The sequence below is a fragment of the Dasypus novemcinctus genome, chromosome 1 (assembly GCF_030445035.2).
Source record: "Dasypus novemcinctus isolate mDasNov1 chromosome 1, mDasNov1.1.hap2, whole genome shotgun sequence".
NCBI lineage: Eukaryota > Metazoa > Chordata > Mammalia > Cingulata > Dasypodidae > Dasypus > Dasypus novemcinctus.
This window is the reverse complement of record NC_080673.1, coordinates 116,202,062-116,306,407: the sequence shown is the minus strand read 5'-3', so window position 1 is coordinate 116,306,407 and position 104,346 is coordinate 116,202,062. Positions and strand designations below refer to the sequence as shown.

The window sequence follows — 104,346 nt, the reverse complement described above, 5'->3', positions numbered from 1 at the left end:
GTTGGACACAGAGAAACCAGAGTCTGATCTTGGAAATGACAAGCTTCTGGAAAATAAGACCACAGAGGATAGTGGTCCATGTGAAGATTTACCTAAACTTGGAACTTGTAAGTCAGGATTTGAAATACAGCTATCCAGGAAGGACTTGTGGAAAGTCTTACTGTCTGATGGCTTGGACCCCTGTTTCCTGCATTCTAAGCCAATAAGCTTTTTGTGAGCTCTGTACAAATGAAACCACTGTCAGCCTGGACTAAAAGGGATAGGGAGGGGGAGAGATTTAAGGGTAAATGGCTTTAAGTGGAAAACCATGGAAGCTGAAGAATGGAATTAAGACATATCATCAGGCCAAGAGAAGGATCAACACCACCTATGTGTACAGAGTGGGTGAGTTTGCCCTGGCATTTGAAGGGTATTTCAGCCCATTGTTCAGGGAATGTTTGGCTGCCCCAGGCTACAAAAAGAGTGGAGCACATCCCCTGGTGATTGGGAACAGTTAGGTCTCCACCCCACTTCTTTGAAGGGGGTGGGCCTGTTCCACATAAGTTGGGAAGAGTTAGGTGACTACCCCACTGTTCTGAAGAGGTTGGGCCTAGTTCCCATAGATTAGGAAGAGTCAGGTCATCATCCCAAAGTTTTGAGGGGGTTGAGCCTGTAAGACAGATTTGGGGAGAATGTTGTCACCACCTCACTGTACTAAGAAGGTTGAGACTGTCCCCCAGAGAGTGGGGAAAGTGGATGTATTAGTCAGCCAAAGAGGTGCTGATGCAAAATACCAGAAATTGGTTGGTTTTTATAAAGGGTATTTATTTGGGGTAGGAGTTTACAGATACTAGGCCATAAAGCATAAGTTACTTCCCTCACCAAAATCTATTTTCACATTTTGGAGCAAGATGACTGCTTACATCTGTGAGGGTTCAGCCTTCCTGGCTTCCTTCCTTCCAGGGTCTTGTTTCTCTCTGGGTTCGGGGCTCCTCTCTTCCCAGGGCTTGCTTCTTCCTGGGCTCAGTGTTCCTCTCTTCCTGGGGCTTGCTTTTTTTCCCTCTGTGGGTTTACTCCCTGGGGCTCCAGCTTAAGGCTTCAGCATCAAACAACAACATTAAAAACCCCCAACTCTGTCCTTTGCCATGCCTTTTATCACCCTACTGGTGATAAACATCCTACTGGCACAAGAAGTTTATATAATTAATCAAGTAAACCTATGAATTCAATATAATCTAATATGCCCAGAGGAAAAGATCAATTTACAAACATAACCCAATATTTCTTTTTGAAATTCATCAATAATAGCAAACTGCTACAGTGGCCATTACCACATGTTCTTGGAGGGTGAGGTCTAGAACTCAGTCGCTACTCAGATGCCCAGTGATAGTGGAACCAAGAAAATGGCCATTGGGCAAGCCTGTGGAAAGGATACAGTCCCCTGAGACCCTGAGGAGAAGAAGAACCCATTGTTTTAAGAATGACTCTCAGACTTTGATATCTAATGGGGAAGTCCCTGTAGGTTTTCAAACTGTTGGTGATCTGTGAGACATGTTTACCTCCCAATCTCTCCTTTTGGTAATGCAATGTTTATCCTATGTCTGTCTCACCTTTGTATATTGGAAGCAGACAACTTATTTTGTAAGTTTCACAGGTCTACAGCCAGAGGGGACTTTTGATCCAAGTTAAGTTGCATTCTTATAACTGATTTTGACGTGATTTTGTATTTAGCATTGCTAAGAAATGATTTAAGGTTTTTTGAATATTGTAATGTCTTTTTGGGAATCAGAGTGGAGTGTGGCAATTTGAAATTATTTTATGAATCCCAAAAGAGAAATATTATGGGAAGAGATGAGAGGTGGAGGCGTCTTTGGGACATGGAGCTGCCCTGGATGGTGCTTCAGAGGTAATCACCGGACATTGTAAATCCTCACAGGGCCCACTGGATGGAATGGAGGAGAGTATGGGCCATGATGTGGACCATTGTCTATGAGGTGCAGAGGTGCCCAAAGATGTACTTACCAAATCCAATGAATGTGTCATGATGATGGGAACGAGTGTTGTTGGGGGGGGAGAGGGGGGGTGGGGGGGTGGGGTTGAATGGGACCTCACATATATATTTTTAATGTAATATTATTACAAAGTCAATAAAAAAAAATCACATTAATAAACTGAAGGAAAAAAAAAAGAGAAATATTATGTTTGTAAACTAATCTACAACTCTGGGTGTGATACCTTTTGATTGCATGAATTTCAGTTTAGGAGCCTTTGATTAGACTATTTGATAAGATTGATTCAGGGCTTTTGATTGGACAATATCAGGGGGGCATTACTCAGGTTGAGTCTCTGCCTCTCAATGGGTCTGATATAAAATGGAAACACAGAGAGAGACTCACTCAGACAGACATAGGAAAAGGAAGCCACCATGTTTGATTCTGCCATGGAAGAAAGAGGGCTACAGGATCATGTAAAGCACAAAGCCACAAGAGGCTGGGCCCATGGAGTAGTTCAAAAGGAAAGAGTGAGCCCAGAGGGGAAAGTTGAGACCTTGGCAGTGATTGGCAGCCATCTTGCTTCAACACACGTCAACATGCTGGCATCAATAGTAGCTGAGTTTGATGAGAAAGCATCTCAGATGGTGCCTCAATTTTGACTTTTCATGTCCTTGGAGCTGTAAGCTTTCACCCCAAATAAATCCCTTTTATAAAAGCCAACACATTTCTGGTATTTTGCATTTGCCCCTTTGTCTAACTAAACTATATGCCTATTTAGATTTTCTATTTCTTCTTGAGTTAGTTTTGATTCTTTGTGTCTTTCTAGGAGTTTATCCATTTCATTTATAAAGTCATGTCTTTTACTTTTGTTTCGGTTTATTATTTTTTTGGTTTTCATTTTTTGTGTTTTTTAAGGTACCAGTGGCTGGAGATTGAACACGGAACCTTGTATATGGGAAGCTGGTGCTCAACCACTGAGTCACATCAGTTCCTGAGTTGTTTTTGTTTGTATTGCTTTTATTTTTTTTATTTTTTTATTTTTTAGGATGCACCAGGAACTGAAACTGGGACCTTCCCTGTAGGAAGCAGTTGCTCAATCGCTTGAGCCACATTCACGCCCTGTTTTATTTTCTTTATTTTCTTTTTTATTTTTTTTAAGTCTTGTCTTTTTAAGCCAAAGACCAGATTCTCTTTCCACTATATCAGGCAGCCTCTAACTACTGCTGTTCTTTAAAAGATATTTTATTCTTTGTTTTTGAAGCATTTAAAGGAAGCTAAGTGTCATTTATGGTGATGCCCATGAATCTATTATGGCTTTTTAACAAATTACTATAAATCTCCCATGTGCCAGTGATTGCAATAGGTCCTGGGATTCGAGGACAGTATGGAATGATACCAGAGGTGAAGAGAGCTGATTTGGAAGCCAAACTTCCAGGGTTTGAATCCTGCCCACTCTGTTACTAGATTCATGAACTTAGACAAATAATTTAACCTCTCTGTATCTCATTTCCTCTTCTATGAAATACAGCTAGGATAGAAGCTAGCTTTTCAAAGTTGCTGTGAGGATTAAATCTATTAATATGCACAAAACACTTCAAAGAGTTTGCTATTATTATTTATTGATACAATGGCAAATAAAAACCACTCAATTTCTGTCCTTATGAATCTTACAGCCTAGTGGGGAAGGTGGAAAATGAACTAGTAACTTGAATAAATAATTAAAAATTTGCTATTACAAAAAATGCTATATATGAGTTGAAGGGGTAATATGATAAAGAATAATAGGAAGGTGTGCCACCTTTAGATAGGGTAGACAGAAGAGGTGATATTTTCACTAAAATCGGAAGACTATACTAAACACCCTCTCCTGTGAACGTTTTACTTAGCCCATAGTTTTTCACTTCTCAACTGGTATCCAACAGATACATTTATCTTGTCTTGATCTCCATCCTGAACTTTGTACTTTTTATCCTACATCCTGTGCCCATTTATACCTTAAGTTCTGTTATGACCACAAATTCAGAATGTGTAATCAAACTCTTTATCTTCCCCGTGAAGCTAGACCTTTGCCCCCAATGCCTAATTTTCTGCTTTTCAGTTCACATGCCAGCTTCCCATCTGCTAGTGTGCCTTTGGCCAGTTTGCATTCTGACTCAGCTTTCTCAGTAGTAAAATAAGTACTTTACATAAATTATCTTATTTAGTGTCCACAACAAGTTTCTGAGATAGGAAGATGTTACTATCCTCACTTTGCTGATGATAATACTCAGGTACAGAAAGGTGAAGTAACTTGTCCAGTGTCCTATAGCTCATTTTATAGGAATCCAGCTCTCTGACTCCAAGATCATATTGTTAAATACTATGCTCTAACTTTTTCTCTGCCACTAAGATATCCTTGTATTTGGACAGACCAAAGAAAAACCCCAATTCAAATGGATGCCAGTTGGCTTTCTGAAGCCAAGAACTCTTTTATCAGTAGACCTTAGAATCTGAAGAAAACAACAAAGTAGAGCAAATATCCAGCAAATATTTAGCGTAATGGTCAGTTTTCCTCACCATTCTTTACCCAAAACTGAGCCCTTCTGTACTGCAAATCACATCTTTCCAAAGAGATAAAATGACTCAGCTTTTCCACTTTTAGCTTTAGTGTCCATAGCTGTGGATATTGCCCAAGGAGGGAATCAGGAAGAGCCACAGAGGATAGAGGGCTTTTCTTTGGACCTTTATCTTGCACCTAAGGAATGATGAGAGAACACTTTTTGAAAAAAAAAAAAGGCGTATGTTTAAATTTCTGTTTTATGCTATGATTTCAATTTTGTTTTATATGATTTCAATTTAAAAAATTAAATCTGAATAATTTTATTCTATTAACTAGAAGCAGCACTGTTCTTAGAATTATAATGATAATGAGATTATCAAATAAATAATAGTACAGATTCTCAAATATCATTCTAGCTAGCATCCATAATTTTAGCATTACCCAAATCTCAAAGTGTTTAAAATGTATTACAGCCTGAGGGTGAGGGAAATGGGAAGTTTTTGCTTAATGGGTGCAGAGTTTCTGTTTGAGGTGATGGAAAGTTTGGTATGGTGGTATAACATTGGCAAAGTAATTAATACCACTAAAGTGTGCACTTAAACATGGTTAAAATGGGAAAATTTGAGTTGCACATGTTACTACTGAAAAATTATAAAAAAAATACATTACATGCAGAATTTTGGTTGGTGTGATGAAACATTTTGCTAATGGTGGCAGTGATGGTAGCAACGTTGTAATTAATGTAATTAATGCCACTGAATTGTACACATAAAATTGGTAAAAATAGAAAATTTTATGTTTTATGTATGTTACCACCATATAATTTTTAAAAAATATATTACATATCTTAGCTTATTAAATTATTTTAATTAAAATTAGTTTAAGTATTAAGATTTATAATACATTAGTAAATTATGTTTATTAATATAAGTATAATTTGGGAAAATAGTTTCTTTAATATAATATAGATTAAGAATGACCATTTAACAGTTTAAATGAGTTAGCCTGGAAGGCACAGAACCAAATGTGAAACAATGACATTCTGAATCCCAAAAGTCAGTGTTGACAGATAGAAAGTAAACAGATCTAGATAGAAAATAAACATATTCAAGTTCATGGTACTGGATTTCCTATGGGCTATTTGTCTGTTATTTTTTTCCCAACAAGACACAAACATATTGTTACTCTACAAATAAATTTAGAGATGGAAATAGATTAGCAATTATGTATGGCAGATGGAAGATGGACGGTTTGAGAGTTAACTACTAAGGAGTAGAGGTTTTTTTTTCCTTTTGGAGTAATGAAAATGCACTAATATTGAAAGCAGTGATGGATGTATAACTCTGTGATTATACCAAAAGCCACTTATTGTACACTTCAGATGAATTGTATGGTTTATGAATATATTTCAATAAAATTGATAAAAAATTGTGACTTATGCATTAAGAACAAGTGACCTATAAATGTTATCCACCTGAACTAAAGACTATGAGGGAAATACTACTCCAACTTGTTTTTGTTACATATTATTGCATAAACTAAAATTTTTTAATATACCAAATAAAACCACAACTCCAACAATGGCTACAACATATAAGTTATAAATGAGAATGGAAAGACAAAGTAATCTAGTTCAATAAACTGCTACCTTATCAAAAAGTTAATTCCATTACGTACATATATAATAAACTTACTTCTGTTCATTTGTATAGGAGGCCTCAAGTAAAAGAGAATAGAGAGGCAGAGTCAGGTTGATAGGGTGCAGTATTTTTCAAACATTTTATATTAGGATCCACTGAAAGAAATACGTTTTACACTTTGAGCCAGTATATACATACTTGCAAGTGCAAAGGCCCTGAGGCAAAATGTTTAAGTGAAGCCCATACAGCCTTTAGAGTCACATTGTCCTGTTTTCCTTACACTGCACTTGGCCATTGCTTAGTCATTAGGCATAGGACAACAAACTAAATGTATGTATTTAGGCTCTTCTTAAAACTGATGGCCATTTTGATTAAAAAGTTTTTTTAAACCTCATGTTTTCCTTTAATGTTACTTGAAATCCTAACAAAAACTAATTACAATCAAATAATGTTGAAATATGGGCTTTCATATAAATACTAATAATTAAGCATATTAATGTTTATCATACTTTTGTTCAAATTATACATTTGCCTGGAAATCCTGGTTATTCCTCTGTTTCACCTTCTGGTCCATATTAACCCTCAACTGAGAATCATTTATCCAAGCCTCACTAGGTCTTCTAAATGTCCTCATATGTCCCATGAGCAACACAACTGTAATGTATGCAAGGCATTTCCTCCCTGAGTGCCTGCTTTTAAAGAAGCATATACTTTTTGTCAAATTTGTTTAAGACAAGACTCTTTATCTTATAATCAAACCTAATGCTGGGGGTACTACATGACCATTGTTTTAGTCTTCAGCTCTTTCATTAAAACTTTTTGAGTAGTGTGAATTATTTAAAATTATATTTAAATGTATTCCTTAATAATGGTGCAGTGTATAATATTTGAGTAGTATTTTAGAGGATAACGAAGATTTTATTCCCTAAATTCTTTTAAAATGTAGTAGATTTCAGTTTATTTGGAATAAATTTCAGGGCCCTGTATTTTAAAAGTGATGAGATTTTATGGATCAAATAGACACAAAAGTTAATTAATTCTGAAGAATACTTTAGCCACAGAAGTTGGAAGGTTTTGGAAAACTGTGGTCAATAATTCTGAAGACTACTGAGAAAACACTCTATTCTAAATTTGTTCTCTGAGAAAAGTATACCAGTAAATTCCTGAAAGTGATTATAAAGTTATTAAAGCAGAATTGGGCTAGGTATATAGAGGAAGTCTCTTTCTGCCTCATAAATGAGTAGAATTTGAACATGAGCATCTTATCTAAGAACTTGTCTGTCTGGAATGTTCAAACTATACAAGTTCTAATTCAGGATTTGAAAGAGGTTGGCATGCACACTCTAATACCAGAATTTAATGCTGCTTTCATCTAATTTGTCTGCTATTTTCTGTTATTCATTGATTGAGAGTAGACCTTGTAGTGGGAGAAAGAATTTCAGAACTGAAGCAGAAAAAGTAGAGTATACAGAAAACTGGGCCTACTCCTGCAATCTGAAAGCCGGACATACATACGGACTCACCCCCCCTTGGGGTAAACACCCTAACCGGCTATAGCTTGGCTAACTGCCCATGTTCCAGTTTTGTAACTTGATTGCGTTTTTAGCTTGCTTGATTGCAAACACCCTAACCCCCTATAGCTGGGCTAACTGCTAATGTTTCATTTCTGTAATTTGTCTGACTTGCTTGCTTGTTCAGCATTAGAAAGCAAAAATTAATCAATAAAATTCCTTCTAAGTGTGTGAAAACTACCCCTTCCCTCTGTATAGACCCCTATAAAACCCAAATTCCCCTGAGTTCGGGGCCCCCTCACCTACTTATGGTGGAGGGTGCCTGGCTGTAAATAAAGGTTCTCTAAATTTATACCTCCTGGGTGTCTAAGTGTCTGACTTATGAAGTGACCCCACTTCAAGAACCTTCCCTATAACCTCCACCTTTGTTTTGTTATTACTTCTTTTTCTTCTTAAAGGCTACCCTGGATATTCATTGTAACTTATTTCCTATGAAAATATTTCCTAGCGAGGAGATGAGGGAATAAATAAAAGGGCATGTGGGTTTATTTGTTCCTGATTTGTAATCCTAGAATTAGATGGATTTGTTTAATCCAATTCCTCTTTCCTACCATTGAGTAGTTTGTCTAAGACAAAACACTCAGAACTATTCAGTTTTTGCCACCTTTATTGTCTGCAGCCTTCTAAACCACAAAGGATTGTATTATCTTGGTTTTCCCTGGAGCTTTATTGTCAAAACACTTTGTCCTATGCTGGACCTATGGTTAATTGTTTGTTTACTGTGTTTTAATTATCTGCCTGCCTGCCATAACCTTTGAGAGTTCTTTGCCCTTTCATAAACACTGGAAGCAGAAGCTAAAGTCCTCTGAGAGCTGCCAAATCTGTGGCTATTGTGCAATGGTAAAAACAATCATGCATTGGAGACCAATGTCCAGAGAAGAAACTAGAATAAGGACAAGAAACTGATAGACTGATCTCTTTTTTTAAAATAAAATTTTATTGAAGTATATCATTCATACATGAATGTACATAAACAATAAATGTATAGTAAAATTTATGAATTTACAAAACAAACATGCATATCATCATACAAGTTTCCCATACATCTCCCCACCACCAACACCTTGCATTGTTGTGAAACATCGGTTACAAACTATGCAAGAGCATTGTCACAATATCACCACTGAATTGTGGGAAGATGGCAATGGAGTAGGCAGGCAGGGCTCAACTCTCATAAAAACAACAGAGAAAGAGCCAAAATCTTTTTGAGGGACCTGTTTTGGGGATCAGCAGATGAGGACAATGCTACACAACTCCCAGAGGGTGAGGGACAGAGAGATGAAGAACCCAAAACCATAAATGTGAGTAACCAAACCCCCACAAGATAGTAATATTAAGCTGTGGTAAAACCCCTGGCTCACTGCATTTGACTGAGAGGGAAACAGACATCTGCTTCCCTATCAGCTGTTACAAGGGAAAAGGGGGGAGGGGCGGGGATGGGGGCTTCTCTTCAGTGAATTTAGCCAGCAGAACCTTCTTTGAATCTTGGCTCTGGCCAGACCAAAACACAAGAAAGCAGAGATTCAAATACCTCAGTGGAAAGGTGCGCTGACTAATGCCATATGCTGGCTGGTCTGGAAATTTCATGGATGAAATCTGCTTTTGGTTCCCTCTGTACCTAACTCCTGGGAGACAATCTGTGCCCTATTAGGGAGCCCCTGGCCCTTTTTTTTTTTTGGTAGGCAAAGGAGTAAAGAGTTTATTAAGAAACAATAAATGAAAAACAGGACACAATCTGAAACAGATTGCAGGCCTTTTAAAACCCTTATTCCCCTCTCTTCATAATGTTGGGGAGGGGCCCCAGCTGTTTGTTGTTCTGATTGGTTATTCTACCTGTTAGTTTTCAGCGGGCTGGAGTGATGCCTTTTGAAGGCATCCGGGCCTTTTCCTTGATCCCAAATGGGATTCTCATTCCAAATGGGATCCTTCGTCCTAATGGGGTTCTCATGGCTGGGGTCTTGCGGGATCTTTCCAGTTTTATTCTTGGTGACGATCTTTCCCTAGGGGGGAGAGAGGGAGGGCCGGGTTTAGGTGGGGTTTCATGGCCATATGTCTTGGGATCATGTTTTTTCCAGGTCTCAGCTGTGACTCATTTTCCCTTTCCCTAAACTAATTTGCCTTAAGTTTCCCTCAGAGAGCTTACATCCTTACTCTTAAGGGAGAGCTAAAGTGTGATAATCATTCTTCTGTAACTGTTTCCCACTGTTTAGGGGGAATAGGCCCTATCTGACAAGGTGTAAAAGCCTCTGGCTATTCTGTTGTGGTTGAGACAAGATGAGTCTAGCACCATGGCTTGAGCTGGATAAAATCTCTGCATGACTAATATGGCATTGATTCCGGAAGAAATAAACTTAGTTAGAATTTAAGATACACGGTCTTACTAAAAAGGATAAAGAAAAAGATGGTAAGCAGGCCCAAAAAGGGGGAAAGCCATGATATAGTGGATGATGAGAGTGAAAAAGGCCAGGTGACTTCAGAGGCTGCATGCTCCCAAAGTTGATGGGAATCAGCATTTTTCCTTGATTTCTTTTATGCTGTTGGTTAACTCTAGGGAGAGGTTGTGGTAGATTTGCTGGGTTTGGGTGTAAACTTCCAACCCCAGTTCCCATGGTAGTGGTTATGCCTAGGACAGCAAGGAGAGGTATGAAGAGAGGTACTACTCTTTACATAAACTCACAAAGACAGTATGGGTAACAACAAGACAAGCATATGGTGAGCAAAATAAAGACAATACTTAAGAGAGTTAGTCCTTTATCTTAGGAACATTCATGAATTACTTAGAAAATGAATTAAATTTACCAGGACTTCTAGCATGTTAAATATCCCTTTGCATATGATCTAGAATAGGAAATGTTATTATATTGATGAGGAACACAGGTATAATATTTGTGGCAGTTTGATATTATTATGAATTCCAAAAAGAAATATTGATTATATTTGTAAACTGGTCTGTTCCTCTAGGCATGATACCCCTTTGATTGTGTTAAATACCAAGGTTTCACTTTTACTTTATTAAATCAAGATTAGGGTTTTGATTTTACCAAATCATTAGGGCATGCAGGGTTGAGACCCTGCCCCCTTGGTGGGCTATATAAATGGATGCTCAGTTAAGAACACAGTAGTAGATATATGGAGAAGAGCAGCGAGGAAGAGAGCTCCATAGACATGGAAGGGGCCCTGGGAAGAGAGAAGAGCCTGATAGTCTACAGCAGACCTTGTGAAGAGAACAGAGCAGCTGAGCCAGGAAAGAAACAAGCCCTCTAGCCTACAGCTGAGATCAAAAAAGCTGGGCCCATGGAATCTTAAGAGGAAGAGGAAGGTTGAACCCTCACAGATATTGCCCCCCATCTTGGTTCAACACATGGCAACAGAGTTTGGTAAGGAAGTGACTTTGAGTTGGACTCTTTAGGGCCTTGCAACTGTAACCTTCCACCCCAAATAAATACCCTTTATAAAAGCCAAGAGGTTTCTGGTATTTTGCATCAGCACTCCTTTTGGCTGACTCATAGAATACTTAGTACCATCAATGCACAAGATCCTCTTTGAGTTGTAGTTAATAGATCTAAGTTCCAGGTTTGTCTTTCCATGGGAGAAGGCCATAATGCCAATTTTATTTGTTTAAGTTTTACTCACACTACTCTGGTAATAATTGCTCCACTTCACACAGCCAGTATGCTGCAGTACTGTTGGCCCTTGGAGGGAAGTTCCAGTGTTTCACTGGCTTGATGCATAGCGCCCTTTCAACATTATTAAACAAAGCCAGTCCAGAGGCAATGCCCATTGTAAATCTGGCCATATCAAGCCAAAACCAGCTGCACCAATAATCTGTAGCTACAATATATTCTCCATCTACTTCAGGACCATAACTAGAGATGTGGTAGATACCTTTATTGTTTTAAGGTCAGTGACCAACCTAGCCAATAACTCAAAGGGAGAGACAACATGCAGTATACTGAAGGCCTATTTTGAATGCATGAGAGTTTGACAATATTGAAATCTATCTCTTAGTTTTTATGCACTTTTCTAAACACTTCCAATGTAATATATAACATTTATCAAACGAACTTAACTTTTTTAGTACTTTACTTCTATACCTTTACCATGATTACATTAATTAACAGGTATTTTACTTTAGCAGTACAGGAAAAACATTCTCCATTATTTTTTGAAAATCTAAGATTCCCAGTGGAATCAAGATTATCTTCCTTTACCACCAACATCGGGGTTGCAGTACATGGAACGTGCATATCTCCCCATGTTAGCTCAAAATTTACAGTCAACTAAATTTACTGAATTCCTCCATAGATTTAGCTGGGTCCTCTGAAAACTGCCCCACTGGTTTTTTGTTTTTTTCACATTGAGCTAAATCTGTTGGGGAGAAGGGAACATGGACTCTAATTGTTCCTATATCTACATTTGCTACTTCCCTTAATGAGCAGAGGCTGTTCTCAGTCGTCCCCTTGTAGGGTGAAAAGATGCCCCACTCCTGGTGACTCCTGCTAGACTAGCTATGTGAGCATAAACTGCAGGTGCTGAGGCTGGAGGTGAGTCCAAGGGACACTTAAGTTTGGAGCTTTAAGGAGAGAACCTCCTTCTCAGGTTCTCTCTTTTCTTGGGGCTGTTTCACTTCCTGAGCATAACACAAACTCAAAGACCTGTTTAAACTTGTGTTCTGATATAGAGCCATAAAGAATTGGATGTATGGAATCTCCTACTGCTTCCCTTCCCTTTTACACAGGAGGTCTAACTGTAAGATAGGTTTATCAAGGCTGTACTGCAGCCATGCAGTATTACTGAAGAAGATCAGTTTCTCCTTCTCAGCCCTTCAGTGGGCAAGGTCTGGGATGCTACAGTGCTAGAGCTGCACCCATTATTCTAGGAAAAATGGAGAAAAGTTTGTCTGGCATCCCAGACTCTGAGTCTGACTAAATTTTACCCTCCAAACCAAAGTGCCCAAACCTCTCAGGTCTTGAGGGATGTTTAGAGTAAGTGTTTAGAATTGCTGCTTTAGTTCCCAGCATCTGGGAATAATAAGCCCTTGCCATGAGGCATCCCTGAAGTGAGGAGATGGCGGAACCTAGGTTCCGGAAGGAATCCACCAAGCTGCACGTGACTCTTCCTGGAAAAGGGGCGGGCTTGCCTATTAAGCAGTCCCATTTTATGGCCACTGCCAGGGAGTTTCACAGATAAACCATACATTAAAAGTCCATTAAGTAACAATTCTGTCTTTACCAGCAAACAGCCTTGTGGGTCCCAAGGCAATGTCAGGGCCTCCCAGGGCCTGAGAAGGAACAGAATTTCCCTGCACTACCAAGGGTGGGACCAAAGCCTTGCTAGCAAATGTATTTTCAGTTATTGCATTTGGCTTCTGACAGGGTCCTCTATTAAGAACCTGCTTTTTGTTACTGCTATCAATTTAGGTTTCTATTTAATAATGGTGCCCTGGAATTAGCCATTAAAGTACTTTGGATTAGACAATGCTTTTATAAACTTCCTATAAGAAACCATAACCACATAGACTAGTCATCCTACATTTAAGCAAGCATATTAAATTACAATTAGCAACCAATGAAATCTACCCCTATCTATTTAAAAGTCCTGTTGTACATTCCTTATTCTGTTCTGTTCTGCAAAAACCAGCCATTTCACTTTAGGACAGACCCATATTTCAGTAAACACAAATTGTGACTTTCATCTTAAAGATTTAATACATAATAAATATTATTAATACAAATAATGCTCATTTTTAAATTAGTATTCAATAAACCTAGGGAGATAACACCCAAGCTAAATAAAATTGAAACCATTATAGTTTATGCAAGGAATGTTCTTTTATCCTTCCTTCACAGGTGGCTAAAACTTTTCTTCAATACAATTCTAAATTTGTGAATAACTTTAAAAGCATACTGTCTGCTAGGTTCTGGAATAATTATAATTGTTATAATTTGTTTTAGTCATAATTTATAAAAGACCTTTCCATAGCTTTCAAAAACTTTTCCTTTGCTTACTGAAATTTGACAATTGGATTATTAACCACCCTCATTTTATGGCTGTTAAAAGGCTTAAATTGGGGAATTATAGAACAAACTATGGTGTTTTTTTTTGTCTATTTTTTTTATGTTACATTAAAAAAAAATGAGGTCCCCATATGCCCCACCCCCCTCACCCCACTCCTCCCCCCATAGCAAACTATGGTTCTTAATTTCTGGCATTGGAAGAATTTATTTAATTTTTAACAATTTGAATAGAGCTCTTTTAAGAATTTTCATTTGTTAACTTGATACTACCATCCTGATGTATGAAGATATACAGTGAAACACACAACTCACTAATATTACTTATCTTAACTTTTAGTTACAGTTTCTAGTTTTCACTTTAGAAGAAACTGGGCACTTTCATTTATTAACTAAGCAACTAAAACTATTTTATTAGTAATGACTTTGCTACCTTATTCTGCTTTTCCAGCAGTTGAACAATTTCATTTGTGTATTATACATCAAACCCAACTGCAAGACAGTATTGACATTTTAGGTTACCTTTCACTGTTATCCTATTTGTAACAGGCAAACCCTAAATCTGATTTACAAATTCCTAGGCATGACCAAACTAACAACATTAAACACAGATTAAAAGTTAAATGCAGATTTAAAAAGTTAATCACAAAGTTAAGCACAGATTAGAACAGAAGAGAGAATTTTACACACTTAGCATAGGTAAAAGACCTGACTTTAGAATCACCTAGATGCAAAGCTCCCAGTGTCTATCTATGGCAGAAACCTTGTGCAGGACCCTCCAGCTTCATTCTTCCAGGAAAAGCCTTGGGCAGCTGCTGAGTATAGAGCTAAGGGGTTCAGCCCTGCCTCTGTGAGACATGAACTGGGGCTGCGCTGGGAACTGCATCCCATTAGTTACCTACCGGCAAATGGTAAAGCCCTGTGAGGCTTTTTTTTTTTTTTTTTTGCTGGAAGGATTGGAGTTTTACAAGGAAATAGGCTAATAGGAATAGCCAGGAAGCTTTTTTCTTTTTAAATCTTAATTGATGGCATATGAAGAGGACCCTTATTTTACAGGGGAAAGGTTTAGTAAATGGGCTAGCTCTTGATTCCCCATTCATGCCCCTTATTAGACACAGCCAAAGCTAGGAAGTGTCTGGAGTGCAAGCCAGGACTGAGTAATTGGCTTCCATATTAATTAAGAAGTTAACAATAATACCTGCCCCATCAAGGGTCACCTACTGCCTCTGGTTGATGGTTCAGGCGTGGCTTCTGTCCTCCCCTGCGGCAAGGCCCTAGCAGTCCATGTGGTGAGGCAACTTGGAGCCAGGTTCCTACTGATGAGGAGCCTGGATTCGGTAACTCTGAGGTAACTGGTGCCTTTAACAATGGCAGTTAAAAGGTGAGCCTGCCCCGGACCCTGCACCCGCTGTTTCTTACGTTGTCCATCTTTGTCTCTGTTGTTGAAAACTGAGAAGGCTGTTTCTAAAAGGGCTTGGGGACCCAGGAAAGTTTATATTCAAGGCAGCCTGGAGTTCTTAGGAGGATCTGTCATTCTCTAGAGATAGGATTATTTTTATCGCCTCTACCAGCTTTCTTTGAAATAAGGCTGAGTTTCTGCCTTTGACTAACTGACCTTATTTGAAGTTGACTAGTGGGAAGTGGACTTGGCCCAATGGACAGGGTGTCCACCTACCACATGGGAGGTCCACGGTTCAAACCCTGGGCCTGCTTGACCCGTGTGGAGCTGGCCCACGCGCAGTGCTGATGCGCGCAAGAAGTGCTGTGCCACGCAGGGGTGTCCCTTGCATAGGGGAGTCCCACGCGCAAGGAGTGCGCCCCGTAAGGAGAGCTGCCCAGTGCGAAAGAATGTGCAGCCTGCCCAGGAATGGCGCCGCCCACACGGAGAGCTGACACAAGATGATGCAACAAAAAAACACACAGATTCCCTGTGCTGCTGCTAAGGATAGAAGCGGTCACATAACAACGCATAGAGAATGGACACAGAGAGCAGACAACTGGGGGAGAGGGGAGAGGAAGGAAATTAAAAAAAAAAAATCTTAAAAAAAATAAAATCGACTAGTTTGGTAGTACGTTTCTGCCCGAAACCGGCGGGGGCGAGTCCAGGGACCTGTGGGAAGAAGCAGGGGTAGGGGCAGGAGTCGAGAGAAGAATGGAGGGTTCTGATCAAGCCTCGTTTATTGGGGGTAGAACAAGGAGATTTATACTGAGGGGAGGGAACGTGTCCACAGGTGGTAGGCTGGTCTCGCGGGTGGCAGACGTCCACGGAGGGGATTGGCTGAAAGTTCGTGCCGAGTCTGCAGAGTTTCGCGCCGAGTCTGCAGAGTTTCGCGCCTTGCACATGCGTACTGCTGTGGTCAGCAGAGTTGTGGCGGGAGGGGGAGAACAAAGAAACAAGGTGGAAGAAGAAGAAGGGAATGGCGGGGCAGGGCTGTAGTAGTTATGAGAGTCGCCATGTAGTTGGAGGCTGTAAACAGACCTCACAGCGGGTGGCTCCTCACAGGTCCCCCTTCTCTGTTTAATATGTTATGAACTGAAGAAAAGAACAGCTGGCGATGGCTCACGTTAGGGCAGGGCTTATGCCCAGTGGTGACGTGCGGCTGCAAGGTGCTCCCGTACTGAGGGGGGCTGTGCCTGTCTTAGGTCGGGGCTGCACCTGTTAAGTGACCAGTCTTACCTGTCATTGGGAAACGTGGCAGCGAAAGGCCACGTCCCTGTCTTAGGTTGACTGATGGGTCAGCCCAGTTGCCCGTCATTGTCCAGCGCCTCAGCGACAAATGACCTTGAAAATATAGCAAGCTATAATGAGGAGCTTTTCACTGCGCATGACATGCATGATGTACTGAGATTAGTGGGTGAGGCCATACCCGCCCTGGTCTTGTTTGGCCAGGGCACCTGCTGCTCGTTTGAGCCACTAAACTCACTGAAGCTGTTCTCCTTACCGAAGCTGTTCAGCGATATTAATTAAACAGAGAAGGGTTAGCTGCGATGTTGTGACTGTGGACAGAGAGGACAGGCAAGAAAACGCCATTAGGGTACAGGTTGGCTATGAGGCAACACAAGAGATTTGCATATTTAAAGGTTGGTTGTTTGTTCTTTGGTTTGGATAGGCTGGTATTGACGAACAGCGGCAAGAAACATCACGTGGGCAGAGATTTGCTTCATCCTTTCTTAGAGGAATTTAAGAAGGCAAGGTGCAAGTGCACAGATTAAAAGGAGAGCAATTAGGGGGCTGAGGAGGGGACCTAGCCACATTACGAGGGGAGAGGTGAGCCAGGCAGACAAGGAGGAGGTTGATTGGGAGGGCAGTATTCCTTCCCGCAATTCTTGCAATTTCTTAACATTTTGCTCAACAATACCAGATTCATTTATATAGTAGCAGCATTCCTTCTGGAGAAAAAGGCAGGTTCCTCCTTTTTCAGCTGTAAGTTTAAGGCCCTACGGTTTTGTAAGGCTACTTGGGTGAGGGATGTTAGTTGCCGCTGCAGAGAGTCAAGAGACTGTGCACTGGATTCTAGGCTAATTTGTCGTTGTTGTTTAAAGTATTGCAGGCTGATGAGGCCATGACCAAGAGCACCACGTGCTGTGGCAGCTGCAGTGACTGAACCAGTGAGGCTAATTTTTTTACCAATATAGGGAGGAAGGTGGCTCTCTTTGACACAGATGGGGATAGTAAAATTTTTTAGTTTGCCTTCTCCATAGTATGTTAGTTGCAGGGTAATGGCGACTAGGATGCAAGGCCTCATTTTTATAGAATAGAGCATTTTGGGGTTATAGTTACTTTTCCAACCACAAATACATAAGGATCTCTTACACATGCCTGAAGATGATGAATTTGATTTAAATGCAGATATTGACCATTCTTACTATTATTCCCAATCCATTCTATAGTAGGAGCTATTCCTAGAAAAACTTTCCACAAATTCTTTTGTTTATGTATAGATGTCATATTACACCATGGAGAAAGGATCCATTTCCCTTTCTGTTTCCAAATACAATTTTTAGTAAAAATTATTTTTTGTTGTCCTTTACTATTTAGACCATGCCAAATAAATCTGTCATTATATTCAATGGGACTCCCCATAGGGGCACTTTCCCACACTATTCCATAGGAATCATTAAAAAATGACAGATCCTCTTCCTATATGGCACTCTTGCCATCCTTCTTTATCCCTACTGTCTTTTTGCGGACAATCATAAGTAGGATTTTTGGTCATGAATAAATTGGAAGAGGGAAATAAAATCACAATAAACTGAGTATTATTATTTTTAAAGATAATTATGGCCCGATTTTTAACCTACATACAGGAAGGATGGTTACTAATGCATAAGGGTTGATAATCAAATGGTAATATGAGATTATCGATTCTTTTTCTTTATATGGTTTAATTGGCAATCGATTATCAATTGGTTTAGGGAATATATGGGTTTTATTTAGATGTATATGAAAGAATGGCTTTTTCCAGGTTAACACTCTAAGTAATGGGGGGTTAGGTATATAGGCCTAATAAGTGTAATTACTGGCAGCTTCCTTATTACTTACGATCACCATCATTAGAAGTTGTAGAAGACTCCATCTCTTCATTCTGGGGTTTAATCCTTTTCACAGATAACTAAATTTGTTCTCCATTTTCTGAAATGATAAGAGCATAGCCTCACCCCCTTACTTTAATCCTGCCTTTTTTCCATTCATTGCTTAAAATATCTTTCTAGAATATTGGTTGATCTTCATTTCCTGTGTCTACTGTAGATGTTTGACATTTTCTAAGTTACATTCCACAGGTGTTAATGAATTATAAACATTAAGAAAATGTAAAGTAAATAAAGCTTTTGCTAATTAATCTTTTGGTGTCATAATACCATCATCTCCCCCTTTTTGTTTTAAAATCATAGTTTTTAGGGTATGATGGCTGCATTCAAATATGGCTTGACCTGTAGGATTATAAGGAATGCTGGTAACATGTTCAATACCATATTTTAAACAAAGATTCAAAGGATTTACTAATGTAAGAAGGTCAATTATCAGTTTTAATTTTTAGAGGGCATTTCCTTACAGCAAAAGCAGACCAGAGGTGTGAGCGAACATGATGAAACCGTTCCCCACTTTGAGCAGTAGCCCACAAAAAATGAGAATAAGTGTCAATACAAACATGAACATATTGTAATTTACCAAAGGATGGTATGTGAGTAACATCCATTTGTCATAATTGATTAGGAGTTAGGCCTCTGGGATTAGTTTCAGCCTGAAAAGGCACTGCTGTTAGTGGTCCACAAGTAGGACAAATGTGAATAATTTCTTGTGCCTATAGTCTTGTTAACTTTTGATATTTATTTCGCAGGCCTTTAGCATTAATATGAGTTAAAGCATGGTAATCACGAGCACTTTGTAAACACCCTACCAATAAATCAGCTTGAGCATTATTTGCTGTCATAGGACTAGGCACAGAGGTATGAGAGCGTATATGAGTAATGTAAATAGGTCTTAACCTAATGAGATGTTGCAAGTCAGCGAAAAGTTGAGATAACTCATTAGTAGCAAAGATATGAGCTATTTCAATATGCTTAACAGTAAGGCATACATATTCAGAATTAGAGACAACATTCAAAGGTTGCTTAAATATTGTTAACACCTTAATGATGGCAGCAAGTTCAGTACGCTGAGCAGACGTGAATGGGTTCTGCCAAGCCTGTTCTTTTCAAGAAGTAACGTATGCTGCTTTTTTATTACTATTACTATCAGTAAATACTGTACAATATGGTTGGGCTATGCACATAGTCCTGAAAAGCACTGCAAAAGTTCATTGTTAGGTTTTTTATAGATAGAGGAATGCAGCTGGCTTGATTTGTGTAAGAAGACACTAAAGAAAGTCTTAGCCAGTTTTAAAACAAAGTGGTAGCAATACAGCTGGACTTTAACCTTTTGCAACAAACTAGCAGTGTTTGGGATTGCTGCTACTAGTGTTGTTACTTTAATCTATGATAAGAGGTTGTTTCTGTGACACATACTCTTTTATAATAATTAAAACCATGAATAACCACACTGTACTTCTCTTTAATATTATGCTGAAAATATTGGTAACTTTATACACCTTTAAGCATTTATAGAAACCTTTTATTTATACAGCTTTAATTAATAGAGGGTTAAAGGAAAGAAAAACTTGTTAATTTTGTGACACTGTAAAACACCTTTCATTTAACTCACAACATATTAAATGAACTCAACCATCACTTTAATTTTTCTTTCAAGGCAAAAGAACAAATCTCCTACAATTAGTCTGGAACAAAAGGCTACTGTTCAGGATCTGGTTTCGAGAAAGCAGTCCTGAACATTACGTTCCTTCAAAAGAGACAAAACCTTCCCCTGTTGGAACACCGAGGAAACGATAAGCACAAGAAGCACGAGAAGCTATCTTGACAAGACAGACCTCTTTGTATACTGATTATTGAGGATAAGAACTTTTACCAAAACAGATTAATGATGAGAGGCCTTGAGAAAGAATAAAAATTTTTAACTTTGCATCAGCATACTACTTGATACTAGCCTTTAAAATTTTATAGATAGACCCATTAAATTTTATTTAACTTTAACTGTAAAAATTCCTTTTCCACCAACCTTCTGCACTTTCAGTATTCAGTCAGGTTTTGTCCCACACTCTACTCTTTCCAATAATCAACCATTTTATCTCAGGACAAAATCATCTTCTGTTTCCTTAATAATAAAAACACATTCCATATAGCCTACATACAAAGTTATCAAGCAAACCTTTTATAACATAACACCGTGAACACTAAACAAGCTTGTTAAAATAATGAACTTTTCTTTAAATACTTAGTAGCATGTAATATCAGAAACAGTTTTCTAGAAGCAAGTTGTGAAGGGAGGCTGGCTGCTGTCAATCTTTCCTGTTATAAAATTACCTTTTATTATTGTTATTATTATTATTAGTTCAGGTTTGTTTAATAATGGCCTTTTGGAATTAGCCACTTAAACACTTTAATGTAAACAATGCTTCATAAGACCTTTTATAATTATTTATAACCATATAGACTGTAATTATATCATTTTTAGACAAATTTTATCTTTACAGAACACATTCCCTTACTTAAAGTTATCACAATACCTCCTACAACTTGCCACATGCAAATTAAGTTCCAAGAGTTTATGAAAAATTAGCCATCCTACTTTAGGATAAAATACGCCTTTTTGCAAAACTTATTAAATTTCAGTTAGCATTTTCACAAACTTTTAACCAAATATTCATTTAAGTTTTACATTCTTCATATTATCCTGTGAAGAAAAATAAGTTATTCATTTCAATCTAGGCAAGAACCATTTTTTATGAAAAGGCATAGTAATTTTGTTAATCAAGACTTACAATTTTTATCATTGTAGATAACATTTAAACTTATGTATTAATATAATAAACTTAAGTATTAATATAAGCGCTTATTTAATTTTTGGCCATTTGAACAGAGCTCTTTTAAAAATTTCTAGTAATTTATATTTACCATCTGGAGGTATCACATTATACACTGACACTGAATGAACAGACAGACAAACACAAAACAATTTCAACACATTAACAGAAACATACAATTTATTTACAATCGACTCATAATTCTTACTTTCTTGGTATAGCTGCTTTTAAATCCTCTGTTATCTAGCACATCTTAGATTGTACCTCTTAAGATTTCTTCTGGAATTCATGTCGCCTGTAATATGCAAGCTTGTGCTTGGAAACATTTTTATTAGTTATCAGCAATCAGTTAAAATAACTTGAGCAGCATAAATGTAGTTAAGTTGTCATTTTGCAGTTTAGACAGACCATTAACACACATTTTTGGATTATTACTATAAGATTAAACTGAGACTTGAAGTTCTGGAGAAAACTATTGATTTAAAACTGAAAACTTCCTTTAGACCTTGATAAAAACTTGGTACCAATTTTATTATCTTGGTCAAGCAAGCCCAATCAGAACTAGAATGGAAACAAAATAAAACACAAATGTTGCCACATTTCTCTCTTTCCAGCTGATTAACTATATTAGCCTTCACTAGCCCAGAGCTACATTGTCATGTAGACAGCAGGGAGTTTGAAAAGTTGTGAAAGGGGCTGGCGTTTGCCAGAAGAAAGTTGATTGCCTCATAAGCTTGTTTTGGTTTCAGGGCCTGTGACTGTCCTTGTCTCCTGTTTCCCTGATGGGGAGGGAGAGGTTGACCCTGCATGTTGGTTTGGGACTGACAGCGACCTTTTTACTGCAGCTGTAAAAGCTTTTGCCGTAGCAAGGCCTTGTTGGTAGGCGGGGCCAATTTCAGAACAAAGCCTGATGTAACCAGACAAGTTCTCCTTCTTTCTATAAGGTCTAACCGGGGCCTGACAAGCCGCATTTGCATTTTCAAAGGCAAGTTGCTTTACAAATGGAGGGGCCGCAAGGCAAGTTGATGGAGAAGGGAGTTACGCTGTTCTAAAAAGCGGTTCTTTTCCAGTAACTGAGCAGTTAGGGTGGAAACTTCAGCGCGCAATTGAGCGTTAATATCTGGAGGCACAGAGACAGGAAAGGAGGCAGGAGGTGGTGACTGAAACGTAGGAGGGGGTAGAAAAGCGGGGGGCGGGGGAGGCGGGTCTTGAGGTGCGGGGGGATAGTCTCCGGGGAGCAGAGAGGGTGGAAGGGCGGGATAAAGAGGTGGGGGAACGGGCGTTGGTGCGGTGGGCGGGGGATAATGAGTTATTTGATTATCTGCAGGGGCCGAGGCTTGGGATGCGAGGGGATAGCCTCCTGGGGGCTCACTTTTAGGTCTTGGGCGTGAGTTAGAGCTAATTTCTTCGTCCTCGGAAGGGGAACTTTCATTATCACTTTCTATAGCAATAGAGACTGAACCTGGGCCGCTAGAGGATTTCGCGGCCTGAGGAAAAGGAGGTGAGGGCTGAGGGCAGAGGGCTTCATTGTCTTGTATAGGAGGGGAAAGAGAAAGCGGCGGACAAAGAGGCTTTTTGCCCTGTTTTACCACTTCAGCCGCTTGGGAACAGGAATGGCACGCGGCTAGGAGCTCATTAATTACAGACCAATACTGAAAGCAGTAACGGGGACCCTTTTAGGGCCGAAGGTTTTGTAAAAGTCCTGTAAGGCGTTACCTACACGGCGCCACCATTCTTCATCAATAGTACCTTTCTGGGGGAACCAGGGACAAATTTCTTGGAGGAAGGCAAAGAATTTAGAGAGTTCTTTAATATTAACCTTTACTCCTCTCGTCTTAAGCGCGGCCTGCAGGCCGGATAGGAAAAGGGAACTATTACTAGAGGATCCCTGCCCCATTATTGCCGATCACTCACCGAGACAGTCTTCAAGAAGATAGGCAGTCCTCTGAAGGTCTCCTCCACCCAAGCTGAGAGCTCAGGTCTTCCGCCCAAGCCAAGGGCTCAGGTCTTCCGCCCAAGCCGATTGCTCAGGTCTTCCGCCCAAGCTGAGTGCTCAGGTCTTCCGCCCAAGAATTCTCAGGTCTTCCGAGTTTGTGTAGATCACCTGGCCAGGTTTTCTGTTGTATCGGCTTGCTTCTTCCCCAGGTCCCATCCATGTAGGGTGCCACCTGCCCGAAACCGGCAGGGGCGAGTCCAGGGGCCTGGGGGAAGAAGCAGGGGTAGGGGCAGGAGTTGAGAGAAGAATGGAGGCAAGACAGGGTTCTGATCAAGCCTCGTTTATTGGGGGTAGAACAAGGGGATTTATACTGAGGGGAGGGAACGTGTCCACAGGTGGTAGGCTGGTCTCGCGGGTGGCAGACGTCCATGGAGGGGATTGGCTGAAAGTTTGTGCCGAGTCTGCAGAGTTTCGCGCCTTGCACATGCGTGCTGCTGTGGTCGGCAGAGTTGTGGCGGGAGGGGGAGAACAAAGAAACAAGGAGGAAGAAGAAGAAGGGAATGGCGGGGCAGGGCTGTAGTAGTTATGAGATTCATCATGTAGTTGGAGGCTGTAAACAGACCTCACAGCAGGTGGCTCCCCACACGTTTCCTCATCTCTTTAAGGAGACATGACTACATGGCCTCTCACCCTCAGATCTGTCTGTCCTCTCCTCTCTTATACAGGTTTAACTGGAATTCAGGGTCCCATGAAGAGGTCACTCTTGGCCACACTGCGGCCATGTGGTGTGGCAGAAGATTCTTCTTCCTTTTTAGACCATCAGTAGGCAGGTTGTTCCAATTAGAAGCCTCCCATAATCCTAGGGGAGGATAAATGTATTTGTCGGTCTTGGTGGCACACCACTGCTAGACCTGGTTGAATAGATTGCTTGCCCAGCCAGTGTCCTGGAGGCCATAGCCCTGCTTGTTGCCCCCAGGTTCTGGGGATTGGGAGTCTTATATCTCTGGGTGTTCCCAAAGCCTTAGAGGTCTGGGAAGATGTCTGGGTCCAGTTCCCAGACTGAAGCTTCTAAGCTGGGCTTTCCCAGTAGGAAAGGGACTGCTTGGGACCTTTTTTGCCTACTTGGCAGAGGTCTTAGAAGATATCATGAGCAAGTTCATCTCATGGCCACTCCCAGGGCCCGAGTTCCATGGTTAAACCTGACATTAAGAGGCACGTTAAAAAGTAGAGACTATTCTGCGACTTATAGGCAAATAGCCTATAAAATGACCCAGAGGTAATCTCAGGGGCCTCGCTAATAAAACAAAAGAGGGCACAGACAGCCTTTAATTAAAAACTCACCAGTCGTCAGCAGGGGTGGAGAGCATTACTTGCCTCCTTGTTTCCTGGCTTGGCTCACTAAATATGCTGGCAGGGGGCTCTGGGATAGGGTTTCTAGGTTTTTGGCTTATGTAACATAAAATAATTTAAGGACATGACACAGGGTAGGCAAGGGAGTAAAGAGTTTATTATGAAGCAAGAAATGAAAAACAGTACATAATCTGAGACATAGATTGTGGGTGTTCTGCAGGGTGAGATGCATCCATTGGCCCGATTTTGAAAACTTAAGCTGGGCAGTTTTAAAGACTTAGAATAAGTTGAACCAAATATCAAGGAAGAGCTGTGAGAAAAAAAAAATAGGTGAGAGAATTTGGCAATTGGAGTAAATACACTAACAATGTATTCAGATGTGTAGACATCAGCAAAAAAGTATAAACCATACTAGAAAACAGGAAAAGATGGCCCAGTCACAGGAACATATCAGAATATCCTAAGAGATACAAAATTTAAGACAACTAATCAATGATAATCATAAAAGGCTCCTAAATCAAATCAAAGAATTGAAAGAAAATATGACAACAAAGATAACGGATATTAAGAGGATACTGGGTGAGCATAAAGAACAATTTGAAAGCCTGCAAAGAAAAGTAACAGAATTTATGGGAATGAAAGGTATGATGGAGGAGATTAAAAATACATTAGAGGCATATAAGAGCAGATTTGAAGTGCTTGAAGACAAAATTAGTGATTTCAAAGACATAACATATAAACTAGAAAAGACATGAAAACAGAAAGAGGAGAGAATAGGAAAAAATGGAATAGGGTCTCACGGAATAGAATTACAACCTGAAACACAGAAACATACACATTATTGGTGTTCCAGAAGAATAGAATGGAAAAGAGGAAGAAAGAATATTAGAAGAAATAATGACCAAAAACTTCCCAACCCTTATAAAAGACATAAATGTCAATAGCCAAGAAGGATAAGACATCCCAAACAGAATAAATCCAAATAGACCTACCCTGAGACACCTACTATTCGGAGTGAAAAATATCAGAGATAAAGAGGATTTGAAAGCAGCAAGAGAAAAGCAAAGTGTTTTGTACAAGGGAATCTTGTACAACCTCTGATCAGAAACCATGGAGGTAAGAAGAAAGTAGTATGATATATTTAAAGTACTGAAAAACTGCCAGCCAAGAAATCTGTATCTGGCAAAAATGTCCTTCAAAAATGAGGGTAAATTCAAAGCCTTCACAGACAGACAAAAATGGATAGAATCTATTACCAAAAGACCAGAATTACAAGTTACTAATGGAAGTGCTGCAGCCTGAATGGGAAAAAAGAAGGATGAAAGACTTGGAGAAAAGTGTAGCAATGAAGATTAGGAAGGGCAAACTAAAGGGTAAAAAGACAGAAATAACACAACATGAGAACAGAAAGCCAAAGGAAAATGGATGAAGTAAGTAATGCCTTTACGGTAATAATATGGATTGTTATTACTGTAAAATATATGGCTTGAACACCCCAATCAAAAGACATAGACTGATAGAATGGATAAAAAAATGATGCTGTGAGCCTTCTTTCCTTCACGGCCCACGTTGGGTGCCAATTGCTGTGATCACCTCACAATAGGTTGGCTCGAAGGGATGGCAACGCAGAACTTTAGAAAATAAAGGACAGAGAAAGACACAAGTGAGGAGATAAAAATGGGACCAGGGGACTCACAGCTTCTGGAACTGAGAGCCTCGACCTTAGTTTCCATCTTGTATTTATTGGAAACTACCAAGCAGGTGTTTGCTATTAGAACTGCGACATCATCTACAATAATAGGGAACAACTGCAACATCTACAATAGAACAGGTGTAACATTTACAATAAGGAACAGGTAAGCCAGTTTCCCACAACAATATGCGCAATCTATATGTTTTCTACAAGAGACTCACCTCAAATTTAAGGACAAAATCAGATGAAAAGTAAAAGGTTTGAAAAAGATATTCTATAAAAATAAAAGGGGGCAATTCAGAAAGAAGAATGACTATACTAAATATTTATGCACCTAACTAAAGTTCCCCAGGATACACGAGGCACACACTGGCTGATGTACTATAAGAAAATTATTATTAAGAATTGTGAATTTATAAGCTTTCTAATCAACAGTCTGCTGTTTTAGCCTAGAACTGTGAATGATTAAATTGTCCTTTGTCCTTTGGAATGCTGTCAGGTTGCTATGCAGGCAACTCCCTCACCTATTAACCAAAAAACAAACCTTTAAAAGGAACAAGTTACCAGATATGGCATTTACATGTCCTGTTTGTATCCCCTATAAAACTAAAAGCTGAAAACCTATAGGCTCCTGTTCAGTGAACCATGAAGAGAACAGAACAAAACCCCCTCGAGACACCATGTCTCTCCTGTGGAGGGCTGGCTGCTCCCCACCCCCCCACTCCCCGCCGGAGGGATTTGTTAACTTTCGATGAGGTCTTTCCTCACTAGTTGCCAGACTCATTGGAGTTCTGAGGTTCAGAACCCCTTAAAAGAGATAGTCCCCAAGCTGCCAGTTTAAATTTCACCCAGGAGGGGATGTTCTGCCTGGGACGTTTTCCAATCAGGACTGATTAGCCTCATGAGACATCAGATGCTGGGTTTCTTCCTGATCTGGTGAGTAGTTGTATATACTTTCATTCTTTCCTATGTCTTTTTTTTTTTTTAAAAGATTTATTTATTTAATTAATCCCCCCCCCTCCCCCGGTTGTCTGTTCTCTGTGTCTATTTGCTGCGTCTTGTTTCTTTGTCCGCTTCTGTTGTCGTCAGCGGCATGGGAAGTGTGGGTGGTGCCATTCCTGGGCAGGCTGCACTTTCTTTCGCGCTGGGCGGCTCTCCTCATGGGTGCACTCCTTGCGCGTGGGGCTCCCCTACGCGGGGGACACCCCTGCATGGCAGGACACTCCTTGTGCACATCAGCACTGCGCATGGGCCAGCTCCACACAGGTCAAGGAGGCCCGGGGTTTGAACCGTGGACCTCCCATGTGGTAGACAGACGCCCTAACCACTGGGCCAAGTCCGTTTCCCTCCTATGTCTTTACTTATTACTCTTTTTAAAAATAATTGCTCAGTTGTTATAATCATTTGATATAACCTGAAACTTATTTGATTGAATTAGGCTGTGTTTGCATAGCATTTAGAGTTTCTGCCTCTTCCTTAGCAGAACACTTGCAAAACTGAAGAAAGAAAGAAATGCCTCTACAGTCATAGTTGTAGACATCAGTACATCACTTTTAGTATTGGATAGGACATCTGGACAGAGGATAAATAAAGAAACAGAGAATAATATGATAAATGAACTAGACCTAATAGAAATTTATAGAGCATTTCACCACAAACAGAAGGATATACATTCTTTTCAAGTGCTCATGGTTCTTCTCCAGGATAGACCACTTGTTGGGTCACAGGACAAGTCTTAATAAATTTTAAAATATTGAAATTTTACTAAACACTTTCTCTGATTATGAGGGCATAAAACTGGAAATCAATAATGGATGTAAAAAGGCAATATTCAGAAATACATGGACATTAAACAACACACTCCTAAATAATCAGTGAGTCAAAGAAGAAATTGGAAAAGAATTCAGCAAATATCTTGAAACAAATGAAAATGAGAACACAACATATCAAAACATATGAGACTCCGCAAAGGCAGTGCTGAGAGGGAAATTTATAGCCCTCAATGTTTACATTAAAGAAGAAAGAACAAAATTTGAAGATCTAACTGCATACTTGAACTAGAAAAAGAATAGCAAACTAATCCCAAACCAAGCCAAAGGAAATAAATAGTAAAGATCAAAGCAGAAATAAATGAAATTGCGAACAAAAAAACAATAGAGAAAATCAAGAAAACCAAAAGCGGTTCCTTTGGGAAGATCAACAAAATTGACAAACCTTTAGCTAGACTGACAAAGAAAAAGAGAGAGAAGATGCAAATAAAATCAGAAATGAGAGTGGGGATATTATCACTGACCCTGCAGAAATAAGAGATCACAAAAGGATATTATAAAAAACTGCATGCCAAGAAACCAAACAATGTAGACAAGATGGACAAATACCTAGAAACACATGAACCACCTACACTGATCCTAGAAGAAACAGACCTCAACAAGGCAATCACAAGTGAAGATGCTGAAACCGTTTCCAAAACCTCCCAAAGATGAAAAGTCTAAGGCCAGATGGCATCACAGGTGAATTCTACCAATCATTCAAAGATGATCTAATACCAATCTTGCTCAAGCATTTCCAAAAAATTGCACAGGAAAGAATGCCATTGAACTCATTTTATGAAGCCAACAGCACCTAATACCAAAACCAGATAAAAATACCATGAAAAAGGAAATTATAGACCCATCAGTCTAGTGAATATAGATGCAAAAATCCTCAAGAAAATGCTTACAAACTGAATTCAAAAGCACATTAAAAGAATTGTACCCCACGATCAAGTGGGTTTTATCCCAGGTATGCAAGGGTGGTTCAACACAAGAAAATCAATTCATGTAATAAACAACATTAATAAATTGAGGAAGAAAACTCATTAAGATCCTCTTGATTGATGCAGAAATGGCGTTTGACAAAAGACAGCACACTTTCTTGATAAAAACTCTTCAAAAGCTAGGAATAAAAGGAAACTTTTTCAACATGGTAAAGTACATATATGAAAAACCAACAACTAACATTATACTCAATGGTGAAAGACTGAAAGCTTTTCTACTGAGATTGGGAGCAAGACAAGGATGCCCACTGTCACCACTGTTATTTAATGATGTGCTAGGCATTCCAACTAGAGCAATTAGGCTAGAAAAAGAAATAAGAGGAATGCAAAATGTAGAGAAAGAAGTAAAATTTTCACTATTCATTGATGATACTATCCTGTATCTAGAAAATCCCGAAAAATCCACAACAAAGCTACTAGAATTAATAGGTGAGTTCAGCAAAGTGCAGGATACAAGATTGATATGCAAAAATCAATAGCATTTCTACACACTATTGATGGGCAATCTGAGGAAGAAATCAGAAAAAACATCCATTTATAATAGTGACTAAAACAGTAAAATATTTAGGAATAAACTTAAGCAAAGACATAAAGTTCCTGTATTCAGAAAACTACAAAACATTGGTAAAAGAAACTGAAGAAGAGTTAAATAAATGTAAGGACATTCCGTGCTCATGGATTGGAAGACTAAATATGGTTAAGATGTCAGTTCTACCCAAGCTGACTTACAGATTCAATGCTTAAAAGAAAAAGCCAATAGTTAAATTTGGAAGGGTAATGGGTTCTGAAGAGCCAATAATGTCTGAAAAGTTGGAAGACTCTCACTTCCTGACTTTAAAGCATATTACTTAGCTACAGTGGTAAAAACAGCATAGTACTGGCATAAAGATAGACAGACTGAAAAATGGAACTGAATTGAGAATTCAGAAATAGACCCTCACATCTATGGTCAAATGGTTTTTGACAAGGCTCTCAAGCCCACCCAGCTTGGCCAGAAGAGTCTATTCGAATAATGGTGCTGGGAAAACAGGATAGCCATTCCAAAAGAAAGAAAGAGGACCCCTATTTCACACCTTATACAAAAATTAACTCAAAATGAATCAATGACCTAAATATAAAAGCTACAATCATAAAACTCCTAAAGAAAATGCAGGAAAACACCTTCAATATCTTGTGGTAGACAGTCGTTTCTTAAACCTTACACCCAAAGCACAAGCAACAACAACAAAAATAGATAAATGAGACCTCCTCAAAATTAAACACTTTCGCATCTCAAAGGACTTTGTCAAAAGGGTGAAAAGGCATTCATCTTAATGGGAGAAAGTACTTGGAAATCACATATCCAAGAAGGGTTTAATACCGTGATATATAAAGAGACCATACAACTCACCATTAAAAGGCAAACTACCTGATTAAAAAATGGGCAAAAGAATTGAAAAGCCAATTGTTCAAGGAAGAAATACAAATGGCAAAGAAACACATGAAAAAATGTTCAACATCACTAGCGATTAGAGATATGCAAATCAATACTACTGTTGTAGAATTTGAGAGAGGCTCAATTATTTGTGTATAGAGAGGCCAGGACTCAGGAATGATTTTGAGAAGGAAAAACGGTTTATTGACGGACGGCCGGCCAGACTCGGGAGCTTTCTGTTTGAATCCCGAGCCCTGAACAAGATTTTCAAATGTCTTTTATATCGCGAGGAAAGGCCAAATGGTCACTTTGTTTCAGTTCTCAATAGGCTTCAATTAACATATATATCTTCCACATCTTAGGTAAGCTTTTAGCATGGACTCCAGACATTCTAGATAAGCCTTTAGCATATTTGGTTTGCATTTCCCCTGAATACTTAAAGTTTATAGACCTTGCATTGTTAAACTGTTTCCTGCTCCCCAAGGGCAGGACTGCAGCCTTTCATCATCCCACACCCACAAGTCACAGATAGTTTAGATTATCTCTGAAGAGACAAAGAGCCTGCCACCCATAGCCCACATCACTACAATGAGATATCATTTCACATCTATTAGAGTGGCTACTATTAAAAAGCCTGAAAACTGTAAATGTTGGAGAAGATGTGGAGAGATAGGAATGCTTATTTACTGTTGGTGGGAATGTAGAATGGTACAGTCACTGTGGAGGACTGTTTGGCAGAGTCTAAGGAAGTTGAATATAGACTTGCCATGGGACCCTGCAATACCGTTTCTACTTATAAATCCAGAACTGAGAGCAGTGACACGAACAGACATCTGCACACCAATGATCATAGTAATGTGGTGCAGGCTAGTTTCCAAGGGTTTTGGAGAGGGGACAGGGAAGGCACTAGATTGGCTCTTTTATTTATTATTATTTTCCCCTTGGCCAGCTGCACCCTCCCTCCCCCTGCATCCTCAAAAAACCATCCTAGAGCTGGTAGGAAGAGTGTTTCAAAAGGCAAATTATCTTTACCTCCCTTCTAGCTCTCAGGGCAAACAATGTGTCCACCCTACTTGGCCTGGAGGTGTGTCCTCTCTGACTCAGCAGACTGGCAGACCAAGTTCCCTGGCCAAAATCTGAATTTGCCCTAGGCTGTGTCTCTCCCTCTCACCTTTCTTGGGGACGAGGACTCCTCCAGCCCCCTTAGTCCAATAAAGCAGGCCAGGGGCTGGAGCACCCACTGATGTTTGCTTTGAGGGCCAGGGGGATGGGTACCATCAGCTGCAGCTATAGCTTTACTCTCGGGATTTTTCCATCCAGGTGAGGTTCTTTTCTGTCTCCCCTCTCTCTTCCAGGTGGTGTCTAACCATCTCCTGGTATCCTAAGCCCTAGAATAGTTTTCCAAACAGTTTCTGCCTGTCCTCTAGCTATTTTTCTGGGACAGAAATGAACCCTGTACCTATCTAATCCTCCCTCTACCTGGAAGTCTTCAGCATCCTTCCTTGATAAAAACATTCCAAAATACAGGAATAGAAGAAAGCTTTCTCAATATGATAAAGTGCATATATGAAAAGCCCACAGCCACCATTCTACTCAATGATGAAAGGCTGAAAGCTTTCCCACAGAGACTGGGAATAAGTCAAGGATGCCCACTGTCACTACTGTCATTCAATACTGTACTAGACAGTGGAGCTAGAGAAATTATTTTAGAAAAAGAAATAAAAGAGAAATGAAGAAGTAAAACTTTCCCTATTTGCTGATGATATAATCCTATATCTAGAAAATCCCCAAAACTCTACAACAAAGCTACTAGAATTAATAGACAAGTTCAGTAAAGTAGTGGGATAAAAGATTAATACACAGAAATCATAAGTGTTTCTATACATTACTTAAGAGCAACCTGAGGAGGAAGACAGAAAAAAAATTCCATTTTTAATAGCAACTAAAAGAATCAAATATTTAGGAGTAAACTTAACCGAGGATATTGTGGCAGTCTGAGATTATTTATGAATCCCCAAAAGAGAGATTATGTTTGTAAACTAATCTATTCCTCTGCGTGTGATACCCTTTTGAATGCATTAGATTTAGCTGACATGTCTTGATTAAATTACCTGTAAATATTATGGCTTTAATTTGAACACATCAGTATGGAACACATCATCCCAGGGAGAGACGAGCAATTTGCCTAATAGTTTGCAGTTGAAGAGAACAGAGCAGTTGAGTGGCTGATAAGGCCTGGAAACAAACAGCCCTACACCAGACTGATATAGGAAGCCCTGAGAGATGAGCCCTATGCCAGTTTACAGCTGAAATAAGAAGCTGGGCCCATGGAGCCTTAAGAGGAAGAAGGAAGGAGAGACCAGGCAGAGATTGCCTGCCATCTTGCTTCAACATGTGGCAGCAGACTTTGGTAAGAAAGAAGCCTTGAGTGAACTCTTTAGGGCCTTTTAACTGTAAGCTTTTACCCCAAATAAATACCCTTTATAAAAGCCAACAGATTTCTGGTACTTTGCATCAGTACTCCTTTGGCTGACTAAAACAGACATAAAGGACCTTTAGTCAGAAAACTACAAAATACTGCTAAAATAAACTAATGAAGATATAAATAAGTGGAAGAGCATTATCAAATTTATTTGGAGGGATATGAGGCCCCAAAGAGCCAAAATGTTTTCAACAAAGAAGAAGAAAGTTGGAGGACTTTTGCTTCCTGACTTTAAAGCATATTATTTAGCTACAGTGGTAAAAACAGTATGATATTGGCATAACTATAGACATATTGACCAATGGAACCAAATTAAGAACTCAGAAATAGACTATCACATCTATAGTCAAGTGGTTTTTGACAAAGTTGTTAAGCCCACCCAACTGGTCCAGAGAGTCTATTCAACTAATGGTGCTGGAACAACTGGATAGCCATATCCAAAAGAAAGAAATAGGATCCCTATCTTATACCTTACACAAGAAATTAAATCAAAATGGATCAAGCACCTAAATATAAAAGCTAAAACAAAAAATTGCTAGATGAAAATGTAGGGAAACTTCCCCAGGTCTTGTGGTACACAGTAGTTTCTTAAACCTTACACCTAAAACATGAGCAATGAAAGGAAAACTAGATAAATGGAAACCTCCTCAAAATTAAACACTTTTGTTCTTCAAAAGACTTTGTCAAGAAAGTAAAAAGGCAGCCTACTCAATAGGAGAAAATATTTGGATATCACATATCCAATAAGGTTTTAATATCCATGTTATATAAAGAGATAATACAACTCAATGATAAAAAGACAAGCAATCCAATTAAAAAATGGGCAAAAAACTTGAAAAAACATCTTTCCAAAGAGGAAATACAAATGGTCAAAAAGCGCATGAAAAAAATGGTCAACATCATTAGGTTTTAGGGAAATGCAGATCAAAACTACAAGGAGATATAACTTTACTACACCTTATGTAATGACCATTATTAAAGTAAAAAACACAGAAAACTACAAGTGTTGGAGAGAGTATGGAGAAACAGGAATACTCCTTCACTGTTAGTGGGGATATAGAATGGTGCAGCCTCTGTGGAAAACAGTTTGGCAGTACCTCAAGAAGCTGAATCTAGAACTGCTGTATGACCCAGTAATCTCATTATTAGGAATATATTCAGAAGAACTGAAAGCAAAGATGTGAACTGGCATTTGTACACTGATGTTTATAGCAGTATTATTATTTTTTTATTGCTTGTATCTTTTTAAATTAAAGTTAATAGAGCACAAGGAACCTTACATTAAAAACATAAGAAACAAAAAACATAAGAGGTTCCCGTATAACCCACTCCCCACCTCCCCACATCATTTTTGTAAATTATATATTTTTGAAGATATACAAATCAATAAAAAATATAACATTAAAGAATATAAGAGTTTCCTGTATTCCCCCCACCTCCCCACCCCACTCCTCCCACACAAACAACCTCCTCCATCATTGTGGCACACTCATTGCACTCGGTGAACACATTTTGGGGCACTGCTGCCCTACATAGATAATAGTTTACCCTGTAGTTCGCACTCTCCCCCAGTGCATTCAGTGGGTTAATAGCAGGATATATTAAGTCCAACATCTGGCCCTGCAATATCATTTAGGACAACTCAAAATCCCAAAAATGCCCCCACATCACATCACTTCTACCATCTCCCCGCCTTCAGCAATTATCGTGGCCACTTTCTCCACGTTGATGCTAAAATTTCTTTTATTACTTGTCACAATAGTTTTATAGTAGAATATCAGTAAGTCCACTCTAGTCCATATTTTATTCCTCCATTCTGTGGACCCTGGACTGGTGATGTCTAGTATTATTTACAACTTGAAAATCTGGAATCAGCCCAAGTGTCCATCAACTAATGAATGGAAAACAAAATGTGGTATACATATACAATGGAGTACTAATCAGCTCTAAGAAGAAATGAAATCAGGATGCATATGACAACATGGATGAACCTTGAGGACATTATGTTAAAATAATCCAGACACAAAAAGAAAAATATTATATGGTCTCACTAATACGAACTAAATATGGAGGGGTAAACCCATGGGAGATATTCTGGGAGATAGAGTGTGGGTTGAAAATGGGAGTTGATGCTTAGTCTATGTAGAATTTTTAATAAGGTTTATTGTAAAAGTGTGGAAATGAATAGAGTTGATAGTAACACAGGATAGGGAGTATAATTAATACTGCAAATTTATGAATGTGATTGTGGCCAAAAGGGATAGTCTCCGGACATAAATGTCAATTGAAAGCAACATACAGAATAATCTAGGGGCTAAACATAGTGACTTCAGAGATGGTGGAATATTGTGGTTGTATTAGTCAGTCAAAAGGGTGCTGGTGCAAAATACCAGAAATTGGTTGGTTTTTATAAAGAGTATTTATTTGGGGTAGGAGCTGACAGATACCAGGCCATAAAGCATAAGTTACTTCCCTCATCAAAGTCTATTTTCACGTGTTGGAGAAAGATGGCTGCCGATGTCTGCGAGGGTTCAGGCTTTCTGGGTTCTTCCCTTCCAGGGTCTTGCTTCTTTCTGGGTTCAAGGTCCCTTTCTTTCCAGGGCTTGTTTCTTCCTGGGCTCAGGCTTCCTCTCTTCCTAGCTTTGGCTTCTCTTTCTTCTGTGAGCTTACTTCCTGGAGCTCCAGCTTAAGGCTTCAGCATCAAACTCCAACATCAAAAACCCTCAACTCTGTCCTTTGCCATGACTTTTATCTGAGTCCCCACCCCTTGGTGGGTACCCTAATGACGTGGCACAACCAAAGCTCTAATCATAACTTAATCACGCCCAGGTACAGACCAGATTACAAACATAACCCATTATCTATTTTTGGAATTCATAACCATATCAAACTCCTACAATGGTTAACAGTATAAATATAAGTATGTCCTTCTTTTACAAAGTATTAAGAATATGGTGATACATGGGAAAATTACAGCTAATGTAATTTATGGATGGTAATTAACAGTAATATTTTAATAGTTTTCTAGCCATGGCAAAGAAGATGTGTCAATTCTAAGGCACAACAATGGGGGGGGTATAAGGGGACATGGGATTTTTCCTTTTTGAGTAATGAAAACATTCTAAAATGGACTAAGGTGATGATAGCACAATTGTGATGAAAATGAGAGCCACTGAGTGTACACTTTGAATGGATTGCATAAATCATGGGACTGTCTAACACAGTGCATCTTGTGGTCAAAGGTGGACTGTGGTTAATAAAACAAATATGAAAATGTTTTCTCATGAAAGATAACAAATATATCATACTAATACAGGATGTTAATAATCAGGTGGGTTGGGGGAAAATACACCAAATGTAAGATATGGGCTTAGTTAGGAGTAATATTTTAACTTTTGGTTCCTGCCTTGGGGTTACAAGCTATATTAGAAATTTACTAACATCTACACAAATGAACTATGACCTGGGAAGACAGATGTTTCATCATCTATTGCATAGGGTGTGGGTTTGGAAGACTCTTAGGGGAACCCGTGCAGGGGCCCTACTAAAGTACTTTTTTTTTTTTAAGATTTATTTATTTATCTCCCCTTCCCCGTCGCCCCCCTCCCCAGTTGTCTCCTCTCTGTGTTCATTCACTGTGTGTTCTTCTGTGACTGCTTCTATTCTTATCAGTGGCACAGGGAATCTGTGTTTCTTTTTATTGTGTCATCTTGTTGAGTCAGCTCTCCGTGTGTGCGGTGCCATTCTTGGGCAGGCTGCACTTTCTTTTGCGCTGGGCGGCTCTCCTTACGGGGCGCACTCCTTGTGTGTGGGGTTCCCCTATGTGAGGGACACCCCACGTGGCATGGCACTCCTTGCGCACATCAGCACTACACACGGACCAGCTCCACATGGGTCAAGGAGGCCCGGGGTTTGAACCACGGACCTCCCATGTGGTAGACGGACGGACACCCTATCCATTGGGCCAAGTCCGCTTCCCCTAAAGTACTTCTGTATCTTAGAATAGGTGTGCTAGTAGATTCCCTAAGGAAGGAAGAGGAGGAGGAAGAAGGAATTCAATTTATTGAGAATTTATATGTCAGACATCCTACTACCATTACATAAGGAATTTTGCTTTTTCTCCCTTTTATGCCTAGTTGACTATTCTTTTTTAAAACATATATATACATGAATCTTTTTTTCTTAAGATTTACTTTTTTTATTGCCCCCCCCGCCCCCCACTGTCTGCTCTCTCTGTTGATTTGCTGTTTATTCTTCTGTGCCTGCTTGCATTCTTGTCAGCAGCACCGGGAATCTGTGTCTCTTTTTGTTGCGTCAACTCTCTATGTGTGCGGTGCCACTCTGGGCAGGCTGAGTTTTTTCCACCCGGGGTGGCTCTCCTTACGGGGCGCACTCCTTGCAAGTGGGATTCCCCTACATGGGGGACACCCCTGAGTGGCACGGCACTCTTTGTATGCATCAGCACTGCACATGGGCCAGCTCACCACACGGGTCAGGAGGCCCTGGGTTTGAACCTGGACCTTCCATATGGTAGGTGAATGCTCTATCAGTTGAGCCAAATCTGCTTCGCTATTATTCTTTTTTAAAATTTTTAAAAACATGATTTCAACCTCAAGAAATAAAATAACAGACAAAAAGCAGCTTAAGAAAATTATGGAAACATTACTTTAAAAACTTCTGTCCAGGCACATTTATCTTATTTAATCCTAAAAACAAACTCTATTCTTTCTTCAGTGTTCCAAAAGATGAATGAGCACAGATTAGTTAAATGACATGACTAATTAAAAAAATGAAAACAAGTTTTATCATAGTCACATCTCTTAAAACTAATTGCCGTGTTTTTTTTTTACCTTTAGCATTGATATAGTACTTTCTTTGCCTTTGCTGTAAAAATATTACAATATTAACTATAGACTATAAGTTACATTAGTTGTGTTTTTCCCATGTATCACCATATTTTTAACACCTTGTAATAGAGGAACATTCTTGTATTTGTATTATTAATCACAATCTTCATCTACCACTGAAATCACTATTATAGTCCTTAGATTATCCTCTAAATGTCTTTCAATTAACATTAACCTCCCTAGACAGCCCGGGGTTGGAACTGCGAACCTCCCATGTGGTAGACGGACGCCCTAGCCACTAGGCCAAATCCGCTTCCCAAGTTAAGGATCTTAAAAGACCAGAAATTTATTACCTCCTAGGTGTGGAGGCTAGAAGTCTGAAATGAAAGTGTCAGCAGGGCCATGCTTTCTCTAGTCTGTCGGCTTCTGACAGTGGCTTGCTGGCCATCCATGGAATAATTTCATCTCTGCCTAACACAACCGTCTTCTTTCTATTTATATCCCACTAACTGTATCCAAATTTCTTCTCCTTATAAGGACACCAGACATACTGGATTAAGACCCACCCTAATCCAGTTTGGCCTAAATCTTAACTGACAACATCCTCAAGGATCCTATTCCAAGTAGAATCACATTCACAGGATGTGAATATATCTTTGGGGGGGACAAAATTCAATTCATAACATTGTTTTCATATTTTAAAGTAGGGACAATCACATCAGTCCTACTGGGGTTATTCTCAGATTAAATGTGGTAATTTGTGGTAAAGTGCATAGCAAACAGTAGGTACAATATTGTAGATACTTGAAAAATTATTACAAGTTTTCTTAGACATTGAACATAAATTATCTTCTTTAATCCTCATAGCTCTATGATATTTGAATGATATATCCTCATTTTACAAGGGAGGAAACAAGCACAGGGAAGTTAAATATTTATTTGTCCAAATTACACTATCAAAGTAAAAAAAATATCATGAAGATAATATTTTTCAAATACAGATTTTTTTTATATTCTGTATCTCTTATTATCCCATCCATGGAAATAATGGTTTCAGCGTTTTAGGAGGAAGGACAAATATAAGTTAGAACAAAGAAGTAACTGTCAAAGGGGACTTTTATTCTCAAACACAGGATTAATCTTGAAGGCCAGGCTTTGTCAAATTAGAAAGGGTTCAAAAAATTCCTTCAGTATTCATTAACTTATCAAGAAGCAGGCCTGGTTGGTCTGAAGGCTTTCCGAATTAAAAGAACATAGACGATAAGAAAAAAATTTCTGCAGTACAGAAAAGAGAAGCAGGCTACTTTTGGCTTAGTGGATTATGGGAAAGAAGAGGGAGATGACAGCAGAAGCAACTATTAAGAATTCATTCAACAAAAGAAAAAAATAGATAAATGGGACCTCCTCAGAATTTTTAAAAAAAGATTTATTTATTTCTTCCCCCTCCCCCCATTGTTTGCTCTGTGTCTGCTTGTATTCTGATTAGGTGGCTCCGGGAACTGATCCTGGGACCTTCTGGAGTGGGAAAGAGACGATCATTCTCTTGCACCACCTAGCTCCCTGTTCTGCTACGTCTCTTATTGTCTCTCCTCTGTGTTTCATTTTGTTGCATCGTCTTTCTGCACCAGCTCTCTGCATCGGCCAGCACTCCCATGTAGGCCGGCACTCCCACGCAGGCCAGCACACCGCGTGGGCCACGTTGCCTTGACCAGGAGGCCCTGGGCATCGAATCCTGGACCTCTTATATGGTAGGTGGCAACCCAAGTGCTTGAGCCACATCCACTTCCCCTCCTCAATTATTAAACACTTTTGCACCTCAAAGGACCTTGTCAAAGGGTGAGAAGGCAGCCGACTGTATGGAAGAAAATACTTGGAAATCACATGTCAGATAAGGATTTAATATCTAGGATATATAAAGAGATGCTACAACTCAGCAATAAAAAGACAACCCAGTTAAAAAGTAGGCAAAGACTTGAATAGACATTTGTTCAAAGAAGAAATACAAATGGCAAAAACAAACAAACAAAAAAAAAACACATGAAGGGAAGCAGACTTGGCCCAACATGGGAGGTCCAAGGTTCAAACCCTGGGCCTCCTTGACCTGTGTGGAGCTGGCCCATGCGCAGTGCTGATGCGTGCAAGGAGTGCCCTGCCATGCAGGGGTGTCCCCTGCATAGGGGAGCCCCACGAGCAAAGAGTGCACCCTGTAAGGAGAGCCGCCCAGTGCGAAAAGAAAGTGCAGCCTGCCAAAGAATGGCACCACACACACGGAGAGCTGGCACAACAAGATGATGTAACAAAAAGAAACACAGATTCCCATGCCGCTGATAAGGATAGAAGCAGTCACAGAAGAACACACTGCAAATGGACACAGAGAGCAGACAACTAGGGGAGGCAGGGAGAGAGAAATAAATAAATCTTTAAAAAACAAAAAACAAGAAAACACATGAAAAAAGGCTCAACATCACTAACTATTACGGAAATGCAAATCAAAACAACGAGATATCATTTCACCTCTATCAGAATGGCCACTATTAAAAAGACAGAGAACTACAAGTATTGGAGAGGATGTGGAGAGATAGGAACACTTATTCTCTGTTGGTGGGAATGCAAAATGGTATAGCCACTGTGGAAAACTGTTTGGCAGCTCCTAAAGAAGCTTAATATAGACTTGCCACTTGACCCTGTAATACTGGGTATATATCCAGAACTGAGGGCAGTGACATGAACAGACATCTGCACACGGATGTTCACAGCAGCATACTCGTGATTGGCAAAGTTGGAAACAACCCAGATGTCCATCAACCAAATGAATGGATAAACAAACTGTGGTATAGTCACATGATGGAATATTATGCAGCTATAAAAAATGAAGTAAAGCATATGACAACATGGATGAATCTGGAGGACATTATGTTGAGCGAAGCAAGCCAGATACAAAAGGACAATACTGTAAGACTGCATTACTATGAACCAAATATATTGTATAACATACTATATGGTTAAAAAAAATTTATATGTATCCAGTACATTTGAGAAATGTATGTTTTATTCAACTATACTTGCTTATTTTTATATTATTTTTATTTTCAATTATTCAATGTATAAAACAAAGCTAAAAAAAAAATTCCAGTAACCTGAGTTTCTGCCAACTTTGATCTTGTTGCTGTTGTTAATCCTGTTTTTACAATACCTACTTCTCTACGTCGTGAGGAATAAAGTCTGGTGGAGTTTCAATGGTCTCCCATGGCACTTGGATAAAATCTTACCTCTTTACCACAGCCTATAGGGCCTTACATGCTTTGGCTCTCATGTCAGGATTTCTACATAAAATAAAACTCACCATAGCGGTTTAGCCACATATGGGTTTATTTTTCTCATAAGGCTAGAGGCAGGTTGTCCAGGGCTGGTACAACTACTTAAGGAAGTCATGAAAGACTCAGGTTCCTTATTGCACTATACTCTGCCACCCATAGTGTGTGGCTTTTGTGATTATGGTCTCAAGATGGCTGTTACTTCTCTGGAACTGTTTTCTCTTTCAAGCAGTAGTAAAGGTGGGAGGTGGAACAGCAAAGGGTAAATGGTGTCTGCCAAATAAACTAGTCCTCTTTCACCAGAAAACAATGGTCTTCCAATGAGACCCCCAGAGTGGACTTCCACTTCCATCTCGTTGTCCAGGAAGGGTCACATGGCTCCTTGAACTTCAGGGAGAGCAGGAGATAAAATTTTAAACTGGGCACATTTCTACATGTAACACAGAAGAAAGGGAGAATGGGTACTCGGAAGCATCAAGTAATATCTGCCATTCTGGTCCACGTGTTCCCCTCTCTGAAGATTATTCTTCCCCTGGTTTATATGTTTTAGCACACTGGCCTTTCTGTTTCTTGATGATGGCCAAGCTCTTTCCTACCTTACGGAGTTTGTATTTACAGTGCTCTCTGACTTGAATGCTCTTACCGAAGCTTTTTCAGCAGCTGGAAGCTTCATGTCCTTAGATGAATGCTTGAATGTGACCTCCTTAGAAAAACTCTCTCTGGCTTTCCCTTCCCCCATTGAGAGTAGTCACTCCTGCCTCAATTACTACTCTCTTTCACAGCAAGTTGTTGTTTCTTTCATAGGAGTTTTCATAATCTGAATTCCTAGTTTGTTTACTAATTTATGGTTGGCTTCCTTCCACTAGAAAGTAAGCTTCATGAGAGTTGAACCTCATTCATCTTCTTCACAACTATATCCCTGGCACTAAGTACTGTGCCTGGTAAACAGTTAAGTATTCAGCAAATATCTAATAACTAAATGAATGAAAAAAGGGAAAATAAGATTCTTAATCACTCTTATTTTTAACATATATATTAATTCCTATATTCACATACATTCCTTTCCCATTTAAATATATTTCTCAGCATCTTTTGCCCATTCTGCCAATCATTGTAAGGCAATCTTAAAGTTGGTATGTGCTTTCTAAACAAACAAATAATAAACAAAAGCCTTCACTTTACCGAAATTCTGATGATGCAGGTTTAAGTAATTTGGGATATGGGTAAACTGTCCCATTTTAGATGGCTGTTCTTCCCAAGACCAAGCTGCAGTACCACATACACATACAACATTCTAACAGACTCAGGAGTGTATGTCCCTGAAGGAAGGAACCCAAGAGGTCAGGCTTTCTGAGTCAACTGCTATTCAGTCCCAGTGCCCCAAACTGCCAGTTTTATAAGCATAGTTGTGATGTGGGCTATGGGTGGAAGGCTCTTTGTCTCTTCAGAGATAACTTAAGCTGAAGGCTGTGGGTGTGGAACAGTAAGAGGCTGCAGTCCTGCCCTTAGGGACAATGGCAACAGGCTCCAGGCCCTGGAAACAGTTTAACAATGCAAGGGCTATAAACTTTAAGTATTTAGGGGAAATGCAAAAAGTAAATATGCTAAAAGCTTATCTAGAATGTCTGGAGTCAATGCTAAAAGCTTACCTAAGATGTGGAAGATATATATGCTAATTGAAGCCTATTGAGAACTGAAACAAAGGGACCATTTGGCCTTTCCTTTCTGTATAAAAGACGTTTAAAAATCTTGTTCAGAGCTCAGGATTCAAACAGAAAGCTCCCGAGTCCGGCCCTCCATCAATAAACCATTTTTCCTTCTCAAAATCATTCCTGAGTCCTGGCCTCTCTATACTCAAATAATTAAACTTCTCTCAAATTCTACAACAGTTGTGGTGGATTTTAAAACCAAGTCAACCCTAGCCTCCCATTAAGGAATGTGGAGTTACAACACCAGGGCCTGAGGAGCTTGCTGTGAGAACTTCTTTCTGTTGTTTCCCTTCTTTGATGAAACGGTGGCTCACTGCCTTTTTGAATAATTAATTTGTCAGCCTCCCACAGTGCTTGGATCAGCTGAATTCAAGCTTCCTAACAGTGCCTGCCTAAATACACTTTCAGTTTAAGCAGAAATTTACGGCTGTCAAAAATAATGAGGGCAAAGTTTATCTAACTAGAGGAAGCTAGTTTCAGATACTTATTTTTAAGAAGAAGATTTAAATTATATTACTTTGCTACTTAAAAGAATATTGTTAAAGTTTGGTTATTTTGGCTTTTAAGAGAGTCAAAGCTCTATGTGCCTGAACCACCCTACCGAATCAGTGGATTATGTATTTAAAAGTGAAATATTTGCCACATTAATAAGAATTTAAAAGATGTGGGAGATTATAAAGTGCTTTGGAAATCTGGGTTTCCAACTTTCAGTTTGCTGGTTTAGTTGATTTTTGCCTTTTGAGTTATTACCTGATGACAGCTAGAAAACATAACATTAAAATTTCTTCATTTAAGCAACTCTGTATCTTCTAATACTGTTCCCAAAAACTAATTGGGCGGGTTTTCTATCAATCTAATCTTATAAGCTTACTCTTTGTATTTAGTTCCATGAAGGTTATTAACCAGACCTTTTCACTTCTGGCTGGCAGGGCTACGGTAACGTCTCAAAGCAAAACCAGACAAAATGACATCAGGAGCACTAGCGGCTCAGAAATCGATTCCCTCCCGGAGAAAGACCTAAAAGGGAGTCATGAAGACCTTGCACCTACACAACAATATATAAACTGTAGTTAATTAGCCGCTGAAACGTGGAAAACAAAAACAAATTTGACATGCTTGAGACAACGCAGGACTGAGAAATTGCACATACCTTTCTCATAAGATCCCCGGACATGATCTTTTTCTTTTCCTTGTTTTTCTCCTTCCATACCCCTCCCTTTACCTATAAAAACCCTAGCTCATATTCTCACTTTTAACTGGTTTTGGGAAGACTCCCTCACTTCCTTGCTTGTGCACTCACAATAAATCACCTTTTCACAGAAACTTGTTTCTCCTTTGTGGCACCCGTTGGGGTTATTCCAATTAACCGTGCTTATGATAACACAGGGTGTGTTCTCCCTTCCAGCTCTAGCCTTGTGACTATTCCACAGCTTGTTTACTTCCCCACAGGTTAAGGGCCACACTTCGCAAAACCTTGTGCAGTTTAGCAATTGCAGCAAACAACTTAGTAGAAAAGAGAAAACATGGATTCCAAACTTCCTATCTCCTACCCTGAACCACGGATTACTCAAAGGAAAAACAGGGCAACAAACTTCTCTCAAACCCTCTCCCCTTTTTTCACTTTCAGTTCCCTGTCTGTTTTGACTTCTTCCTTTCTCTCTCGCTTCCTGGGACTCACGCGCTACCTCGCTCCTAGTACGCTTGCGCCATCTGGGAACTCGAAGACGGAAGAAGCCGCGGAGCCCGTAAGTTCTTTGCTTTGCGACGCGGCCGTAAAGCGTTTTCACGCGCCGAGAGACGCAAAGGGACCCATTTAACCGTTCCCGCTGAACGTGGTTCTGGGACTGTTGGTGGTCTGATTTCGTTCATCGCTTGGGGGAAAATGCTGGACTATTAATTTGGGAGGTCTTCTGGTCTGTGCGTGTTTAGGAGATAGATTTTGCTACTCCTCCGGGAAGAGTAGATCGGCCAGGTCCTGTGCCCGCTAGATATCGGGGGCCCGGGGCTGTTCCGCGCACAAGCTGAGGCCCAAGCTAAGAGCGGTGTAGCTACGGAAAGCTGCCCGCTGCCCGTGGGCTGTGGATGGCCGGACGCGTCCTGGGAAAGGCCTTAGCTACGGTGGTCTTGGTTTCTGTAACTGTCAGGTCCTCGGGCTGCCGCAGTGTCCCCGCATACAGGTATTACTCTCCTAGTGCCTGCTGCTCCGGAGACTTTGTCGTGGGGGGTGGGAATGTGTCCCGGGTTTTTACAGCCAGGTAACGCGTTTTGAAAAGGTCCCTAAAATGTTTTATTTCCCTTTTTGAGGAGACCTTTTTGACTTCAAATACAGAAATTTGTTCTCCTCCCTGGGTCACCATTATGAATTACCAAAGAATTTATTTAATATCACCTGTTCGGGTGTGATATTGTGGTATTGCGATTTTTTATGGTTACTACTTAAAGCACTTCTATTAAGAGTTATATGGTTAAAATATTTGAACAGTACAAGTGGTGTAAATTGAAAAGTAAAACTCACCATTCATCCCTTCTACTTAACGCTTTCCTGAGTAGATAATATACCTCTTTTTCTTGGTTTGCCAACTCTGGGTAAATTTAGGGATTTATGTTATCTCACATTGCTTCCTGCTTCTGTTCTCCCAATCTCCAATTTTTATTCAAGTCAGTTGTTCAGTAAACACGGTGAACTAGACACCATTGTAGACATAAAATAGTGAACATGTTTTATGAGGCTGCCTGAAAGAGGGGCATTTTAAATTTTCTTCGTTTGCCCCTAATGTTTACTCTCAACACAAGAAAATTTTCTTCCATTTATTTTTTTTCATCCCCTCCCCCCCTCTTTTTGAATATCTTAGTACTGGACCTTCGGATAGAGCCTCTTTCTTTTTTTTCTTTCATTTTCCCATTGATTTGTCATTTTGTACTATATTCGCAGAGACTTTATTCAATTTTATCTTCAGATTACAAATTCAGACTTCGGTCTAGTGCATTCTGTTAGTCATCTCCTCTATTTTTATTAGAGAAGTTGTGGGTTTGCAGAAAAGTCCTGCATAAATACAGGGTTCCCATATGACATCCTGTTTTTAATAACCTGTATTTGAGTGGTATATTTGTTACAGTTGATGAAAGCACGTTTTAGTAGTTGTGCTATTAACTATTGACCCTGGTTTAATTTATAGTTCACTTTTGTGCCCTGCAATTCCATGGATTTTTTTTTTTTTTAAATTCTTATAACATTTATAAAACCTAAAATTTCCCCTTTAGCCACATTGAAATATATAATTCAGTGCTGTTAAACAGTCACAGAGTTGTGGTATCATCACCACCACCCATCACCAGAACTTTTCCATCTTCCTAAATAGAAACTCTGTACATTTTAAGCCTTAACTTCCTATTCCTTATCCCTACCCCATTCCCTGATAACAATATTCTATACTTCACAATATGAATTTGCTCAATCAGATTCATTTCAGTGAGGCCATCCAATATTTGTCCTTTTGTGTCTGGTGTACTTTACTCAACATGATGTTTTCACAATTTGTCCATGTTGTATGTTTCTTTTCAGGGCTAAATAATATTTCATTATATATATATCACATTTTGTTTATCCATTGATTAGTTGATGGACACAATGGTTGCTTCTGTCTTGGCAATTGTGAATAATGCCAATTTGGACATCTCTGTGGAAATACTTGTTTGAGTCCCTGTTTTCAGTTCTTTTGTGTATATACCTAGGAGTGGGATTGTGGAGTAATATGGTAATTCTATCCTTTCTGAGGAATTGCCAAACTCTCTTCCACAGAGGCTGTACCATTTTACATTCTCAGCAGCAATGAATGAGGGTCCCTATTTCTCCACATCTTTTCCAACACTTGTAATTTTTCATTTTTTAAAAAGTGACTATTATATCTTTTTTGATGGGATGTCTATTCAAGTATTTTGCCCATTTTTAAATTGCTTGGTTTGTTTCTTTGTTGTTAAATTGAAGGATTACATTATTGGATATGTGGTGTCCAGATGTTTTCTCCCATTGTGTCAGTTGTGGTTTTATTTTCATGATAAAGTCCTTTGAGGAACAAATTTTAAATTTTTGATGAGGTCCCATTTATGTTTGTTTTTTTTCTTTTTCTTTTATTGTGCTTTGGATATAAAGTATAAGAAACCATTGTCTAACATAAAAAGATTCTGAAGATGATACCCCACATTTTCTTCCAGGAGTTTGATAGTTTTGGCTCTTATTTTTAGGGCTTTGATCCATTTTGAGTTGATTTTTGTATGTGCTGTGAGGTAAGGTTTTCCTTTGTTCTTTTGCAAATGGAGATGCAGTTTACCCAGCACTATTAGTTGAAAAGACAATTTTTTCCTAATTGGCCATTTCTCTCTTGTGAAAATTATTTGGCCATAAATGTGAAGGCTTATTTCTGAGCTCTTAATTCATTGGTTTATTATTAGATAGCCAAAATGGGTACTGATGCAAAGTACCAGAAATCTGTTGGCTTTTATAAAGGATATTTATTTGGGGTGGAAGCTTACAGTTGCAAGGTCCTAAAAAGTCCAACTGCAAGTTACTTCCTCACCAAACTCTGTTGCCATGTGTTGAAAGAGGATGGTGGGTGATGTCTGCAAGGGTTCAATCTTCCTCTTAAGGCTCTGTGGGCCCAGCTTCTTTTGATCTCAGCTAAAGGCTGGAGGGCTTGTGTCATTCCTGGCTCAGCTGCTCTGTTCTCTTCACAAAGTCTGCTGTTGACTATCAGGCTCATCTCTCTTCCCCGGGGCCCCTGCCATGCCTATGGAGCTGTCTTTCTTCTTCTGTGTTCTCCATGTATTTATTTCTGTGTAGCCCACCAAGGGAGTAGGGACTCAACCCTGCATGCCCTAATGATGTGGTCAAATCAAAGCCCTAATCTTGATATAATAAAAGGAAAATCTTAGGATTTAATACAATCAAAGGGGTATCATGCCCAGAGAAACAAACCTGTTTACAAATGTAATCAATATTTCTTTTTGGAATTCATAAATAATATCGAACTGCCACAGTCTGTATATCTACCATTACTATGCTGTTTTGATTACTGTGACTTTGTAATAAGTTTTAAGATGGGGAACTGTGATTCTCCCACTTAGTTCTTTGTTTTCTGAATGCCTTTGTCTCATTGGGACCCCTTATCCTTCCATATAAATTTTGATGATTGACTTTTCCATTTCTGCAGAGAATGTTGTTGGAATTTTGATTGGGGTTGCTTTGAATCTACAAATTGCTTTGGGGTAAAATTGACATCTTAACAGTACTTAGTTTTCCAGTACATGAACCTGGATTGTCTTTTGTTTTATTTAGGTCTTCTTTGATACCTTTTAGCATTGTTTTGTGGTTTTCTGTGTACAAGTCCTTCACGGTTAGATTTATTCCCAGAATTTGATTTTTTTAGGTGTTGTTGTGAATGCAGTTTTTTTCTTGATTTTTGTCTGGTTGTTTATTGCTAGTGTAGAGAAACACTACTAATTTGGGTGTGTTGATCTTGTACCCCACCACTTTTATTAATTCTTTTATTAGCTCTAGAAGTTTTTTTGTGGATTTATCAGTATTTTCTGTTTATAGTTGTACTTCTTCCCTTCCAATTTGAATGTCTTCTTTTTCTCTTGCCTAACTACTCTAGCTAGAACTTCTAGCATAATATTGAAAAACAGTGGTGACAGTGGGCATCCTTGTCTTGTTCCTGATCTTAGAGCAAAAGCTTTCCATTAAATAGGGTGTTATGTTAGCTGGGGGTTTGTTGTATGTCCTTATCTTGTTGAGGAAGTTTCCTTCTATTCCTAGTTTTCTAGTGTTTTTTATCTGGATGAGGTGCTGGATTTTGTCAAGTGCCTTTTCTGCATTGAGATGATTTTGCGGGTTTTTTTTTCCCCTTTGTTTTCTTAATTTGGTGTATTATTGTCTTAATTTGCTAAAAGCCGCCAAAGTAATATACCAGAAATGTGTTGGCCTTTATAATGGGAATTTATTAGGTTAAAAGTTTGTGGTTCTGAGGCCATGAAAGTGTCTAAACCAAGACATCATCAAGAGATGCTGTCTCACCAAGTTGCACCTATGAGCGATCAGGCACATGGCAGGGCACAAGGCCAGTCGGCTTGTCTATCCTGTCTTCTCTCTGTCACTGCAGCTTTTTCCCTGTGTGTTGCTTTTAGGCCTCTGTTTATAGAAGGATCCCAGTAAGAAGATTAAGATCCATATTGGGTCCCACAATCTAATCAAAGGCTGTTAACTGAAGCAGTCTATTCACAAGGTAGGCCCCTTAACTGAATCTCACAGTAATGGGTTAGCTTAAGAATATAATTTTCTGGTGTCCACAGAATACTCAAGCTGGCCCAATTACCTTAATTGATTTTCTTATGTTGAACCACCCTTTTATATCTGGGTTAAATCCCACTTGATCATGGTGTATAATTCTTTTAATGTGCTGTTGGGTTCCATTTGCTGGTATTTTGTTGAGGATTTTTGCAGCTGTGTTCATTAGAGAAACGGTCTGTAATTTTCTTGTGGTATTCTCATCTGTCTTTGGTGTTATGGTGATGTTGGCCTCATAGAATGAGTTAGGAAATGTTCCTTCTTCACTGTCTTAGAAGAGTTTCATCAGGATTGGTGTTAATTCTTGGAACATTGGTAAAACTCACCAGTGAAGCATCTTGTCCTGACCTTTTCTTTGTTGGGAGGTTTTTGATGACTGATTCAATTTCTTTAGTTGTAATTGGTTTGTTGAGATCTTCTATGTCTTCTTGAGTCAGTATAGGTAGTTTTGTGTGTTTCTAAGAATTTGTCCATGTCATCTTGGTTATAGTTTGTTGTCATATTGTCATGGTGTCCTCGGAGTTCTTTTTATTTCCGGGGGCTAGTAAAAATGTCCTCCTTTTCATTTTTTATTTTAATTTTTGTGTCCTCTCTTTTTTCCTTCATTGTGTATGTGGCAGTTTGAGATTATTTTATGAATTCCAAAAAGAAAAAGGTTATGTTTTTAAACTAATCTATTCCTGTAAGTGTGATACCCTTTGATTGCATTAAAGTCAGTTGAGGGTCCTTTGATTAGATTATTAGATAAGATTACTTTAGGCATTTTGATTGGACTACATCAGTGAGTCATGAGCCAGCTTAGATCTCCACCTTCCTGCTTGGTCTAATATAAGCAGAGACATAGGCTAGACAAAGGAAGGAGCTATAAATGGAGATACAGACAGAGGCAGACACAGATAAAGGAAGCTGCCATAATTGATCTTGCTTTCTGAGAGAAAGGACAATATTTTTACGCACAGCTGAGTTGTAAGGAGAGAAGCCCCCAAGAAGCTCAAAGAGCTGAGACCCAGGGAGAGATGAACCATATGCCTAATAGCTTACAGCTCAATTTGGGAAGAATGTGGAGTTGCCAAGACTGAGAGAAGAGGCCGGGAAAGAGACAAACACTATGCCAAATTTTCCTACAGCTTCAGAAAAGCAGAAACTTTGACAGAGATGGTGGCCATCTTGCTTCAGCATGTGACACCTGACTTTGGTGAGAAAGCACCTCTTATGGTGTCTTGATTTGGACTTTTCATGGTCTTAGAACTGTTCACTTTTACCCCAAATAAAATCCCCATTATAAAAGCCAATCCATTTCTGATACTTTGCATTGGCAGCCCTTTGGTAAACTAAAACAGTCTGGGTTTATCAATTTTATTGATATTTTCAAAGAATCAACATTTGGTTTTGTTGATTCTCTATTTTTTCTCTATAATTTTTAGGGACTTTTTTTAAAATCACAAAGTGAAAATAGCTGGTAGAAAAAAATTTATGGGGAGTTCCTATTCCATTCTGTAACAAATACAGAGTAATATAAAACTTGATTTCCAAGAGTCATCCCCTAGGTGTTCTAGTGGAAGGAGAAAGGAATTCTAATACATTTTGAAATACCTTTGGATGGTGCTGGGGTAAACAAGCCAAATAACTTTCTTACTGAAGAACTTCTTAAGACTCTTAGAGCATTTACCACATTGAAGTTCACTGTGAAGCTCCAAGAGGTAGCCATTTTTACCTCATTTGATCCCAGAACACATTTTCAGGGAATACCTTTTAACAATTCAGGGACTAGGAAGTGTTGGTGTGAAAGACTTGTGTGCCATCAAATATCTTATGTGTAGATTGGCATGATATTAGGTTGGTGCGAAGGTAATTGTGGTTTTGCTTGTTGAAATTTGTTGTTTGATATTGGCATACATTTTTAAGTAAATGTGGTTATGTTATACATCATTTTAGTGTGCTTTTTTTTTTTTTGCTAATGATTTATTACTTGCTGTTTATATTTACTTTAGACTATGGAAATGATGTTAGACAAAAAGCAAATTCGAATGATTTTCTTATTTGAGTTCAAAATGGGTCGTAAAGCAGCAGAGACAACTTGCAACATCAACAACGTATTTGTCCAGGAACTGCTAAAGAACATACAGTACAGTAGTGGTTTAAGAAGTTTTGCAGAGGAGATGAGAGCCTTGAAGATGAGGAGCATCATGGCTGGCCATTGGGAGCTGACAATGACTGATTGAGAGCAATCATTGAAGCTTCTCTTACACTACACAAAAAGTTGCCAAAGAACTCAATGTCGACCATTCTGTGGTTGTTTGGCATTTGAAGCGTACTGGAAAGGTGAAAAAGTTTGATAAGTGGGTACCTCATGAGCTGACTGAAATTCAGAAAAATCGTTGTTTTGAAGTATCATCTTCCTGTTCTACACAACAACAGCAAGCCATTTCTTAATGGATTGTGACGTGTGATGAAAAGTGGTTTTTGTATGACAACCAGCGACAACTAACTCAGTGATTGGACCGAGAAGAAGCTCCAAAACACTTCCCAAAGTCAAACTTGCACCAAAAAAAGGCCATGATCACTATTTGGTGATGTCTTGCTGGTCTGATAGACTATAGCTTTCTGAATCCCAGTGAAACCCTTATATCTGAGAAGTATGTCAGCAGATCGAAGAGATGCACTGAAAACTGAAACACCTGCAGCCAGCATTGCTCAACAGAAAGGGCCCAATTCTTTTCCACGACAATGCCCAACTGTATGTCACACAACCAACGCTTCAAAAGTTGAACGAATTGGGCTACAAAGTTTTGCCTCATCTGCCATATTCACTTGACCTCTCACCAACCGACTACCACTTCTTCAAGCATCTCAACAACTTTTTGCAGGGACATTGCTTCCACTATCAGCAAGATGCAGAAAATGCTTCCTAAGAGTTTGTTGAATCCTGAAGCATGGATTTTTATGCAACAGGAAAAAACAAACTTAATTCTCATTGGGAAAAGTGCATTGATTGTATTGGTTCCTATTTTGATTAATAAAGATGAGTTTGAGCCTAGTTATAATGGTTTAAAATTCACTCTCCAAAACCACAATTCTTTTTGCACCAACCTAGTAGAAATATCCTAGATGACCTTGAATATGAAGGCTGGTGAACTCTTTCAGTAATAAGTACCATTAGGAATTTCAAGGAAGAAAGCCGCGAATATTCTCTGTGATTTTAATAAATGAAACTATTATTTCAACTCCTTGATCATTGTTTCATCTTCTGAATGCTATGTCAGAGAAACAAGAAGTGAAGTGTTACATTCTGGGATCTGCCCAGTTAAAGGACCTGGACCTTCTACTCATATCCCCAGGTGTTAGCCAGAGGTAAAGATTTGTGTCGAGGGAAGAAGCAGGAAATGGACCTGGAAAGAAAAATTGGCATCAAATTATAGAGAAGATTGCATTTGGGTTAGGGAATTTATTTTCTAGTGAATTTGGATCCCTGGAGTTTTTAAAATTTGGTTTTCTTTGTTTTTGTTTTCACTTTTTGCCCCTTTTTTAAGGGATTATTGTGATAATCCTTTATTTCAGGAAGACTACTTTTTTGTTTAAAGATGCCATGAAAATTAAGACCTACAATGACAAGGGCCTCCACTAGGCCAGTGCCAGTGGGAAGGTGAGAACCCTGTAGATACAACTAAACAGACTGACCAAGTCAAGGACTGATCAGTGGGGAATAGGGAAAGGGAGGAATCCAAGAAACTGCCTAGGATCTGTGCCCAGGGAAAGGGTAGATAGCTGATACAGAAACAGAAACAGGTTGGGGGAGCGATGTGGCACTCCTGAGAGATGGTAGTGGCAATAATTACTATCTCTAAATTCTCTAAAAGAGAATTATCAGTTTATCAGTTGATTCCCAGGAGGAATAATGTTAAATAGGCAGTTTTCCTTGGATGTTAAATGTACCAAATTGCCATACATTTAGCTATAATTTTTCATCCTTGCAAGGGAAGTTTAGCCCCTATGAAAAGATGCTACTGAAGATCTGTGCCAGTGAAACTTGATTTCATATTGGAGGATCTTAACATGGCCTTTAGGAAGAGAAGAGCATTACAGAGTGCATATATAAGGTAAAGTAGAACTGGCTATTAACTAGGAGAAGTACGCATAATGGTGAAGTATGAAAAGGTCAAGCCTGATTGGCAAGAATCAGTGAGGGCATAATAAAAGGGGTGTCTGTAAAGGATAGGTAAGATTTCATCTAAGGTGACTGAGGCAAGATGAATTATAGGGCTAGGAATAACAATGATAATTCAATGATAATAATAATAATAGCTATTACTTATTACCCATGTGCTGTGTGCCATGCATGATTTTAAGTGATTTATAGAAATTGCTTCTTTTAATTTTTAAAATAATTGGATGAGTTTATGCTAAATTATTAGGCAACTGAAACCCAATGGATTTTTTTGATCAAGTGACTGTATATCAGTTGATAGTTGAGAGAATTGGTGGTGTTGAGTATGAACTGGTGGGAGGACGGGTGATGGTGAGAACTGTTAGTAGGTCACTGCAGTAATTCAGACATAATGTAACAGGCATCAAATCAGGCATCCAGACTAGGTGTGAATGAAATCCAGGGAAGGCCCTGATCATTTTTTTTCAACAAACATCTTTTGAATGCCTACTATATACCAAGCTTTATGGTAGACTGGGCAAGAGAGGTGAATAAGATCCAGTTCCTACCCTCCTGGCCTTGGTAACAAATATTGACTTAAAACTAGTCTGGATGTGTGTGTGTGTGTGTCCCTCCTACCTTGATTTTTAAAAAAAATTTTTTATTAGAGAAGTTGTAGGTTTACAGAACGATAATGCAAAATATACAGAGTTCCCATGCCCCCCCCATTATTAATACTTTGCATAAGTGTGGTATGTTTGATAGAAGTGATTAAAGAATATTATAAATATACGATTAACTATGGGTTACATTACGGTGTGCCTTAGTTTGTCACAGGGCTGCTGATGCAAAGTATCAGAAATTGGTTGCCTTTTTTAATGAGGAATTTATTACAGGTAAAGGCTTATAGTTCTGAGGGTGTGAAAGGTCCAATTCAGGGCACCGTAGAGATGCTTTCTCACCAAAATCAGCAACTGTTGATCCTAGCTTCCTGCCACATGGTAAAGATGACTGCTTATCTCTGCTTTCCTCTCCAGATCTACCATCTCTTGGAGCTCAACTGTGGGCAACCAGGTGTAGGGCTTGTTTCTTTCCCAGCCTCCTTTCAGTCTCGGCTGTTCTGCCTTCTTTCCAAGTTCAGGTTTGAGCTATCAGGCGATTGCTCATTTCTCCCTGGGCCTCAGCTCTTTGAGCCTCTTGGGGCTTCTCTTTGAGTTCAGCTGTGGGTGAATGTGGACCCGGTTCTCTCACATTGCAGGATTATATATGGCAGATTCCTTTCTTTCTGTGTGTCTCCATGGATATCAAGCTCCATAAAAAGGGTGGAGACTCAACCTGAGTCATGCCTCACATATTCCAATTAAAAGCAATCTAATCAAGTCATCTAAAGTGACTCTAATGCAATTAAAAGATACCACACCCATAGGAATAGATTAGTTTAAGAACGGTCTTTTTTGGGATTCATAAAATAACTTCAAACTGTCACAGGGTTTAATATAATTTTTCCTATATACCACCCTCTGTACCACCTTGCATTAGTATGGCACATTTGTTTTAATTAAAGAACATCTTTATAATTACATTATTAATGATAGTCCATTTTTTATAATAAGTTTCACTGTGTTGTACTCTATTCTTTTAATTTCTATTCTGGTAACGTATGACCTAAAATTTCTCCTTTTAACCACGTTCACATATATAATTTAGTGCTGTTAATTACATTTATAATGTTGTGCTCACCTCCATCCATTTCCAAAATTTACAATCAACCCATATAGAAACTCTGTAAACTTTAAGCATTAACTCTCTATTTCCTACCTCCATCCTGGTCCCTGGTAACCTGTATTCTAGATTTTGAGTCTATGAATTTGCTTATTCTAAATATTTCATGTAAACGAGATTATGCAATATTTATCCTTTTGTATTTGGCTTATTTCACTCAATATGATGTCTTCAAGGTTCATTCATGTTGTTGCATGAATCAGAACTTCATTCCTTTTAATGCTGAATAATATTCCATTGCATATACATACAACATTTTATTTACCCATTGATTGGTTGGTGGACACTTGGATTGCTTCTGTCTTTTGGCAGTTGTGAATGATCTTGCTGTGAATATTGGTGTGCAAATATCTGTTTGAGTCCTCGATTTCAGTTCTTTGGGGTATATGTCTAGAAGTGGGATTGCTGGTTCATATGGTAATTCTATGCTTAGTTTTTTGAGGAACTTCCATACTGTAGTAATATCTCCCTTTTCCTTTCTAAGTTTAGTTTTTTGTGTCCTCTCTTTTTTTCTTGGTCAGTCTAGCTAAAGGTTTGTCAGTGTTACGGATCTTTTCAGAGAACCAACTTTTGGCTTTGTTAATACTCAATTGTTTTTTATTTTTATATTTTTATTTTTTGTGCTTTGATCTGTATTTCTTTGGTTTAGTTTGCTATTCTTTTTTTAGTTCCTCTAGGTGTGCAGTTAAATCTTTGATTTTAGTTCTTCTTTTTAAATGTAAGCATTTAGGGATAGTAATTTACTTGTCAGCTGCTCAGGTCCATTCCCGCTCTCCCAACCCCTGACACACACATTTTTTTCCCATGATGATTTCTGCCTCTGTTTTTTTCCTCTTAGGTTATTCTGTCCCAGGGAGCCAAATGGGGGTCAATCCAGAAAGTTCTGTTTTGTGTTTAGATGGTCCAGCAAACAGAGACTAGATTGAGTGTGTGCAACTCTTGCCGGTGGTTCTGCCAGAGTCTCTTTTTATCCCTGTAGGCACTTTTTTTAAATGTGGCACTCCTCAGCCCCTTGTATTCTTGGGTCTCTGCCTGCATAGGCATGCGGTTCTAACTTGCTGCTCTGAGTGGCTCTATGGTCTGCATCCACTTCAGGAGGGACCCAGGCCAGGCTGCCTCTGTGTGACTTTTAAGCTATGCATGTCCTAGTGAAGGGAAAGGGTTTGACTGGCTGGTTCTGGATGTAAATCTCCCATCTGATTTTGGTGTTTCTTTTTCTTCTATTCATCATTTGAGGGTTCTTTCTCTAGACTGTACTGTATTTCAGAATTCTAAGAAAATTCTAAAAGGGATTTGACCTCTTTTTTTTCTTGCTCACTTTTCTCTTTTTAATTTCTTTTCTTATTTCTCTTTCAGGACTTTTCCTTTTTCCCTGCCCTTCTCCTTCTGTCCCTGCCAAGCTCCCCTCTCTTCCCACTCTATCTTTCCTCTCACCTTTTTCTTCCCCTTTTTTTTCTTTCTCCTCTCCTCCTTCCCCTCTTTTCTTCCTCCTTTTTTCCTCCTCTCTTTTTCTATTCAGCCTCCTCTTTTTCTCCCCTCTTTACTTTCCTTTTACCTCTACCTACATCAACATCATATTCTCTAATCTGGAACCTGGTAATATGGATCCATTCATATATTTCTCTGTGCTCATAGCTCATATAATAAATAGCTTAATCATTTGTGGTAGGTAGAATAGTATTGCTTCCTCTTCCCCCAAGATGTCCACATCCTAATCCCTGGAAACTGTAAATTTATTACCTTACTAAATGTGGCACTTTGATATTATTTATGAATCCCCAAAAAAGAGAAAAATTATGTTGTAAACTGGTCTGCTCTTCTGGGTGTAATACCCTTTGATTGTGTTAAATTCAAAGGTTTTAAGTTTACTTGATAAAAGATTAGGGCTTTGATTCAACCACGTCAGTAGGGCGTGACTCAGGGTTGAGTCCTTGCCCCATTGGTAGGCTGATATAAATGGACACTCATTCAGAATAACATGGAAGAGAGAGAGAACTTTGTTAGTTTTGAATCCTGGAATCCTGGAGTCAATCCTGGAGGTGAGGGTAACCTTTCACCTGATAGTTTGCAGCTGGGCAGCTGAGCAGCTGAGCAAGCCTGGAAAGAAACGAGCACTATGCCAGGCTGATGTAGAAAACCTTGAGAGACAAGCTCTATGCCAACCTAAAGCTAAGATTGGAAGAACCATGGGACCATGAAGCCTTAAGAAGAAGAAGGAAGGAGAGACCAGGCAGAGATTGCCTACCATCTTGCTTCAACCAGTGGCAGCAGACTTTGGTGAGAAAGTACCTTTTATGATACCTTGAATTGGGCTCTTTAGGGCCTTGTAACTGTAAGCTTTACCCCAAATAAATCCCTTTTTAAAGCCAACAGATTTCTGGTACTTTGCATCAGCACCCCTTTAGCTGACTAATACACTAAACAAAATGGACTTTCAGGTGTGACTGAGGACTTTTAGATGGAGAGATTATCCTGAATTACCTAGGTAGACTCAATTTAATGAGTCCTTAAAAATGGAAGAATGTTCAAGAGGGATGTGGCTACTGAAGATGGGTCGTGGAGAGATTCAGTGTTGTTGCCTTTGAAGAGGAAAGAAGGGGGCTAGGAGCCACAGAATGGGGGAGGCTTCCAGAAACTGGAAAGGCAAAGGAATGGATTCTTCTTTAGAGCCTCCAGAAAGAAGTGTGCAGCCCTGCCTATATCTTAATTTTTTAGTTCAATGAGACCCATGCCAGACTTCTAACCTATAAAAATTTTTATTGTTTTAAGCAACTAAGTTTGTGGTAATCTAATAGTCCAGCAATAGAAAACTAATATATACATAGTCTTAAATGTGTATACTTTGTTTTTTCCCATTGCTTTATAAAAATGGAATCATTCATAGATTTCTGCATCTTGCTTTTTATTTTGAACAATACCTTATGAATATACTACCAAATCACTTGATGTCATATGTTTAATTAGCTGATTAATATTTCAAGGTGTAGCCCTTTCATCATTTGTTAAAGCATTTGTGTATTTTGGGGCTTTCACCTTGCTTCTAATACTCAGCCACTATAAACACTGCTGAGGAAACATCCTTTGTACTGATGATGTGTGTATGGGTTTCTTTTAGATTTTTAATTTTAACTTAATTTAAAAAACTTTTTATTTTGGAATACTTTTTTTTTTTTTTTTAAATTTTGGAATACTTTGAAACTTACAGGGCAATTGCCAAAATAACACAAAGCCAATACAGAAGACTCCAACATACCCCAGCCAGATACTGAGATCTGCCGTATTTTAATGTTTTGCCACATTTGCTGATTCATTCATTTATTCAGTCTATCTGTGCATCTTTCCATTTGTCCATCTATTTTGTAAATAATGAGGGTAGGTTTTGTATATCATGCTCCTTGAACACTTAATATTTCTGTGTACATTTCCTAAGAACATGGATATTCACTTATGTAACCACCTTAATACAGTTATTAAGGAAATTTAACATTGCTAAAAAGCATACTCTATATTCCATTTTTTCATGTGTCCCAATAATGTAATTTTGGTTCTTTTCTCCTCCATTATTATTAGATCCTGAATTATATTTAGTTGTCCTTTTCTGTTTAGTTTTTTTTTAAATTGTGGAAATATATGCAATGTAAACTTCCCATAATCCATTACCAGAACTTCCCCATTACCCCAGTCAGAAACCCTGCACCCATTATGTATTAATGCCCCATTCCCCTGGTAACCTGTACTCTACTTTCTGTCTGTGAATTTGCATATTCTAGCTATTTCATATAAGTGGAATCATATAATGTCTGTTCTATTTTATCTGATTTCATTCAGCATGACAGATTAAAGTTTTATCCATGTAGCAGCATGTATCAGAACTTCATTTTTTTTCAAGGCTGAATAATATTCTGTTGTATGTGTTTATACCACATTTTGCTTATCTGCTGATGAATATTTGTATTGCTTCCACTTTTTGGCTATTGAGAATAATGCTGCTGTGAACATCTATGTACAGATATCTCGTTGAGTCCCTCCTTTCAGTTCTTTTGGATATATACCTAGAACTGGGTTACTTTGTTATAGGGTACAATGAAATATTATTCAGCCATAAAAAATGAAGTTCTGATACATAGATGAACTTTGAAGACATCATGTTGAGAAAAATAAGCCAGTCATAAAGTACAAATATTTTATGATTGCACTTACATAAAATAATTAGAATAAACAAACTCATTGAGTCAGAAACTAGAATACAAGATATCAGGGGATGAGGGTGGGTTAGAGAATGGGCAGTTCATGCTTAAGTAGTATTACGTTTCTATTTGGAGCAATGGAAAAGTTTTGGTAATGGATGGTATATTAGTCAGCCAAAGGGGTGCTGATGTAAAATACCAGAAATTGGTTGGTTTTTATAAAACCTTTTCTTCCCAGGGCTTGCTTCTTCCTGGGCTCAGTGTTCCTCTCTTCCTGGGACTGGTTTCTCTTTCCTCTGTGGGCTTACTTCCCAGGGCTCCAGTTTAAGGCTTCAGCATCAGCCTCCAACATGAAAACTCCAACATCAGAAACCCTTGCATCAAAAGCTCCAACTCTGTCCTTTTCCATGCCTTTTATCTGTGAGTCTCCACCCACCAAGGGGTGGGGACTGGGTACGGACTCCACACCCTAATGATAACTCAATCATGCCCAGGTATAGATCAGATTACAAACATAATCCAATATTTCTTTTTGGAATTCATCAATTATATCAAACTGCTACAGATGGTGGTCCCGGTAACATAACATTGCGGACCTCATAGGTGTCCTTTATATTATTCTGGATATTAAACTCATCAGTTAGATGGTTTGCAAATATTTTCTCCATTCTGTTGCATTTTTGGGGTAAATTCCACTATATCATGGTATATAATTCTTTTAGTGTGATGTTGGATTCCATTTGCAAGAGTTTTGTTGAGGATTTTTACATCTAGATTCATAAGGGTATTGGTCTGTAATTTTATGTTTTGGGTCTTTGGTGTTAGGGTGAAGTTGGCCTCATAGAATGAGTAAGGAAGTGTTTCTTCAGTTTCTTGGAAGAGTTTGAGCAGGATAGGTGTTAATTTTTGGAACATTTGGTAAAACCAGTGAAGCATCTTGTCCTGACTTTCCTTCGTTGGGAGGTTTTTGATGACAGGATTCCACCTTTTGTAATTGGTCTGTTGAGATACTATATTTTCTCTTGAGTCAGTGTAGGTAGTTCATGTGTTTCTAGGAATTTGTTCATTTCATTTAGGGTATCTAATTTATTGCTGTGCAGCGTGCATATTGCCCTCTTATAATCCTTTTTACTTTTTTGGCCTCAGAAATTCCTTTTCATTTCCAATTTTAATTATTTGTGACTGTGGTGGATTGAATTGTATGCCCCAGTTTGGACATGTCTGGGCTTGGTCTGCATTCTGGTGTGTGTGGACATATTGTAAATAAGACCTCTTCAAGATATTATTTGTTAGGTTGTGGCCCTACTGAAATCAGGTTGGGCTGGGCCTTATTCTGGATTAGTGAAGTTCTTTTTAAGCAGAGTGAAAGTCAGAAGGGGAGAGAAACCACGAGGAGCAGGCAGAAGTTGGAACTCAACAGAATCCCTAAAAGAAAGGAGAAGCTGCTGCCATGTGCATTGCCATGTGATGGAAAAGCCAAGGAGCCCCAAAGAGTGTCAGTCAGCCGGAAAATACTGAACTCAGGAGGAGGCAAGCCTTCCAGCCTCTGAAACTGAGAACCAATAAGTTCTGTTGTTAAGCAAACCATTGTATGGTATTTGTTTTAGCAGATAGGACACTAAAACAGTGTCCTCTCATTTTTCTTTGCAATCAACCTAAATGCTTGTCAATTTTATTTATCTTTTTAAAGAACCAGTGTTTGGTTTTGCTGATTCTGTCACTTTTATTTACCTCCACTCTTTTTTGTTATTTCCTCTCTCTGCTTGCTTTGGGTTTGATTTGCTGTTCCTTTTCTAGATCCTTCAATTGTGAGTTTAGGTTTCTGATTTGAAATCTTTTTCTTTTTCAATGTAAGCATTTAGAGCTATATATTGATATTTCCCTCTCAGCACTGCCTTTGTTGCATTCCATAAGATTTGATGTGTTGTGTTTTTGTTTTCATTTCTCTCAAGATCTTTCCTGATTTTTCTTGTGATTTCTTCTTTGACCCATTGGTTGTTTAAGTGTGTGCTGCTTAATTTCTCTCTATCTATGAAATTTCCAACTGTCCCTCTGTTTCTGATTTCTAGCTTCATTTGATTGTATTGTAGTTGGAGAAAATACACTGTATGCTTTTAATATTTTTTAATTTCCTGAGACTTGTTTTATGATCTAAGATATATATTGTAACTTAAGATATGATCTATCCTGGAGAATGATCGATGTGCACTTGAGAAGCATGTGTATTCTGTTGTTGGGTCAAGTGTTCTATATATGTCTGTTAGGTCTAGTTTGTTTAGAGTATTGTTTAAGTCTTGTGTTCCCTCATTGAATTTCTGTGTATTAAAGGCTTCTATTGCAGAGCAAGTAAAGCTCAGTGTTTGCATTCATGCTTCGCGTGTAGGAGGTCCCGAATTCAATCCTGATACCTCCTTAAAAAAAAGTCTCCTACTATTATTGTAGTACTATCAACTTCTCCTTTCAAATCTTTCAGCATTTGCTTCGTATATTTTGTGGCCCTGCTGTTAGGTGTGTATGTAATTATAATCATATCCTCTTGTTGAATTTTCCTTTATTAGTATATAGTCACTGTAGCAGTTTGATGAACTGTGTTCCTTGTAGCAATTTTTGACTTGTCTCTTTTGTCTGATATTAGTATAGTCATCCCGTTCTCTATTGACTGCTATTTGCGTGGAATATTTTTACGTACTCTTACTTTTGACCTTCTTGCATCTTTGAATTTAAGTAAGTCTCTTGTAAACAACATTTAGTTGGGTCACGCCTTTTACAATCCGTTCTGCCAATCTCTACCTTTTGACTAGAGATTTTAACCCATATACTTTTAAAGTAACTCTGACTGGGAAGTGGATGTGGCTCAACTGATTGAGCATCTGCCTACCATATGGAGGGTCCAGCGTTCTATACTCAGGGCCTTCTGACTCATTTGGTGAGCTGGCCCATGCGCAGTGTTGCCACTCAGGAGTGTCTCCCACGTAAGGGTGCCCCACATGCAAGGAGTGTGCCCCGCAAGGAGAGCCGTCCTGTGCAAGAAAAGTGCAGCCCGCCCAGGAGTGACATCTCACACACGGAGAGCTGACACAGCAAGATGACACAACAAAAAAAGCGACAGTTTCCTGGTGCCACATGACAAGAATGCAAGCGGACACAGAAGAACACACAGAGAATGGTCACAGAAAGCAGACAATGGGGGTGAAGGAGAGAGAAATAAAATCTTTAAAAAAATAAATAAGTGTAATTAGAGCTTTTAAAATAAAAAAAAATAAAAAGTAACTCTGACAATGCCAGACTTGTTCTGCCATTTTGCTCTTGGGTTTTTAAAATCTTATCCTTTTTTGACCCTCAGTTCTTCCATTACTACCTAATTTTGCATTTAGTCATTTGTGGTGAACCTATTACATTTATTTTCATTTCCTTCTTTGCATATTTTTTTCTGTGTAGATATTTTCTTTGTGATTACCATGGAACTTTAACATTCTGAGTATATAACAATATTGTTTATTTTGATACCAACTTAGCGTCAATGGCATGCACACATTGCTTCTATACCCCTCTGTCCTCTCATCTTTATGCAGTTCATGTTTGAAATTGCATGTTTATACATCATGAGTCCAAAATCATAAAAAAACTTTTTTTTAATTTTTAAGAATGTACCGGGGATTGAACTCTGGACCTCGTGTGTGAAGCAAGTGCTCAGTCACTGCGCTACACCTGCTCCCTGATTTATCATTACTTTTTAATGGCATTTTAGATCCTATAGGAAGTAAAAAATGGAGTGAAAGCTAAAAATACAGTAATACTGACATTATAGTTCCCGTGTTTTATCTTTACTGGAGTTTTTATTTATGTGGCTTTGATGTGTTGTCTAGTGTCTTTTCCTTTGAATTTGTAGAACTTCCTTTAGCATTTCTTGTGGGGCTGGTCTAGTGGTGACAAACTCTCTCAGCTTCTGTTTGCTGAGGAATTTTTAATCTCTCCCTTATGTTTTTTTCTTTTTTTAGAAAATCTCCTTCATTTTCGAAGCACCATTTTGCCAGATACAGAATTCTTGGTTGACAGTTTTTTTCCTTCAGCAGTTTAACTGTGTCATCCTACTGCCTTTTTGTCTCCATGGCTTCCAATGAGAATTGGGCACTTAATCTTATTTAGGATCCCTTGTATGTCACTAGTTCTTTATTTTTTTTGCAATTTTTAGAATTCTCTTTATCTTTGGCATTTGATAGTTTGATTATAATATGACGTGGCATGGGTTTATGTTTTGAGTTTGTTGTGCTTTGATGTGTCAGATAATCATGGGCTTATCTAATTTGTTTCCTTTCTTTCAGGCACAGGAGTCTTTACTGCCTCTTTTCCAATGTCTGAAAACAGTTATTCTCTATATTCTGTTTACATTTATTTTTTTTTATGCAGGATGGGTAGTCTGGTACCAATTACTCTGAAATGGCCAGAAGTGAAAGTCAATGAATGTTTTAAAAAATGTGTTTAAGTCTTCTTTTACAGTTGTTTTTATGATTTTTATGATTGATTTTCATAGCAGACTTCCCCTCTCTAACAGATAACCAAAAAGTAAATTTCTGTCCCCTATTCTCAAATAATTTTATTGATTAGATCCCAGTTAATACAAGATATATATTTAATAAATTTGCATATTTGAAAATAATTTTTCACAGCTCCTGGAGCTTTGTAATAGTATGCATCAAATTTGAATTTTCTGAATTTTAAAAGACTATAAAAATTATGGTTTTGGGTCTGTAGCAGTTTGATATTATTGATGAATTCTAAAAAGAAATATTGGATTAAGTTTGTAAACTGATCTTTTCCTATGGGCATATTAGATTATATTGGATTCAGAGGTTTGTTCGATTAATCATGTAAACCTCTTGTGCCAGTCTCATGTTAAAAGGCATGGCAAAGGATGGAGTCGAAGGATTTTAATGTTGGAGTTTTGATGTTGGAGTTTGATGCTAAAGCTGGAGCCCCAGGGAGAGAAACAGAGCCATTTGCCTGATAGTCTACAGCTGACCTTGTGGAGAAAGCAGAGGAACTGAGCCCAGAAGAACCCAGGAAGCCTGAACCCTCGCAGATGTTGGCAGCCATCTTGCTCCAACATGTGGAAATAGACTTTGGTGAGGGAAGTAACTTATGCTTTATGGCCTGGTATCTGTAAGCTCCTACCCCAAATAAATACCCTTTAAAATGCCAGCCAATTTCTGGTATTTTGCGTCAGCACCCCTTTGGCTGACTAATACAGGGTCCTTGAACTAGGTTCTTAAATTTAGTGAGTTTTTTTTGTTGTTGTCGTTGTTTTGTTATTGTTATTGTTGTTGGTTTGTTTTTTGGTATTTTTTAGGTACATTTTTCCTTTGTTTTTCCCCAGAAATTCATTTTCATCCTGTTGGTTTTATCATAACTCCATCATCATGTCCGGGTATAATGGTGCCAAAGAGAATTTCCACAGCAAAGCTCGGACATCTCCTTACCCAGGTTCACAAGTTGAACGAAGCCAAGTTCCTAATGAGAAAGTGGGCTGGCTGGTTGAGTGGCAAGACTATAGCCCTGTGGAATACACTGCCCAGTCTGTCTTGGCTGGACCCAAGTGGGCAGATCCTCAGATTAGGTGAGTCAATTAGCTGTCATTAGCTGGGTTTAAGACTTTTAGAGAAGATAGTGGTTGTATCTGTAAATTATCATTTTGATAAGTGAAAAATAATTTTTATCTAGTTCTTAACATTGTTATAACTCAGTTTTCACATTTGCTTTGAGTTCTTGCCAAAACTAGACATTCTATGTTTATTCTTTCTGGGGTTTTGTGATGATCCTTCCAAATAGGTAATTCAGCTCTGCTACAGGGTTTTTTGACTTATGAAATAGGAGATGGTAGTATATGTTTTAATTCGTTTTGTTCGGATTGTCAATAGAACATCTTTTCAGTTATTTTTCAGTGTAACTAGACTTGTACTTGAAACAGTAAAAATCCTTTTCAAAAATTTTTTTCAGATTACCAAGAATAGAATGATGAGAAAAGTAGAGCAATGTGAAAAAATAGAAGAGATGGAAAAAGGAGAGAAAGAAAACAAACTTGAGCAAAAATTCTCTGTCTCAATTCATAAAAGTGCTGCATTGATCCATGTTTTATGTTTATATTCCTTTTAGTAATAAATATGATTGAGTTTTTTGTTTACTATGAGCTTGGCACTCTATTAAAAGCTGTATAAGCATTATTTTATTTTATTATAACCATTCTGGAAGGTAGACATTGTCATTATTTCTACAAGGAACAAAAAACAACAAAAAGGAGTCATAGAAAATTTATCTTTTGACTATGGTCACAGAGCTAGTAGATGATATGACTTGGTCTTGAACTCAGTCTGACTCTACGTTTCATGCTCTTAATCACTCTGCTCAACTAGTTTTAGATCAGTTTGTAAGTTTGACTTAATGAGTGCATTTATTGTAAATGATAATCTTCTCATTTAGTCAAAAAATTTTTTTGTGGTTGGATAGATCCATTTTTAGTTCGTGGTGAACTTCTTCACCATGAACTTATTTTTGTGCCTTAATTCTGAACCTCCTTTTTCTATTCCAATGTGTGTTGGTAACTTTGTGATAGTATTTGAATTATTTATCATGAAAATCATCTGTGGAGAAATTATTAGCTTTAAATGAGCTCCATTTTCCCCTGACTTAGAGGCTTTGTATATTTATGTATATGTTATTCATGTACATATTCATATTCATGCATATGCATTAATGCACAATTAAAATTTATGATATTTTCAGGGGTACTATATCATGTACAGAAAGGAAGACTGAATTCATCCTGTTAATTTTCATTCAGTTTATTTTTTAAGAGTTGAATTTTTATCATCTAAATCATGCTTATTAAAAAATGGTCAACTTCCAGAGTCCTGAGAACATTGTAACTCTGGGTTTATAATTACATGTTTTTTACCATTTAAAATCTTTTTGCTTAGTGTGTTAGATGGCACATTGGCTAAAAGTCTTGAGAAAATGAGTAGATTATCCAAATTGGAAATTATTCCAAAAAGAGATTACAAACATTTATATGCTCACTTACTATAGTTAAAGCAAGGAAACCAATGGAACCTATGTCAGAAACCTTTCCTGCTCATGAACTATCCAGTGCTATACAACTCTTTGTTCACTGTCAATACAGTATGTCAGTGATGGTGAGGAAACTAGTTTGTATTTTATCAATTTTTAATGAATTTCTATTGAGGCATGTAATAAATTCAGTGAAGTACACATTTCTCTGCAGGGGCAGCTCAGTAAAATTTTGCATTTAGATAGCCCTGCAGCTACCACCTGGATATTTAGAACATTTCCAGAATATTTTATCTATTTTTAATCAGTGTCATACGTAATATGCTGTTTGTAGAGAATTCTTTTTTTTATGGGTTAACTTTGATAGAAATATTAGTGTATACTTGAAGAAATTATAATTAGTTTGAATCAGTAGCAACATCAGTATATAAGAAGGAATCTTAATTTTGAAACTACATAGGAACAAATAATAGCCATGTTGTACACATAGCCAGTTCCTTCTTGTGAATAGTAATACACATTGTTTTTTTAAAAATAGTGTTTAGGAGGAGTACCACTTCTTCTGCCAGTAATCCTTTTTAGAAAAGTTGAGTCTAAAAATAATACACATCCTTGGAAAGTGTAAGGTGTTTTAATTAAAACATCCTTAGAAATTGTTTTGAAGGAGTAAGATGGATTTATAAATAACAACCCTTATAAAAAATTACTGCTTCAGGAATACTACTTGCTAGGTTTAAAAGATTAACTGGCATTAAGCTGTTGATAGTATTGAATCATTAATTCTTATTTTTCATTGGTGTTTTCATTACAGTGAAAGTAACTTTTTTCCAAAGTTTAATGAAAAGGATGGACGTGTTGAGAGAAAAAGCCAAAATGGTCTATATGAGATTGAAAATGGAAGACCTAGGTAGGTACTGTGAATGGAGCACAATATAGCAATGAGTCTTGAAAAGATAGAAAAGATAATTAACATTTATTGATTGATTGTATGTGCTAAGCATTGCACAAAAGAATTTTTATATGTAATCTAATCTTCACAATAAGCCTGTGGATGGATATTTTTTTTTTAGTTACATTTTACAGATAAGAAGAGAGAGTGTAGGCAATTGCGTATAGCGTGTAACTGGCAGAAACAAGGTTTGAATGCATCTTTTTATAACTCTACCTTGAAGGTAGAAATAATTATTTGAACAAATAAACACAGAAAGAATTGAATTGTATGTTCAGTAGTTCCATTTATTAAATGAGATAATACCTTAAAGCAAGAATTTATCCAAACATGTAAGAATAAAAATTTAAAAAACAGTAATTTAACATCAAGTTTCTTCTTATACTTTTTTTTTTTTTTAAACAGAAATAAGAATTTTATTTGCTGTACTTTCCACTCTTCTTTGGAATCTTTCTCTTTGGTTCCCCTGAGGCTGACCCCCCCTCAAGCACGACCTTGACCTCTCAAAGGATAAAGAACAAAGGATGTTGCCTGGGGGCTGCAGCCCTGGGAAGTGAGAGGGGAGCAGTTAGCCCCCAAGATGCTCATGATAGTGCTTCTGTACCACAACCACATCCTTTAGTTTTGTTACATTCTTTCTTTGGGCATAATTTATTTTCTATGTCCTCTGTTATTGGGTCTTTTCAAGGCAGTCTCCTTGCATTTGACCTATTCCTTATTTTCTTTATTGGGTATAAGATATTAAATGTATATACACATATGAAAGGGCAGGCATAAAGCTAAGATAGGCAGTGTTAATCAAGTCTCTCTGACTGACAAAAACCAACTCTTAACTCACCTGAACAAAAAATTTATTCTAGGGCTATGTGTCAAAGAGCCCAAAGCAGAAAAGCAGCTAAGCTTAGGAAAGGGTTGAACTGAAAATTGACCAGAACTATCTTTCTACCTCATCTCTGCTTTTCTCTGTGTCATCTTTTTTCTCTCTCTGCAAGCAACTTTCTCTGGTTTTCAGGTTATGGGATAGCCTATATGTCTGTTCCACAGCTTATAGTTTACAAGTTATAGGTTTGGTCATTTACAAAACTGTGTTTGCTTTAATCATGTGTGTTTAGTGATAAGTGGTCATATGGAATAAAACATAGTGGCTGTCTACTCTGCCCTGCCTCCTATAGATTTGAAAAGTAGAATTATTGTTGACTGGGCAATTCTTTCTGTCTTCATTTTCAAGTCTTGCTGAAAAATTTCTGCATTGACTAACAAACAATATAAAAATTCATTTCTTAAATTTTAATAGTAGTCCCAGGGAAGAAAAGAATGAAAGTAGATGGCTGAAAGGGAAATTTTAGCAAGATGTTTATTTACTTACATACAGTGGGAGGGCAAATGACTAGTATTAAATAGGTAAGAATACAAACTAGGGTATTTTATTGATACATAATGAAAGACAAATATATAAAGTATGTTGGCTAGAAGAATATTGCTCAGTCATGGGTGCTGATAGGCTTATCTGACAGACTTTTTAGCAGTGGGGTAATGCATTAGGTTAAATACTTATTTGGCATTTTTATAAAATTGCTCTCTTTAAAAAATATTTTAATGTAGAGGTTTATAGGATAATAGAGTAAGAAGAGAGGATGATGAGAAAGTGAAGAGAAAGGTGAGTATCCTGAAAGATAAGTTGTTAGAATTGTAGAGATAGATGATTAGGTGCAAAATATAACTCATCCTCCTAGTTTCAAAAGTCCAATAGGGTTCTAGTTTGAATTTAGATGAAAACTGAAGCAACTTTTTATATTATAGAACAACTTTGGAATTGAGATCCTTTTTGTGGATCAACCCAAAGGATAAGACATGCATGTAAGAAAAGTTGTATAATAGTGTGAGAAAATATGTGATTTCAGTGCCAGATATGTGATCTTACCATTGGATTTGTGAGATGTTGTTGCCATCTTACTACCTTTTTTTGGGCTTTATCAAGTTGATTAAAAAAGAAGCACATTCAATTGCTTTTATGTTTCTTTCCCCACCCAGAAATCCTGCAGGACGGACAGGATTGGTTGGCCGGGGCCTTTTGGGGCGCTGGGGTCCAAACCATGCTGCAGACCCCATCATAACCAGGTAAGACTCAAAATATTTTAGTAGCAAAGAGCTAAGTGATCAGAAAAATGCAGAATATAGCCATAATATGGCTATAGCTATACATACCCTCATGTACATACCCACATCTTCATGTATGTATCTTTTTTTAAAAGATTTATTTATTTATTTCCCCTTCCCTCCCCCCACCCCAGTTGTCTGTTCTCTATGTCTATTTGCTGCATCTTCTTTGTCCGCTTCTGTTGTTGTCAGCAGCATGGGAATCCGTGTTTCTTTTTGTTGTGTCATCTTGTTGTGTTTCATGTATGTATTTTAAAGAGAATTTATGTAAAATTATAGTGATATAAGTGTAAAGCTATAGTTTTATTTTGTATGAATAAATGAGGCGTGATCTAAATAAAATTCACTAGATATTTATTGAGCAAGTGCTTTACAGGATGTTAAAAAGTATAAGAATCCTAAGTTTTGGCTCACTGTCATTGACTTTCTGACTTCACTTGCAAGATAGAAAATATGAAATAAGAAAACATGTCAAATATGATCAAGTAACTTGGATGATACAGGATGCCTTAGCATTTGGTTATGGCACACGATGATAGTAAAGTAGAACACCCAAGAAAGACATGAAGGATATAGACTTCAGCAGCATGTGACTCTTAGATAGGGTGACAGGAGGAGGCCTAAGAAAAAGGCTGTAGTAAGATCTATTTAAGTATTGAGGGACAATGAAAAAAACAAACTTGGTTGAAACAAGATTATTGTAGGAGAGTACTTGGTGATAAATTAAACCTAAAATTAATTTTTATGGAATTGTATTGTGGAGAAACTTAAATGTCAAAATGAAGGAGAATGAATTAGAGCCATTTAAGGTTTCAGAACAGGAGAAAGGCATTCTCTTTCTGAAGCAGACCTATTTGGCAAGTCAAATCAAGTTCAGAAAGTTCCTCAGTGGGCACAGATCAAAATAAAGAAGAAAAGTGAATCTCATGGACGTGGCCATCTCTATAGGAATCATTGTTCTAATTCATCTAGAATATTCTGTCATCATTTTTTGTTGTTGCTTTTGTTTTTAAAAAATTTTTTCCCTGACCATCTTCCTCCTCACGTGTAGCTGTCACTTTCCTTCTTTAGGAAAATGTAATAATGCACATATCCTTGATGTGGTTACTTTTATAGTTTTCGTATTTTGGGGGCTTTCTTTTCTTCAAGGGGACTTTGTTTTTCTCTGATCTGAGAAATAATAATCATTTCATGTCTTAAGTCTAGAAGGTGGTTTATTTGCTTTATTTTTAAGTTACTGGAAGAGTACCTTGCCCAGTACTCTATTGTTCTCTTACTTGCTCTCCCAATTCCCTTGCCAAAAGGAATTTTAGCCTTCCCAAAATAATATCATCAATTTCTCCATCCATCCAGCCATCAATGCAGCCAGCCAGCCAGCATCCACCTTCCACCCACCTACCTACCTACCTACCTGTGTCCATCTGAAGTGTTTTTAAAAGCTTTATGGTTTTAATGAGGTGGGAAGAATTAATGTATTGTTGTGAATGAACTTAAGTTAAAAAATATCTATAGTGGTATCAGTATATACTAGATTTAGAATTTCTGGGTTATATTGTATTTCTATGTTTAACTTTTTGTAGAACTATCAAACTATTTTCCACAGTGGCTCCACCATTTTACATTCCCATGAGCAAGATGCAAGTGTTCCAATTTATCCATATCCTCTCTAACACTTCTTTTTTCCATGTTTTAAATAATTGCTGTCATAGTGGGTGGGAGGTTGTATCTCATTGTGGTTTTGATTTGCATTTCCCTTTTCATGTGCTTTCTAGCCAGTCATTTATCTTCTTTGGAGTAATGTTTGTTCAAGTCCTTTGCCCATTTTTTTTTTTTTAACCAAGGTGTGTGTCTTTTTGTTGTTGAGTCAGAGGAATTCTTTTTTTTTTTTTTTTTTTTTTACATAGTATTTGATATTTATTTATTAAGAGAAATTATTCCGTAGCCCACATATTCAAGTTACTTAATTCAGGAGCACAGGCAGGTCAGTGATAAACATCCAGGGAACTCAATCCAAAGAAATTCTTTATGTTCCAAAATCACTTTGCACTCTGAAAGATACCAGCCTTCCTCATCTCCTCGAAATCTTTCATGGAATCATAATTTCTGTAGAAATCTACATATGCTTTTTTTCTTGGTTCAGCCACACCAAACTTGTAGAGAGCTGCAAACCCCAGCGGCACCACAAATACCCCAACAATATGAATTCGCAGTCGCTTGGCCAAAAGGCCTCGCATCTGAGGTTTCGCCAAAGCACTGGAACGCATGGTAGTTATGTTCCTTAACACCAACGTCCTTCCTTACAGACAGAAAAATGGACCAGGAATTCTTTATATTATCCTGGATATGTATTTTTAAATAAATCAATTTTATTGGTACATTTTAATAAAGCTTACAATTCATCCAAAGTGTACAATCAGTGATATCTGGTATAATCACATAATTGTGCATACATCACTGCAATCATTATTAGAGCATTTTAATTAATTCAGTAATAATAATAAAAAACAGCCAATTAAGAAAAGTCTTCACCTCTCAATCTCTATATGATGGATATCATCTCTTATTAGATAGTAATTTCCAAATATTTTCTCCCATTTTGTACATTGTCTTTTCACTTTCTTGATAAATTCTTTTGATGCAGTTTTTTCCTTTGTTTCTCTTTTTTAATTTTAAACTTTTAATATTGAAATACTATCAAACTTATGAAACAGTTGCAAAAATAAGAACCCCATAGAGAGAACTCCAAAGTACTCCATCTCCCCTGATACTCAGATCCACCAATTTTATCATTTTGCCACATTTGCCATATCATTCCATCTATCTGTCCATCTGTCCATCTATCCATCAACACATTTTCTGAATACTTGAGTGTAGATTGTATACATCATGCCCCTTGAACATTTACTACTGCCATGCAACATTTCTTAAGAATGATAATCACTTATGTATCCACCTTAAGTGCAGTTACCCAGTTCAAGAAACTTAACATTGATATAAAGCTTATATTTATATTGCATTTTTAAATATGTCCCAATAATGACCTTTTGAGCCATCTCTCCTCCCTTATTAGAGCTGTCCAGGATCATGTATTGCCTTTAATTATCATTGTCATTTCAGTTCTTTTTTTTTTTTTTAGTTTATTATTGTGGGAACATATATACAACATAAACTTTCCCAGCTCAACCACTCCCAAACATACCATCCAGTGGGATTAATCACATTCACAATGTTGTAGTACCTTCACCTCCTTTCACTATTAAAATTTTTCCATCTCTAAACAGAAACCCTCACACACATTTTTTTTTTAAGGAGATGCCAGAGATTGAACTCAGGACCTTGTACTTGGGAAGCAGGCACTCAACCCCTGAGCTACATCTGCTCCCCAAACCCTCACTTATTTTGCATTAACCCTCTTTCCCATGTTTCTCACCCCTGCCAATCTGTACTCTAATTTTTGTCTCCAGGACCTTGCACATTCTCTGATGTTTTCTTTGTAGTTACCATGGGGCTTAAATTTAACATCCCAAGTCTTTAACAATCTTGTTTGCAATATTAGGCAGCCAAAGGGTTGCTGATGCAAAATACCAAAATCAGTTGGTTTTTATAAAGGGTTTTTATTTGGGGTAGAAGTTTGCAGTCCAACTGAAGAGTCCAACTCAAGGTACTATAAGAGGTATTTTCTCACCCAGACTCTGTTGCCACGTGTTGACGCAAGGTGGTGGGTAATGTCTGTAAGTATTCAGTCTTCTACTCCAAGGCTCTGTGGTCCTAGCTTCTTCCAGTCTCAGCTGTAGACTGGGACAAGTCTTGTCTCTTTCCCTGGTCTTGTTTTTCTCTGGGCTCAGCTGCTTTGCTCTCTCCACAAGGCCAGTTGTAAACTGTCAGGCAAATGGATCATCTCTCTTCCTGGGGCCTGTACTGTGTCTAATGGAGCCTTCTCTTTTTCCTTGTATAATTGTTTCTCTGTGTATTTACTTCCTGGGGCTCCAGCATTAAAACTCCAAACTGACTTCTCTGCAGTGTGGTTTTCTCTGTGACTCTCTGCCCACCAAGGGGCGGGGACTCAATATCTTCCTGTTGTGGCCCAATCAAAGCCTTAATCATAATTTAATCAAGTAAAAGTGAAAGCACTGAATCCAATACAGTATAATATGCCCAGAGGAACAGACCAGTATACAAACATAATCCAATATCTATTTTTGGAATTCATAAACAATACCAAACAGCAACATTTGCTTTGATAGGCATCAGTAGTATGCACAAACTATGTTTCTGTAACCCTTTATGTAGTTCTTGTCATAAATTATGTGTTTGTAAATATGTGTTCACATTTTGTGCATTTGCCATTTAGATCCTGTAAGAAGTGAAAAGTAGAGTACTGAAAATTGAATAGTACTGGTATTTTTATTTACCCATGTCATTTTCTTTACCAGAGATCTTTATTTCTTCATGTGACGTTAGTCAATAATCTATTGTCCTTTCCTTTCAACTTGCAAAACTCCCTTTAGCATCTCTTATAGGCTGGTTTAGTAGTGACAAAGTGCTTCAGCTTTTATCTGGGAATATCTTAATCCTTTCTCTTTTAAAAGACAGTTTTGCTGGATATACAATTCTTGGTTGGCAATTTTTTGCTTTCAGTATTTAAAATATTGTACCCACTGCCTTCTTACCTTCGTTGTATCTGATGAGATACCAGCTTTTAATCTTATTGAGGCTCCCTTGTATGTGACATATTGCAGTTTTCAGAATTCTATCTTTGGCATTTATCAGTTTGATTCCAGCATGGTATTTGGGTTTATCCTGTTTGGAATTTGTTGGGCATCTTGAACATGTAAAGTACTGTCTTGTTAAATTTGGGAATTTTCAGCCATTATTTCTTTGGATATTCTCTATGCCCCTTTCTTCTCCTTCTGGGACACCCTCAATGCATATATTTGTATGCTTGATGGTACCCCACAGGTACCCCAGGCTCTGTTCACTTTTCTTCATTTTTCCCTTTTTCTGCTCCTCAGATTGGATAATTTAAATTTGACTTCTCTTCAAGTTCACTGTTCTTTCTTCTGCCAGCTCCAATCTGCTGTTAAACCCCTCTAGGGAATTTTTTCTTTCTGTGACTGTGGTACTCTGTTTAGTTCCTTTTCATGATTTCCATCTCTCCATTAGTATTCTCTCTGTGTCCATCTATCATTTCCCTGATTTCCTTTATATTTTTTGTCCATGTTTTCCTTTACTTTTTTTGGCCTAAAATATTTAGAAGCACTTTTTTAAAGTATTTGTCTGGAATGTCCAAGTTGTGATTTCCTCATTGATGTTTTCTAATGCTTTTTTTTTTTTTTTTAAATTTAGCAAGTTTTTTTATTGTCTTTTTTTTTTTTAAAGATACATAGGTCACACAAAATGTTACATTAAAAAAATAAGATGTTCCCATATACCCCCATCTCCTACCCCTGCCCCCACTCCTCCCACGTCAATTACCTCTTTAATCAGTGTGGCTTTAATCTTCTTTGCCTAGTCCATTGCTTCCTGTTTCTTTGTATGTTTTGTAATCTTTTGTTGAAACCTGGACATTTTGATATTTAACATTTTGTCACTGGAATATAATTTCTGAGGCATCTGTTCTTTAAGCTTGTATCCAGCAAGGATTATGACACAGTTTTCCTAGAATGCTAGGAGCTAAAAAAACAATATGTTAATGAAAGAAGGAAAAAAAAAGAAAACACATTGCCTACACTTTGCAGATTGACCTGTGCTAGTGATTTCATTCAGGGCTTTACCATACAGTCAGTTTGGGGAATAGCTCAAGGTCAAAGTGTGGGGGCCTCCCTGGTCCTTTCTGTTTGGTGTGTGTTATATTGGGCATGTGCTTGTGGCCCTGGGAATCCTCCTGTTACATGGATATGAATATCCTTCCCCAGGAAACAGGATTCTCATGGTGCCTGACACTTCACTGCCTCTCCTACAGCCAGTAGTCCCTACCCCAGGCAGCACAGCTTGACTGCTCTCCCACAGTGTTCTTGTAGTAGATCTCTGTAAGCTGCCTTGTTCCCACAGAACAAGTTCTGGGGTGGTGAGTCCTTCAGGCAACCACCAGGCAGATTGAGCCAGATATACATGCTCCCTGTATGTGCACGAGGGTTACTTTGCTCATTCTACATCTTAGGCGCTGGGATCTCGGGCTGGCTCTTTGCTGACCCACTGAGAGTATGGGAGAGGCCAGCCAAGGCAACATGAGAATTCACTGCCTTTAAGTAGCCACTTACTTGATTTGGTGCTTGTTCCTTATGACAGTTTGAAGTTCTTTTATGAATCAAAAGAAAGAAAAATCCATTCCTGTGGGTGTGGGGCTATTTTGATTGGACAAACATAGTGAGGTGACATAGGTTAGGTTTTGGCCCTCTTGCTGGGCTTTATGTAAACAGAAACACAGAGGAAGAGACACACAGGAAAAGGAGCTCTGCCATTTTCACCTGGCCATGTGCGAAAGAGGACCCCAGTTCACCAATAGCTGCAGAAAGGCAGAGAATCCCTGAGAGGCTGAGAGAGTTCCTGGAGTCTGTTAATGTGGTATCTTACATTGATTTTCTTGCATTCCTGGGATAAATCTAACTTGGTTACAAGGTATAATCCTCTTAATGTGCTGTTGGATTCAGTTTGCTAGTGTTTTGTTGAGGATTTTTGCATCTATATTCATTAGTGATATTGGTCTGTGATTTTGTTTTCTTGTGATATCTTTATCTGGCTTTGATATCAAAGTAATGCTGGCCTCCTTGAATAAGTTAGGACAAGTTCCTGCTTCAGTTTTTTGGAAGAATTTGAGAAGATTGGTGTCAATTCCTCTTTGAATGCTTGGTAGAGTTCACCAGTGATGCATCTGGTCCTGGACTTTTCTTTGTTGGAAAGTTTTTGATTACTGATTTAATCTCTTTACTTGTTACTGGTCTGTTGAGACTTTCTATTTATTCTTTAGTCAGTTTAGGTAATTTGTGTGTTTCTAGGAATTTGCCCATTTCTTCTAGGTTATCTAATCTGTTGCTGTGTACTTGTCATTGTAATCTCTTTTAAGTCTTCCTATTTTTTATGGTCGGTAATAATGTTCCCACTGTCATTTCTGATTTTACATCTAGGCACTTCTAAAGCAGTTTCCCTTTTGTTTTATTTCAAGTATCTCATGATTCAAAACAGCTTTGTATATTGCAAAAAAATTTCACAGATTTTCTCATTTAGAATTTCTTGTGCAGTTGTTATATTTTCAGATTCCTAGGCATCTGTCCCAGAGATTTTCCATGTACAATTGTATGAAGTTCCTTTAGATTCTTTAAAGTCCAATGAGATGAGAAGTTACAGTATGTAAGTTTTGAGGCTTAATGAATAAATACATTAAAATACTTAGAACAGTTATCAGGTAAATAATAAGTGCTATTTAAAGACTTTTTTAAAATTAAAATCTTTCCTTTCTCCATTCTCACTATCTCTGCCTTCAGTCCTATCTATATTATTTCTATCTTGATCATGTTCATAGCCTTCTGTCTGATCTTCTTGCCTGTAGTCATGCTTCCCTCCAAACCAATCTCTCTATTTTTGTTTGAGTGAGTGAGCATTCCAAAATAAAAGTTGGTGATGGCTTTAACCTGCTTAAAAATATTCTCTGGTTATTAGATGGATTTAATTAATTCTGTCATAGAAACCCTTTGTCTACTTCTTCAGCCTCATTTCTATCTACTTCACTAATGCCCACAGTGCTTGACCCCTCATAAACTTTGAGTTTCTTGAACACACTATCTTATTTTATAACTTTGTGTATGTTATTTCCTTTTCTGGTATCCATAACAAAACAGATATTCTTACACTAATTATTCTTTTATTTCTGTTTACTACACTCATCACACTGTCACACTGTCCTATCATTTGTTCATGTATATGTTTAACTTTACTATTAGACCATGAGCTCTTTCAGAGAAGAAAGTACTATATAAAGTAAATCTCCTATATAAAGACATTTGGAAACTCTTATATCCAAACTTGTGTATTTCATGGAGCATATATGGAATGATGATTAGTTCATAGACTTTCTTTTCTGATTTAGTATTGGAAATTCAAAATCTTTATCTTTGTCTAAGAGTCTGTTAATTCTTAAAATTGTAGTAGGGAGTAAGGGTGATGTAGGATATGGAAGGAGAAGGGGAGATTTATCAGCGTCTATCAGGAAAAGACTGTAGTTACAAAACGTATATTCTAAAATTGATGCTGCCTTAATTTTTAGAGATCATATGCAATTCAAAATATAAAATTAAATTAAGGGGTACAGTGAGTTTTTTGTGTATTCGTTTTTCAAAAGAAGGCATAAAGATTGAGAAGCACTGCTTTTGAGACCAGCTGAATATGTAATTTGAATACATTTTGCATAATTTGCTTTTCTGATGATAAAACAGGATTAATGAACTATTGAAAGCACATGTTATCTGGTCTTTTTCATCACCTGCAATTCTTAAGTATCCTTTGATTTTTTTTTCTTTAATTTTTTTTTTTGAAACATTCAAATTCTATTATGCTTTAAAACTTTTTTTTTTGATAGCACTTTAAGTAGGAAAACTGTTTATATCCTGAATTTTTATTAAGGAGAATACAGTATATTTTATGTAAAGTAAATATTTGTCCTGCTTTGTCACAGCTCTAAATATAAAATATTTCTAATAAAAAACAATATTTTTTATAAAACTAGCTGATTTGAAGTGAATTTATTTATACTCTGTTATAAAGAATAATGGATCTTTCTACTGTTATCTCAAACTTGAGATAATACAACCTTTGTGTTTGTTCTTAATTGGTTATGATCTTACATTTCTATTTCCAGGTGGAAAAGGGATGAAAGTGGAAATAAAATCACCCATCCTGTTTCTGGGAAAAGTATATTACAGTTTGTTGCAATAAAAAGGAAAGACTGTGGAGAATGGGCAATCCCAGGGGTAAGCATTAAAATTAAGTCAAATTAATGTTCTAAGTTCTTTTTAGTTACTTTACTTACTGCCAGGTTACTACATACAGACCTTTCCTGCTCCATTTATATTCCATTTCTCACTGCTTCAGTTTAGTAATTCTTTTGCCTTTCATCACTACAATCATATGTCATTGTTAAAAGCAAGTGCAGGATAATACAAGACTGTTAGAATCTGAGTATGTTCTGAAACTCTTAGGAGAGAACCTAGACTTCATAGTTAGATCTTCTGTGTCCTGAACTTTCTACTTTTAGCTGGGTGATATTGATTTTATGCCCTCATCTTTAAAATAGACTATCATATCTATCTCATAGAATTACTACAGGTAACATATAAAGGTGCAGGTACATAGTAAGTACTCATTTATGTTGGGTCCTTTCTCACAATTCACCTCCCCCCTCAAGTGAGAATTTTAGCTTTTTTTTTTTAAACTCTTTATTTTGAAATAATTTCAACATACAGGACAGTTGCAAAAATAATATGAAATCCCGCTGCCCCCTCAAGTTACCATGATCCACTGATGTAAACATTTTACCACCTTGTGGTTTCTTCCTTCCTCCCTCCTTCTCTCCCTTTCTTCCATTATCTCTATCATCTCTATCTTGTGAACATTTGAGAAGAGTTTACATACTTCATACTCCTTGAACTCATATGCTTCCACATATATTTCCTACAAATAAGGTATTCACCTATGTTATCACATTAAGTGCAGTTATCAAGTTCAGGAAATTTAACATTAGTTTAAAGCTTGTGTTCCATATTCCATTTTTAAAGTCCTAATAATGTACTCTTGAACTTTTTCTTCTCTATTCTTGGATCCTATCCAGTATCATGTATTGCAGTTAATTGTCATTATCTCTATAGTTTCTCTCTTTTTTTAGATAGTGAAAACATACAACATAAATCTTCCCATCCCAACCCCTCCCGACCATACCATTCAGTGGGATTAATCACACTCACAATGTTGCCATACCATCACTATTATTCATTATTAGAACTTTCCCTTTAACCCACAGAGAAAACCTATACTCATTTTGCGTTAATTCTACCCTCACTGCTGGTAATCCATATACTACTTTCTGTCTCTGTGAGTTTACATATTCTGTTATTTTCTATGTGATTATTCTGGGGCTTAAATTTTTTTTTTTTTTTTTAAAGATTTATTTTTATTTATTTAATTCCCCTTCCCACCCCTCCCTCCCCTGGTTGTCTGTTTTCTGTGTCTTTTTTTTTTGCTGTGTCTTGTTTCTTTGTCCGCTTCTGTTGTCGTCAGCGGCACAGGAAGTGTGGGCGGCGCCATTCCTGGGCAGGCTGCTCCCTCCTTCGCGCTGGGCGGCTCTCCTTACGGGTGCACTCCTTGCGCATAGGGCTCCCCTACGCGGGGGACACCCCTGTGTGGCACGGCACTCCTTGCGCGCATCAGCACTGCGCATGGGCCAGCTCCACACGGGTCAAGGAGGCCCGGGGCTTGAACCGGGGACCTCCCATATGGTAGACGGACGCCCTAACCACTGGGCCAAAGTCCGTTTCCCTTTGGGGCTTAAATTTAACATCCTAAATCTATAACAATCTTGTTTGCTTTGACACCAGTAGCTTCAATAGCATACATAAACTATGTTCCTAAACCCTCCATCCCCTTAACGTTTATAGTTCTTGTCACAAATTATGTTTATACATTATGAATGCAGAACCACTGATTTATCACTACATTTTTTCCATTTGCTTTTGGGATCCTGTAGTCAGTAAAAAGTGGAGTTATAATTAAAAAATACAAGAGTACTGATATTTATATGTACCCTTGTCATTTTCTTTACAAGAGATCCTTATTTCTTCATGTGGCTTTAGTCAATAGTCTATTGTCCTTTCCTTTCAACCTGCAGAACTCCCTTTAGCATCTCTTGTAGTGCCAGTTCAGTAGTGACAAAGTCCCTCAGCTTTTATTTATCAGGGAATGTCTTAATCCTGCTTTCATTCTGAAAAGACAGTTTTGCTGGTATATTATCTAGGTTCTATAGGGAAAGAGAACTTACAGGAGATATACATATATAAATATATAATATCTATTATATAAACATATATATATGCATATAATGTAAATATTATGAGATATTTTTTATAGAAATTGGCTCATATGATTGTAGGGATGGGCAGGTCGAAATTCTATAGGGCAGACACAAGCCGGAAACTACAGTGAATGTTTTCAATGAATTCCCCAGAAGCTGGCTGGGTAAAGTAGAAATAGAAATTCTCCCTCTGACTGTTTGAAGTCATTTCTCCTTTTAAGCCTTCTACTGATTCGATGAGACTTTTCCATTGTAGAAGACAGTCTCAGTTGACTGTAAATATAGTCATAGAGGCCATCAACTTAGTGATGACTTAAACCTACAAAATATCTTCACAGTAATGATCAGGCCAGTGCTTGCTTGACCAAACAATTGGACATCGTAACCTAGCCAAGTTGACACATGAACTTAATCATTACAGACTACCCCTTATCAACTTGGCACCCATACATATTTCCTTAAACCATACCTAATTTCTAAGTAAAAACAGTAACAGTTATATTTTCTTTTCTTTTTCTTTTTTGCTTTTAATCCAGTTTTTTTTTTTTAACCTTTCAGTTGTTAAAGCTTTACCAGAAGGCATGAGTGTAGGGAACATCGTCATCCAACACATCTCACGTCAATCCAAACCTCAGACTCCTTTTGTGGAGTATAAAGGGTTTTTGCTGTTTTTAAGTTCATTTGAACTGCAAAGATTATTTCCCCTTCCCTGTTTTTAGGATTTCATGTATTCCCCCATTCAATTTTGGCTGCCACAACCACAGACAGAAAGCGCGAGGACTTCTTTTTCTTGCTTCTGTAGTGGAAACCTTAGCAGCAGACAGGAACTGTTCCAGTGCTGTCAGAGATGTATAGCAGTTATATTTTCATGTAACAATACTAAACTGTCCTGCATACAACTATGTGTGGTGTGAAGTAAGAGTCCATCATTATTCTTTTGCAAATGGAGATCCTGTTTTTCCAGCACCATTTGTTGAAGAGACTGTTCTTTCCCAATTCAGTGGTCTTTGCCCCATCATTAAAAATCAGTTGGCTATAAATAAAGGTTGGTTTCTGAGCTGTCAATTTGATTTAATTGTTCTATATGCTTATCCTGCTAGTACCATGCTGTTTTTTTAAACAAATCAATTTTATTGATAAATATTAATAAACCATGCTATTTTAATTACTGTGGCTTTGTAATAAGTTTTATTTTATTTTTAAAATCTTTTTATTTTTTTAAAGATTTATTTTTTATTTCTCTCCCCTTCCCCTCCCCCCAGTTGTCTGCTCTCTGTGTCCATTCGTTGTGTGTTCTTTTGTGACCGCTTCTATCCTTATCAGTGGCACCAGAAATCTGTTTCTTTTTGTTGCGTCATCTTGTGTCAGCTTTACGTGTGTGTGGTGCCATTTTCAGGCAGGCTGCACTTTCTTTTGCGCTGGGTGGCTCTCCTTACTGGGTGCACTCCTTGCATGTGGGGGGGACACCCCTGTGTGGCACGGTACTCCTTGCATGCATCAGCACTGCATGTGGGCCAGCTCCACATGGGTCAAGGAGGCCCAGGGTTTGAACCCTGGACTTCCCATGTGGTGGGTGGACGCTCTATCCATTGAGCCAAATCTGCTTCCCCAGCTTACAGGTCTTGATTCTTCATCGAGGAGTGCTAAATCTTCTATTTCACTACCCCTGTATTTTATTTAACATATTTTTACCATCACCTTTTTGTTGAGAAATAACTTCAGTGCTTCTCTTGATACAATTGCTCCTGCATTTTCTTTGCTTTTTCCAAAATCAGTGTCCAAATTCACAAACTTCAATTCACAAACAATACTTTTGAAAGCTCTTATTTTGGGGCAGATCTGCCAGTTCTTTTAGTGGGACAAAAAACCATCCAGTGTTGCTTTCAGTGCCTCAAAAGCTGCATTTAGGAGCTCTCCATGATTCAAGTGGGACTAAAGCCACCAACAGCTACCAACTTCCATGCCACCATTTTATACAATCTATTGAAAAAAAGACTGCTTCTGTTTCACATCCTCATTGGTTAACTTGCAACAAGAGAATTTGACTGAACTCCCACTTGACTGTGAGGTACTTTCAGAAGGCAACTGCAATGTGCTAGTTTGAGAACTACTCTTTGAAGCCTGCTGAGATATACTTGTGAAGGAAGTGCTTTTGGAAACCAGAGATCCTCTGGTCTGGGAAATGCTCTTTGAAGCTTACAGCCATGCAACTACCTAGGAAGTGCTTTTAGAAGTCAGCTGCAACATATTTGTTGAGGAGCTGCTCTTGGAAGTTAGCAAGTATATGCCTGATGAGGACCTGTTTTTAGAAACTGATGATGAAACCCTTGCCTCTGAGCTAGTTTTGGAAATTAACCACTTGAAGCTGTCTCTGAACTAGGATTAGAAGACAATACTGGCATCTCTATTTCTGAGATTCCTGAGGAGCTGAACCTGTGAATCTTTGAACTGCTTTGAGAAGCTGAGACTGTAGAGCCTTCCAAAGTACTCTTCTTAGATGATCTACTGTGTTGTGTGAAATCAGGGGATTGGGTCATAGGACTGTTCACACTGGAGTTCAACAAAGAAACAAATAATGCTGAGTTATGCATATCTGAACCTTCTGATTTAGAAACTTTTCCAGCTGCTGTTACCTGAAATGCTGTCTGCTGCTTTGACTGGAACCAGGTTGATCCCAAAGACCTGTAGAGCTCTTTTGATTCCAAATTGAGTTCCCATTACTGTCTGATTTGGTGGATGGCCCCACACATGCTGAACTGTTTTCCCGCATGGCTGGTGCGTGTTCCATTTTGGCAGAATTTTTTTGCTTTGTCTTGCTCAACCACAGAACAGTTTTTTCCTTCTATGACTCATTTTTTGGATGGCTCTTCTTCCCCTTTTTGGCAACCAGTTCATCTCTTGTATGGTTTGGAGCATCTGTCACTTTGATGCCTTCAGCCATATTAAGTATTTTAAACATAACTCTTTGAAGGTACTGGAAGATGTGGTTTGCCCAGACCATGGAAAAGGAGATGAGCTGCTGCATCTGCTGACTGTGGGTCTCGCCCTCGGTGTCTGCAGCTTCATCTGTATTAGTGGAAGCAATGCTGCCAGTGGGAACCAGGTCCCCTGGTGTTGTGGAGCAAAAACTTCCAGTGGTGGCACCAGGGTTTGTCAGTCTCACTGTTGCAGTGCAGTGCCTCCACTCTGGCAGCCACCTGCCTCCCTTGAGTTCTGGCTCAAGAACTCTGACTCCCCTTGTGCTATGCTGGGCCTGAGGGTTGCAGAGGCCATGAGCAGACACTGCACTGGGAAAGAGGGGCAGCATCGAGAGGGAGAGGCACTGTCACTGCGGCCTGTACCGCTGGGGCTTCGAAGAACCCCCAGGGGAAGCCCAAACACCAAACAACAGCCAGGAGCAGCTGAACTGCCCACTGTGTTTCCATCTGTTCTGATGGAGGGACTGGTTCCACCATCTTCCCACAATCCCCACATAACCTCTTCTTTCTACCCTAAAATTACCAACCTCTATAAATAACTAATCTCATTCATGATTTTTCATTTTTCAGTGTTTTTTTCCACTTTTTTCAAAATTAATTTTTTAAAATTTTATGTATATTTTTAAAGCAATTATAAGCTTACAGAGAAATCATCCAGATAGATAGTACAGCATTCTCATATACCACCCCTCCACAGTGTTCCCTAATAAGAACATTTTGCATTAGTATTGTACCTTTGTCATTACTGATAAAAAATTATTATTATAATATTCCATTAACTGTAGTTCATAGTTTACATTTGCGGTCACTCTTTGTATTGTGCAGTTCTATGGGTTTTATTTTTTATCTTTATTCTGGTGTGAAAAAGAGAATACTTTTGTTAGGCCTGATGTGGTTTGAATTCATGTTAATGATATATTTGAAGTGGCTTTTAAAAATGTGTATGTGTAGGCTAGAGGGTTTTTTATTTTATGCCTTGTTATTAAATGGAGATAGTTTGATGTGAAGGTGTTTCTTCATACATATACTGCTACCTGGAAGAATGATTTTTTTTTTCTTTGTAGGATAAAAATGGAATGGAAATTGAGATTTTAGCTGGTGCTGAGAAAATCTTAGGCTAATTACTATGCGCCAAATGGTCAAATTTCACTCATGCTGAGTGCAGCATCACAATAATGATTTCATCATAGGATATTATTTATTGTTGCCTGAAATTCCGATCAATCAGGGAACCATTGTCATTGATAAATTGAGTCATTCCTCTAATCATTGTGTTTTGAGTATCCTTACCAGTTCATATTTTAGACATTGAGGATATAACAGAACAATATTAACAAATATGTCTGAACTCTTGGTGATCACATTTCAGTGGGGAGATGGATAACAAGTAAAATGTATCATGTTATGAGGTATTAGGTACTAAGAAAAAAACTAATGCAGGATCCCTAGCCTAGGAAGTGTTTGGGTTTTTTGCAATTTTAGATAGTGTAGTCAGAGAAGCCTTCCTTAATAAAGTGACATTTGAGTAAAGATCTGAAGGAGGTAAATGGTTGAGCCCTGTAAATATCTGGGGAAAAGTATCCTGGTCAGAGGTAAAACCAGATCCAGTAGCCCTGTAGTGTGAGGAAGTCTGACATCCCCTAGGAAGAGTGAGGCAATCAAGGTGACTAGAGTCAATGAAATAAATAATGGGGAAAGTATGAACTTGCTAAATTTTTTCTTGCCTCCAGGCCATGTCTCCTTCCTTAAGAGTCTGATGTCTTTACTTGCCATAGGCTAATCTTGGACCAATCACTGTGGCAGGTGATTGGCTGCTTCTGTTAGAGAAGAACATGTCCTAGAAGAATGGGGATCACTATTATGGGAGATAGAATAATAAATATCCACTGCATCACTCAATAAATATTTTCTGAATTAATCAAAGCTTACTACTTTTTAAAATGTGACTATTAGGGGATGGTGGATCCGGGGGAGAAGATCAGTGCCACGCTGAAAAGAGAGTTTGGTGAGGAAGCTCTCAACTCCAAACAGAAATCCAGTGCTGAAAAGAGAAAAATGGAAAAACAGTTGCAGAAACTCTTCAGCGAGGAACATCTAGTGGTAAGAACTGATGATTCCTAGAAGGAATTTAGTCTTGTAGATTAATGGAAATGACTTGAAGTTTGCTTGGAAATCTGGTAGATCCTTTCCTTAAATAAAGTAGAATACTTGAATATGTGAAATACATATTTACAGAAACAATATGTCATAGTAGATCTTCACTATAAATAGGTTTCTATTTAAAGTTTTATAGCCCACTAGATTTTAGATAAATTACGTATTTTTGTTATTAATTTTTTTCTTTCTTTTTATAGATACATAGATCACACAAAATGTTACATTAAAAAATATGAGGTTCCCATATAACTACACTCCCCACATCCCTATAAATTTATTTTAACAATAATTGTGTCCCCTCAGTTTTTCTTTAGACTAGGTGTGAGCTAATGTGACAAATTAGAAGCTATTTTCACAGGCTAAGTACCTATCCAATAGAAAATCTTTTTTTTTTTTTTTAATTTGCTTGATTTTAGCTCTTTCTGAAAGGACATTTACATTTAATATTACACAAAGTTTTTCTGGTTGATAACCATTTAGGTCTCGTGTCTATTTTGTGTGTATACCCTCTGCAATTTTTTGAAACCACTTTACAGGGTATAGTATACTAATAATAAGGAATAGGACAGGATTTTCCTTCTCTTCCCTATTCTCTTTCTCTTTTCTCTGTTGGCTTTGTTTGCATTGCTATGTTTTCTTTCCTGAATTGGCGTTTCTTAATTATTTCTCTACATTGCCCAGTTTATTTGGTCATTTTTATATTAGATGGCTAGATCAGATCTTTTCACTTATTAATAGCTATTAGTCTTTATTAATTTCAATTTGTCGATCTTGTTTAACTAGAAGAATCTACCTTTGTATTTCTAAAACTATAGACACAGAATCTATTAAGACAGAGAAATACTTTAATTATGGAACTTTTTAAAAAACCATATGACCCAAGTTTGACTTAATCTCAAATTCTGAAGTTAGAATCTGAGATGTTGGGGTTTTTTGAATTTGAAAGCTACCTCAAAAGGTATCTGAAAATATTGTTCCTTTGGAAATTTACAACAAGCATATCTAATGATGTATTAAAGGGTCTGTATTTACATTTCTAATTCTAGTGAGGGCAATATGCTTCATCTCTACCCATTCCTCTTTCACCCTAGACTCTTTTTAACTTCCTTCTTTTGAAAATAGATATACAAAGGATATGTTGATGATCCTCGAAACACTGATAATGCATGGATGGAGACAGAAGCTGTGAACTACCATGATGAAACAGGTAATTTTACTTTTTATTAAACTGACCAGGATTTAGAGGATCAATTTAAGCCAACCAGTCTCCTGGGGCACACTTAAATCTGGACTATTTTAACCTCTTAAGCCAATTAAAGATAGATTATAAGAATATGTATGTACTAGGATTCTCTGGGGAAATATTAATAGAACCAACAGGATATATATATATATATATATATATATATATGTTATGAGATTTTTGTCCCACAAGCTGATATTCCAGTGTAGATTTTAGATGAATTCCCCAGGAGAAGCTGGCTGGCTCAAATAGAGATGGAAATTCTCTTTTCTGACTGCTGAAATCATCAGTTTTCCTTTTAAGGCCTTCAATTGATTAGACTTCTCTCATTGCTGAAGATAATCTCCTCAGTTGATTGTAGATGTAATCAGCCATACATACAATCAATTTACGGATGATTTAAAGTAAAAAAAAGTCCTCATAGTAACCATCAGACCAGTGCTTCTTTGACCAAACATCTGGACATTATAACTAGCTAAGTTGACACATGAACTTAACCATCAAAGTCCATCCCTTGTCAACTTGGCGCCCATACATATTTCCTTAAACCATACTTAATCTCTAAAAACAATAACAGCCATATTTTCACCTGACAATACTCAGCTGTCCTTTGTATAACCAGAAATACATTAAATATCTCCGGAATAGGGTGTGCTAGTCCTTGGATAATATTCACTCTTAACTTGACATCCTAAGATTTATGTCATATGATAAGGGAGTAAAGATAGGGATGAAAACAAAGATATTGCTTCATGTATATATAAAAACATTTAAAACGAGGAAGAAATAGTCATAATCATTACACTCCTCATTTTTGTACCTGGTTACATGGTCATATTTATAACTACCTTCTTCTACTACTCATTCCATGTTTTCTTTACCTTCAGGAAGCACCTCACCTGCCTGTGGTTCTTTTCCTGATGGGATGTTTCAAACCTTCATTCCTGAAACTTCTGGGCCATTAGTAGTCTTACCTGGATTGAGTTGTTGTAGTTTTCCATTTACTTTAGTTACAGGGCATGGTAGTACTATGAGATGCCCTAGGAAATCTTCTGTATTCCAGGCTAACTCTTCTTTACCTCTACTGTGTGGTAATAATCTTATTTCTCCTTGATAATCAGGATCAGTCACCCCAGCCTGTACAATAATTCCCTTCTTTGCTTGTTCAGAGACATGAGTCGACCAAAGTGGCTGGGTGGCAGTCTTAACTTATAATTCATTGGAATCATTGTTCTCTCTCCTGGTGAAAGGACTCCTTCTCTTGGAACCAAGACCTTTAGACCAGCAAAACTTAAAATTTCACAGACAAGAAGCAAAAACTTTTCTAATAGATTACTAGGAGTACTAGTGAGTGGTGCCACTCACATTTAAATCTGTTTAGTTTTCTGGGCTGCTCAAGCAAATACTATGAAATAGTTGTGTTAACCAATGGAAATTTATTAGCTTATGGTTTTGAAGGTAGGAGAAAGCCCAAATCAAGGTGTCATCAAGGTAACGCTTTCTTCCCAAAGACTGGCATTCTGGGGCACACTGCTGGCGATCCTTGGTCCACGTATCCTCTGTCATATGGCAATGCACATGGCAGCCTCTCCTAGCCCTTCCTTTCTTTTCAGTATTTTGTTGATTTTGGCTTCTGAGTGTTCTTTCAGGGGCTTTCTCCTGCTATCTGAATTTCATTTTGCTTATAAAGGACTCCAGTAATAGGATTAAGACCCATCCTGATTGAGGTGGGGCACACTTTAACTGAAGTAACCTCATCACAAAGTCCTACTTACAATGGGCCCACATCCACAGGAATGGAGTAAGTTTAAGAACGTGGTTTTCTGGGGTATATACAGCTTCAAACCACCACAGTACACCAGTATTAAGCAATCAAAATGTGTACATGATCCCTGCCTGCTCCTGAGGAACTGAATTTTGTAGTTCTGTGAAGCCAAAAATGTGGTATTAAAAGAGTTGTGGAAGAAAGGCTTAGTAGTGTTATAGTCAGTGACTGCATTTCTCTAATCTGTTGGTAGGACTTGAAATTAAGGTTGCATTTATGTGCTTTAAATAATGAATTAGACATTAAAATTATGTACCTTAAAGTTGTCAGATTCTTTGTATGGTTTGTACATTTGCACAAAACAAAAACACCAACAACTCAGGATTTTGGCAGGAAGTGTGGCAATGATTAGGGAAACGTGGTTTTATATCTGTGTGACTGTTTTTAAATAATTTTATAATAAGCTTACATTATTAAAAAACAAAACTATACCCCAAAAACCCAAATACTAAAAGTAATTAAATGATTACTTTTTCTGGTCCATGTTTTAAAAAAAAATTGGAGGAGGGAGGGGAATCATTTTAAGTATGTTGTTTTCATCTGTAGCAAAATGAAGTGGGCAGTTTATCAGACAGACTCATGACTTTTTAAACTGTGTAATCTTGTGCAAATTGCTATTCCTCTTGGACTTATTTTTTTCACTCAAAATGAGGGTTGGAGCTAGATTATCTATCATGTTTACTTTCTTTGCTTTTGATTGTTGAACTTTGTTGAATTCTAATGATGATATTAGAAGAAATAATCCTTCTGATATTGAGAATTCAGAAGAAATATTTCACAGGGAGAAATATGCAAATAAAATATACCTTAAAAGCAGGTCTTTATGACTTAAGTATAGTACTGATAAATGTGTTAACTATTTGTTTTGAAGTTAAAAACAGTGATTTCGATCCAGGTTAATTGTATCATTTATGGGTTGTTCAGATCACTGCCTTCACCTTCCCTTTCCCTCTTCAAACTTTTTAAAATTTTGTTTTATGTAATTTATTGACTAGAAGGAGGAAGTACAAGGACTTTTCAGACGTTATTAATTCTAATAAAGAGCATGTTATTAGAAGAAGTTTTTATTTAGAAAATAAGATACTTCAGTTTTACTTTTGGATTCAGGTTTACTTTTAAATTCTAGTTCTCCATTGATGGTTGAACGTTGTAGTTGCAGTGAGCATACTCAAAGAGCTATGATTTTATCATTGGAATTTAGAAACTCCTGTATGCTCAGTTAATAATTTCTTTTTTTAAAGAAGTAGCTTTATTATTTTGTTATTTTAAGTGTACTAATTATAATGCTAATATATTATAAAGATAATACATGTCTATTGCAAGTAATTTAGAAAACAAATGATGCATACAGAAGAGTTTTTAAAAAACACCACCCAAAGAAAATCACTATTAGCATTTTGGTTTATCTTCTTCAAGACTTCATATAGTAGTTTTAAAATAAAAATGGGCTCATACTATACTTTATATTTTGTTGCTAGATGTTTCCACTTAAAAATATCTTATGGACATATTGCCATGTCAGTTGATATATATATGATAAATATATATCCATTTTTAATGATATATGGGAGCTCATTGTATAGCTGTACCCTCATTTATTTAATCAATGCCTCATTGATGGAAAGTTTGGTTGTGTACATTCGTTAAGGTGTAAATAATGTTGCCATGAGTACTTGGGCTTGTATCTTTATTTCTTTAGGACAAATTCTTCAAAGTAGATTTGCTAGATTGTTGCTTGTAAACTCAGTGCATAGTGCAGAGTCTGGTGCATTAGAGTCACTCCAGTATCTGTTGAATGAATGCTAATCAAAGAGCATTAACCCTTTAAAAAGCTCTTAATAAACACTGCCAAGTTATTCTCTAGAGGTATGCCATTTACGTTCCCAACATTGAGAAGACTGACATTTTAAATTTTTGATAATTTATAAATATTTCTCTTATGGTGTCTGGTTTGATATCATTCTTAGAAAAGTCCATTCACCGTAAGACTATAATACTTGTCATCAATAATTTTTTTTTCATTTTTTAATATTTATATCTTTAATTCATCTGGCATTTATTTTTATATAAGGTTTCATGCTCACTTAATATGAACCCTTCTATTTTTAATAAAAACCATTATTTTTAGAATAATTTTCAGTTCGTAGAAAAATTGCATAGAAAGTACAAAGCATACCAATTCACACACATGGTTTCCTCTAATTATCATCTTGCTTTAGTGTGGCACATTTGTTACAAGTGATAACCAATGTATCAACATTATTAATAACTGAAGTATATAGTTTGCATTAGGGGCCAGTCTTCATTTTGAATGGATTTTGACAACTGCATTATGTCATATTATTTACCATTATGGTCTACAGTGCCCTAAAAATGCCTTGTGCTATACTTATTGTCCTCTCACCTCTCCGACCCCCTCAGAACCCGTGACAACCAATGATCGATTGTTTTTTCTTTCAATGATCGTTTATTGTCTGTAGTTTTGCCTTTTCTAGAATGTCATACAGTTGGAGTCATACAATATGTAGCCTTTTCTGACTGGCTTTTTTTTTTTTTTAAGATTTTTTTTTTAAAATTTATTCTCCCCCCGCCCCCAGTTGTCTGCTCTCTCTGTCCGTTTGCTGCCTGTTCTTCTGTGACACTTCTATCCTTATCAGTGGCACCGGGATTCTGTGTTTCTTTTTTTTGTGTCATCTTGTTGTGTCAGCTCTCCGGGTGTGCGGCACCATTCTCGGGCAGGCTGAACTTTCTTTTGCACTGGGCAGCTCTCCTTCTGGGAAGCACTCCTTGCATGTGGGGCTCCCCTATGCGGGGGACACCCCTGCGTGGTAGGGCACTCCTTGTGCACATCAGCACTGCACATGGACCAGCTCCACATGGGTCAAGGAGGCCCAGGGTTTGAACCGTGGACCTCCCACGTGGTAGGCAGACGCCCTATCCATTGGGCCAAGTCTGCTTCCCCTGTCTGGCTTTTTTCACTTAGCAATATGCATTTAAAGTGTCTTTTTGTGGCTTGATAGTTCTTTTTATTGCTGAATCATTGTCCACTGTGGTACATTGAATGGATATGCCATTCACTTATTGAAGGGCATCTTGGTTGCTTCCAGTTTTGGGCAGTTATTAATGAAACTGCAATAAATATTCATGTGTGATTTTTGTGTAGACATAAGTTTTCAATTTCTTTGAGTAAATGCTTAGGAGCACAACTGCTGGATCATATGATAAGCCTATGTTTAGCTCTGTAAAAAAAACTACCAAACTGTTTTCCAAAGTGGCTTACCAGTTTGCATTCCACTAACAGTGAATGAGCGTTCCTGTTGCTCTACATCCTCACAAGCATTTGATGTTGTTGTTATTTTGGATTTTAGCCATTGAACTCTTTTTTAAAGTTAATATTCTTACTTATTAAAGAAAAATCTTTTCTCTTGATGCCTTTTCCTAATATTTAGGAACTTGGTTAAAGTTGGACATTTTAGAGCATTCTAGATTTTAACTCACTAGGCCACCTAATACAACAATCCTTTAAGATTGTTTTTATTAAGAATACCTGAAGATACAAAGTTATGCTGAAAAATTAATAAATGAATTAATTACTTTTTCTTGTGATATTTTCTCTTTGGTAATCAGGTGAGATAATGGATAATATTACCCTAGAAGCTGGAGATGATGCTGGAAGAGTGAAATGGGTCGACATCAGTGATAAACTCAAGCTTTATGCCAGTCACTCTCAGTTCATCAAACTTGTGGCAGAGAAGCGAGATGCACACTGGAGTGAGGACTCTGGCCCTGGCTGCCATGGGCTGTAGCTGGAAGTTTCCATGTAAACTAAAGGTCAAAGAAAGAGCATGTACTGATAAGAAGAAACTATCACACAGGACTCATACAATTAAAAAAAAAAAGCCCACTTGGAAATTATTTTATTCATTTTCAAAACAATTTGCATCTGCAAGTTTTGCATCATAGTAATTATTAATAAGTATGGTAAAATGGAACATAGAATTTTCAATTTCCTAATGAAAAGGATTATAGTCATATTTTGTGTGCATTCTCTCTAAGCATAGCTTAAATCAAATTTAAACAAGTGATGCTCTTTGAAGAATTGTATTCAGTATAAAGATAAATTTGTGATCAGATGTCACTTCTGCTTTCCATCTGTTTCTTGTTTGTCAGTTCTTTTTTTCCCTACTGATCTTGTGAGGTCTCAGGGATACACCTGTTTTAGGAAGAACACCATTGGATATATAGTTTATTGCATATTGTGAGTTATCTTTAAATTATTTGCTGTGCATTTTGCTTTATATGTGTCTTGTTACCTTAGGACATTTCTGGAGGAACATTTCCTCCTATATTGCTAGGTTTTATTGCGTTCAGACTTGTTTTTATGTCTTAGATATAAATGATAGTTTTTTTCCTTTAGAGACATTTGGTAAAGTGGGTAGTAACAATAAATAAATATTGAATATCTACCTTCTATCACTTAATTCTCACAATGATCCTATAAAGTTAGGTGATAGAATTTTCATTTTACAGACAAATTGATATTTATAAAAGTTGTGTAAGGTTTGTTCAATAAGCGACAGAGCTAGGATTTGTATCAAAAACTGTGTGGTTCCCAATTCTATTCTCTTTCTATTATATCCCCTACTAAGGTTATGCATCTTTTGATTTGTGACTTTATGCAGTTTTAAAGATTCTATGTTGCATAAACAGTACTCATGTTATCCCTAGTAAAGCATTTGTGGCTTGTGACTTGAAAGGTAAGCACCACACCTGCTTTGGCTGGCAGAGTAGAAATTGCTTACATAATTTTGGCCTAAAAACATTTTATATAATAAATTAAAGGTACGTGGTCGCAATTGGTATTTTTCTTGCCAACAGGTGTTTTCAGACTTTTGACAGTATCTCAAACTCAGAAAAGCATATGCGAAACTTGTTACATAAGACCATAACTACTTTAAAAGTAAATATTTTGTATCTAAAGAGGGCACTTGAAAATTCTAACCATTCTTAGAGGCTAAATGCTGCTCTTGTCTTACAGTATAAACTTTCTTATGCTCATGACTTCTTGTGGTTGGCATATTTAAAAAAATACTCGTGGGGCTTTAATAAACCGATTGAAAAATATATCCTTTGCAGAAAGCATTTGTAATTAATTTGTGCTTGTTTACACTGACTTTCATCGTGTTATTAATTTACCAAAGTGGACGCAACCTGAGGCTATTAACCTCAAGATAAAAATATTTTAAAATGTGTGATAGTGCTTGAAAGGTATTTGGAGATTTTAGTAACCATAATAAAGAATACTGCTGAGATAATAGTGTGAAAATTATTTGTTAGAAATAGACAATACAGGTTATAGTTAGTATCTAAAGATACTTTTACCATAATTTCTATTTCTTCTCCACTCATGCCTCCCATTTTATGGTTATTTTATTGCTTCTGGGTTATTATTGGTGTAATCATATATGCTGGGAGGTAGAAAATAATGTGGTTCTATTATTCCTAAATGCTGATAAATTGAATCTTCAGCTGTAATTTCCCCTACCAGGCCTGTGATGGCCTAATAAAGAGTGTTTGAAGTGGTAAGAGGTACTAAATAAACACTTTAGAGCAACAAAATTTGCCCAAGGAAAGCAAATGGGTGAAAATCTAATTTCTTTTTTAAAATCAGGATTGAGAATACCAGGTAGATTAATATAAATACATATTGTATATAATTTTAATGGACTTACTCAGATATTTACAAAAAGGGATATATACCCTTTTTTTATATATATATATTATTATATATATATATATATATATTTTTTATATATATATATATTAAATAAAAGCACATTTGGGTGAGATTCAAAGTAGAAATCTCAAGGTTTATAGCCTTTTCACCAAGTGAGCTAATGATTAATGGTGGCCTTACCTTGAGATCAGGACATTTCTAGGCTTAGTAGTTTCACAGCAGGCTTTTTTCTCATTTACTATCAATTGTCCATATGACAAAAATAAGCCTGAGGTAAAATTTACAGTTTGAATTTTCTTCACTTGCTATTGCATGTATTTCTGTAAACCTAAATTTAATGAAATATTATGGACATTATGAAAAGAATACTCTTTCAGGAAAAATTCAAATTGAAAGATCTTGGAGGTAATATACAGTTATCACTCATCAGATTTAATTTGGGTCAGTCAGTTGGGTTTAATTTTGTGATTTTTTTTTTTTAATTCATTTTTTAAAAAAATTTGTGTATTGTTTCTATTTTTGTGATATGTTTTTATATTTCAGGAGAGTTATTCTTACCTTTCCTGAAATTAAATGTCACTTTTGTCAATAAAATTATAGATATAAAGCCTTATCTCAAAGAAGTCCTAAAATTAAAAAAAGATATTATCATTAATCTATTAGTTATACAAAGTTTTTTTTTCAAGATTTATTTATTTCTCTCCCCTTCCCCCTGCCCTCCCCTGCCCACCCCCGCCCCAGTTGTCTGTTCTTTTTGTCCATTTGCTACATGTTCTTTTTGTCCACTTCTGTTGTTGTCAGCAGCACGGGAATCTTTGTTGTTGGGTCATCTTGCTGCATCAGCTCTCTGTGTGTGTGGTGCCATTCTTGGGCAGGCTGCACTTTGTTTTGCGCTGGGCAGCTCTCCTTTCAGGGCACACTCCTTGCGCATGGGGCTCCCCTACGTGGGGGGCACCCCTGCGTGGCACGGCACTCCTTGCACGCATCAGCACTGTGCACGGGCCAGCTCCACACGGGTCAAGGAAGCCTGGGGTTTGAACCGCGGACTTCCCATGTGGTAGACGGACACCCTATCCACTGGGCCAAGTCCACTTCTGGGAAGTTTTAATAAAAATTATTTACCCCCAGTTGGTTCAAGATAGAAGTGATTGTGAAAGAGAAAAATCAATGATTGATGCTGTCAATTGGTTTATTTTTAACTTATTTTTTTTAAGATTTATTTTTTATTTATTCCCCGCCCCCCCTTGCTGCTTGCACTTACTTTCTGCTCTGTCCATCTGCTGCACATTCTTCTGTGTCTGCTTCTCTTCTCTTCTCTTTAGGAGGCACTGGGAACCTATCCTGGGACCTACAACTTAGGAGAGAGGCATTCAATCACTTGAGCTACCTCAGCTCCCTGGTTTGTTGTGTCTCTCATTGTGTTTCTTCTGTGTCTTTTTTTGTTTATGTTGCATCATGTTGTTACATCAGCTTGTGTTGCAGGTCAGCTCTCCGTGCTGCTGGTCACTCTCGCCTTCACCAGGAGGCCCTGGGAACTGAACTTGGACCCCCTATGGTAGACGGGAGTCCAATTGCTTGAGCCACATCCGCTTAACTTATTTTTAATTTATGTGGTATATGTTAAGTATTTTGTGTATGAAAATCTTTGTTTTTATTGAAAAATTCCACTTTGCCGCTTAATGTTTTACTTAGTATATACAGAAGTTTTAAAAAATGACACAATATCTAGATTTAAATTCCTGTAATTCACAGAAATATTTTCTTCTAACTACGTTGTAACTGTAGTCACCATATAATAAGCAAGATAAAAACTGATCTGAATGCTTAAGATCAGCATGTTTGATAAATGGAAACCCACTGTGTATACTTCCATACAAGTGCTATCTTTTTTAAATGTAAAATTTAAATTTTAATATTTAACATGGGAATTTATGAACAGATCAAACAATAATAACATGTATGGATACTATATTTAAATGTATCAAAATGGTTTGGAAGAATTCATACAAAATTTATCATAGTATTTTCTTCAGGATATTGGAGGTAATAAAGTTGTGAGGAGATGAAGGGAGCTTCAACTTTTCTGTAAAGATATATTTCATCTGATTAAAAACAAAGGACTTTTCTTTTGTGGACTCCAAATATAACAGGGATTTCTTGGAAGTCTTGGTTGGAAAAAAGACTGTATTTGGGATAACTTCCTTATGAAAGAAAACTTTAATAATGTCGTTTCCTACAATTGGAATAGCATTTTAAAATTTGGAATTAATGTGCTATAGCGTACATGACTTTTTTGGCTGTGACTGAGTCATTCGCATTGTATGTAATTATTCAGTAAAATCTTGTCAAAATAAGATTAAAACAAGATTTTATACTATAAACAGATTACCTTTCAATAAGAGTACCATTTTTTCCCATTAGTGACAGATGTAAGCATAACATTTTAGAGGTGAAATGGACTTTGTTAAACCATCTAGGAAAAATAAGATTCAAAGAAGTTTAAGATTGTTCCAAAGTAGTAAAGTTATTTAATATGGCAGAGCTGGCATTTACATCCCCAGGTCATTTAACTTCAAATACTTTTTGTTGTACTGGTCCCTGGGTTTCCTCCACATGATCATGAAAAGTTTCAGATATTAGGAATTTCACTTTTCAACAATATTTGAGAATTTGTACCTTAAATGAGTCAAAGCAGAGAAAAAATATCAATAACTATTAGTCCTCCAAATGAGTGTTAGACATTAATTTTTTTTAATTTTTTTTGTGGGGAGTTGGGGTTTTTAACCATTAATTTTTGGTATTAAGTTCCTCTCCAACATGAAGACTCTTCAAGTTTTTGTTTTGTGTTTGTTTAAATACTTTCTTAAAGGAAGATTTAAGCATAATTACCAAATCTGGATCAGAAGGAAAAGGAAGAAAAATGTGAGCATTTTGTGTTTTTTTATTTTTTTATTCATCCATTCCATCCTCCCTCCAGTATTTATTGAGCAGTTCTTACATCGTGGCACTCATCTAGTAGCTGGGAATAGCAGTGAACAAGACACTGCTCTCAGGGAGCTCAACCTCAGTTGGCCAAGCTTAGCGTCTGGTGGATTTTAATTTTTTTTTCCCTAGGAGGTATGATTATTTTGCTCACTTAGTCAAACCTAAAACCCAAGAATATGTTTTGTTTATATTGATCTTGCAAATCCACCAGTTTCTTTACAGTAAGAAATCATTCTTTGCCTGCTTTTAATACTCTTCTGCCATCTGGTGGTAGGAAGAAATTCCATTTTAAATAGTAGTGATTCTTTTTATTGCCACAAAGATATATGTAATTTTAAGCTTAAAATATTAATGGGGGTTCCTAAATTCTAATCATAAGCCAAGACTCTGGATTTTTTATCAATTTAAAATCTGACTGAATCAAGCAACAACAACAAAAAAATACACTGTGCCCCTACTAAAACCAAGATAATTAGCAATTATGAGTTCAAGTATTTAGAAATTTAGCATTTAAGACTAGTTACCTGTTGCTTGCCCTTTTATCTTTGGATAAACAGCATTTTCAATGGTCAACATTTATAAGTTCAAAGAAATGGGAGTATAGAAGTATAAATTTGAATCCCCAAACAAAAATTTTAAAAGCTCCCTCATTCCTTTGAAAGTTCATTTGTTGCAAAGTATGCAGTGGAAGATTTCTTGCCTCCTGTGCCCTGCATATTCAGACTATAATAAACACAAATTAGACTCATAGATTTCATTTATATAGATGTGGAAGGCATGGATATAGTCAATAGATGCAAAGGAATACAAGGTGAAGTTAAAATGCTTTTCTGGGATTACTGTATTTCATTTGTTTTGAGATGTTATTATAAAATGCACAATTATATCATGAAAAAATACTATTTGACACGTTACTCTCTGTCACATGTTTGTGAGACATCTTAATTTCAGAGATGCTAAAATATGGAAAATACGTTAGAATTAATGAAATAAGTATACTGCAACATTTCCAGGAGCATAATAATCTTCTAAGGAACAGGCAGTACAAATTGTTTGGAATATTAGACAGTTACCAGTGCTTGTCAATGGTGATCTAAGATAACAACTTAGTTTTGTCATCCAGGGGCTCTATATATGAATGTAATTTTTTACCTAAATTTGGTTTTCAAAAATTGGACATAAAAGGATTTAACCGTTATGTTGGGCCCAAATGTAATTCAGGTATAAGTATTGTGTTTACATTCATAGCTTAGAAACTAACGTAAGTAGCCTTAAGAACTCCTTTCTGTAAAATAAAATCCTTGATAATTCCTTGGTATCAGAGCATTTCCATAGAATAGTCTTTTAAGAAAATGTGACAAGGAAGATGGAATATGGAGCTTCAGGATTCAATTCTTCCACCAAAAGAATTAGAATTACTTAACAGGCAGGAACTGTCTGAAACAACTATTTTGAAACTCCAGAGGCCAGAAGAACATTGTGTAACACCCGGAAAAGAGTGGGAAGAAGAGGCTGATAAAGTACAGTAAGAAACAGTAATAATACTGGCACCCATTTCCCACTCCGATGGCTCACCGCTACAGGATCCAGTCCCTGGCTAGCTGCTGGTGAAAGGAGGAGACATAAGAATCCTCTTTCCCATGAACAGGTGGGCATGGCAGATCATTGATTATGGCTTTTCATTCGCAAATTCAGATCTCTGGATCCTGGTTGTGAGGACAGCTCTTTCAACCTGTCCTAGGAAGGCACAGGCTGTAGCAGTCGTTTCAAGCCTTCCCAGACAGGGGAGGAGGTGGTGGAGATTTAAAGACACAGCACATCCTCAGGGCTGCAGGGGACATTTAGCTGAGGGGCTACATTTGCTGAGCAGGCTAGGAAATCTCCAATTCGGGGAGCCATTCAAGAAGCTTTTGGCACCCTTTCTGATCCCCCACAAGCCAAGGGAGTTCATCACCACTAGACCTGTCCTAAAAGCAGTGATTAGAGTTCTTCAGACTAGAAGGAAAGAACACTAGACTGGTTCAAGCAGCATAGAGAAATAAAGCCCTGTGGTAAAGGTAACCATTCGGATAACTAAAAATGCTGGTATTCTTGTATTGTAGTTTTTGGTATGAAACTCCACTTCTTACTCCTTAGAGGTGTTAAATGCACAATAAGTATTGATAAGTATATGTTTTTGGATATGCAATGTACAATATAAGTGGTGGCAGAACAGAAAGGAATTGGAAAAGTATATGGGTATGCTACTGAAGTTAAGTTGGATCGAACCAAATACGTTCATTATATTTTTTAAGATGTTAAATGATAGCCACAAGGAAAAAGATGAAAAATCTGCAAGAGGCTTACCTTACAGTCAAAGATACAAGTAGGTTGATGGTGAAAGGATGAAAAAAAATATACCATGCAGGTAGTAACCAAAAGAGAGTTGGGGTAGCTATACTAATATTGGACAAAAGAGACTTTAAGTCAAAAACAGTTATAAGGAACAAAGATGCTCATTACATGCTGATACAGGGGACAATTCAACAGGAAGATGGAACAATTATAAATATATATGCACCTAACAGCAGAGCCCCAAAACATTTGAAGCAAAACCTGACAGATTGGAGAGATATCTTTATGATTCCACATTAATAGTAGGAAATTTTAACACGCCACTCTGAATAATGTATAGAACATCTAATCAGAAGATCAATATGGCAATACTTGAATGATACACTAAACAAACTACACCTAACAGACATATGTAGAACAAACTACACCTAACAGACATATGTAGAACACTGCACCCAATGAAAACAGAAAACATTCAGGTGCACATGGATTATTCTCCAGGATAGACAATATATTAGGTCACAAAACAAGTCTTGTTAAATTAAAAAATACTTAAATTATACAATGTATATTCTACTACAACAGAATGAAGCTAGAAAGCAATAACAGGAAGATATTGAAAATTCACAAAATTATGGAAATTATACAACATTCTCTTAACCAATGGGTTAAAGAAAAAATCAGAAGTGAAATTAGTAAATATTGTGAAGCAAATGAAAATTAAAATAAAAAACATACAAAAAACTTACGGGATGCAGCAAAGACAGTGCTGAGAGGGAAACTTACAGCTCTAAATGCTTATGTTATAAAAGAAGAAAGACTTCAAATCAGAGAGACCTAACCTCGAAAATAGTAGAACTAGTTTAGCAAACTAAACCCAAAGTCAGCAGAAAGAATAAAATAGCAAATATTAGACTGGAGATAAATGAACAGAAAACAACAAAACAGTGGAGAGAATCAACAAAATAAAAAAGGTATTCCTTTGAAAAAGCAACAAAATCAACAAACCTTTAGCTAGACAAAGAATAAAAAGAGAGATTGCAAATTATGAAAATAAGATATGAAAAGGGGGGCATTACTACTGACCTTGCTGGAAAAAAAGGAGTATAAGTAGATACTATGAACAACTATATGTGAATAAATTAGATAGCCTAGATGAAATGGACAAATTCTTAGAAACACAAACTACCTACCTTGACTTAAGAAGAAATAGATGATCTCAACAAACCAATTATCAGTAAAGAGATTGAATCAGTAATCAAAACCCTCCCAAAAAGAAAAGCCCAGGACCAGATGGCTTGACGGGATTCTACCAAACATTCCAAGAAGACTTAACTCCAATTCTTCTCAAACTCTTCCAAAAAATTCAAGAGGTGGGAACACTCCCTAACTCATTCTACCAAAGCTGGATAAAGATACCACAAGAAAACTGTGAACCAATATCTCTTATAGATATAGGCACAAAAAGACAACCCATTAAAAAATGGACAAAAGACTTGAACAGACATCTCTCCAAAGAAGATATACAAATGGCCAGAAAGCACATGAAAAGATGCTCAACGTCATTAGCCATTAAGGAAATGCAAATCAAAACCACAATAAGATAACATTTCACGCCCATTAGAAAGGCTGCTATTTGCAAAAAAAAAACCCAGACAAACCAGAAAATAGCAAGTGAGAGGATACAAAGAAACAGGAACACTCATTCATTGCTATTAGCAATGTAACATGATGCAGCCACTGTGAAAGTTTGGTGGTTCCTCAGAAATTCAATTATTAAGAACTACCATATGACATAGCAATCCTACTGCTAGGGATATATCCAAAGAATCAAAAGTAGTGACTTGAACATTATTTGCACACCAGTGCTCATAGCAGCATCATTCACAATTGCCAAAAGATGGAAGCAACCCAAATGTCCATTGACCAATGAATGGATAGATAAAATATGGTATATATACAATGGAATATCATTCAGCCATAAGAAAGGAATGAACTCCTGATAAATGCAACAACATGATGAATCTTGAAGACATTGTGTTGAGTGAAATAAGCCAGACACAAAAGGACCCTAGGGAGGAATTTACAAAGCTGTTTTTTCCTTGCCAAAACAGGGCCAGGAACTGGCTCCAAAGTGCTCTGTCGAGGAGGTTGGGGAGGGCACCAAAAACTTCTCCAATGGCTCCCCAAAGCTGAGCTTTCCTGGCCTGCCCAGCAAATGCAGCCCTTCTGCTAACTGTGCCCTGCAGGCCTGAGGAAGCCTTGTGTCTTTAAAGCTCCACCACATTTGCCCCTGGCCAGGATGGATTGGGACTCAGGGGTCTGAATTTGATAATCAAAAGCCATATCAGGATCTTCCACTCTTGTTGGGGAAGGGATTTTAATGTCCCTTTCTGTCACTAGTTCTAAGCCAGGGATTGGACCCCAAGGTGGCCTGTAAGAGTGGGGAGGTGGGTGCCAGTTGCCACAGTGTGGAGAGAGCAATTTATAGTTCTTTAATATATTTTTAAAAATTTTATTAACTTTTTAATATATTTTAATTTTTACTTTTTAAGGAGACTTAGATTACATAAATATTACACCAAAAATATAGGGGATTCCTATATGCCCCGCTCCCTAGCCCTCCCACATAAGCAACATCATTATTGGCTTTGGTTTGAATCCCCTTTCCCTCAAAATAGATAATTGTCTTTCACAATTATCTATTGATATCAATTATCAATAGATAATTGTCCAACACATCTTGGAGCATTGCCACTAAGTGATGATTATAGTTTACATTGTACTTTGCACTCTCTCTCGCACATTTTTGCAAGTTATTACATGATACTCAATGCCCTGCAAGTGTCATTAAAATGTCATTCAGGAGAAATGGATGTGGCTCAAGCAATTGGGCTCCTGTCTACAATATAGGAGGTCCAGGATTTCATGCCCTCCTGGTGAGGGCAAGCTGGCCCATGCAGTGAGATGGCCCATGTGGAGTGCCAGCCCACGCTGGAATGCTGCCCAGTGCAGGAGTGGCCCCCTGTGTAGGAATGCCACCCAGCACGGTAAAGCCTACCTGTGTAGGAGTGCTGGCCGATGCTGAGAGCTGGCGCAGCAAGATGACGCAACAAGAGACACAGAGGAGGGGAAATAAGAAGACATAGCAGAACAGGGAGTTGAGTGGCACAAGAGAGTAATCGTCTCACTCCCACTCTGGAAGGTCCCAGGATCGGTTCCTGGAGCCGCCTAATGAGAATACAGGCAGACACAGAAGAATACACAGTGAGTAGACACAGAGAAGACAATGGGGGGGGAACAAAGGAGATATCATAAAGATACCTCTCAAATCTGTCAGTTTGATTTGAAGCATACTAAACTATTATGTTGTCTGGAGTATCAGGTAATTTGCCTGCCTGCCTTCATACACCCTGAGAATGGGAAAGCTTATTTTATATTTCTTTTGACTGATGGCTTCATTCTCATCTCACCAAGGATGAGAAATAAATAAAAATTTTAAATAATGTCATTCAGGATAATTCCTAAGTCCTAGAATGCCCCTGAATTATACCTATTTTTCCCTCTCCCTCCCCTCAGAACCTCCAGTGGCCACTGCCTCCACATCCATGATAAAAATTCTTCCATTGCTAAGATCACAATTCTACAGTAGAGCAACTGTAAGTCTACTCTACTCCATCATCCGTTCCCCAATCCTGAGGATTCTGTGATGGTGATGCCCCCTCTACCTCTGATGAGGGGCTTAGGTCCAGTGGGGCAGAGGGATGGGACTTTCTTGCTTGCAGTTGCAGACACTCTCTGTTCCTTGAGATGGTCATTGTCAGTCATCTTCTCCTTGTTAATTGTCCTGGGTGAGTCCAATTTATCAGCTTTTCTTTCCTCCCACTCTTTCCTGGATGCTGTACAAGTGTTCTTTCAGCCTCTGGAATTTCAAAACAGTTGTTCCAGACAGTTCCTGCCTGTTTAATAGTTATTTTGGTGGAAGGACTGAGTCCTGGAGCTTCCTGCTCCACAAACTTCCCTGGAAGTTATTAAGTTTTGACTGGTCAAATTGAATTTAATGATTTAGAAGGACCATACTGTGCTAACTATATTCTATAAGTTACATTAATTGTGTTTTCCCCATGTTTCACTATATTCTTAACACCTTATAGTAGAAGAATTTTCTCGTATTTATATTATTAACCACACTCCTCATCTACCACTAAAATTACTCTTTTATACAGTCCCTAGATTTCCTCTATGATAATAGTAGTTAATGTTAACAGTAATATTGTAATATTTTTTGTAGCAAGGGCAAAAAATATACTATATCAATGCTAAAGATAAAAAAGAATATGGGGTTTAGTTTTAGGAGATTTGAGTATGGTTAAGCATTTTCCCTTTCATTTTCTTCATTAACAAGGAGACCTTGGTCCTATCATTTAACCAATATATGTTCATTTATGTATCTTAATACTAAAGAAGCAATTGAGTTTGTTTTTCGACTCACTGAGACACACACACACAGCTACACAAAAGCTAGAATTAGTTGTATAAAGCAGTGCATAATCATCCATGTTTTAAAATGAATTTGGTTAAAAAGTACTTGAATTAGTTTTTTTCTGTTTAAACTTATATAATGACAAAGGACACTCATGAGAAATTACCATTTTACAACTGAACATTTGTGATCCACAGTTGTCATCTCTCCCA

General features: G+C 37.6%; 1 protein-coding gene, 1 non-coding gene and 1 pseudogene across 11 annotated transcripts; 1 reads left to right on the top strand and 2 right to left on the bottom strand.

Annotated features, from left to right (window-relative positions):
* Positions 1-8,852: 8,852 nt before the first annotated feature.
* On the top strand, positions 8,853-93,910 carry NUDT9 (nudix hydrolase 9). 10 transcript variants are annotated; one of them, XM_071215600.1, is made up of 9 exons: positions 8,853-9,024; positions 64,055-64,291; positions 64,543-64,782; positions 67,042-67,137; positions 69,211-69,297; positions 78,188-78,299; positions 85,324-85,470; positions 86,650-86,734; positions 92,223-93,910. In XM_071215600.1, exons 3-9 carry the CDS (start codon positions 64,586-64,588, stop codon positions 92,399-92,401), a joined length of 903 nt encoding a protein of 300 aa, XP_071071701.1. In that variant the 5' UTR covers positions 8,853-9,024; positions 64,055-64,291; positions 64,543-64,585; the 3' UTR covers positions 92,402-93,910. The 10 variants fall into 10 exon arrangements, with proteins under 10 accessions (XP_071071701.1, XP_058151759.1, XP_058151765.1 ...); XM_058295776.1 differs by lacking the exon at positions 64,055-64,291 and adding an exon at positions 57,046-57,258; XM_071215599.1 differs by lacking the exon at positions 8,853-9,024 and adding an exon at positions 44,348-44,460.
* On the bottom strand, positions 80,006-83,866 carry LOC139437143 (CDKN2A-interacting protein pseudogene; annotated as a pseudogene).
* Positions 81,116-81,245, bottom strand: LOC111765477 (small nucleolar RNA SNORA31). The gene has a single exon (XR_002797804.1). It is a non-coding gene; the product is annotated as a small nucleolar RNA SNORA31 (small nucleolar RNA).
* Positions 93,911-104,346: the final 10,436 nt, after the last annotated feature.

What these genes read in the sequence shown, in the direction of transcription:
- NUDT9 (XM_004463928.5), top strand. Translation starts at nt 44,798, where the DNA reads ATGGCCGGACGCGTCCTGGGAAAGGCCTTAGCTACGGTGGTCTTGGTT. An exon ending in CGCAGTGTCCCCGCATACAG is followed by an intron (nt 44,893 to 64,542) that starts GTATTACTCTCC and finishes GTTTTTCCCCAG; the next exon opens with AAATTCATTTTCATCCTGTT. An exon ending in TGGGCAGATCCTCAGATTAG is followed by an intron (nt 64,783 to 67,041) that starts GTGAGTCAATTA and finishes TTTTCATTACAG; the next exon opens with TGAAAGTAACTTTTTTCCAA.